We start from the raw sequence: 144179 nt of genomic DNA on the forward strand, positions 1-144179 counted from the left end.
GGAGATATTCTCATTTATGAGTTTTTATTATTAAATTCGGTGGTATCTTTTATATGAGAGGAAAATTGTGTTTCAAGGATATGGTTGCTTGATTAGAATAAGAGCATTCAATTTTGCAGATCCATAAGTTGTTTTGATTTCTTGAACATGCTTAACACTAGTGCCTTTATTCATTTCTGTTGTACTTCCTGTCAATTAGTCTTCAGGAAGCACTTTGTGTTTTTACAACACAGAGGGGCATCTGGTTTCTTATGGGTGTATAGTGTAAAAAACCAGAAATGCTTAATGCCCGCATGTAGCGTCTTTAATGTTGACACATGGATAGAAGATGCTAGAACGTATTGATGCTTTCAAATATCACATGTGCGTTTATGTGATTGGTATCACTGTAAATGATGCATTTAATGTTCACAATTGGATTGGGCAAGTAAAAAAGACAGAAAAGAAGAAAAAAAAAGTATCTTGTGACTAGAAATTGGACTCTAGGAAAATATAAAGAGGAAATTGTTATTACTGGTTAACTCTACTGCATTTGATTCGTATAATATGTTGTGTTCATGGCTAAATGGTGTTGTTACTTGTAAAAAGGCCAAAGATTTGAATTGGTTATTCACAGGTTTTGTTGTCTATATCTCGGAACTTTTGCAATATCTGCAGGAAACAAATGGTGTGAGTGATGAGAACTGCGAGAGCAGGCTATACATTGGTAACCTCGACCAAAGAGTAACAGAGTGAGTGCCATTTTGATCTATTTTTTCCACAATCAGTTTTTCAATCTGAAGTAAACTGTTGAATAAAAGGATTTTTTCTGTGGATGACATTGTGCACCTGGTGTTTGTTGCTTTGGTCAGGTGTCAGTTGATAAAGATGTTCTCTCCTTTTGGAAACATTGTCTCGGAAGACTTCTTGTGGCACACTCGTGGCCCCCGGCGTGGAGAGCCACGTGGCTATGCCTTCATCCAGTACAGTTGTAAAGAGGTGAGCCCTTTTCTTACTTCATTTGAATCCTTGTTCATGTGCTACTTATGGTACAAAGTCTCTTTTTTCTGGGTATGTTTGTGGTAATGGTTTTCAAAGGATTGGATATTCTTGAGAATTTCTTTGGAAAGTAGGGATTTGAGAGACCCAAGTATTCCTACCTTTGCTTTGACTCAAGACTTTTTATAAGCTTATTTGTAGTTTTTTTTTCCAACTTAACCTTTGCATTCAATTTCAAATTTTATTTCTCTAAAAAAATTGTTGTAAAAAGTCAAAAATACAAGGGACAAAAAACATAATGTAACTAAAATTCCCGAAAAAAGTCTTACATGCCACTAAAATATGATGTTTTTTTATTGCTTTATTGGTGCTTTCAAATAAATGGCGCAATTTAGGACCATGATGCTCACTCAGGCTCGCTGATTCTTGTATTGGAAAAGTGAGGGTGCAGGATGCTGTGAAGGCCAAGGAGACTATGAACGGGAGACCTGCTTTTGGGCGCCCATTGGTGGTTCGGTTGGCCAGTGAAAAGCTTGTACTGTTTGATTCCACAAAGGCTGTGTCGGGGGTACCCGGAGACTCGAAGCACCCAACTTCCAGTAGCTCTTCTGGCAAAGAGGTTAGCCGGAGCTCTGTAATTATGGCAATAAAGAACAAGCTTCGGTCTTTAGAGGATGAGAAGAAAAATAAAAAGCCGAGACAGACTTTATGACACAATCCCTGGGAAAAGGTGACCAAAATGAAGCCAAGGGATTATGTTGAATGTATGATATGTAGCCATTGTGCAAACACACACACACACTCTCTCTCTCATGATTTTTAGAAAGTTCCAGAAAATTTTAGTTTCTTTTTAGCTCAAAGAACACTGATTATCTCTTGCTGAACTGCAAAATCCTCTCTAATTTGGTAGAGTAATTCAATTACAGAATTTCCCTATCTAGTTGGAACTCAGAGTATTGCTAATTTTTTGTTCCATTTTTTTTAGTTATATTTATTGAAAAGAAACAATAGAGGCAGTAATGGAAGGGTAATTAGACAATTGTTTTTTAAGATGAATGTCCATGTAAATAATTTGAGGCTACTTTTGTATATGCCTTAATTTTGATTTAAATTTTTATTTCCACTTGTATAAATTTGTGTGGTTTCGGTGGGACCATATATGGCATGTTTCTTCTTCCAGAAAAGGGTTTGGTCCTCTCACATGGGCAAATCATTTATTTTCTACCCAAAGGCAAAAAAACCTATTTGGGGTGGGGGGATTAACTTGACTCCAAAAAGTCATCTTTATTCTTGGACTAATATTGATTGTGATTTGTTTGTAGCAAAAATAATAGTCTTATATTGTAAAACCTGAAAACAATAACATCTCGTCGACCACATGATTTTAAATCTAATAGTCAATGATGATTGTAAGTATTAAAAGTAAATGATCTCGTTGAATACATTTCTTACAAATAAAGTACGTGAACAATGATATTTTGTTAACCCTTGGGTTTCCAAAGTTTGGCTAGCATCTCTCCAACTGTTTCTTTCTTTTGACCTATAGAGTGCCTTGTGACACGCAAATCCAAGTACCTCTATTGATAAGGTGGTATTCCGTAAGCCACAGGCGTGGCTTCTTGATTAATGTTCCAGCTTTTTGTGTTGGAGCACAAATCTGTGTTCTTGATGCTGGATACATTTTTGACCCATGTGATTATATGTACCAGATATTGATAGTGAATCTTTTAATTATGTGACCCAATTGGCATTACCATAACTCTTTGATGCATCGGGACAACCATCATAGTATATCATAATTAGCAGTTCACTTTAAATACCTTAGAACCAAGGTTTAAAAAAGCGGATTGGTGACCCAATTCATCCTCACCCGTACTCGTGTCGGATATGTGGGTCGGATAAGAGAATCAGCTAAATCGATAATATGCTTCAAAAGTTTTTCAAAAAATCACTATAAATCTCTAAAAACAATGTTCTTATAGTTTTTAAAAAAAATTAGGAGTAGTGTATTAGGTATTTTCATTATTTTGTAAAAATAGATGAATACTGTGATGTTGGGTTCCTGGTTGGATTTCGGTATAATTATTAATTATAATACAGTATTATAATATTGTATAAAAATAATTTAAAAATATTAGAAAACACTTATATATTATAAGATTAAATATAATATTTTCCATATAAAGTAAATTAGTATCACATCGGTTGGATAGATGATTTCGGCCTAAAATAATTTTAAAAAAATTGCCAATTTCTTAAAGATCTAGTTTCTTAATTTTTTTAAAAAATATCGGTAATTTACATTATGGTTTTTCATTATTGAACGAATATAATTATATAAAAATATGAAAATATTAACAACTTTATATAATTTAAAATTGCATTTAATTTTTATTGTTGTAGAAAATAAGTTATTATGCTAATAAAAAATTTAAAATAAGTTAATTTTTAATATTTGTAAAATTATAAATATATTAATTTGAAATTACAATCTATATTGAATATGAAAATAACATATACAACTTATTAAATAACATAGCAATTTAATACATCAATAAATAATGAGATGTTTTAATGTATTTATTACAATAAAAATATCAATATAGAAATAAAAGTTTGAATGTATCATAGTAAATAATTTAACAATATTTATATAATTATATTCGTTCAATATAATTTTAATGTGATCATATTCATAGTAGAAAGCCAAACTACATGACATTCGAAATAATTTAGATTGATTTTAAATTTATAATCATATAATAAATAATATTATAAATATTTATAATTATACAACTATAATTATGGGTGCATGTTATTTTGAAAACGCTTGGAGAACTAAAGGATGGAGCAAGTCCCACATCGGGGAAGTTAGGAAGATCAAAGGCTTTATTGGGCTTACATATTGCTTAACAATTGCTACGTGTGCGCTGAGGAAAACTGTTGCAAAAGCATTATTCGGTAGTGGGGTTAGTTTACCAACCAACACTAACGCATAATATTTTCTAACTATCATGATATCGAGCATCACATTACTCTCACCTAAATTCATCATATTAGATGAGAGTTTTTTTAGTTCCTCTATAATTTCCAGGTCAAGACAAATCCACAAATCCAAGCATATCATCAATGTAGATCCATATAATGACAAATAATCAATGTAGATCCATATAATGACAAATAAGTGATTTATAACTTCATCATATGCTCATTTACCTCATTGCTACTTAAGTCACTTAATAATACTTTGTCAAATATCTCATTCACTTACTTGAATATATATTTTATGCATAAAGAGATTTAACTAACTTAGTAATTTTATTTTCTTTCATGGCCTGACATTTAGGTTGTTCTGTATAAATTTCTTCATCTAACTCATCATTGAATAATGCACATTTAATATCTATTTGGTAAGCAATTAGATGTTTAAACTGCGGTAATTACAGGTAGTAGTTACCTAGTAGATATCCTCACAACATGAGCCTTTGCCTACCTTTTGTCTAAATCCTTTTTCCATCAACCTAAACTTAGTAATGGACCATTTGCTTTTAATTTTCTTCTAAATATCAATTTATGTCCAATTGATTTAGAACATGAGAACAAATCAACCATTTTCAAAGGTTTATTAACAAGAATTATTCAATTTCATTATTTATTATGACTTCTCTCCAAAACATAACATCATGAAGCTAAATATTTATTTAATGTAGTGGAATCATCCTCCATAATAAACACTATTGGGATATTTTATAGTACCGTATTTTGGTTATTTTTAGGGGAAATTGCAAAAAACCTTCCAAAATAGACTTTATAAGCAATTTACCCACCACCTAACTTTTCCTAGTAACTTTCCCTCGAAAACCATGTTTCATAATAAATATCCCCTAATACAAAAAGTTCATTTTTTTTACTAAAATACTGTTACATAACAAATCATTTTCGCTGGAAAGGGCGGTCCGGCGTTTGGAAGAGGCGGTCTGGTGATTATTTTCATGGAATGGGCGATCCGATGTTTGATTGTGGCGGTTCGAGGATTATGTTACCGGAGTAATGAGCAGTCTCACGTTTTGAAGTGATGGTCTGGCATTTTGAACGGGCAGTCCGGCATTTTGAAATGGCGGTCCGGCATTTTAAAGGGGCAGTCAGGTGTTTTGAAGTGGCGGTCCAGCATTTTGAAGGGGCAGTCTGGCATTTTGAAGTGGCAGTCCGGCGTTTTGAAGTGGGTAGTCTGGTGTTGTACAAGTGAGGTCTAACATTTCCTTTTCCTTTTATTAGGATCCGAAAATGATTTGTTACGTACAAGAAAGGTATTTTCATTAAAAAACATGAACTTTTTATATTGGGTGGTATTTGCTAGGAAATATGGTTTTTGGGGGAGGTTGCTAGAAAAAGTTACGCTGGGGGTAAATTGCTTAGAAATCTTTGCCAAAAGTATATAATGGATTATTTTTTGCTCTCTTATTTATTGTTGGTTCTACAACCACATCATTTTCATTTACACGCTCATCATAAGTATCATGTTCACTATTTGTTCATAATTTACTTAAATTTTATAGTTTGTTTTCACTAATTGAAATGGAATTTTTATAAAAACACAACATCTAGATTTTCAACAATGGTATTATAACTTGGTTCTAAAAATCCATATGTTTTACTGTTTTGTGCAATAATCCTATAAATGTACATCTACATGTATAGTGTTCTATTTTATTTTTGATTTTCTATCCAGAATTTTTACGTACGCTAAGAATCCCTTTAACGATGTTTTTTTTATTAAACCAAAGTTTATATGGAGTATTTGCTACCTTCTTACAAGGCCTCCTCTTAAAGACAGACAAACCATACCTAATAATAATTGTGTTGCTAAATTATTTTAGAAAAAATTACAAAAAAACCCCAAGATTACACTATTTATGCAACTTACCCCCAACCTAACCTTCTCTCTCAATTTTTTCCCTACAACAAACTTTCTATGCACATAACCCCCCCAACCCAAAAAAAATAAAAAAAGACTAAATTACTCTTAAAACTATTGCACACATCTCTCTCTCTCCCGCAATAGAACCTGTGAGACACATCGCTCCAGCAGTAGGCAGTAGTGCTCCGGTAGTTGAAAAGGGCGCTCCGGTAGTAATAAAGCGGGATCCGGCAGTAACAAAGGGCTCTCCGGCAGTAGCGCTCCGACAGGTGCAAAGGGTGCTCCAGCAGTAAAACTTGTGAGACACTATGCTCCGACAGTAGCGCTCCGGCAGTTGCAAAGGGTGCTCTAGCAGTTGCAAAGGGTGCTCTGGCAATAGAACTTGTGAGACACAGCGCTCTGGTAGTAACAAAGGGTACTCCGGTAGTAGCGTTTCGGCAGTTGCAACGGGCGCTATGGTAGTTGCAACAGGCGCTCCGACAGTAGCGCTCCAGCAGTAACGCTCCGGCAGTAGAACTTGTGAGACGTCAAATCTTGCCAAATTGATTTTTTTGTACAAGAAGGGCATTTCCGTCCAAAAAAAGAACCTTTTTACGTGGGGGTTATTTGCATAGAAAGCTTATTGTGGGGGAAAAAGTGAGAGAAAAGGTTTGGATGGGGGTAAGTTACATAAATAGCGTATTTTGGGGGGTTTTTTGTAATTTTTTTATTATTTTATTGAGAAGTATTTTTTAGGGTTTTTTGTAATTTTTTTATTATTTTATTGAGAGGTATAAGGAGTAGTTATTTGGTGAACTGTACCATTTTTTTCACAAAACTAGAAAACTCACTAGATATTTATTCTCCACTAACTTCTTAAAATTTTTAATTTTTCTATCAAGTTGATGATCAATTTGTTTTAAACTTTTCAAAATTTGAAATTCATTATCCACTCACTTCTTAAAATTTTAATTTTTCTATCAAGTTGATTATCAACTTGTTTTAAACCATTCAAAAGCTTCATTGTTATACCTTAACAAATATACATTGTATAGTGAGATAGCTCATCAAGGGAAGTTATGAAATATTAGTTGCCGCCTCTTGTTCAATCTGGGTTGAAGTTATAAATTTGTGCCAAGGAATGGTTATATCTTTTCATCATGTTTACAGAGAAGCCATGATTTAGCGGATGGGATGGCCAAGCTTGGAATTTCTTTGGATTCTATTATTGTTTCCAATTATCTAATTGTTGTGTGAATCATATGTATTTCTTTGATTGATAAAATTTCATTAATATTGTCAAAAAAAAATTGTTTACCACCCCTTATAACAATATTATTTAAAGGAAAAAGTTTATATAAAGCTGAGGCTCTAAACAATCAAATTAGAGCGCACCTAAAAAATTTCCCTAGAAGAGGTTGTTTTGATGCCCAAATTTCCTCAAATTGATCATCTTGACGATGTATGGACATGAGCAAAAAACGGATTTCACGTTTTAGAAAAAATGCGTCTTGTAACGCATTTTTGGACTGTCAATTTTCAAGATTTTCAAGATTTTCAAGTTTTAATAAATTTCCTCGATTTACGCTATTTTTGAAGCTTTAAATTTTATAATTAAAAATGAAAATATATTTTAAGGCTATCATGAATATTTCTAGTATTAAACCACATTTCTCGAAACTATTTAAAGGTGTGTTTTACTTTGATTGTTTAAAGCCTTGACTCTATACAAACTGCACCCCTATTTAAATCACCAATATCACTATGCACAAATTTAAAATTCAAAATTCCATTTAATAGAGGGGAAAGGCATTCTGGTTATTTTGGATTCTAAACATGCTTCATTTCTCTTCTAAATTTTCACCACCTAATCTAATTATAGATTTAACCGAAATGTTATTTAAACGTCTTAATTTGGCACATTCACTGACCAAATCAGATTTGTACACGCCATTATAAGAGTATGAGCTATTCAACAACTACCCAGGCAACAACCCCCAACAAAAAAAAGGAAAAATATAAATAAGAAAAAATTAATTTATCTGAGATGTTAAATTAATGGTTTGTTTAGTAGTTATTTACGAATTGTTCGTGTAGTATAGAATCCTTGGGACACGAACGGGTATGGTTAGCACATGACATGGCTTTATGGTACAATAATGCAACATCACAACTCAAAGCCTCACAAAACAATGAAGCGTTGGCGTTAGAAATCATTTTAATGGCTTGAAAATCTACTTCCTTCTTTGACTGACAAACTTAAAAGCTCTAATAATCATGTAGATTTGTTGGACCTGTGAACACTTGAAGATAGATGACAAATAATGTTTGATAATATACACTATTTTTAGGGGTTAAAAAACATCTATTAGTTTTCTCTTTTAGATCCATAATTATCGAAGTTGATATAATCACTTTGATGGTTTGCCCATCCTCAATTTTCAAAGAGAATTCAATTGTGGTCTTAAATAACTTTTTCCAATACAACATGGATATCCTTATATATGATTTTTAAGTTATTTATGAGAAAGTGTATCATCTAATATTAGACTTTTTATGGACCATCAATCTTTATAACCAAAACACTAAGTTTACATAGGCCCATTTTAATTATGACACTGTTGATGTAGGGAGTGGCTCTGATACCAACTGATGTTGGGAAGAAGGGAAAATAAAATAAATAAATTAGAAAACTAAAAGCTGAAAGAAAAAAAATGAGATATCATTTGAGAAAAGTAAAAGGACTCTAACTATTAATAATTAAAAAAAAAAGAGGTAAAATTCTTGTCAATATTTGTTTAATATATAAAAATGAAGAGGAAACCGGTTCTCATTTGTTTTTACTCTACCCACTCAGTTGCTTCGAATATTTAGGAATAAGCTTTTTGCATGGTAGGGGTTGTGATGACCCAACAAAAGGTGCCACAAAGACAGTATTACGCAGTTGAACCTGCCTAAGATGGGTAGGACGATTTAGAAGATATTTTTGGACGGCCGTGTTACATGAAATTTGGAAGAAAAGAAACAACAATACCTTTTAAGGCCTTCTATGGAACAAAGATAAGCTCAAAAGTAAGGTTTTCTATACCCTTTGGAGTTGGTTTTCGGTATCCAAAGAGAGCCGGGGTATTTCAAAAGTGGATATGGTGGTAAATTTGGTAAATCTAGTCAATCAAAGTTTCTTAAGGACTTGACCTAACGGAAGATGGACTCCTCTTTTACCAAGAAGCTTTAAATTGAATTTGGATGGGAGTTGAATACGGATCTAAGACCTGCGGGAATTGTTTAGCCACAATGCTCAATAAAAATTTTCTTGAACTTCGTGCATTGTTCTTAGCGTCCAAATTTTTAAATCTAGTAGTTAAAAATGATTGTGATTTTATTATATTAAAAAATGAATTGTATATTATGAGACTATTTATCTTTTATACAATGAGGTGGCAATTACTCCTAGCCGTTATATGTCAATTGAATGGTTTGGGATGCATCACGAACTTCAAGACTTTTTTTTGGACTAGTTTATTTCATGCTCATAATCATTGGATTTGAAATCTAAAAGATAAAAATGATTGGACATCCTAGTGCTAAAAGTAAATGGTCTCTTCGTATACTATTCCGTACCAAAAATAGATAGGTCTCAAAGTCTACATTCCCCGCAAAAGATATATGATCATGTGATAGTTGAATCGATCAACTCTTAAAGATATTTTGATAAATTTTCCATTATTAGTAAATGGCATGTCACAAACTAAGCCTTATTGTAGTACTTTCCTCAATTTGAAAAGAAAAACCTTAATGTATTGTATGTAATCCACGAGAAAAGATGAACCATTCCTTCATGTATGTATATTCGAATAGAGGAACAATCAAAGCCATTGTTGTCATTCGGAATAGAAGGTAGAGATTACATATAACATACAATTAGAGTACTACATGTTATACGGCAGACGATGCATCATTCAAGAAAAAAAAGGAAAAGATTTATATCAGGTTGCAACCCTATTTGTACAAATAATATTGTATTAATCTACTCCAATCATTTTATTTGAGGAAAAAGTTCATACAATATTGCAAATTTATATTATAAGAAGTAAGGTGTAACTCAAAAAATCCAACAAAAGAGAGTGTTTTGAAGTTGGAAAACCTTCAAATCATTCATCTCGACCTCAAGATGTACAAATTTAAAGAAAAATAAGAATTTCCAGCCATTAAAATGGTGGATCTAAAGTTTCCCAGTTTTGTGTGCCTGTGTTCGGTTACTGCTACTGCGTGAGTGACCTTCAAAAAGAGCATTGACCAACGACCTAGAGCCCTCCGGTGTCCTGTTGTGACAACCAGAGGACACAAATGACCAAGGAGTTTATCTCTTTCCCCCTTGGAGTTGTCTAATGTTTTTCTGTGTCTCTTATTTTTCCTCTAGCCTTAGATCTATGGGCTCTTTGACTTCAATATTAGGCTTTTGCTTCAAATCTGAATGTTTATTCTCATATATGAGTTTTGTTCTTGTTCTTTTTTAGGTTCATTTCCTTTTTTTTCTTTCGCTCTCTTTTCTCCTTTTTAGCCTTTTCTGGTCCCTTATCTTTTTGAGATTTTCTATCATTTCTTCCTTTTTTTTCTTTCCTCTCCCTCTGTTGCTAGCTCGTTTTTCTTTGTGCCCCAAGCCTTCTTGTTTTTTTTGAGCTCTGTTCCTTTAATCTTTGGGCTTATGTTATTGCTCTTTCCTTCTCTTGCCCACCACCTTTTGGTTCTCTAGAGAGAGAGAGAGAGAGAGAGGCCTCCTAGAAACAGAGAGAGAGAGAGAGCGAGCTTTTTGTTGGGGAGGTGGGGGGACAGAATCCTCCCCGCCCCCCTTCCTATCCACCCCTTCCATCGCCTTGTCTTTATCTTTGCCCATCTTTGTTCACCCTCCACCATCATCTATGACTTTTTTTTATGCTCTCAGCCTTCTCCCTTTTGGTCGACTCTTAACTCTCCACGCTTAAGTTAAAGCTTAAGACAGGGTTACCCTCCTTGGGGGGTTAGCCATCATGTTCCTTGACTTCATTTTTTGAAGTCCATTGTATCTTGCCAAGGCTAATGCCTATTATGGGGGATGGTCTGTTTCTTGACCTTGATGAATCCTGTGTATGGTAATATGGTAAAATTTTTTGAATAGTTAATTGAGTTTGTCCCCTTTCTCTTAGTGTCTTGGTTTTTTCCTTTAAGCTTGTTCACAACTCTTCTCCAGTTTTCATTCACTTTAGTTTTTTGACTCTCTTTTCACTTTCATTCACTTTTAAACCCTGCATTTCGGCCGCTAGTTGTGCCCAACCCCCACAACGACGCTGCCAAGCTCGAATTGTCATTCTCTTGGGTGTCGTTGTTCATGTGCTGGTTGGTACTTTATTCCAACCCTGGCTTGTGAGGTTTCTGTTGAAAGGTAAGTTTGTTATTGAAGGTCTTGTTTGTGGTTTAGTTTGAGTGGGATGCTATGGAGTTTGTCGCATGTGGAAGTTGTTGTGTATAGTTTAGCAAGGATTATGAGGTTGCATGTGTTTTGGGGCCCGTAGGTGTTAAGGGTTGTTTGTGTTTTGTTAGTCTTAGATGGGTCATATTTGGAGTATAGAGCTTAGTCTCTTTATTGCTTATTCTCTTCTTTTTTTTTCTATCGTAATTTTGAGCTCCGCTCTATATTAATGAAAGTTGCTGTGAACATTAAAAAAGAAAAATGGTGGATCTAGAAACAAGATATCTAGAACATCTAATTTTAAAATTTTGAAGTGCATGTAGATCAGCTTGATTTGCACTATTTTTGAAATTTTAAATTTCATAATTTGAGTTTGATATGGATATTCCAACCATTATAAGGTTTCCAACATCAAAACTAATTATTCAAGCAAAATTTAGATGTGCACCTTACTTGTATAGTATAAAACAAAGGAAAAAAAAAAGAGAAAATCAATGAGGATATGGGCCCCTACCATTTGGTGAGAATGGAGTCAAATACTTCATTATAGAACTTGTTGGTACTAACGCCAAGGCCCCAACCAATTCTCAAACTACTTGTATAGTATAAGTATAAGGTGGACACCTTATGCAAACCTAACCCTTTATTTAGATAGTATGGACTTGACACTATCGTAAAAGATGTATAGCTTTTATAAATTATTTTAGAATGTGTCAAATCTACGTTGTTCAATTAAAAAATACATGGTGTAGACCATGGTAACCTTCTTTTTACAAAGAAGGTTGCAACCTTTTATAAACTAAAAAAAAGAAAAAGAAAAGGTAAATGTTGCAACTGGCTTGTTCGATCTGAATGATAACATACGATGAACCACAAAAGGAAAAACGAAGTACAAAAAAAGACTCATTTTCAAATATTTTTCTTTCAAGGGTGTGGTTTCTTTTTGTCAAACATGTCCGTCAAAATGCTCTTGTTAATGCAGGAAGCAAATGGACAATGTGTTCTCGAGGGAGCAGTAAAACTTTTCACCCCAAAAAAAAATATACTCAAAATTAATTTTCTAATAACACCAATCAAACAAATAAGAGATTTAAGATCAAAATATCCTTTCCCTCTCGGCTTTCCTACGTTTTTCAAATGTCGCAACACTTTCTCTCTCTACCGCCCACTCTCTTTCTCTCTCTACCGCCCTCTCTTTCTATGGCAGCACTTTCTCTCTCTACCCGCTTCTCTCTCACACTCTCTCTCAACCCACCCTTTCTCTATCTCGCTACCCAGCCCATCAGCCAACTCCATTGCCAAGCTCTTTCAGGACCTTAGAACCCACCTCTCTCTCTTTATCATCTATTGCCTCGGCCAGTTCCACTCAGAAACCCCCATCCCATCTCAAAACCCCCAATCAAGTTGATCAAAGATCGCGCCCCACCGTCGAAGAACCCACGAACCCACAAAACAAAAACCATAATTTAGCCATCAAAACTGCTCTCTGCAACTCTCTCTCCTTCACAAACAAAGAATCAATCATTTGGGCTTCAAGGGCTCTCCCTCTAGCCCTCTCTGTCCTCTTAGGCGTTTTGTACAGCAGAGACAATGGCTATTGGGCAGGCATTGTGGTAGCCGTTAGCATGGGTGGAACAAGGGAGCCGTTCGTTACATCTCCCTAATTCCATAGGTAATCTTCACAATCTTTCTAAGAGACAGCAAAATGTATGGCTATGCTGGTAGTTTATCAGCCCTTTTGGGTGCAGTTATAATTCTCAGACGAAGAAACCTCTGTGCATCCCCTGAATTCGCCATAGTTAGAATCACTGAGACCTTTATTAGGGTGTTTGTCGAACTCCTAATCGAGACCACTCGAGCCACCAGGTTGGCAATGGAGTTGGAGACCTATTTGGCAGATGGGCTTGGTAAAAGTAAGAGTTGGGCGGGTAGAGAGAGAAAGAGAGAGGATAGGTAGAGAGAGAGAGGTTGAGGAAGTAAGAGAAGGGCGGGTAGGGAGAAAAAGAGGTTTAAAAAAAAGTGTTAATACAAAAGTACAGGGGAAGAGAGAAAAAGGGCATTTTAGTTCTAAACTTTATGATTTTTTGAGGGGGGGTTAAATACAAAAAAAAACCAGTGTTGAAGGCGTTGGGGATAGGATGTCTAGAAAGTTGATTTTGGGATATCTATGATTTTCCCTACAAGTTACCCTCCTAGTACAAAAATTGGACTAATCTTGAAAGGACTCTTTTCCCAACAGGGGTTATCTCTGCAACATCATAACATAGATGGTGGTGCACAAGCCTCTTCTATCATTTCTCTGCAATGATGGGTTCTTCCATAGATTGAAAATTTTTCGCACAGCAACTCAAAACTTGATCATGGGTGGTCTCAGGAGCTACTACTCTCTCACTCCTGACTCAGAGGTCCCAGAAATGGGAGAATTCATGGGTTTTATGGAAACCTTGAAAAACTATGAGAGGTTGGGTGTACCCACAGGTGCTGGAACAGACTCAGAATATGGGTTTGATCTTGGTAGAATGAGGCGCTTGCTTCATCGCCTTGGGGATCCCCATCTTAAGTTCAAGGTAAGGGATTTTGCTTCATTTGTTTCTGAAGATTGTGGTCTGTTTTTTGTAGGACAAAAATGAAAAGGAAGTTCTCAATTTGATTGTGGATGGATATTTTGTGTTTTTCGATGAATTGTGTGTTAGCAAAAACTTGAAGCTAAACTCTCTTTTGGTGTTAATGTGGGCTGATAATTGTCTATCTCTGGAAAAATATTCTTCATTTACGTTGTTATTGGTCTTATTCTTTTGTCTAGAAATGTTGGTCTATGTTGTTAATTGCTCCCTTTCTGGGAAACTAGAGTTTAGTTGCTTCTTATGGTTTTATATCTACTAACTTAACCATTTCCTTGGTTGATTAACTGGAAATGTAATGAGACTTCAAAAAGCTAATATGATCAATTCATTCTTATTTCTTTGTTTTCCCTGTTGAGTTACATCCTTGAGAGGGATATTGACTGCTGGACATTCTACTTCAAACTTTTGATAAGTGTGACCACCAGACCTCACATGTGCCACATATTTTCTTTACCTGAATATATGTTATTTTAAAAATATTGTCTATTTATTATTTATTTTTATGAAGGATTTTGAGAGAGAGAAATGCCTTCCCAAACTGTTAGTGGATAACTCCTATAATCCCATATTTTAAGGGCCACTTTGTCATAGATATACCAGGGACATCTGAATGTTGGAGTAACTAAAAATCCTTTATGAAAGAGAGTCATTTGGGTTCTATGCTCTTCAATGTTCCTTCGCTGATTTGTGTGATCTTTTGGATAAAGATAATGATTTTGTTCATTTGTTATTGAATTTCTTTATTACATTCCCCATTCCACGATCTCCTATTCCATTCTTGTTTTTTTCTTTATATATTTCAAGTCCCATGTTCTTCCCTTTCTATCTTTTGTTTTAGTCTTGGTCTCCTGTTCTTTTTGGTTCTTCAAAGTAAAAATATGAACCATCTTCCACCTCCTTCATAGAACATAAGAGAAATAAATTTGTTATATGAAAAAAGTATATACAATAAAACCATTTACTTTTAGTACAAGAAGGTCACAAATCTCGTTGACCGTTGGATGTGAAATTGGATGGCTGAAGGTATGTCACTGAATGGACACAAAGTCCAAAATAAAATTCCTTGATCTTTGTGGCACACATCCAATGGCTAGAATTTATTGTGTTCTCCATGTATTAAAAGTAAATGTTTTTATAGTATACAATCCCTATATATATTAGATAGACTTTCTCTCTTAGAGATGAGAAGATTCTAGGCGTCAATAGAGTATATCATCAATAGAGATGATAATATTCTTTTTGGTTCTTTGATGTAAAAATATGAACCATCTTCCTCCTCCTTCCTAGAACCATAAGTGAAATAAATTTGTTATATGGAAGAAGTATATACAATAAGACCATTTACTTTTAGTACAAGAAGGTCACAAATCTCTTTGACCGTTGGATGTGAAATTGGATGGCTAAAGGTATGTCACTGAATTGACACAAGGTCCAAAATAAAATTCCTTGAACTTTGTGACACACATCCAATGGCTAGAATTTATTGTGACTTCCAAGTATTAGAAGTACACGTTTTTATAGTATACAATCCCTATATATATTAGATGGACTTTCTCTCTTAGAGATGATAAGATTCTAAGCATCAATAGAGTATATCCTTGCCTCCTTTTTTTTCTCTGGTTCCGTTTTTTGGCTTCCATTCTCTTTAACCATTCATCATCGGTTCTCTCATTCGTCTCTGTGTACTTATGGCTTCATAAGTTTACTTTTATTGCCATGACCATTCTTTATTTCTCGATAAGGTAGGTGAACGTCTATCCATCTATCACTCTCGCATATTCTTTCTCTAGAATTGCATGTAACTAAAGAGATCTATCAATCACCTCTCTCTACGCCCAATTTTGGTGTTTCCTCTCTCTTCATTTTCAAATAAAAATAAATAAATAAGCAACCTCAAGTTGCTACTAATTGGCCCATAAAGTTTTCTGCTGTTATTGGGTCGATTCGAGCCTCATTTGCCTGTTATTCGATCGTCAAGTTTGCTGTTGTTATTGGGTCGATTTGAGCTTTATTTTGCTACTATTCGACTACTGGGGTTTGCTGCTTTTTTTTGGGTCCATTCAAGGCACATTTTTCTGCTATTTAACCCACAGTTTTGCTGATGTTTTAGGACCTATTCAAGCCTCGCTTTGCTGCAGTTTGGTACCTAAAATTGCTGTTGTCCTTAGGCCGATTTTGGTTTCGATATGATGTTGAGAGATCCCAAAATTGGCTGCTGGTTTTGGGTAAACTTGACTCCAAAATTGATGGTTGCTTTGTAACCCATTGATTCCACTATCGTGTCAGTCTTTTCCAAGATTTAATCTAAGTAATTTATTTTTGTTGTTTACTTCTAGTTGCTTTGGTTGTCTATTTATTTTAGAATTCTAGCATATAAAAGGAGTGGCATTTGGGTTTAGTAATAGCGTAATTATCAAAACTTGAAAACTTATGGAACAAACTTTTCTATGTGGAAAAGAAATGATGGATACACATTATTCCAAGATAGGGTCGATTATGTCCTTGAGTCCAATCTGCCAACTTTAGAATTTAATGCTAATGGTCGAGCCAAAAGAAGACTAGATAAATGGTTATATGACTCCCCCATCTTGGGAGTCAGTGGTTATAGCTCTGAACCACTCATCACATGGCATCACCATGTTAAACCTTCCTATGCACCTTAGTGTTGAAGTTGAGAGAAGAGCTAGGAAGAAGTCCAATGACCTCCCCTTTGCTCAGAGTTCCTATTCCTAAAATCCTAGAGAACTCAACAATAATGGGCAGAGCAATATAAATAGGTATAAAGGTAAGGTGAATAATTTGAAAAATCAAAAGAAGCCATTACGTAATTCATCTGATGAGGCATGGCTCTACTGTGAGGAACCTGGGCACATTAAACCAAGCTGTCCAAACTGAAAAATAAATTTTGGAATCAAATAATAATAATAAATGCTTGTCAAAATAGCAATAATCAACTAAAAAGGACTTCATATGCGTTGTGTCAAAATTGTAAGGGAGGTGTTTGTCTTTTTATTTTTCTTTATTTTTCTCTCATGTATAAATTTTGGGCTGTCCCATTCTCACCCTTCTAACCTTAGTTGTTCCCACCATGAAATGTGTGGCTACGTAGAATTTCAAGCTATCAATTATAAAATTTCTTTATTAATAACTGGAATTTCTACTTCTAATTGCCACAATATAATGTACAAATAATAATAATAATAATAATAAAAACTACTACAATTTAGGATGTTTTACTTTTACTGCCAAAATAAAACTTTATTAAAAAAACTGAATTCAAACTTTCAAAGTTGAATTCTAACACAAACAAGGTTTCTGTATATAAATAGAAATTTAGACCTTCTAATTTGAAAAACAACTAAATTAGCCAAGGAAGAGTTACGAAACTTTGCCTAGGGTCACCCCGGACTCAATACAAGGGAGGTTTCTTTAGTTCTCTTTGGTCGTTCAGGATAGCACACTTCTTGAACCTTTGGTCTTGCTGAATTCTATATATTGGGAAACTCCTTAGGCAATACCCTTTAAAGAACTGGGGTGTGAAAGCATGAACTGGGTGTAGGGTTTTTCTGAATACTTTTAGTGTATGCCATTGTGGAGCACCACCCTGTTAAAACCCAGGCCGGGTGTACTCCCCTTGTTTAGCCCTAGGGTTGGCGTGCCACCCTAGGAATCCTTGGGTTGTGCATGTGACCCTCCAAGGAAGAGATAAGAGAGAGAAATTATCGAGAGATGAGGCATGGAGAGGAGAGAGACCAAGAGATGTTAGAAAATTGAATCAATGAAATAAGGGGTGAACACCGCCCGTCCACCCAAAAAAACAAATTATAGTTTTCGAGAGGTCTTTGGTTGCTTGTCTTAATTGGAGTTCAATTTAACCAATAAGTTTCTTGGTAATCTGTGAGGTGAGAGCGAAAAATAAATTTGAGCCATCCATTCAAAAAATCAACCATCATAATTTAGGGAGAAATTATAGGAACCTTATCCCATGAGTCTTTGACTCATATTAACTTGTAGTCAGACTTATTTTAATTTGAGTTCTAATTTAAGTAGGAGTCCTAGTCCAAGTAAGAATCCTATTCCCAAATACGACTCCTAATACAATTATAACTCTTTAAAACTAATAATCTAATAATATGACTTTTGATCTTAGCAAGAGTCCTAGTCTAAGTAGGAATCCTAATCCAAACAGGTGTCCTAATACGATCAGAACACCTTAAGACATATAATATTTTAATACAAATTCTGACCTAAGTAGGAATCTTGGTCCAAGTAAGAATCCTAATCCAAATAGGACTCCTAATACATTTAGGATCCTTAAAACAACTAATATTCTAAATTTAAATATGGGCTTCTCACTTTGTGTGTGAGATGTGTGGCCTTTGTGGGCCCCCTGTCCCACCTCTATGTGGCCTATCCACAATTGGGATGTGGATCCCACTTAAAACTAGGCGCCTACTGAATTGTAAAATATTAATTATACATTTTCTAGATTTTTACAACAAAAAATAATTTTTCAAAAAAAAAATTCAAATTACTAAAAAAATGCATAATTATAATTAAAGATGAAAAAAGTATTTCTAAGGTTCTTAATTTTTTTTTTTTTTTTTTAAAACTCAAAAATGCGTCTAGTAGTGGATTGATGCCGATGAGTCAAGAAAAGCAGTTGTCAGAGCACTCTGCCCAAGTTAGAAACCATGATCCACAACTATCTTCTCAAACCAACCCAATGGGATCTCATGACCTATAGTCATGCCCAGGGGCTCATGAATGGGTCGTCAAAGCTGGCCAATAAATAGTGGAACTACGATTCCAATATGCGGATTGTAGTCCACCCCCCTCCCCCCCAAACCCCCCACAAAAAACAAAAACGAAAGTTTGATGCACATATCGCTATAGTGCAAGGGGGACTCTCTCTATGCACATATACACGTGTCCTTCTACAGGGTTGCTTCCCAGATTACGGCTGTCATATGTACATGTCATGCGGAAGTCTGTTGAGGATTTATAGTCCTTGCTCCCATTAGCCTATAATCTCACACAGTGGATCACAAAGTTCTCCTGTTCTCCTGCCTACAAACCATCTTTGGGCATCTCTCGGACTTCCACAAGGTATGACCCTCCAGAAACCCTCAATGGTAGTGCCTAATGAAAAGGGTTTTTGAAATGACCCAAGCCGTAGACCACCTAACCAATTATACACTCAAGAAGTGTACAATTCACTATATTTGTTATATTTACATGCTCTCATGGGCTTTAAATGCCCCAAACCCAAGCACACCATAGCTAGGCACCTTTCTTCAGTTTTATAGCAATAATTTTTACTTTTCTATTATCGGAAACCTTCTTTTAAGCAAAAACCCTTTCTACAGTATTTTATTTAACTCGTTGAGTTGAGACATACTGTCAAAATCAGGTATATCCACCTTCAAATCGACATCCCTAGATTGATGCCTCCCATGTCTAGCCTTCTATCATTGTCCTTATCAATTGAATCCATAAGCGGATCATGATAGTGAAAAGGGTTGTACTCGAGATCTTCTTGGCTGAAAGATTACCGTCTTGCCCATGATTGATAGTTTGAGTTTTTTTTTTTTTAAGGAAAAGGTTAACTTGATTAATAGTTGCAAATTGTTGTGTAAGCTATTGAACTTCGCTTCTAAGGTCTTCATTCTCTTCCGCTCTGGGATCACGAAGTAGGTTTATGAAAACTAAGGTTAGCAACGAGCCGGCCGCCCCCGGCCCTAGTCCCTAGGCTGGGTCAAAGTGGCCTAGGCCCAGGCCCGACATTGGCCCTAGTGGCAAGCCGAGCCAAATAAAACCAAAGAAAAGTAAAGGAAAGAAATAAAGAAAAAAAATGACCCGGGCTGGCTTTGTCATGGCCCTGGCTGAAGCCCGGCCTAACCCTACTCTCGGGCTGTGATTGCCCGGGCCTTGGGCCACATCTTGTGGCCCAGGCCTTAGTTTTTTTGGGCCGAGCCAAGCAGCCCAGGCTGGCCCACCCAACCAATTGCCACCTCTAATGAAAACCCTTCTGCCACAACCCCTTCTTGCTATTATGGGTTCACCGAAGTTGCAAACCCTACGTAAAGAATCATCAAAACCCCCTAATGAAATCCCCTCTACCACAACCCCTTCTCACTATTGTGGGTTCATCGAAGTTACAAACCCTAGGTTGAGAATCATCAAAACCTAGCTGAAATTAGCAAAATCAAGGCTGAACCCTGACCAAAATCAACATACCCTGGACTTGGTTGTAGTTCCTTGGCTTGGTTGTTGAAGAAACATGAGCTTTAACACCAAATTGATATAGGAAATTTGAATGAAAACGTAAAATCAACAAGCTTCCAGTCCATCTCAAGCAGCAAAAAAAAAGAACCCAAGTTTTTTTCTTCAAAGCCTAACTAGGTCTTCAAAAGCCAAATCTTTCTCTCTTTGTTTCCAGGAAAGTCACATAAATGAACTGATGTAATGAGTTTTTTATTTTTATTTTACTATTTTTAGTTTTTAGGTTTCGGGTTTTTTTTTGTTTTTTGTGTTGTAGAGATTTGAGGGGTAGAATTGAAAAATATATTTTATTTTAATGATGAACTGGTTAGGACATGTTAAAAGAGGATAATGATGTGTTTAGTCTAGGTGGGGGCTTCTTAAATTCACAGGTCTTCACGTGATGGAAAAAGAGGAAGATAGAGAGAGAAAACATTTGGGGTGGGGGGGGAGGGTGGGGGAAAGAGATGTTTTTTGTGGTTTTTTTATTCTATTTTTTATTAGTTTTTCAATTTGTATTGAAAGGAAGAGGCTCTTTTTTGGAGAACTTGGTTAATTGATCAACTAAATTGTTTTGGGTCTTGTGAAGATATCTTTGGGGTGGAGTCCCTTGCAGATCCTGATAGAGGGTATAATCTCTCAATCTTTTATAGTTTTTATTCTATTGTTTTGGGGTGAGGAGTTTTTATGGTTTTTATTCTATTTTTTAATTAGTTTTTTAGTTTGTATTTAAAGGGAAGAGGTCTCTTTTTGAAGAACTTGGTGAATTAAAGTAAGAAAATTGTTTTTGGGTCTTTTGAAGAGATATTTGGTGTAGACTCCCTTGCAAACCTTGAGAGAGGGTATAATATCTCAATCTTTTATTTTTTCGTATACTTTTTGGCTTGTTATATTCTTTCTCCTTCTCCCGCATCATGAACCTCCTATGCCCCACACGAAGCACTATTTGCATTTTATTTAATGTGTAAAAGACATTAAGTGTGCGTGCAAATAATACTTTGACTCTTATGTCCTAATTTGAGTGACTTTTAAGATAAATGACCTTGACTATAAATAAAATGACTAGAAAGTCCCCATTGGTCTAGAAAAATAATAACAGTTAAAAAAGCTGAAAATAACCCTAAAATAGCTAGAAAATTATCCCAAGAAATACTTGCTCTTCTTGTTCTTCTATGTAGTTCTCTTAGGGTTCACATCTTCCAAATATACGCGATAATTATGAGGAATCTGCTGCTCCCACAGAAGATACTCATTACTCTGTCAACTTGAAGCAGTTTGGGCCTCATCAAGGAAGCAAGCTGATTGTTGTTTCCAGTCTATTCTTTGGACACAATGGAAGGGAAGGACCAGGCGGTTTTGGTAACAAGAGTTAATTGGGTTAGTTAACTATGTTAGTAGGTTGATAGAAATGCGTAAGATGTGGTTCCTAGAGACCCCTATCGGGGCATCAATTTGAATGTTTTTGATGGTAGATAACATTCTTTGCTGGAAGGTTATTTTCAAAGGCCAAATAGGATTGTTGTCTGTTTGATACATGAAAAAAATATTTTTATTTTTCATTTTTGTTTAATTTCAGAGACCAGCTTTGCTCTATGGGGCGGAATGTTGGGCAGACAAAAAACAATATACCCATAGAATGGGTGTAGTGGAGATGAGGATAGTGAGATGGATGAGTGGCAAGACAAGAAGAGATAGAATTCAAAATGAATCGACTCGGGAAAATTTAGGTGTGGCGCCAATGGGCGATAAGATGAGAGAGAGTAGACTTCGGTGGGCTGGTCATGTGTGTGAAAGGTGGACTAGGTGATTGGGCAAGTCATTACCGATTAATTTTTTTTGTTTTTACTCGTTTATACGTATTGCCACCTGGGTCACTTACAAGTGTCCAAATATACAATTTGACTTAATGAAATATTCAAAACCTTTCACTTGCATGCCATTAAAGGAAAACTACATTCATCATATAAAACTGAAAATTACATAAGAAAGAAATGGAAGCAACAGAAGCACGAAGTATAAAACTACGTGTACCTTGCCTCAGGTTACCCCCAAGGACTTCGTACACCCCAATCCAGGTCCCCTCCATCAATGGCGCATGAGATCTTGGTTCAAGAACACACCTCACAATTGGGGAAACCTAGGCAAAATCCTTAGAGAGCATCACATGGGATTTCCTTGACCAAGGCTCAACGCATAAGCATGAGGCAAGGACCTAGTGCTAGGGCTTTTGTGGCTTGGACGCGCCACCCCTTAGGGTTAACTCTTTCCTAAACCCTAATTTGGATGAGAAAATAAGAGAGAGAGAGAGAGAGATTTGGTAGAGAGATAGAGTGTGAGAGTTAGAACCCCATAGCTAGTATTTATAGGGTTTCTAAGGTTAGGGTTTTGCCATCATCATGAAGTTTAATCTTGACGTTTGATCTTGGAGACCTATGGGGTGAAGAGATCTCAATCATTGATTCCCTAAATCAGCCATCATGATTAAAGGAATCATTCATTCCCTAAATCAGCCATCCTTTCCCATCAAATTTTTTTGTGTAGAGAAAGCAATCAATTTCTTACACATTCCTAATTTGAAATCAATCACATTCAATTTCTTACACCATTCTTTTTTGAAATCAATCAAAATCTCTACACAAAAAGGTTTCTTAAAATATCAAGTCAACATATGGCATAATTGCCATTATTTTAGGAAAGTATGGAGGAGGTGGGTCGCCATGTGGGCCTTACACCCCCACAATGGTGGACCCAATGAAGTCAATGGGCTCCCAATACCCTAAACATAATTTTGAGATAATAAAATAATTTTTATAAAAACTCCAAAAATAATAAATCCAGGAAATTGAATTTTCTCTATTTAAAAATCATATTTCAATAAAATAAAATACCTAGAAAGGTCTAAAAATTCATTTTAATATCTGAAAAATATTTAAAACATATCTAAGAAAGTTTGATGGGAATTGGATCTATTGAGTTAGGATTATGACAAAAACATTGAGAACTCCACCCTCTCACTGCACCTTTTCAAACTGACCCAACCTATTCCATGACCCACAACCCATCGTAGGGGTTCATGATTGGACTATCAAAGACAGCCAATAAGTAGAGAAGATACTATCCTAGACCATGGATTATAGGTCCCTCCCTGAGGACAAGTTCATAGCCCATTTCAGCAGTATGTTTCATAGGTCCTTCCAGCACAATCCAGGCTTACAGGGAGTCATCTCTTTCGTACATGTACACGTTACACACCCTTATTCAAAGGGTCGCTTTCTGAACGGCTATCTAGTGTACATGCTGTGTGATGGTAATGATGAGGATTTAGACCCTTGTCCTCTCAGGCCATCCATCACAGATAGGGGTCAAATCCATGTTCTTTGGCCAACTATCTTGGGTATATCTCCAACTTCATCTAGGGATAACCCCACATCGAAACCTTTATCGGTTGTGCTTACACGATGCCTAGGACTAGACTTCACATTGAGTCATAGCCTGTTAAAACTCATGTGAGTCTCAGGCATTGTTAGTGCCCCACAGTCCAAGCTGGACCATACTCCCACTGGAGTCAATAATTCATTATATATTTTTCAGTACATGCTCTCATAAGGCCTTTAAATGGCTACAAAATCCTAACGTCTCCCACTTGGCCTTTGAAGGCCTTGCAGTCTCTCTTCATCACTTTCTCTCAACCCCATTCCATGTACTTGTTTAGCAAACACATTCGCCACTAACCCCTTAGTTAAAGGGCCGCAATCATTGCCTCTGTGGGGAAATACACAATCTCTATCTCTCCAAGTTCGACCTCGTTCCGAATGTAATAGTATGCCGACTTGATGTGCTTGGACTTCTTGTGGAAACGTCTCTTTAGATACACATATTGTCGATTGGTTGTCATAGAAGATTCTCATACACGGGCATATCACAGGCTCAACATAAGCTGATTGAGAAACTTCTTTATCCATGCAGCATCCTTGACTACTTGACAACACACCACGTATTCGGATTCCATAGTGGATAGTGCCACCACATATTGTTTCTTGGACATCCAAGAAATTGCCCCGCCTGCTAGCATGAAGACATACGCAGATGTCGACTTGGCGTCATCAAGGTCTCCTTGATAGTCCGCATCTGAGTACCCTTGTATAACTATGTCCGTCCCCCTCCATATGTGAGTGCATAGTCTACAGTCCCTCTCAAATATCTGAGTACTCTCTTAACTGCTTTCTAATGTTCCAATCCAGGATTACATTGGAAGCGGCTAATCACACTCATGGGAAATGACAGGTCGGGTCTGGTTCCTGACATTGCATACATGAGTGACCCTACTGCGATGCGATGTGACACTCTTTCCATGGCTTTCTTCTCATACTCTTTAGTCGGTCACATTTGCAGGCTTAATTTGGTCTTTTTATCTATAGAGGTAGATATGGGCTGACATTTGTCCATCTCAAACTTTTCCAACACCCCCTTTTGCAATAGGTGGCCTGGGAAAGTTGAATGGTCTGCTTTTGTCTATTTCTTGTTATCTTTATGCCCAATACATATGATGTTTCCCCTAAGTCTTTCATACCAAAGTGTTGCGAAAGGAAATCCTTAGTCTCCCTAACTAGAGCCATTGAGCTACTGACAATCAACATATCATCCTCATATAATGAGATAAAAGCCACACCACTTGCCTTAACATAGATGCAGTAATCCTCCTGGATGGAGACGAATCCTGCCCTAGGCAAGGCCTCTTGGAATTTTATGTACCACTATCGCGAAGCCTGATTAGGGCTACAAAGGGATTTTCTAAGTCTACATACTAAGTCCTCTTTTCTTTTCTCTTTGAAGTCCTCAAGTTGTTGCACATAAATTTCCTCCTCAAGCTCCCCATTCAAAAAGGTTGTTTTGACATCCATTTGGTGGAGCTCAACGTCAAAATGGGCTCCTATGGCAATCCGGATCCTAATTGGACGGAATTTAGCAATTGGATAAAAGGTTTCATTGTAGTCTATCCCTTCCTTTTGGGTGAACCCTTTGGCTACAAGTCTGGCTTTGTATTTCTCTAGTTTTCCTTCAGAGTTCAATTTTTTCTTGAACACCCACTTGCATCCTATAGACTTTCGGTCATGAGGTAGAGGCACTAATTCCCAAACCCAGTTTTGAATAATGGAGAGGTATTCTTCATTCATAGCTTTTACCATTGGGTGCTTTCAAGACTGGATAATACTTATTTATAGGTTGAAGGCTCATCGCCTGGTTCTTCCGCAATTCTTTCGTAGTGTTCCCCCAGACAGGTGAAAAATCAGGTGGTCTTCTAATTCGGTTGCTTCTCCTAAGGGCTTGTGGTTCGGGTTCTCGAGTTTCAACCTTGTCACTAGCTATCTCAAAGAGATCGACTTTCTTGCGACTACATCTTGCTTCGAGAAACTCATCCTTGAAGAAGTGAGCATCCGTACTCTCTAGGACTGCTCCATTCTCTAGGTTGAAGAAACGATAGCCTTTACCATGATTTGGGTATCCTATAAAGATGCACTTGATGGTTTAGGATCCAGCTTGGTTCGGTTTTGGTATGGGATTAGGACATGGGCCGAGCATCCCCATACTCTAAGATAGTCAAGGGACGGATAATGACTAGTGAAGATTTCGCATGGAGTTAGTGGGGCTGCCTTTGTGGGAAGCAAGGGCGGAAATCTTCGGTCAAGTCTAGGGTTTGCTGAATTTAGACCAGCCTTTTTCTGATTTCCACCAAGATTTTGTTGATTTTAGGCCAAGGTTTACTGAATTTAGCTTGGAATTTATTGATTTCATCCTAGGAATGTTGATTTTTTTTGCATAGGGGTTTATGATTTTGGTGGATTGGCATATTTTGGTTGACCAAACTGTTCAACAAGATGGTGAGAACAAAAATGTCTGATGAATGGAGTCAAAGTATTGTATTACCTAGTTATAGGAACAAAGGAGACATACAAAATTGTTTGAACTATCAAGGCATCAAACTTATAAGCTACACAATGAAGCTGTTGGAGAAAACGATTGAGCAGCAACTAAGACATGAAACTTGTGTATCAAAAAATCAATTTGGTTTTATGCATGGGAGGTTAACAATTGAGGCTATTTTTATATTTAGGCAATTGATTGAGCAGTTTAAGGAGAAGAGAAAAGACTTGCACCGGGCCTTTATTGATTTAGAAAAAGCATATGATAGGGTACCTAGAGAGTTAATTTGGTAGGGTGATGGAAAAGAAATAAGTCTCTAGAAGATATATCAACATGGTGGGAGATATATACAAAGGAGCGCTAATTAATGTGAGGATAACTAGTGGAAGGAAGTGAGTTTTTAGTGACAACAGACTTATATTAAGGGTCAGTGTTGAGCCCATAGCCCTTTGTTTTGGTTATGGATGAGTTAAGTAGGCATCTACAGGATAAATTATCGTAGTGTATATTGTTTATGGATGATGTAGTTTTGATTTATGGGATTAGAGATGGCATCAACATAAAGTTAGAACTTTGGAGGGGTGTTCTGGAATCTAAATGTTTTTAAATTAGCCGGATTAAGGTAAAGTATATGAAATGCAAGTTTAGCAAAATTGACGGCCAAGAAGTACCTAAAAGAGATTTTTTTTGGTATCAGGGTTCGATAATTCATGAAAATGGAGAAATTGAGGAAGATTTTAAAAAAAATGTGGATATGTACTTCCGAAGTTTTATGTAGTCGTCGCATATTAATGAAACTAAAGGGGAAGTTTTGTAGGACAACTGTGAGACGAGCCATGCTTTGTGAGATAGAATGTCGGGCAATCAAGAAACAATATATCCATACAATGAGTGTAGCTGAGATGAGGATGCTGAGATGGATGAGTAGCAAGATAAAAAAGGATAGAATTTAGTGTGAATTCATCCAAGGAAACTTAGGGGTGACTTTAATAGGCGATAAGATAAGAGAAAGTAGATTGAGGTGGTGTCAACCTAGAACAACATCAGTTAGGAGGGGCTATTTGGTTCAAGTGGAAGGCGCAAAAGGATATGGATGGAAGTAGTGAGAATAAATATGGTGCCTTATAGTTTAGCGGAGGGTGTGACCATTGATAGTGCAGAATGGAATAACAAGATTCGTGCAGCTGACCCCAATTTCGTTAGGATAAGGCTCAGATAATGATGATTATGATTTCGACGAACTTGTGGTAGCAAGAAGGAGATGTGGAAGTGGTGCTCTCCTACATCTACCTCGTGATGCTAGAAATGGAGAGATTAAGGATGTCAAGAGGTAGGTGCAGCAGCTTGCACGACAATTTGTTGGCATCAATCATACGCAAGACGGTGATCTCTCCCCCTTCGAAGATTTCGAGTACAACCCTTTTCACTGACGTGCACTGTGTCAGAAGTCGAGTGAAGAGGAAAATGATAGAAGACCCTAGATGTGGGGGATATCACTCTAGAGTTTTCAATTTGAATATGGATATTCTTGAGTTTGACTGTTAGCCTTAAACCAAGGAGTTTATAGACTGGTTAAATACTGTAAGAAAAGTTTTTTATTAGAAGGAGGTCCCTGAAAATAAAAAAGTAAAAAATTATTGCCATAAAGTTGAAGGTGCCTCGGCATGGTGGGAACAACTTAGGGGCTACAAGGGAGAGAATGTTACAGCCCAAAATTAATATCTGGTAGAGGATAAAAGAGAAATTAAAGAAGAAATACCTACCGTAAAATTATCTGCCCTCCCTTTATCATAGGATGAATAACCTTCATCAAGGAGAAATGAATTTAAGTGGGCTGAGAACATCTATAGAAGATGTTGTGGTGCTACTATGTTACTGGACTTTAGATGAAGTTTACAACCTTGCAATTAAGATTGAAGCTCAGCAAAGGCATCCATCATCAAGGTGGGCGCAGCGCAGTGTGGTACAAGTGGCCATGGAAGTGTTTTTAAAGGGAGAAATTGGTATGTGGTGGTTGGACAGACCTCATGACCTGCTGGTTCATCTAAACAGCAGGATATTAGATTTTTTTTTTCATTGGGGAAGGGGTTAGGGGGGGGGGGGGGGTTCTAGTTGCCCGAATCACTGAAATTTCAACATTACTAAGTGTGTCAAATGTTCGGGAATCAGATACGTCTTCTTAGCGCGTGAATAGAAAATTTGTGAACCTTGTTGAGGAGTTTCTTGAAGAAGACAGCTACCTATCTTTTGATGGAGACCATGTTTATGCTGAAGAACCTGAGAAAGAAGAGCTAGAAGGGAGATTTAGTGACCATAGTGAGGCTTTCATGATCTTGTGCAACATGATTACACCCCAAATAGCAGATGAGGCAGATTGGTTGCGCACCAATATTTTTCACATCCGATGCACAACCTATGCGAAGTTTGCAATCTTATCATTGATGGGGGCAGTTGGTGAAAATATTGTTTCTCAAGTGATCATAGACTAGATGAAGTTCTAGATAGAAAACCATAGACCACTCAACGCCATACAAGATATTTTGGTTCAAGAAAGTAAATGAGGTAATAGTTTCTAAAAGTTGTCTAGTTTCTTTTTCATTTGGAAAGCACTACAAAGATGAGATATGAGGGGATGTCATTCCTAGGGATGCGTGTCATTTATTATTGTGCAGGTTGTGGCAGTATGACATGCGCACTATTCATGATAAGTTTAAAAACACTTTCTTTGTCAAAGATGGGGGTTTTAGGTCCACATAAGAAGGAAAGTACCTCCAGATTAGATGAGAGTTGTACTAACCTTTTTTCTTTGGTGGAGTTAATGGAGAAGATCATTTCAACGTGATTTATAGCAAAAGGAAGAGAGCAAAGTCTCTAACTTGAAATCCTAGTTTGGATGTGAGGACGAACCTTAGGGTTCTTTTTTTGTTGCTTGTACTTAGCCTGATAGCTTGCTGATTTTGCGTAGGTTCTATCCAAAAACAGTAGATTGTGGACTAGGATTCTCCACCGATCTTCAATACATGCTCAGATCAGCAACAAGATCTTTTAGGAGAACCGATCTGTTATAAGGTACAAGATGAAGATGAAGATGTTTTGGAAGAGGATCTTGCCTGTGAAGAATATCAAGAGAAGGCAGTAGCAGAACTAATCAAAATCAAGGCCCACTGAAGATCTCAAGGATATCAAAGAGGTAGAATATTCAAGTGAGGTAAGCATTGGAATCAGAGTAGCACAACGGAGGCATGGTGGACTCGTAAATCGCAAATTATGGTCCTGGATTTAAAGAGTAATAAAATTAATGTCGAGAAGCCTCTTAACGGCCATAAAATTGGGTTTGAAGTTTCCTACACGCTTTTCAATGCGAGTTTAGGGATAGCTGAATTTGATAAATTTGGATAAATTCCGCACTATAGAAATGAGGATCCATTTTTTAGGATTTCGTCTTTACTACAAATAATGTTTGAGCCAATAAAGAAGAAGGTTGAAGAATATAGTTTTGATGTTGAATTCATCTTCACACACTTCAAAACTCCATAACGAGTTCTCTTCCGCTAGGGGAGTGAGGTGCAAGACGAAATAATTCTTATTTTTAATTGTTTTTTAATTTCAAAAGATGTTTATTTTAATTTTAGATTTTATTTTTAGGGTCTGAAGTTTTTTAGGGATTTTCTTTGTTTTATATATATATATATATATATATATATATATATATATATATATATATATATATATATATATATATATATATATATATATATATGTTTTTAGGATTTTGAGAGTTGTTTTGAAAAGTAGTTTGAGTGCTTATGGAGTATTTTATTTTATCTTAGGTTAAATGCCATTACAAGTTTTGTGTTCAAGTTGGCACTATGTTGTAAATTCATTATGAATTTTGTGTTCAAGTTAAATATAAATAAAGGTGAAGGGCCTAGGGTCATTCACGTGAGTTAGGGAAGAAAAAATGGAGCTTCAGTTTGGAGCCACAGTTAGGGATTTTGGGAAGGAAACCAGGTTTCTCTCAACTTGTACTTGTGCTTTGCTGGAAATTTTTAATTTTCTGTTTACTTCATCAAATACCTACATAATTTTTCTATTTTGTAGAAACAATGAAGCAGATGTTTATTCTTTACTGCCTTAAATACAATAATCCAGATGTTTAGTTCCTTTTTGTTTTTGAGAAATTTGTTTTGATGCTTGCTCATCTGCCATAGTAGATTTATTGGAAACCTACTCTCAAGTCTAAAGGCATAGCACATATCAAGATCATCACGTCCTAGTTTCAACTATGCCATAGTTCTTAGCCTCTTTCCCTTTTTTTTGTCTTGGTAAGAATGGACTCTTTTCAGTATGATGCCTTTGGGAACAAGGTTATCCAAAGTTTCATTGATTTTTATTCCATTGACTATATTGCTTTTCTGTTAGGAACCTATGGGTTTATTTGGTTTATCTTTGAGGGTATGAATTCCTAAAACAAACGTTATAATATAATCAGTGTTGCTTGTTTGACCTTGACAATATTCTTAGTTCAGTCTGGCTTCTTTGAAGTTGTTTGCTGTCACTTATTCACAATCTTGATTGATCCTTCTCTGGCTACTTTTCTAGGGCTCTTCCTAGAGAGTTCCTAGTTGGGAAGTTTCTCACGCTTTTGCCCCCTTCACTTATCCTTTCATGTAATTGCTATATCCATTTTATGTTTTTTGTTCACCATGGTAGCATCCGACTTTGATTTCTCTTTTTATAAAAATATTAACCTGTTTCGCTCATTTAAATGCTAGCACAATAATGTGATAAAGACTTCTATTTTCTAATAATTTATACTTAAAATATGCTTGTTTTTGTCTATGATCTTGTTCCTCATTCAGTTAGCAGTTTTAATAGGCTATCCATATTGCTGGTACCAAGGGAAAGGGATCGACTGCAGCATTCATATCCAATATTTTGAGGAAAGAGGGGTATTCAGTTGGTTGTTATACTAGGTATGATGATATAATTTAATACCATTTGTTTATCATGTTTCATGCTTCAAATAGCTATTTTGTGGTTTTCCCTTTTCTTGTAGTCTTGCGTCAGCAATGTATTGAGTAATCTTTTCCACTTGATAGATTTTTGGGAGTTTGTATGTTCTTAGAAGTCATAATATATTGGTAATTGTTATGCTAATTTAAAGACTCTTGCTACAACAGCTAGCATGGAAGACATGTATCTTCCAATTGATTATGTGAATAAAAATTGCTGTCATTAGTTTAGACCTTGAATAATGTTAGTTAAATGACTCAGAAATATTCTATAGTGAATTGTAGAAATTGTAACCTCAAGTTTGATACTTGGATTAGTTAACTAGTTATCTATAAGGGCCTATTTGATAACTGGATGCAAGTTCATGAACTGTAAATTTGAAGTTCCTAAAGAACTCTAAATTAGAAATTACTTAAGAAGTTCCTGGTTTCTGTGTTTGATAACCTCCTGGGAAGTTAAGAAGTTCCTGGTTTCTGTGTTTGATAACCTCTTGGGAAGTTAAGAAGTTCCTGGTTTCTGTATTAGATAACCACTTAGGAAGTTAAAGAACTGGGTATCTGTATCAGATTTGCTTCAAGTAATAAGCAAGATGTAAAAAGTTAAAATTGAGACCTAGATATTATTTATTTTTTATTAATTTGTAGAATATTATTTTTTGGGATACAATATCAATTGAATTTTTTTATTAATTTGTATAATATTAGTTTTTGAGATACAATATCCATTGAAAGTAAAGTGTGTTGGATTGAGAGAGAAAGAGAGAGTGTTATGAGAGTTCTATTGATGAGTGAGAGAAGCGTTCTAAAGAAAGAAATATTTGTACATCAATTGAAGCAGATGTTGCATGATAAACTTCATTGCACCTTAAACTTGAAGCAGTCTGTAGACAATGTCAAGCACAACCTCAATTCAATATTATGTACCAAATCACTAGTTTCATAATCGACTGTCTCAAAAAATAGAAATCAATATATTTTCTTAACTATTGTGGGTATACAATTTGTTAAGTCTTTTTACAAATATGAATTGGAATAGGTGTTTAAATTTCATAAGTAGGTTGTCGATGACTTTTTTCTTAAACCGATTACAAACTCTCTCACCACCGTCCATATCCCAACCTCAAAAATATATCTTATTCAACAATAAAACAGCGTTGTTATTTGTCCCACAATGTTCCCAACATTAAAAAAAAAGAAAGAAAAAGATTTAAACAACAATTAGAACTTTAATGAAAGGAAAGACTAGATGCTTCGGAAGACAGTCTTGAGATGCCGAGATCCCTTGAGTAAGACATTGACACTTATTTCTTCCCCCTTCCACATGGCTTCAATCCGAAGTATTCTTGCCAACTATCTTCTCCACTTCGTTGAAGTATATAGGCAAAGACTTGCCTCTGTACTTAGTCACATAAGTAAACTCCTGCAAGAAGAACACACATGTATTGAATTTGTGTGAACATTGCACCTAAACTTGCAAAACAAATTGCAGTTGAGTACCTTATCAATATACCCAAAAAGCTTATGAGGTGTATTACTCACCATCAATCCATGCATAATACAGGCAAACAGTTATTATTCACAGAAGACCAACAATATGGCCTTTTGAACCCTTCAAAATAGATAGTCACATGAACACATGCACACACACACACACCTCTACCCCAAAACAGTCCTGAGCTGTGTTTGGATGCATGTGCTGCAGTAACAGTCTATGGTAGCAAAATGCACGCTCAAACCAAATTGAGCCTTTCATTTTGCTTTGTTCCATTTGTTTTAGATACTGAAGCATGTGGTTGAAAGCAACACTTTGACTGCCTTCTTGAAATACAAGACATTCAAAATGCTGAACGTTTGTGCATTTCTATAAAAAAACAGAATCCAAAAGAAGAAAATTTCACCAACTAAATGAGATCACCCACACACTCGTCCCAGATGGAAGGCAAAAAAGGTGTGCGATGCAAAATACCTGAAGAATCTAAATCATGAAAGGAACATTTCCTCAAAATTTCTAGGTGTAAAGACAAATAAACTAGGGAACCATGACATACCCATTTATCAACCAATTCCTTGGCCAGCTTCCTATTTGATGTGGTCTTTTCATCAGATCATGACAAAAACATAATGACCTTGCATGGTACCGAAATCAAATTTTAGTCCCACTACTTCCATTCACAGACTACAAAGATCTGTAAAAAAAAGCTAGTTGGTAGCAAACCTTCCCCAAGCCATTTTTTTTAAGTTGTTCTGTCAAACTGCTCCACATCAATCGGCAACTGTATCATACATGCAACACAAGCATGTATCAATCAGATCAGATGCATATAGAACTAGCACTGAAGACCTATATTTCGAACAAATACAAGTAAGGCTCACAGAAAAGCAATCCAATGAATGAAGTTTAAGCATGATGAGGTGCATACATCAGTTAAGATATTCAGTAAAGCAGTTCGGACATTGATATTGGGCAAACATTCATCTAGCAGGGGCTCTAGCCAATTTTTTAGTACAGATAGCACACCGTGATCTAAAAACTCTTGTTGGGGCTACCGTCTATAGAAACAGGCCAAATTTTGAGAAAGAACTCAAACAAGATTTAGGATATCCATAATAAAAATAATGAATAATGTAAATGCCTTTTTTTTTTTTGGAAGGAAAAACTCTTAGTAATTTCAGTGTAGGGTATTAATCAGATTAAAGTTACAATGAAGCAATGAAAGATGTCTGGCAATTTGACAGTAGATGATACATTTGACATTTGTCCTTTCGGAATCCTTATTGGGATGGAAGAGGAGGTCTCTAAGCCAACATGCTTGGATATTCCCCAAACCATCCGAAATATCACATCTTGTTGACTCAGTATCAGCAAAGAATGCATCATGAGGAATCCAATTCCCCAATAAGAGTTCCCAACCTTGTGTGTTATGTCCATAGAAGATGAGGAGATTTGGATTATTGCAATGCCTTTTCACTCAGTGGATCCAATAGTTTTTCTTTGCCAAGTCTACTCCTATCATAAATTCAGCCATAAAACCACGATTCAAGTGCATAAACACCAAAGACACTCCATTCCATCCTTAATTTCCACAAATTTCAATGTGACCATATTTCACTCAAAACGATAAGTCAAATTCCAACCTTATTCCCAGATTTAAAAACTAATGGCTTGCAAACAAAATATAAACAAAAATTTCTTTGCAAACATATTTTATAAGATAACTAGGATTCAAACCCTAATTCCCACCTTGAAAGACTAATTTTGCCATCAAACCTTACTTAGAGAGATGAAATTCAGACCTTTTTTTTGGGTAAGTAATGAAATTCAGACCTTAATTCCCGCACTGTTCACTGATGCTAGCTGCATTTTTCTGTTTCACATTTTACTCATTAGATAACTCAAATTCAAAACCCCATTTCTTTGTTTATATAAAATATCCAACGATTCACAAAATCAATCAATCTAACTTTGTAGTATTGACAATAATTTATCGCCAAACTCGAACTCCAAAAAATGTAAAAAGTAACCCAACTCCAAATTCTTTACCTTTTGAACTCTTGCCAAGCCTTCTCTCTGAAGACTTTGCCCTAATTTTCTTCTCCTTGTGCGCCCTTTCTTCCTTTGGTTTCCTCTTCTTGCTCGATCCCTCCTTTCCCTTCAACTTTCCAGCTAAAAAACCTTCGTTTTCCTTAACTTCATCAGCCCAAAAAATCATTTTCAGACGAGCTTTCCTTGTTACTCTTCTTTATGAGCCTCTTTCTAGGTTTAGCTTTAGGCTCATCTTCTTCACCAGAATCCATGACTGGCGTGGGTGATCGCTCCGTTTGCCAATCGTCTTCTTCTGGTTTTGAACCCATGTCCGGATCCATCAATGGCTCTCCATCCTCATCACGGTAACTGAATTGAAAAAAACAAAAAAAAAGGAATAATTATTATGGAAATTCACGCTGAAAAAAATGGCAAAAAAGAATTGGGAAAATCAGTGAAATAAATTGAGCTCACGGATCATCTTCATATGCCATGACTAAGAACTTGAGCTGTGGAAGAAAGACGAATCACTGGCTTCGCAGGGAAGAGAAGGGATTTTCTAGGGCTTTCAGAACAAAAATCTTTATCCGGTGGAAAATCTATGAACGAAGAGAGGGGTGCTCAACGGCGAAGAGAGGGGTGCTCAGCGGCGAAGAAGAGAAAAGAGGCTAGGGTTATCGAAGGAGAGGAAGTTACGAACTTCCAATTTTGAGTTCTGCCCTTTGGGTTTTACAAAAGGACTTGAGAAGATGAACAGTAAATTGAAGTTATGATTTGAAGTTCTCATTTTTTATCAAACATGAAAGTTGAACAGTACTAAGAAGTTCTCAACTTCCAGGAAGACACTTCCTGTTATCAAGCACGCCCTAAACATCAGAAAATACTGCTTCTTTTAGATAGGAATAGCTTGTATCATCCGATAAAAAAATTTGTGAAAAAATTATTAGTTAATTTAAAACTGACACTAAATGATACGAAAATGAAGTTGCCTTTCATACTTTAAAACCTGCTCAGATGTTATAATCTCATGATGTCTATCACATTGCTGAGCTACCCGCAGTTTTATGGTACTAGGTGTGTTATTTTTGAACTTCAACAATGTGAATTGCAGGAACCTGCCAGCTTCATATGAGCTGCCATTATTGTTCATGGGGAAATCTATCCAAATACCTATGAGAGATGAATTATTTTACATTCTACCTATATCTTTTGATTTAATTTCGAAATGCTCATCCAAATACACATGGTCGTGACTTGGAATAGTTGCAATTGGGTAAAATATTAAATAGTTGATGTTGCATAAGTATTGTGATTAATTTCCCCCTTTTTTGTAGAAGTTCTAGAATCCTTGATTTGGTGATTATGATTCAAAATAGTCTCACTGAGATGATGTATGGAAATGCTGACTGAAAACCTTTCTTTTGCAATTTCATTTTCTGTTACATTTCTGCCACATTATCCTCTTGATTGCCTCTTTTGTTGCCAGGGTGTGTAGTGTTGAACCTTCAAAATCATTCGATTTACATTTTGATTTGGGCTAAGTTGCACTGGTATGGTTATGGACACTGCAACGACATCATTTTTTTATGTTTCACACATTCATTGAAATCACTAGATGCGGATACAGAATTCATTTCTAAGAATCTCTGCATCAATAGGTTTTTGAGAAGATTTTAGTTCTAAACCCATAATTGAAACTAGACAAGTTTAAAATTTGTCCAAACGAAACCGTAAAATTTGGCTTGTATGCTGATATATGAGAGATGACCGATACTCCTTGAGTTGGCAGTGGTGTAGTGCAAGATGAGATCAAGGAATATATCTCTGTGGCGTCTCTTTTTGCTTTGGTTCTCATTTTGAATGTTGAATACTGTAAATTTGCACTCTTCCATATTCTTTGTACAATGTATTTATGTAACATAGGGATTTAGAAAATGAAAAGAAGCTTCTTTTTTGTTGGGAGAAGGCTTTGATGATGATGAAAAAAGAAGCTTCCTTTTCTTTTGGAGGTCAATGCTTGGAAATATGGAGTTCGATTAAATGTCTAACAAAAATGTGTGAAGTTGAAAGAAATGTAAGAAAATATAAAAACAAAATAGAGGTATTTGATGCTTGTCCACCAAAACTTTACTGTGCTAAATGGAGGCTACTCCATGGAATGTATGTGGTCCAAGCTCAAGCTGGTGCATTTGGAGCATGCTTAATCTAGTCAAATTGATATGTGAGCAGGACTTGTAAAAACTCACTGGTTACGGAATTCAGGGCTCTACCACAATAAGGAGTTGTATTAAGTGTTCAGAAAAATTGGGTGGAGCTCAAAGAAATGTGAAAAGGTAGAAATATAAATTTCTCAAGATTACTGTTGTTGTTGTTTAATGCAGGCAAGTTGTCAGAGAAGGGAGAGAGAGAGATGAAAGGAATGAGAGAGAGAGAGGGAGGAGGAGTGATGCGAGACTCCAAATTGGGTCTCACACACCTCTCACACCACTTTTATATTAGAAATAAAATAAAAGGGCAAAACTGCCCATACAAACTAAAATAGGACATATAGGTCCTATTAACTTAAATAAAAAAGAAATAAAAATTAGAAAAAAGGACTTTCAACACTCCCCCTCAAGCTGGTGCATGGATGTCATCCATGCCCAGCTTGGAACAAATTGTTTGAAACAGATTACGACCTAGAGCTTTCATGAAGATGTCTGCCAACTGATCTATAGATTTCACATACAAAGTACACACCTACTTACTAATGACTTTCTCTCAAATAAAATAACGATTTACTTCGATATGTTTAGTTCGCTCATGAAACACTAGATTGCTGTATATATAAGTTGCAGCTTTATTATCACAATACATCTTCATAGGCTCAGCAATAGTAAAACCCATCTCTTGCATCAATGTCTTCAGTCACATTAATTCACATATAGTATATGTCATTGCTCTATATTCGGCCTTTGCACTTCATCTAGCCACAATGTTTTGCTTCTTCTCTATGTAACCAAATTTCTAGCAATAAATGCACAATAACTTGTGGTAGACAGTCTGTTTGATGGTGAAGCTGCCCAATCAGCATCTGAATAACCCTCAATGATCAAATGATTGTTTGATTGTAAATCAGACCTCTACTTGGAGCTCCCTTCAGGTACCTCAAAATTCTACGAACATCATCCTAGTGAGGAATCTTTTGAGAGTGCATTAACCGATTCACTATACTTACTGAGAAAGCATCATCAAGCCTACTAATAGTCAGATGAATCCCAACTAGTCTTCTATACTTTCGTAGATCCTTAAACAACTCCCTCTTATCAGCTAATAATTTTGTATTTGAATCCATAGGAGCATCAACTGATTTAGCCCATAGTAGTTGGAAACGCTTGGGAACCCAAATCGTTTTAGGAACCGGAATCACGGCCAGCTAGACGATTCCTGTCTTAGGAATTGTTGTCCGTACAATATAATCGCGAGGAACGAGATTCTTAGTTTTTGATAATCTTGTTTCGATCAAAATAGATCCAAGTTTCATCCACATATGAAATCGAGATTCTGTCCTCCTTGGAATTGAGATTCCCATCCCCCTGGAATTGACACTCCAAGAGTCAAGATTCATTAATATGCGGAATCGAGTTTCTGACATCTATGGAATCGAGTTTATGACATATGTGGAACAGAGATATGTTGTTGTTTCGCACCATGGTTCTAACATATTTGGAATCAAGTTTCTGAAGTATATGGATCAGAGATATATGCTAGTTTGAGATCAAGATTTAGAATAATATGGACTATGGAATGCATTTGACGATCCCTACTAGGAACCTAGATTTCATTTTTATGGAGAAGAAAGCCACAAGCACTTCTTGAGCCTCATCAACTTTAGAACCTATATTAGATGTCTCTTATTCAGAAGTTTCCCAAATTTTAAAGTGATTGTGTTGACTATTGAGCTTACATTCATTATATACAAAAGGCAAGTATTTCTAAATTTTTATTTTGACTTCATTATTATAAAGACAAAATAGAATTATGTCTACGCCATGGTTTTAATTGTATGTGTTGTATTTACCACTTATATGTTAAATTTAAAGTAAAGGCCATTTGGGGTGGCACAAGTAAAATAATGAAACCCTGCAACCACTAGAAGCATTTGAAAGAAGAGTTCTACTCCAGTTGACATGGAATCAAGATTTAATCCTCATTGAAATCCATATTCAATATGTTTGGGAACGTCTACCCACAATTAATGGGCTCAAGTTTCTAAAGATGTGTTGGATCAAGATTCTGAAATTAAGAAATCGAGTTTCCTTGGTTCGGATAAATGGTTTCTAAAGATGTGTTGAATCGAGATTCCAAAATTAAGGAACCGTCTTTCCTTGGTTCCGAAAAATGGTTTTCGAAGATGTGTCGAATCGAGATTTCGAAATTAAGTAATGAAATTTCCTTGGTTCTGAAAAACGGTTTCCGTGGATATTCCTTAACGGAAACGTGGAATCGGGTTTCGAAATCGGAAATGCGAGGTCGGTGGAGAGATTCCGGTAACTATGGTTTAGCCCCTAGCATTCTAGTCTTTGTCAGAGAATCAGTCACGTACTAACTAATGCCATGTTTTGATCTGGCTGCTTCAATTTCTAGAAAATAACTTAGCTGGTCCAAATATTATGAACATATTGTTTTAGGTGCTTCTTTAAATGAGTGATTTCTTCATGATCATTGCCTATATTGACAATATCATCAACATTACAACTAAGACAAGTATTCTGGAAAATATTATCAACATATACAACTAAGACAATTATCCTGGAGTCCTGCTTCTAAATAAACATGGATGATATGCAGGGTTGCAATGATGAGATCAGTATGCCCCAAAAATTTCACTAAATTTCTCAAACCATGCACGCGGGGGCTGTTTTAGACCGTAATTCTTCAGCTTACATACCTCTTTTGACTCTCCTTGAGCAACAAGCCTAGGTGGTTTTCTCCAAAGACACTTCCTCTTGTAAATCACCATGTAGAGGGCATTCTTCACATTAAGTTGCCACAATGGCCAGCCCTTGTTTGCTGCTACATATATAACTACACAGCTGGATTAAGTTTAGCAGTAGGTGCAAAAGTTTCAGAGTGATCAATGCCAAAAGGTTTGGGCGTATCTTTTAGCAACCAACTTGGCTTTTAATCTCTTGATGGTGCCATTAGCTGATATTTTATTACATAAACCCAGCGAAACCTAACAATTCATTCAAGTTGAGTGCATTCATTTCCACTTCCATTGCTTTTTTCCACCCAATATAAGAAAGTGCTTTCTGATAAGACTTAGGGATAGAAATAGATGATCTAAAGCAAAACTTTGATATGATGGGGACAAATTTGTAAAAGGTAACAGAATGAGCAATGAGATGTTTAATACAAGACCTTACACCTTTACAAATGACAATAGGTGCATTATCATTACTAGACGTAGAATGTGAGTCAGAAGCAGGAAGTAGATTTGTAGGCAAAGATGATGATTGAGTGGTTGGCTGTGTCGGTGGAGGGTGCCCATGTTGTACTTTCCTTCTCGTGTAAACCTTTATAGACTGATCTTGAGGGAGATTTATGATGTGTAGAAGCAATAGGTTTAGCTGATCCAGGCAACTGAGGATGAAAAGAAGTATCATTAGGAATAGGAAGAGGAACTATAAAAGACGAGGACTGTGAGACTTTTTCCGGAGCTGGATCAAAGAAATTCGCATCAATCATGCGACCCTCTTTTGAAAAATAAGGAGTATTTCAGAAAAGGTAACATTAACATGAATAAATTTTTTTCGTAAAGTAGGATGATAGCATCAATAACCTTTCTAAAAGAATGAATACCCATTGAGGATCTAACTTATCATCGCCAGCACCCAACCCATGAACAAAGCAAATACACACTCATTGAGGAACAGCAAATAATGAAATATCAGGTAAGCGAATAGAGTGTAGTGTTTTTCAACTCATAACTGAAGATTGCATTCGATTAATTAAATAGCATGAGGTCAGCAAGGCATCCCCAATAAATATTTGGAACATGGATATTAACCAACAAAGCACGGGTTACCTCAAGTGAATGTTGATTTTTTTTCTTTCAGCAACCCCATTATGTGGAGGAGTATATGTACAAGACGTTAGGTGTAAAATTCTATTATGGGCAAAATAATTTTGAAGTTTTCTGGAAAGATACTCTTGCATTATCATAACGTAATACACACATTCTTATCGAATTTAGTTTGATCTCCTTATGAAAATTAAAGTGGAGAAAATCTCATATCTTTCTTTTATATTTTCAGAAGAAAAAAAATTGAATCTTTGTTTTATGAAATATAGCCATGTCATTCGTGAATGATCATCCACAAAGTTTCAAAATATTTATGCCAAACAAACTTTGTACTCTAGAAGGACTCCAGATATCATAATGAACACTATAAATGGAGCAGGTCTCAGTGTATCAGTTCTAGGACGAAATGACACCATATGATGCTTGCCTTACTGAGAACCCTCACTTTATAAAGTAGACACAAACTCTAAAGAAGGACTAACAACTTCAAGTTATTGAGAGAAGGATGGCCCAACCGACAATGCCATAAGAAGGTAGAAGCAACAAAGTGAAGAGCAACACCAATTAGATTGTCATCCGAATAGTATAGGTCACCTGACTCATACCAGCTGTCAATAGTCGTCCTTGTCCTTAGGTCCTGAGAGACACAAGAAGAGGGGTAAAAGGTTATAGAGCAGTGAAGACATTTAGTTAATTTGCTCACAGACAACAAATTGAAAGGAACTTTTGGAACATTTAGCACATAGGACAATAAAAGGGAAGAAGTAGGCATAACCATACACATGTCCGGACACAGTAGGCAAGGATCCACCAGCCAAAGTAACAAAGGAATTAGAAATAAACTTAGCATGAGATACAAAAGTAGAGGACTCAATAGTCATGTGGTTAGAAGCTTCTGAGTCAATAAATCGAATAATATGTTTTTGAGATGCAAGAAGCACAAAAGTACCTGAGCAAGGGTGGCAGTGGAAGTAGAAGGATGGACACTAGATTGTTGTACTTGTTTAGCAAGTTTGTTATATTCTTCTTTTGTAAGCAAAATAGACTTGCTAGTAGAATTCGACTGTAGGTGATGATTACTAGGCCCATTCAGATAAAAATCATCGCCCTCAAATGTGTAAGTAACTTGGTTTGCGCGAGCAAGCTTACCCTTATCCCATCACTTATCAATTGTATGATTTGTATGTTGTCAACATGTACACTTTCAAGTTCCACGACCCCTGCCTACATTATGTCTACTACGGCACTTGTTGAGTGATGATCGTTCCCTACCTCTGCCTCTGTCACCTTTCGCCACAAATGTAGTTAATGCTGATCCATCACCAATACTCGAGTTAGAAGGTGTAGGGAAGGCAGATATGTTAACATGTGGAATGTGTGTATATACATTATTAACGGTGGGAAACACACTGCTTGCCAAAATCTATCCTCGAACAGGATGGTACTCAAGATTAAGATTCTTCATGTTACTCCCTCTATAATTCTACATCACTTTATATAGGTTGATGGAGATTCAACTCTTCCCACATGCCTCTAAGAGCTCTATAATATTCGTGCGCCCTTTTATTGCCTTGTTACAATTGAAACATTTTCTCAAATAGTTTATATACCCAAGAGATGTTCTTATCTAATGAATATGTTACTTTGGGAGTGTCCTAGATTTCTTTATTGGTGTTAAGAAAGATTAGATTTGCACTTATTTGAGGCTTCATGCTACTCCACCACCGAGTCATGATTATGTAGTTCTCACTCATCCACTCTTCATAACTACTGTCAGACTCACAAGGCTTGACCTTTGTCAAATATCTCAATTTTTCCCTAGCACCAACGGATACTTTTATAGATTGAGCTTATACAACATAATTGTACTCATTTCATTTTATTGAAGTAATTTGTATCCCTACATGTTTAGGAAGATTGAAGGTCAATGGTTTCATGAGTTTAGGAAATAAAAGATAAAGGGGCCAACTAGGGTCAGCCAAATATAATCACTCACACCTAGCCTAGTAGAATGCTAGGAATAGTTATTTTATTATTAAAAAAAATGAGAGAGAAATACTTATCATCAGCCACTTTCTCATATTTTGACCAAACTGTGGTAGCACCACATTATCCGAATCTAAGCTTCACCATGCTGCCACAATTTGAGTAGACTATGGTAGCACCTGTCCATTCTAATAACTTCGGGTTTTTGAGAGAATTTCAGCGAATCATCCATGGTTTCCCACAAACCTCGAAAGTAGGTAAGGATTCCTCTATTGATCTCAATCTCAAAAGAAGAATCACATGAACAACAACATCACCACATTAAATGGAGACACATATGGATTTATTCGGAAAAAAAAAGGAAACCACCCTAGGGTTCAGATTGAACAACCCTACAAAGTAACTGTTGGGGTTTGAGGCCTTTAAAGGCCGTGAGAGCTTGTGTATATTGTTTATAGTGGATTATACACTTCAGTGGGAGTGTGTATCGACTGCCTAGGGGTTAGGCATATGGCACTACCGAAAAGGGTAGAGGGTTATCCCTTGTTGAGGTCAGGGAGTTGCCCAGGGATGGATTGTAGACCAGGAAAGCTGTCTGGTCTCCTACATGCGGATGTAGGCGGGTGAGAGCAAGGGCTACATCTTTAAAAACTTCCGCACGACATGTATATATGACAATTGCGTTATCGAGAAGCAAACCCTGGAAAGGGATAGGTGTAATGTGCATAAAGAGAGTCCCCTTGCACTATAATAATGTGTGCCTGACTCGTTCTTAAGGGAGGGGAATTGTAATCCACATTCTGGGATAGTGTTTCCACTATTTATTGGCTAGTTTTGAGCCAATCATGAGCCCCTGCATTAGACTGTGGTCATGGGTTTGGTTGGATTGGTTTGAGAAGACAGTAGAGAATCACAATTAATGGGTTGGATAGAGTGCCCCTATAGTCACTTATTTTGACCCATTGGTACCAATCTACTTCTAGGTACTTAATTTTTTATTGCTAGAAATGTTCATGTGAATTGTAGAAATTTTCAGAATTTTTAGAAATTTTCAGCACTAAAAACCCTAAGAAGTGTATCTTCGAAATTGTGATTGTGAGGATCTAGGCCCACATGTGCGACACACCTCATAGGTGGGATGTGGAGCCCATGGGTGCCACATGTCACCCATAAGGGTGGCACGGCCTCTACTCTATGTTTTAGGAAAAATATCTTCAAAGCTCCTATTTTTAAGTTTCATTTCACAATAGACCAATGTTTTAAAAGATATTTTGGGACATAAAAATTGTAGATTTTATTTTTTCTAACCCCTTGAGCTAATTTAAACCTGTTTTTTTAGGCCAAACAAATCTAAAAAGACATGCTTTTTCTAAAAGCCATCTTCTCAAACTTCTATAGAGAGAGAACGGCTTCATTGATGTGAGAGGTTAGCAGAAAGAGAGAGAGGTGTTCGGAGAAACACATGAGGAGAGAGATAGAGAGAAGCGGGAAGAGAGAAAAAGAGAAGTTTGGGGTATATAAGTGAAAAGAGAGAAAGGATTGGGTTTAGAAAGAGCATGTCCTTTTCACATTTGTTTAGGTTAAAAAATAGGTTTAAAGAGGCTAGGGGGTTAGAAGATATCTTTTGAAACTTTGGGTTTATCAAAAAATGAAATCCAAAAATAGGGGATATGAAGATGTTTTCCCTATGTTTTATGTTAGATGATCTTTTTCTTTTCAAAAGAAGATTCTATGTACGTATTTTATGTGGGAATTAGTTTTTACCAAAATATTTTATTTTGACTTCTTACAATTTTAAAGAGATAAAAAAAGAAGTTGCATTGTTTTTTTGTTTTTAGATTAGTTTTATCCTAGTTAGACAAGAAGTGGATATGGGTCAAAGATTAAGGGGATAGTTTCCTTATATTCCTCCCTGAATCATGATGGCTGATTTATGAGATGGATGGCTCCGATTTAGTTCTTCTTTACGTCACAGATTTTCTAAATTTCAGGAGGGAAATCTCCTTCAGTCTCTACACAATTCTCAAGCCTCTCTCTTTCTCTCGATTTCTCTCTCCTCCATGCTCCACTCTGTCATCTCATGTCTATCTCTCTCTCTCTCTCCCCTTAAGTAGCACGGCACCCATAAGAAAAATGGGGGTGGCATGCTTAACCCTAGATAGGGTTTGAAGAGAGGAGCATGCCCAGCCCCAGGAAAAGGAGGTGCCTTTATGGAATTTGCCCTAATTGTTCTAAAAGGGGTTCTAGTAAGTCCTAATTGTGCTGTACGCTCTCTAAAACCCTATTTTGAGAAGTATTGCCTAAGGAAGCTTCCTGGCTCCGAAAAATCAGCAAAGACCAATAGGATCGAAGTGCACCATGGTCAAGAAATCGGGTGTGGGGTGTCTTAAGTTCGATGGCAGTGATCCCTACGCATATTCTCGTAAGTCTTCCTGGTTGTTAGCTTTTATTTTTCAATCTTATTTGCATATTTTTTTTATTTTCTATGAGCAATATTTGTATTATAATTGTTAGTAGAAGCTTGATCTTCGTTCCTGGATTGTATTTTTTAAAATTTGAAGTAAAAGTAAAGGTCCTAGGTTGAATTTAGTGTTTTGTTTCGTAATTACATAAGTGTTTTGCAGCACTTGTATGTGAAATTCATATTAACTAATATTCATATTCTATTGCCTTGAATTCCACATAGCCACTTCTCTCAGTAACCCCACTTTTTTTTTGTTAATGTATAGAAAATCAAGAGGGAGAAGATTAAAACAGGAGATTTTTTTTTTTTTGAGGTTTGAAAAGAATATCAAGAAGGAGAAGATTAAAAGGAAAGAAATATTTTAGGATAGAAAAGAAAAGCAAGAGGGAAGAAAATGATCATTGCTTTGATACCATGTCAGAGAAGGGAGAGAATGAGGAAAGGAAAGAGGGAGAGAGTGACATGAGAGTCCCAATGGGGTCTCACGCACCTCTCAAATCTGGCCATACAAACTGAAATAGGACGTATAGATCCTATTACTTGAAATGAAAGAGAAATAAGAATTTGAAAACGGACTTCTAACAATAGTAATGGAATGTATCACGGTCCAATGTTAGGCTCATTTAAATGGAGCATTCTGCTAGTCAAAACTGACTTCATTGCTTTTTGGCACATGGCATCTCCTTGCTGCCCGCATGGATTTTGTTTAGAGTGTAGAGTGGTTGGACATGTTTTTAATCCATACACCAAGTTGAGGTTGAAATTTCAAAGGTTCTGAACAAAATTGTAATTTATGTGCAGTGTGTCTTGGATGGAGGGAAAAATTATTCTTATTTTTTGTTTTTATTCAACTTTAAAGGATTTATATTATAGTTTTAACTTTAAGGTTTATTTCTAGGTTTTTAAGTTTTTTACAGATTCTAGGGTTTTATTTTTTATTTTATTTACTTCATAAGTACTATTCATGATTTCTATTCACTGCGGTAAAACTGTCAGTAGGAAGTTTATGTTAGGATATATATCATCATCATCATTTTAGCCTTTTCCCAACCAATTGGGGTTGGCTACATGAATCTTGGTTCTCCATTCTACTTTATTAAAGGCCATAATCTCAGTGAGGGCATAAGTCCTCATAGAATATATATGGGTCATTTAAATCATTGTATGGACATATAATGTCTTTAAGCATTGAATTATGATATATAAGAGGTTTTTGGGGCCTTGAGAGGGACCGTGCCATATGATTTTTAGAATTTGAAAGACAAAAGCTTAGGCTTTTAGAACCCTAACTTGGGGTATGGAGAAGAAAACCCTAGGTTTCTTTAAATTATGCTTGTGTTTGGCATTGCTCCTTGCTGTTTTTATTGTTCCTTTAAATTTTCCTACATCAAATCGGTATCAGAGCCTGCGATCTACACGGAAAGTACTGTAGCAATGTACGAAGTTATTGTAGCATCAATTTTTTGGTGCCCTAGGTCAACAACAAAGCAGGGAAGTTACAGTGGGCTTTTAAGGTTTGTTGATTTTGGCCAAAGTTTTGCCAAAACAACCTAGATCTTGTTGATTTCAACGGTTTTTTTTTTTGATTATTTGCCTAAGGTTTGTGATTGCGATGAACCCATGGCAGCGAGAAGGGGCCGTAAAAGGGGGATTTTCGTAGATCCACTCCGTGATCCTATAGATGACAGAATTAAAAACTTGAAAGGTAAGTATAGCAACTGGCGCAACAGTTCGCGAGCCTCAATAATAGGCAAGACAATGATCTTTCAGCCCAAGAGGATCTTGAGAAAAGCCTTTTCACTTTTGCGCTCCACATGGGGAGTCGAGTGATGAGGATAGTGATAGAATACCTAGATATGGGGAATGACAGTCTAGGGTTTTCGATTTGGAGGATGAGATTCTTGTAGGAGATCCAATCTACGATGATGATCAATATTTTATGGTTGAATTAGTGTTTGACAAGGAAAAAGATGAAAGACTCAAAGAAGAATTGATAGGGGAAGTTGTTGGTTTAGTCACTGATCTCAAAGATGAACCCGTGGTGTGTTCTAGAGCTGAGTCTAGGCAAATTCAGTAGGTTACATGGCTGAAGTGATGCAATTTCAACAGATTTATGTGATTAAAAATATTCTACCGACATACAATGACCCTTTCCTCGAGGGTTTCTCAGTTCTAATGTGCAATCATGGTGTTTTGATTTGTGCAGTAACCCACAAGTCCCACGATCATGTTTACAATATTCGAGTTGAAGAATGTTGTCGGATTAGCCCCAATTTCAAAATTCGAAGACGAGTTTTCTCCAACAAGGAGAGAATGATCGAGGGAAAAATAATTCTTATTTTTTATTTTTATTCAACTTTAAAGGATGTATATTGTAGTCTTAGTTTTAGGGTTGATTTCTAGGGTTTTTAAGTTTTTTAGGGATTCTAGGGTTTTTATTTTTTTATTTACTTTACAAGTACTAGTCACAAGTACTGTTTACAGGGGTAAAACTGTCATTATGAAATTTAAATTTATGTTAAGATATATAGATCATTTTAATCATTGTATGGACATGTAATGTCTTTGAATATTAAATTATAATATATAAGAGGTTTGTGGGGCCTTGCGGGGGACAATTCCACATGATTTTTAGAAATTGAAAGAGAGAAAAGCTTAGGCTTTTGGAACCTAACTTGGGTTATGGAGAAGAAACCCTAGGTTTGTTTGAATTATGCTTGTGTTTGGCTTTGCTCCTTGTTGTTTTTACTGGTCCCTCAAATTTTCCTGCATCAATCGTTTTCTTAGTTGTATCTATTGGACCTCTGTTAAAATTTACTGTACCACAAGGATACAACAGCATATATGGAGTTGGGACCCCAATGGGAATTTTTCTTTCTTCTCAACTTTCCTTCTTCTCTGTTTTTAGGGCTCTTAATGGATATTATTATTCAAAAGTTTATTTGATCTTTCAAAATTTTCTTCATCTATGCAGTTTGTTAATTTTTTAGAATCTATTTGTCCTCATGATTTTTGCTTGTTTCCCCATATTTCAAGTTCTGGCATTTATCAAGTAACCTTTTATGAGGCTGCCTTGTGTCGTTAGTATGTCGCTAATCATAATAAGTAATGGCATCTTACAAATGAAAGTTATTAGTAGATACTCTTGATTATGGAAAACATTTGAGCTCTTCCTAGCTTTCCATGTTCCATGGAACCTCTGATATCACTGACATTATACATTCTTTGCAGCCCACATCTTTGGACTCTTAGAGAACGGATTTCAGTTGGCAGGAAGGATGAGCCTGTATCAGCTGGGGATCTAAAAAATCTTCTTTCTGATGTCAGAAATATTCTTAATCTTTCATTAGAATTGGAACAGGGGTTTCTAACGCATTTTGAGGTACTAATAATGTGAGTTGCAAGCTTCACATGTACAAAGGAGTGAAACTTTTGTAGGCTGTGGTTAAACCTTTTAGATAACCATGAAGTGTTGGTTCATTTTTATTTTCTTTGGTGGAAGCAATGCCCTTGCCTAATGTTGCAGCCTTGGGGCACTTCTCTCTCTATGTCTCTCTCTCTCTTTCCCCCCCCCCCCCCTACATTGTGAATAACTTGTATTTTTTATTCTTAATTTGTCATGAAAGCATGCTTTTAGTTGTCTATGTTTAATACATTACTTTTTAATTGAATTTTCAGGTTCTCACTGCCCTTGCGTTTACTCTATTTGCTCAAGAGAATGTTGATATAGCTGTAGTTGAGGTAAACATATTTGCAACTTATACTTTTACGTGGAGGTGTAGTGTGATAATAAGCGGTCTTTCAATTGCTTAAATCGATGACTAGAATGAAAACTTTGGGTATTATGGTGAATATTTCCTTAAGGTTTTGGCTTCTTGCGTACCCTTAGACAGCGATTCATTCTCCTCATATATATCCAGAAAGCTCTTCTTCTTCTTTTTTTCCCCTTGTTGCATGACTTTTGTATGGCCCTTGATAGAGAATAATGGAGGAGTATGATTCATTTAGCCGACCCCAAATAATTAGGATAACACTTGTATTGTAATGATGATGATGACATGGAATATTATGACTTTGGATGTACCATGTTTTTTTGTAGAAGAATATTTTGGTCGTTTTCTTGGTTAGGGTGTTTATTAATCCGTGGATACTTATTATATATGAGATTATGAAAAATGCTTTCATTAAGGAAGTTTTTATAATTTTTTTATGCGTCTTGGTAATAGATTTAGGGCTTCATAAAGATATTATTATCTCATATCTCATTTCAATATTCAAAGACTTTTCCATCTCAATTTTGCAAATGACATATACTTGTAAGTTCGTTTTTTATTCAATGAAATTGTGTTAGCCATAAGAAAAAAAGATTACTTCTCTCCTTATTATGTATGTTGCTGGCTCTAGATTGGATTAGAAATGAAGTAAAGTACGAGGAAATGTGACCCTGATTAATGCCCCTCTGTCTCTAGGTATGCACATTCCCATATGGACAATTAAGTTAAATCTTCGTATATTGCAAATTATGTAAATGCAAGACTTTGTGTACAAAACTTAAGATCAGTGATTTAAAACATGGAACTGACCCAAATTAGTTGTCTGACGAAGCCGAGTCTCTAAAGAAATTATAGAGTAAGTTTCTTTGCCTAGTGAAACTCATTAGAATCTTGGAGTTTCGAAATTGGACCTGGTATCTTGCCGGGTTTGCGTGACCAATCAAGTCTAGGCCTGAGTCATCGATTTTTTTCATTGTAGTCTAGATTGTTAGGATACTCGGCTCTCACCCAATAGACCTAGGTTCAAATCCCGACAACGGAATTTTCTTTATTAGGAGGTGTGATTTGGGTACTCTAAAAGGACAAGGGGAAGACTCAAAAGGACATAGATGGAAGTGGTGAGGAAAGATGTGGGGACTTATTGTTTTATTAAGGGTATGACCCTTGATAGAGCAGAATGGCGGACCCGGATTCGTGTAGCCGACCCCAAATAGTTGAGATAAGGCTCTGATGATGATGATGATGATGATGATGATGAAGGATATATAACGTTTGTATTGATAGTATAAGAGAAATGTACAAAATTTCATATGACTAAATCATTGCTCAAACATGGACCAAAAGAAAAGAAAATAAAATAAAATAAAAGCTCTTCTTGCAAAAGAAATAAAAGATTATCCAGTCAGGAAGTAGACATATTAATGGTAAATTTGTTGCTAGCTTGGTTCTAGTGTGAACGTAAAAAGTCTATGGAATTGCCTTTAAGTGGTAGTCTCTCATACCCAAAGATCCCTCCACAATCTTATGTGGTCACCATTCTTTGCAATAAAATGAATGTTAGGTGAACTCATTACAAACTGAAACGATGCCCCTCCAAGCAACTCAGATGTGCACACTTGCATGACAAATCATAAGCCATCCCAACTCATCAAGGCCATTTGTTTCTACTACTTGCTACCAAAGGTGGCGATTTTGACTTGTTAATGTCAACCACCATTTTGATATTGAGGTGGAGTTGCATTCATAAAATCTTCAAATACTAAATCCCCCGTCCTTTGAGTTACAAACCATTTCCTAGCTGACTTAGTGAAATTTTTGTGAGTTCCAAACCTTGACAAAATAAAATACCTTATCAAATATTCTCTTTAGAACAGCCATAGGCATCTTAAAATGGGACTTATTAAATAATATAGTATTAGACAAAGTAGCTTTGATGAGTATAATCCACCCCCTAGTGACAAATATGGAGTACCTGACATTCCAAGCATTGATTTCTCTCGAAATTTCTCCATGACTCTATCCCATTGACTCTTCCTCAGCTGGCCTGGGCATAGAGGAAGACCAAGATATTTGGAGGGCAAGTTCTCAACCTTGCAACCGAGGTTCTTGGCCAACACTAGTCGTTGTTACGTGACAGGCAAATGCCAAGTCATATTAGTCTTGGCATGGTTGATCTTGAGACTTTTTGATAGTTAAAAGCATCTCAAGAACAACCAAAGGTTGTCCACTTACTGGAGGTCTGCATCACAAAATACATGTGTATAAATGGGTCATTTGTGGATCCTTGGAAGAGGAGAACCCTTTGAGGAGGTGGTTGTATAATCAATGTTTTAAAAAACGGTCTGCTAGGCGCCTACGCGGCCTGGACCAAAAGTCCGCCCTCCTAAACCTAGGCAGCCCTACACAGGCGGATGTACCTGGGCGGGTGCCCAGGTGGGCTAGGCGAGCGCCTAGGAGGGTGCCCAGGGCCGTAAGGCGTTTCTCATTTTTTTAAAACTACGGGGCGCCTAGGCGTTGGGCGCTAGGCACCAGGCAAGCCGTAGCGTTTTTTGAAACCTTGTGTATAATTTTGAGATAGACTTACTGAATATCTCTCCTACAATTGTGAACAAGGGAGATAGACTTGGCTACCTAGCGGAGCGATTGGCTTGTGTGCATCTTCATAGCAGAGCAAGAGCAAGCTACCACTGGCTTGTGTAGGCTAGACAAGCCACTATTAAGCTTTGCTCGTAGGCATAAAATCGAGAAATGAGAAATTGTCGGGAGGGGTGGCTCGACAGGATCAAGGGTCGAAACCAGAATGAAAAAAAGAAAAGATTCGATCTCCTTGGCAAAGACCCCTAGATGAGAAGTATCAATGATTTGAATCGCAATTTTTTTTTGTGTGTTTTGTGTGGGGAGGAGCAACGTGCAAACACTGCTCGAGATCCAATTTTGCCTCCTACTACCAAAGCCTTGAGATCAACAACTTGATGTTGGAGGTCCAGTTCACATGATCATAAGCTTTCTCCCAGTCTGACTACTACGTTTGGGATCTTAGATGCCAAGAATGGATAGCTTCATGAGTAATCATCACGTTATCCAAGATGTGCTCCTTTATAAAGGCACCCTATGAAGACAACACAACCCACCTTGGAGCCCTCCTGAGTTGAGTAGGTAGAATGTTAGCTAATATTTGTCGGAGCTATTTAGCAAACTAATTGGCTTGAAAAATGCTTTAGCTTTTTGGCCCTTGGACCTGGACCTTTGGTACAAAACTAATAAAAGTTGACTCAGATTCCAATTAATAATGTCCCTTTGATAGAATTTTGAACATCCCGCCTACAATTCAGGGATATAGTATCCCAGAAATGATGGAAGAGCATCATTGGAAATCCATCCGGACATGGTGCCTGATAATTAGCCAATTTGAATACCACCCTTCGGATCTCCAATTTTGAGAAGGGCCACTCTAACCATTCACCCATCTCATTAGGGACATGCTGAAAGACAAGATTAGTGATGTAAGGCATGTCAGATTACCTAGAAAATAAAATTTGGAAGTAATTAATGATGAACCCATTGACTGAGGATCATCAGAGATTATATCACCAACTTTGATCTTATTGCATTGGCCCTTCTCCCACAGTTTTCTATTTTATAAAAAAAAGCTGTTTTTTATCACCCTCCTTGAGCCATTTAATCGCAGATCCCTGTTGCCAATTTATCTTCTCTTGTTTTAGTTAGAACCCTATGGTAGTCGATTATGTCTTCTGATCTCCTTACCCTTTTAATTCCTTGGTCTTCAAAAGTAGGATTCTTTCTTATATTGGAAGGCTCATAACTGCTATGTCTTCTGATCTCCTCACCCTTTTAATTCCTTTGTCTTCAAAAGTAGGATTCTTTCTTATATTGGAAGTCTCAAAACTGCAGGCGGCTCCTGTTTTAAGACAACGCTTTAGCATCTGCCACTTCTTGCATAACCTAAAACCTGCCTCCCACCTTTCAACTACATAGGACGACCACCAAGGGGGTAAGAGGTCGCGAAGGGCTCTATCTTCGAGCCCTGTCATCTCAAACCTGAAGAGCTTGTGATCGACTGTGACTCTGGCAGAATTGGAGTTTGGTCAGATATTGGCTTTGGTGAAGCCCTTGAATGGACTCTAGGAAATCTATCTTCCCACTCTAGGTTGATGAAAAACCGGTCCAACTTAGAGAGGGAGGAATTCTCAGTGTTATTGGCCTTGATCGACTGTGACTCTGGCAGAATTGGAGTCTGGTCAGAGATTGGTTTTGGTGAAGCCCTTGAATGGACTCCACAGGAAGTCTATCTTTCCACTCTAGGTTGATGAAAAACCGGTCCATCTTAGAGAGGGGAGGAATTCTCAGTGTTATTTGGCCTTAGTATATGAGACCTCATTAAGGAAAGGTCCACTAAGTTGTCTGAAAGCAAAATCAGAGAGTGCTGACATACTAACAGTGATCCTAATTCTATTAAGGTTCAACAGGTCACATTTAAACAACCCACACCCCCCCCCCCCCCAAAGCACCATCAGGTGGGCGATAAATCTGCTAATTTGTCTAATTACACCATAGGGCATCTATTATATTGGGCTTAAGCTTCCAGTCGCAATCCACAGGACCATCCGAGAATGAGACTGGAACATAGAACCGGCCAATGTATGCTGATTTAGTGAGGCATTAGGGGTCCACCTAGATCCCTCTCGAGGCTCCCTCGGCATGTAGCACATCCCATTGGCAAAAGTTTCTGCCCCATAATTGGTGCACCAAGGCCAACGCCGAGGGACCTGACTAAAGTCTTAATAACTGTGATGATCTCAGGGGAGGACTTACAGCAAAGTACTAAGGAAGCTCTCTCTGTCGAGGAATATCCCAATCCCCGATATTCCAACACAAAACTTTCATTTTGAGGAGGGGGAGAGAGCTTGTAGAGATAGCAGAACATCTGCTTGTTTGTATTTCCAAGGTGGAAGAATCTTGGGGATATAATCTCTACAGGAGGGTTGTCATATTCCTTTACCATCTGCTCTGTGTGATAATCGTCTTCCTGTTTGGTGCCATAAACATCAACGCCTTCCGTGCGAAAGAAGATATCGCTCATTCTTTAGTCCATGGTTCATTGAACTCCAACATATTCCTTGCATGGTCACTCAGTGATGGAGAATGATTATTGGGCTTGCTTTTTCACCTCACTTCTCTATGTTTCGACTTCTTGTGTGGATCCCAAAACTGCAGAAAGGCACTTTTCTATCAGTTTCGCTTTATGACAAACCATAGTTTTCTAAAAGTGGCAGTTTATCCTACTTGTAATGGTGACTTCTTTCAAAGAATCCATACCTGACTTTCTTCCAAATGTATAAAGCCACTGCTGGCTGTTGCATCTCAGATGCTTACTCCTGTACATATTTTTGGCAATCAGTATTTTAGCTGTATCTTATAATTGAGATGGATTGTTAACCTCCCCTGGAAAATCTGGTTAGACTGGCTAAGAGATAAAAGTAATTTGTATTGAACTTTTTATCTCTATGTATTGAGCTTTAAAGGCACATTTCATCTGTAAAATTAGACATCAAATAATGTGTTGATGCTGTCTGAAGTTTACTATCCTGGTTATAAAGTTTCTTGTTGTTATGTAGTTTACCAGGGTATGCAGTGTCCAGTCTTGGATACCTGACATCTCTCTATATATAGTTCTACTTTAGTAGTATCTTTTTGGAAGCTTAAACATGGAACCAGTTCAATGTGGATCGGCATTGAACTTGAGAAATTCAACTTAACTTTGTAATAACAGGCTGGCCTTGGGGGAGCAAGAGATGCAACCAATGTCATATGCAGCTCAAAACTTGCAGTATCCATCATAACAAACATAGGCGAAGAGCATATGGCAGCTTTGGGTGGGTCTCTTGAAAGCATTGCGATTGCAAAGTCGGGAATCATCAAACAAGGGTGCCCAGTTACGTTCTTCTCATTTCTTGGGCATTTTTATTACACATGCGCATGTGTTTGCTTATTCTGATGTTATCAATTGTGGATGATCGGCATTGCTGATTTTCTGAGTTTCAACATTTGGTACTGTAGTTGTCATTGATGTCTGCTCATGCATGTTACATATGATAGGAAGGTTCTATGCACTCTTTTGGGTGAATTCGCATGAAATAGAGGCTATTTGCTTTTATCTTTATTTCATAATTAGATCAACATGATGATTTTTTTTTGTATTTGTGTCTATGTAATAGTTATATATATATATATATATATATATATATATATATATATATATATATATATATATATATATATATATATAAATCAAAGTAAAGCGCACCTTTTTTGGCTGAAAATAAGTTAATAGTGCTGAAAATATGTTGTTTCAGTATCAGAAATCTTTATGATGCTCTGAAAATTTATTTTCGTCTTTAATTATAAAATTTAAAGATTCGAAAGTAGTGTAGATCGAGCAGATCCTTGAATACTTGAAAATTGACGGTCCAGATAATACATTACAAGATGCACTATTTCTAAGACTTGAGATGTATTTTATCTCGTGTCCATACATCTTGAGGTGGAGATGATCGAATTGAGGGTTTTTCAGCTTCAAAACAACATCTTCTAGTGAATTTTTGAGGTATGCATTAAGTTGATTGTTTAGGGCCTCACCCTTATGTAAACTTTTTCCATATATATAATAACAAAATATTTTGAATAAAATTTATTAATCGTTTTTATTTAGTTCCCTTTATAAAAATAGACCTACAACCAAAAATCTAGATAAATATTTTATTTAAAATAAAAATAAAATATGAAATCAATTTTTGTTACGCTTCCACCCGTCCATATGATGTGTACGGGATGCTTTTCCATGTATATACAAGGTTTCAAAAAAAGCTAGGCGGCCCTTAGGCGGCTTGCCTGGCGTCCAATGCCTAGGCGGGCGCCCGCCTTGGTACATCTGTCCTGGGCACCCACCCAGGTACATTCGCCCATATAGGGCCGCCTGGGTTTAGGAGGGCAGATTTTTGGTCCAGGCCTCCTAGGTGCCAGGCGGACCGTTTTTTAAAATATTGTATATATATATATATATATATATATATATGGTTTTGTTAAGGTAATCTTCGTTGGGGTTTGTGGCCTTTGAAGGTTTAGAGAGCATGTTAAAAATGACATCTATAGTGATTTTGCACTTCAGCGGGAGTGTTTGTATTGACTAACTAAGGGTTGGGCAGTTAATGGCCTAAAACCCTTACCTATGAGCATGTAGCACAATCGAAAAGTATTTATAATGGGTCATCCTTTGTTGAGGTCGAAGAGATGATTTTTGTAAGCCATGAGAATTGTGTGATTTCGTGTGTGCGGTTGTAGGTCTATGAGAGTGAGGGCCAAAGTCTCAACAAACTAATGTACATGCTCAACAAACTTCTGCACGACATGTACATATGACAACTGTAGAAAGACACATGTACATGTGCACAGAGAGAGCCTTCTTTGCACTATAGTGTCAATTGCTAGATTTACTGTTAGAGGGGGGAACTGAAATCCATGTTTTGGGATCACGGTTTCATTGTTTATTGGTCAATTTTGATGAGCAAATCATGAGCCCCCTGCATGAGACTGTGGATCTTGGGTCTCTGTTGGGTTGGTTGAGAAGACAGTAGTAGATCATAGTTATTGAGTCAAGTCGAGTACCTTATTATCACTACTTTTGACCTATTAGTATCAATCCACTTATAAATATTTTATTTTGGTATTAGAAATATTTTTATGAATTTTAAAAATTTATTTTAGAAATTTCAAAAATTTATTTATGCTTTTTATTCATTAAAAGGGTATATTCGAAATTTTCAGAACAAGGAAGGGCACATGTGGGGACCTAGGATCCAGCCCTGACATGTGTTCCATCCATGAGTGGGACATGTGGCCTTGTGGGCCCCACATAAAGTTCATAAGGTGGCACACCCTACTCACTTTTAATTAAAAGTTAGTTAGGGAATCTCTTGAAATTAAATAGATTTGCTCCCTATTCAAGTGGGAGTTTGTTTTAACCAAAATAAAAAAAATATCTTTGACTTCCTACAAATTTTATAAAGATATGAGGAAGATCTAGATGGTCCTAAAAGTGTTATTATAAGGGGTTAAGGGTATCAAGTGTCCAAAAAAAGTTACTACATTGTGGGGTAAGGGTATCAAGTGTCCAAAAAATGTTAAGTACATTAAAGAAATACTTCTCTAATAAAGGTCTTGAAAGAAGGATTATGTGACTGGCCAAGTCAAGACCGATTAAATTTTTTCTATCTTTTTTCTTATGTATTACCACCCGGATCACTTACAAGTGTCCTAATACAATATATGAGCCAAATAAAAATACAAGAATGCTAAAGACTCTCACTTGCTTGCCATCAAAACAAAATTACATTCATAACTTGAATTTGAAAATTACATAAAAGATGCAATTATATCAAGAAAGCATGAAACAATAAAATACCGCATAGGTTATCCTCAAGGACTTTGTAAACCCCACACTAAGTCTCCTCCACCAATGACGCACGGGATCTAGGTTTAAGAATTTGTCTCACAACTTGGAAAGCCTAGGCAAAACCAACAGAGAGCATGACATAGGATAAACTAGACCAAGACTCAATATATGAGCATAAAGCTAGTACCTATGGCCTAGGCTTTGTGGTTTGGGCGTGCCACCCCTTAGGGTTTCTTTTATTTTCTAAACCCTAATTTTAGAGAGCGAAATCGAGATAGATCAAAGAGGGGCGTACTACCCCTTATGCTCAAAGAGATAGAGAGATTAAGATATGAATTGTGTGAAGAATGGGCTCCTCGCTAGTTTATATAACATAAAGGCTAGGGTTTATAGGGTTAGGGTTTTGTCATCATTATGAAACTTAATCATGATCTTTGAACATAGAGACGTGGGGTGAAGAGATCTCATGCATTTATTTATTAGATCGGCCATCATGATTAAAAGGAATGAAATTCAACCATTATCTCTCAATTTTCATAACTCTATTCCCATAAAATATTGTGTAAAGAAAATACTAAATCAAATTTAGTAAATCTTTTATACTTTCCCCTTTTGAAATAAATCAAAGTCTCTGTACGAACTCTTTCCTAAAATATTCCAATTTCAATTAATTGTATGCCTAATGGCACAAGCCATAAAATAGGAAAGAGAAGAATAAGGAGTTGGGACGCACCACCCTATGGGTGACCATGTTGGCCCCACGCCCCACTAATTGGTGGGCCCAATGAATCCCAATGGCCTCCGATATCTTAAATATAATTTACAGATATTAAAATAAATTTTATAATGTCATCAAATATTTTATTTTTCTCTTTAATCAAATTAAAACTAGAAAACTTATTTAAAAATTATATTTCATTAAAATGGAATACCCAGAAAAGCCTAAAAAATGATTTTAATTATCAAAAAGTTAACCAAGACATATTTAAATATATCTAAGAAGATTTGATGGGAATTGGATCCATGGAGTTAGGATTACAACAAATATATTGAGGACTCCATCATTTCTAGAGACTGCATTTCACTATACCTTCTCAAACTGGCCCAATAGTTCCCATGACCCACAACCCTTCGCAAGGTTTTATAATTGGAGTATCAAAATCCGCTAATAAATGAAGGAGATATGATCCTAATCCATGGATTACAGGTCCTTCCCTAAGGACAAGTCGAAGTCCCATTTCAGCATTATGCTTCATGGGTCCTTCCAACACAATCCAATGTTGCAAGGAGTCATCTCTTCCTCACATGTACACGTCATACACCCTTATCTAAATAGCTGCTACCCGGACGGCTATCTAGTGTGCATGTCATTTGATATAATGATGAGAATTTAGGCCATTGTCCTCTCCGGCCAACTATTACATACAGGGTTCACATCTAGTCCCCGGCGTATTTGTCTCGACTTCATCAAGGGACAACCCACATCAAAACCTTATTGGTTGTGCTCACGCAATGCCCAAGACTACGAGTTTTAGACATCGCTTGAGTCATAGCCCTGTCAAAACTCAAGTGAGTCTCGAACAGTTAACAATTTAAAAAAAAAAAAACTCAAGTGAGTCTTGGCATTAGCAATGCCTCGCAGTCCAAAGTGGACCACACTCCCTCTGGAGCCAATATTTCACTATATAATTTCAGTGCATGCTCTCATAGGGCCTTTAAATGGCCACACATGCAACAATAATTTATATAAAGGATATTTGTAACTCAATTTTGCTTTTTCTGTTTTACTAGATTTATTATTTACAGGAAAATGGTTTGATAGGGTTGCAGCCCTATCAAAATAAGTAAAGCCTCACCTCATAACTCATTTAAAATTGCAATTCAAGTATTGAAAAACCTTTATATCGATCATCTTTGCTTGAATATTACTGTCATGAAAAAAAATTAGGATTTCAAGCTCTAAAAACAATACGTATTAACAAGTTATCTAGACCGTCCATTTTGCCCTAAGAATAAGTAGATCTGTACCGTTTTTTTAGTTTCAAATTTTATTGTTGGTATTGAAAATTTATTTTAGAGCTATCATGGAGATTTCCATTGTTGAAAATGCTTTCTAGACGAAGATTTGAGGTGAGGCTTTATTTTGTTTTCGTAAAGCTTGGGCCTTATAGAAACTTCATCCTTATTTATATATTGACAAATTGTGAGAACTTTTTAGGTGGTGATAGGTGGCCCATTTCAACCACATGTTGAGCACATTATTCGCCAAAAAGCATTCTCGGAGAATTCCCCTGTTCTATCAGCAACAGATCCTAGGATCCATGCTATTTTGAAAGGTTTCCAAGGCCATACTGACAAACCTTATCAATCTTGTGATATACTGATCCATCTTGAAGACCTACAAATGGTATTGTCTAGAATCCTCCTAATTAGATGAATTAAATATTTGTCTTGTCTCATAAGTATGGTAAATGTTATCCGAGTATAGCAAAGTTTGCCATCTGTTTAAGAATGGGTGCGTTTCCAGTTTTGAAAAGAAGTAATTGTATTTGATGCTTCCATCCATATGATGTCTACCAACACATTAAAAAATGTTTATGTAGTTCATTGAGTTATTTAACATGAGATTGCACATGCTTGGACACCACCAGCTTCAGAATGCCGTGACGGCAACTTGTTCGGCGCTCTGCCTGAGAAACCGAGGTACTGACTCCTAGAATTATGAGAACATTTTGCCTGATTGTTTTGATATCTTAAAGCTAATACTTTTATTTTATTTTATGGGCCTGCCATTATCCCCTGCGTATTTGGCATTCCCACCCTAATAACCAGGTTGGAGATACCAATCCGGTGAATTTTTGAAACTAACATGCTTGGGTTTGGTGGGAATGTGAAAACTTGTATGAGAATAGCTACCTTCTCTTATAGTTATATCATATCGTTTTAATGGGTAATTCTAATAAAAAGTTCAGAATGGTTGACTGCTTCAATTCTATGGATTTATCATGATCATTATGTTTAAGAGTGCTTTATTTTATATGCTCTGGACAAGACAAGATCAACGAAGCACAGATGGTTCATTTGCATTATTAGTTGATACAAATAGGTTGAGATAGATATGTGCTTCATGCTTTTAGATTGAAATATTCCATGTTTTACAAACTGCGATTTTCATGTGATAGGCTACAAAATGGAAAGAAATTAAAATAAATGTCATTACCAAAAGGTAGATGTGGCACCAATAGGTGATAAGATGAGAGAGAGTGGACTTAGGTAAGCTGGCTATGTGTGGCGTGGACTTAGTACAACATATGTTAGGAGGTTAGTTCAAGGCGAAGGCTCAAAAAGGGCAAGATGTAGGCTCAAAAGGACATGGTTGGAAGTAGTGAGAAAAGATATGGAGACTTATGGCCTCACTGAGGGTATGACCCTTAGTAGAGCAGAATGGCAGACTATGATTCGTGTAGCCGACCCCAATTAGTTGGGAAAAGGCTTTGACGATGATGATGCTGATGCCATTACCAAAAGGGTGTGGTTTGTATAAGGTTGCAAACTTAAACAATCAAAGTAACGTGCACATCAAAACTCTACCATAAGATGCAATTATGGTGTCAAAAACTTTTAGGATGGTCCGAAAATCTATTTATATCTCTAATTATAAAATTAAAATTCCAAAAATGGTTTAAATAAAGCAGATCTATAGATGCATGAAAATCTTGGAAATGGACATCTAAATAATGTGTTGAGATGCACTATTTTTAGGACTCAAATCTCTTTTTAAAAAAGATTTATTTTCATACATTTCGATGGATTTTTGAGGTGACCTTAATTTATAGTTTAAGGTTGCAACCTTGTATAAAATTTTTCCTTACCAAAAAGAGTGTGTTTGTAGGTAGTTTCCTACATATGTATGTCCTTGCATATTCATAACTGAGTTTGTGCATGCGTTTCTGCACATATTTGTTTTGCATTTTTCGTGTTGCTTGTCTATTCGTGGCCTTGCATGACTAAAATGGTTTCCCACTTAGGAAAGTTCTGGTGACGAGTCCTAGGTGTGTGGTTTAGTTGTCTACGGTAGTATTGTATCAAGAAGACCTTGAAAATGGAAATTGGTACTTTCATTTTCCTCTACCTGCTTTTGGTCTGGGAAACTCTTATGCATTCTCTGCCGCCTTCTCACTTTTTACCTATAGCAAAATCTATAAGTTTGTCAAATCTGTTTAACTGAAATAGACACGTAAATAATGGCATAAGAAATTCGGCAAAGTTATATTGTAAAAGTGTTTTTAAGTGAATGAGGCAAATAAGTAGGTGTATTGTAAAATTACCGGTTCTTTATGCATCATAAATTGATTATATTATATGTAGATCGTTGCTCACTTTTTGTACGGACCTAGAAATTGTGGAGGAAGCTAAAAAGTTTCTCTCATCGAACTTTGATATGAAAGACCTGGTGAGGCTGATCTCATATTTGGTATCAAAATAGTGAGAAAGAAATTGTGTTAAGTGTTAATATAATCTTCTTATATTGAGAATTTATTATTAAATTTAAGGTTGAGCATGCTGATTGCAGGCCAGCCTCTGCATCTATAGAGCCAAATATCAGGTTAAGAAATATGCAGAGATATATTTCTGAAATAAAGTATCTTGAGCAATGTTCGCAAAATCGAACTAGAACGGTTAACCGGTCAAGGGGCTGGGAGCAGTTTGACATTAATTCAATTAATGATTTTACAAAGTCCAACTAACAATGGCTAGTAGTAATGAGAGTGGCGAGGGAGGTCATGGTACCCATTTCCTTGTTACAAAAATTGCATCGAACTCTTCCCCTATCATTCACTTTTGTGGCATACTGCCACGTCACATTCCCCCTTCTCATCTTGTTATTTTCTTGTAAATTTTCCTGAACATAAAATTTCATTAAAAAAAATTATTTGAGACTTTTTTGCCTCAATATTTTACCCAAGCAAGGTGCTTTTTGCATTTTCGATGACCCCAAAATGAAATAAAGCATTACAAATTGATTCATCCCTCTGGGCATAATGCAACTCAAGGTAATTAACCATACAAGTAAACACACAAGAAATAAAGAAAAAAATGAAGTGCAAACAAAATTTTGTTTTTCAAATTAAAATATTTGCAACAAATATCTACTTCTTTATGGGCCATAGAAGACACTAATAAAAGAAAAAGTAAACTGATGCAATAATATATGCTTTTATACCGTTTTAATGTTGTTTTAATGTTGATGTTGAAAGAAGTTGTTTTAATGTTGAAAAACCCTTTAATACGGGGTTGTGAGTCAAGGTAGTAAGAGAGAGCACCTCATTTACTCAGTAACTTGGTTATCAAATGCAGGGTGTGGGTCAAGGTGTTAAGTGTTGCTGCAAATGACTAAATTGCATATTTTAAAAAAATATGGCCAAATCGCTTTTCAAATGGCGAAATCTCAATTGGTCAAACCTCATTTACTCAATAACCTTTTGAGTTGGGTTTTAATATGAAAAAAAAAATTATATAAGATGGCAACTTTAAAATGTAGAATTAAGATGCATATTTAAAAAAAAACAGGTTACACTTTTTATCCATTTCAGCATGTGGAAACATGAGAGATGAGAAACACTTTTTGGTTTCTACCTCTTTTCTTCATAGAGGATAAATAGATTTCAGGAGTGTGAAGTTGCAACAAATGATGGATAACTTGTAACAAATAAAAAAATAAATTAGAATAAAATGTCACAACCAAACAAGAAGTTGAGAACACAGACAGCAGATACACCAACAGTCAGTTATCAAATTTTTCATCAAAACGAAAACATCCACAATAATCCCATAAACCTGCAATACATGAACAAAAAAATAGGATTGAGGAGCAAAAAAAATGATGCACAGTTATAGAAATAAGGAGCAATGAGACCTTGAATCGATGGGGATTAAGTAGCAAATCAAAATCATTATGCAAACAAAAAAAATTAATAAATAAGTAGTTAGAGAAAAATAATGAAGCACTACTGATCATACATGAAAAGGAAAGGCAAAGTTGGCCATATAAGATTATCCCCTAAATTATCATGACCATGAATCAATAAATAGCCTTCATAACTAGAAAATAATCACCTCGGCAACAAAGATATTCAAGATATTAACCTTTTTCCACAGAATTTGTGCCTTTCATAGACATACAACTTAAAAATGTAGAATTAAGATGAAAAAAGTTAAATAAGATTTCAATTTTAACATGAAAAACATATTTTTATAAAAAAATATATAACATTAAAAACAATCCAACTAGCTCACCAAAAATATATAACATTAAAATTAAAGAAATGTTTTTCTCATATTCATCACAAAAAAACATATGTTTGTAAAAAAATAAATACAACATTAAAAACAATCCAACAAGCTCACCAAAAATATATAAAATTAAAAAGAAAGAATATATTTTTTTTTCTCATATTCATCACAAAAAAAACATAGTTTTATAAAAAAATATATAACATTAAAAACAGTCCAAGACAAGAAGTTCATCAAAAATATATTACATTAAAAAGAAAGAAATATTTTTTTCTCACATTCATCACAGAAAACAATATGTTTGTAAAAAAAAAAAAATATAACATTAAAAACAATCCAACAAGCTCACCAAAAATATATAAAATTAAAAAGAAAGAAGTTTTTTTTCCTCATATTCATCACAAATAACATATTTTTATAAAAACAAAACGTAATTTTATTAAAAAAAAAAAAAAAAAAATTTAAGAACCCAAAAATCGAGCCAAAGAACACAGAAACTTTAGAGTTAAAATCAACCCCGAATCTTTCATTTTTTGAACAAATTGACATGGGGATATGATAAATACTTCAATTAAGATTCAAATGCTCCATATTTCATGAAAATTCATTCACTATTGAGATTCTTCTTCAAAAAATGGCGAATATTTCACTTCACGAAATTTTCAAAACAAAAGCGTAGCAAAAAAAATTCATATAAATAAATTTACTCAATGATAAAATCAAAATACCTAATTTATTCGGTTGATGAAGCCTTTATGATCAAACTTCATTGATAAATTCGAAACAAACGATCAATACATGGATCAAAAATCAATTTTTTTTCATCGAATACGGTTCTTCGCTGCTGCTCACTTTCAGCCGAAATCAACCTCAAATATTCATCTTTTTCGACAAATCGAAATAGGGAAAAGTTTAAGCCTTCAATATGCATCAAAGCCCTTCATTTTCATGCATATTCATGGGGTATTGAAGCTTAGATTGATAAACTGGCGGAAATTTCACAGTTTCATAAATTCGCCATTTTCAATCCACAAAAAATTATTCTTCTTCGATTTTGATTCAATAAACAATTATTTTAAAAAAATTTCAGGTGTATAAGTGCAATAATTGATCGACAAAAACAAAAAAAGTAAGAAATTGGAATAAAAAAAGGCTACAAAATTCGATTCACGGTTTATGTTACAAATAACGCCCGCTATGTCAAATAACAGTCGTTATTTCAGATTATACCGTTCTGTACGTTATTTCGGGTGTTATATCGTTAAATCGGACCGGTTTGAATAAACCGGCCGGTTTTGAATGAAATCGCCGGTTCGACCATAAACCAGCCGGTTTTGGTACTGAAATGTTTTGGAGAGGCCGAGATATTTATTAGTGCCACAAAATCGGCCTTAGCCGGAGTCGGTACCTTGCCGGTACCGATCTAACCGGCCGGTTCCGATTCGAACCGGCCGGTTTTGCGAACACTGATCTTGAGTCATTGTAGCCTAATGTATGCTATGAGTAGTAGTACTAGACCAGACATTATGTACTCAGTTGGGAAATTAATAGATATGCTAGTTGCCCTAGTCAAGGACATTAGGATGCAATATCTCATTGTTAGATATCTTAAGTGGATTGTAAATTATGTCACACTATTTTGGTTATCTTGTGGTGTTGGAAGGATATAATGATGTGGGTTATAGTGTTGAAATCTGGGATTCATTATGAACGTTCGGATGGATATTTACTTTGGTTGGAGATGCAATATCATGGGTGTCAAACTAGCAAAAGTATATCTCTTAAATCATCACCAGAGCTTATGCCATTAGACTCTGCTTGTGAAGAAACAGAATGCCTAAGAAGCTTGTTGTATGAACTGCCAAATTGGCCAAGGCCAATTCCAGCTATCATTTATTTACTATGATAGCCTGGTTATGTCATATAGAACTTCTAATGACCTATACAACGGAAAATTTACAAATAGCACGTAGAGAGTTCTATCAGAATGTTGGTAGAGCTGGAGTTACTAATCGAGAACATGTCAAATGAAAGGAAAATGTAGTTGATCCTTTGACTAGAGGTCTTACAAGGCAATACATTTGCAAAATGGCAAACAGAATGGGGTTAAAGTCGTTCAACATCTACTAGTAAAGAGGATCCCACCTGGTCTTTGAATCATAAGTTCTAGGTTCAACGGGAAAAAACAAGTTGTATAGAATGGTTAGTTGTGAAAAAATCTTGAATCAATGTTACTCAATGCAGGCACATGAGGTTTATGCGACTGCATTGATGCGAATGCACCACAAGGCGCACTATAGCACCCTGCATATGCAGGATTTGATGATGCCCACACATGCAGCACATCACCTGCTTTTGCGGGCGCATCGCATTTAGTACAAGGCATCCACATATTCGAGCCACTATTCGCAGGCGGAAATATGCACATAAGCAACGGCAATCATTTGAGATTGTTTTGGGCAATTTTTTCAGTGTTTTTGTGCAAGGATTCACCATGTAATCAAGGCTTTCAAGGGCCAAGGATATTAAAACCTAGAAATCCTTATTTCTTTCAATTTTGGGTTTGGTATCAAAAGTCCCGAACATAGGATCAATTTTTTTTGGAAAGTTCCATTTCCTAGTACTTTTTTTCTAGAACAATGTCTTCATATTCTTTGAATAACAAAGATCTGGCTTGGAAATATTTTAAACTTAGCAAACCTAAGGATTGAACTAGTATTTTTTGTACTGCACATTGAACAATTTATACTAGGGGTATTCTCTAGCAAAAGGAACATCTTGTCAATTACCGGGAAATTGCATGTGATGTAGGAAGGAAAGGTGGGAAATTAAATCTACCTTTTCCCTGAACCTCAAACAAGTAAAATCAGCAATAATTAAGAAAAGCATAGCTCTAAGTCAAGCCAAGAGAAGAACTTTCTTCATAAAATAAAATTCATTCTATTAACATACGCCTCTAAAACACCCTAAAATTAGCTTAATTTAACTCTAAAACACCCCTAATCAATACTAAAATATCATAATACCCTTTTGAACAGTAATCCATGAATCGTACCTGTGAGATCCATGAAAAGTACTTGCAAAGCTATGAATAGTACCCACGAATAGTAGCAGTGAATAATACCCATGAACAGTAACTAGCTAATAGGAAAAAAAGATAAAAAAGAAACTAATTATTGGATATTAACCCCACATTATGGTTAAATTTTAAACTAATTATTGGAGATTAACCCCACATTATGATTCTTAAAATTTAATCCTAATAAAAAATAAAAAAATAAATCACATCCATGAAATTAAAAACAAAAAAAATTGAATCACCTAGCTCTTGATCTCCATCATTCTCCCCTGGTTGGAGAAAACTCGCCCTTGAGTTTTGAAATGGATTTAATACAAATCCTCCTCTAACCACAAGGTCTCTCTCAACCTAACTGTTGGGCATTAACATTAGGGCTTGATCCTGGGACCTATGGGGTTATAGGCCTGATCAAAATATCCTCAAACAAGTTGCTAGGGATTTTGGTGCACCTAGATATAGTAGCTTGCCTTCGTGGGATGGAATCCTTTAATTGGAAATAGTAAAGGTGAGCCCCATAGTGGGAGTAAAGATGTCTTTATGGTCGCTGCCTCCAGTGGCCTCCACTTTTACGTCTTCACCACCACCACCACTGTCGCAGTCATTACCATCACTATCGGGTTGCGACAAGCATCACCATTGCCATTTTGCTCTATCAAGGGCCATACCCTCAATGAGGCCATAAGTCCCCATATTTTTTCTCACTAAGCTCAACCATGTCTTTTTGGGCCTACCCTTTGCCCTTTTTTAGCCTTCTACTTGAACCAACTCACATCTCCCAATAGGTGCTATACTGGGTCTGTATTGTACATAGCAAGCCCACCTAAGTCTACTTTATCTCATCTTATCGCTTATTGGAGCCACACCTAAGATCTCTCAAACGTATTCATTTTGAATTCTATCCCTTCTTGTCTTGCCACTTATCTATCTCAACATCCTCATCCTATGAGGATGTTGTTTCTTGACCACCCATTCCACCCCATAAAAGAAAGTTGGTCTCCCAGCTGTCTTATAATAACTTGCCCTTCACCCACATAAAACTCCAGGTGCACATCTCCACTTCGCCCTCCCAACTCTAATTCTATGTGCAACGTCTTCCTCAATATCTTTATTTTCGTGGATTATCGACCCAAGATATTGAAAGTGCACTCTTTTTAATATTTATGATAAGAACTGGGATCACCTAGTTCTTTATTAAAAATACGATCATTATCAAATATAGGAGCTCTATCAAAGATAGGACCATCCACTAATTCAAAGAATATTGAATCTGCCTAATGATTGGATCCTTATTGTTCTCCTTCAAAATTATGCTTCCATCGATGATGTCACATATCAAACCCTAACGTCATTAGTCTATTCCCACTCAAATATAGACTCTAATCTGTGGCAATCTCCATTAAAACCCTCACGATTTGGATCTATCTCTATAGTCTCCTCTTCATTTGGGGCATATTGTTGCTAGTCTCGCTTGCATAACAGTTATGTAACCCTATCCCTCAAGTTGTTGACTTCCTTATGCAATCAGATGAAATCGGTATCCCTATGGCTAAGACCTCTATGACCAGCCATGGCAATCTCTGACCATCTTTTAACCATGCTCTGATATTACTTGATACAAGAAAGAAAGGTGGGAAATTGAATTCTTCTTTTTTGAACCTCAAATAGGTAAAAATAGCAATACTAGAGAAAAAAATATAGTTGTAAATCAAGTTAAGAGAAGGAGAACTTGCTTCTATCATAAAAATAAAATTCATTCCAATAACATAAGCATGGCATAATGTCCCTAAAATTGACTTAAAACCCAAGTGAATAATTTAAGACTCTAAAATACCCCTAATCAATACTAAAATTCCATAACTACCCTTATAAGCAGTAATCCTTGAATAATACCCATCAATCCCACAAATAGTACCTATGAATAATATCCATTGATCAATACCCATGAATAGTATCCAATGAATTGTTCAAAAGTAAAATTAAAAAAGATAAACTAAGTATTGGATATTAACCCTATATTATAATTCTTAAAAATTTAACACTAATAGAAAAATTAAAATGTACTCCCACATCCATGAAATTAAAAATAAATAAAATTAATTTTTTGAATCAACTAACTCTTGATCTCCATCAGCATGCTATCAAGCAAAGTTCAATATGGCCAATAGAAGTAGGGGGAGTAACTGATGAGATTAGAAGAGAGATTAAGGCATATATATATATATATATATATATATATATATATATATATATATATATATAAATAGGCGAAAATGAACAGTGATTTCGCCTACCCTCATCTCCATCCAAACTTCATCGCACGATCACAGTTGTCTGGTAGTGTTTCAATTTTTATTTTATTTTATTTTTACTAATCGGAATGATCTGAAATTTGGAACGCATGTACATCTTAAAGAGGCATACAAGGGTATTTTGGTCAATTTATATTTTACGAATTATTTTTTTCATATTTTTATTAGGTGCGTCTCACTAAAATGTACACATGCTCCAAATTTCAAGTAATTTGGATTTGTAGAAAAAAAATGAAAATTGAAACACTGTTGGACAACTGTGACCGTGTGATGAAGTTTGGATGGTGATGAGGGTAGGCAAAATCACTGTTCATTTTTACCTATAGGTGTTGGAAAGAGTTTTCCATATATATATATATATATATATATATATATAGCAAAAAGAAAATACAAGAAAAGAGAGCTATAAAACGTAGAATTGTTGGATGAAATTCAAATATTTGATGATGAAAATGTATCTGAAGTTGGAAGTGGGTGTAGGATTATTGAGGAGAAGGTTATGCATATTAATGATAATGGTGGGCAAAAGGGCCTCTCTCTAAGAGACCAGTGGATGCATTTTGCACTCGTTACCCAGAGGTTATGGTAGATGATAAGATGACAAAGGGGAAACAAATAAAAATAAACAAACAAACCAAAGAAGAAGCGCATAAGGTATGTAAATACCCGAAGTGGTTTTACCAAACCAGTATTCTTTTCAATACCTCGCGCTTCGATATTTCAAGATTATGATTGAGGCACTTGGTGGCCTCAGGCTGAGACGCCCTTCATTTTATGGCTTAAGGAGCCCCTTTTGAAGGATGCAATGAAAGTTGTGAAGGAAATTTTGAGCTCACTAAAGGAAGGATGGGAGAAGTATAGGGTGACTATCATGTGTGATGGATGGGCTCGGGCATATATTAATTTCTTGGCCAATTGTCCCTTGGGGACTTCCTTTGTGAAATCTATTGGTACATCAAACAATGCACATGACACAACTTGTGTGCGTTGAGGAATGAGTGGGAAGAGCATGTGGTACAAATTGTCACTACCAATGATGCCGCATATTTTTCAATTGGGCATCTCTTGACTCTGTAGAGGAGGCATATGTTTTGGATTCTATATTTAATACTTAAGGACATAGTGGAGACATCAAACGTTAAATGGGCAAATACAAAAGCTAAGTTTGTCTAAGGGTAAGGAAGGAGACAAAACCTTAATGAAATATTCACCAGGATGCCAAAAGTTTTCATTCTAGTCTTTGCTTTGAGCAATTGAATGACCGCTCATCACGCAACACCTCATACAATACGTATATTGACACTTAAAAGTTAAGTTGCAAATATGTTCACCTCAACAACAACTATATCAACATTCTCTTGAGCAAATAGAGTAAATGCCATGGCAGTGCGAACCTTAAGCTAAATTTGTCAATGTTTTTATTTATTGCCATAACCTAGTTGTAAGCAAAATGAGGAAGATTATATAGAAGAGAGTGATAGTGAGTCCAGAAGTAACTAAATTTGTCACGACATATCTCACCCTTCAAAGCATGCAAGCAAAAAGATACCTTAAGGAGCATGTTTACTTCAGAAAAGTGGAATAAAAGTAAGTTCTCAGGGCATCAAGATGGGGGAAAACCATAGTGCCTAATATATCTTTTTGGGCCCAAGTTACTATTCTTTGGTTGTTTCTCACGCTTTGGTGAAAGTGCTTCTATTATATGATTGTGACGCAAAGCCCACTATAGGCTACATACATGAGGCAATTAGGGTGAATGAAGGGATCAAAATGGTTTTAAAGGATGTTGAAACCAAATACAAGCCTATACTTGAAATTGCAGATAAGAGATGAGATGCCCAGCGTCATCGGCCCCTCTACGCAGCTGGTTACTTTTTGAATCTATCTCTTCACTCTAAGCGCCCTTCCATTAAATCAGATTGTACAATAAATGACGGTTCTTAGATGTACTTGAGATGTAAATCCTTGATCTGACTATACAAGATGCGATCCAAAGTACTACGTAATCAAGTTCAAGTGTATGTTTAGAGAATTTTGGATGAGATTTCGCAATTCAGAGTCGGGATACTACACAACTAAGTAAACCAAAAGATTTAAATTTTAAACTTTGAAGTTTGAATTTCAATATAAAGTTAACTATACTGTTTCTTCTTTGCTTTGTGTTACTTATGCAGTTATATGACATATCCAAAATAATATGCAACTGAGTGGTGGGCATCATATGGGGTGCGATACTAAATCTTCAATATCTTGCTATTTCGGTATTGAGCCTCACATGCAGTTCCTCCAGTTGTGAGTGCAAATGGAGAGCATTTTGAGCATGTAAGTCTTATTATATAAAAATAGCTCATGTTCTTGTTTCCTTTCTTTCTATCACATCTCCATAGAGACAGGCAAGAGCAAAAAAAGTTGAATGATCTTGTCTATGTCCAATATAATGAGCGTCATAGGGGAGTATTTGAAGCACATGGATGTTGACCCAATTGTATTGGATGAACCTAAGGGCACAACCGAGTGGATAATAGATCCACAATCAGCGAGGGTGTTGGAGGAGAAGGGCCATCACTATATCGCAAAAAAAGAGTGGGGCTAGCAAGGGACTGTAGGGCCCAACCCTGAAATTCTAGGGCCTGGGCCACAAAATGTGGCCAAAGGGGCTATAGCCAGGGCGGGCCACTACTGCCTGAGGGCAGACCCGTCCGGCCCATGTTTCCCTTATTTTTTCCTTTTTGTTTTTAGCTCTATCTGGCCTGGCCTTACTGGATGGGGCCAGGACTGAGCTTGGGTCAGAGCCTCTTTGGCTTGTCTGGCTTTGGCCGGCCCACTAGGAGCCATCACCAGTCTAAGGCTAGGGCTGGCCTGGACCAAACATGGTCGATTGCCATCCCTAAGGAAAAGAATCGGGTCCACGCAAGTTCCAAAGAATGAGGAGTAGGAGGTTGACTCATAGGCGACTGAGGAGGAAGATGTGTGGATAGGGGGATCAAACTAATGATGATGGCTCTACAGCCTAGGCTTCCAATGTGGGAGATGCACGTGGTGGATCATCATATCATTTATTGGATTGAGACCGAAGGAGACATCAAGTGTATTATTAGCGTTTTTATTTTATGTCATGAACATTTGTCTTTGGAGTCTGAACTTTGAAGTTTGGATGTTATATGTACATGTGATTGTGAAGGACCATTGGATGTCATGTCATGGCTAGTTGGCATCTTGAGTTCTATTCAATTTAATATTATGAATCATGGGGGCGAGATTCCTATTTTTAGGATTCAAGATTCGACCAAAATAGAATCAAGATTCGTACCTAGATGGAATCGAGTTTCTAACCTAGTTGGAATCGACCGATATGGAATCGAGATTCAGACTTGTTTGGAATCAAGATGGAACTAAGAGGGAAACAATATATGTCTCAATGTCATTCACTGACGAGCGTGCCATATATGCATGTTTACATTATTTGTATTACATTATTTCCAAAATTTGGAGTTGCAATCTCTCTATTGGATCGATACGATGTATACTTAAAGCAAGAAGTAGAGAACATGGACCACCACTTTGGTTTCCTTTGGCTATTTCATGCCAAAAAAGATGATTACACCTTGTAGCTTGAGATTCTAGCTCGAGTAGTTTGTGCCAGAATTGCGTAACTGCCCACCACTCATGGTGGCAGTTATGCCCACCTTCCCCACTTCCTCAATCCATGCCCTCTGGCTCCTCAATTGTGCACCAGGCTGTATGTACCACATGGGGCTTAGGGAAAAGGGGCTTGACACCTAGCTTGTGGGCTCTCTTTAATTTTTCAATCAATAGACTATTTAATCTTCTTCCGTATGAAATTCAACCTACATCAAATACTCTGGTCCAGTTAGTGTTCTGGACTATAATATGGCAGAATCGTTGGCTCTTCTTACAGGACTGAGGAAGTTTAACCATCAATGGGGCATAAGTTTGTTAATCGAACGTGGTTCCAGCAGGGTCATAGCTTGGATTTTAAAACCAGTCCTGGCCCTTGGATGTTCTTTCAAATATTTGATAAATTTCCCTCATTTCCCTCCCCTGCCAACATCTACAAGTGTGTCCTTGACTCACACATGGAGAGCATCAAATTCCCTTGCAGACACTTTGGCTGAGGATGGTGTGCAAAGACCTAGTCTTTCTTTGCTGTGCCCATCTTATTTCTCCTAACCGTACCCTATAACCTATATCGGTTCAATTTCTGCAAATCCCCATCCCCTATCCTGTACAGGACCATGAGTTTCTTGACATAGGAATATTGTACCTCCTGTCTTCTTCACCAGATTTTTGTAGTATACATTTTTAATACAAATTAACATCCTCAGGAGAACAGCTGAGGAATACATCATGAGCTCATTTTTAATTCTCTGAGAAATGGTTTCCCCTAAATATGAAAATGATGTTTCCCGACGAACGCATGTTTACATTCCTAATGTGTATTATAGCGTAACTTCTATTTGCTCTTTTCGTGTTTCTGGCTTTAAGTGGTTTCTATATGTATCAAGTTTCCTACCTTTGATGTGTTTTGTAACTAGATCTTACTGTGCCCTTAAGTTTATTGCCATGGAAATCATCATTACAGCTAAAAGGTTTGTTGCTTAACTAATACTAGCATTGTAACCATACCACAAAGGGTTAGGTAAGAAAAATAAAAATATAAGAAATAATAATAATAATAATAATAATAATAATAATAATATTATGATTATTATTATTATTATTGTTATTATTGTTATTATTGTTATTATTGTTATTATTGTTATTATTGTTATTATTGTTATTATTGTTATTGTTATTATTATTATTATTGTTATTATTATTATTATTGTTAATATTGTTAATATTGTTAATATTGTTAATATTATTATTATTATTATTATTGTTAATAGAGTATTAAAAGTTTTAAATTTGACAAAAGGTATAAATGCATCTTTTATGAGAAAATAGTAAAGAATTTTATCTCTAAACTTCTATTGAATTTTGTATGAATATGGATTCTGTTGTAGCTCAAGTGGAGAATGGGATTAAAAATTAGCTAAAGTGGATACCTAATTTTTAAGGAAACCTACTAAATGGAAATTGAAAGAGAACATGAAGTGTAAATATAAAACCCAAAAAAATACACATGGTGTAAATAAAATAAGAGCAGAAAAGCAAAGAATGAGAAAAGAGGTACAAAAACATATAATATGAAATTTCATGCCATAAAGTGTAATGCATGCCTAGGTTTCATATGTGTTAAGGGGAGATCTTTAAATGGCTTAATGAACGAAAAGCTAAATTGACCATCATGGCGTCATTGTTCTGATGTGACTTTTGTTTTTATTTTTTATTTTGTTTTTTTTTTATTTTTCAACTTGTGAGATTATGGAGAAATTTTTAAATATTGAAAACCAAAAAAATATGAAAGTTTCATCAAATGACTGATGCCCCACCCTTATGTGGCATGTCATATAGCAATAAGTCAACAAATTGCTCAGACGTATGAAAACAATGATTATTTACATTGGGTAGAACTTGCAAAAGAATTTGTAATCCCAAAGTCTTGAAGAGAAGAGCTTAAATGTCCCAATAGTAACAATCTAAAGTTTAAAGTCACAGAACAGCAAAAGTTTTTTTTTTTTTTTTTAATATGTACAAAACAGAAAAAGTTCCGATTTTCGCTTATCCTGATCTGATTTTAGTGATGAATTATTTCCATTTACATTTTGGACATGTAACTTTGAAATTCATCCCAAAAATATATCTCATCATTCATCATCAATTTCAATGAATTTACCATGTATTAGTCACTGCTTTATGTCACCACGATAAATTCTTATGACATCCCCTTTTTTTATTGCCAGAATGGAGAATATCTGATGAATCCATACGTGCTGGATTAGAGCATACGTACTTGGTTGGAAGATGCCAATTTCTGACATGCACGGAAGTTGAGTTACTTGGACTCTCTGGAGTATCTGTATTGATTGATGGAGGTGGTTTCATAATGATCCCCTCTCTATTTTTTATTTTCATGTCATATCTGCATGCTTGACAACCTTGAGTGGAATTCCAGCCCATACTGAAGCATCTGCTGAATGTTTAACCAAGACGATTAGAATGGTGTATGCCAAGGCTTCAGTGGCTCTTGTAGTGGCCATGGCAAGTGACAAAGACCATGTATCATTTGCAATGAAAATGCTGTCAGGTTAGTTTGCCTATGTATTTCAAAAGCTAGACTCTGTTTCTCGTGTTACAAATCTTTTGATTCAACATGGACTACTGCTTTATGCTTGACTAGTTCCTGTTCCATGCAGTAAGTAATTGATACTGGGAATCATGTGAATTGTGATTTGCCATATTGAAAAACTGTGTTAACTGAATAGTTTGCAGATTGTGTGCCAATAAGCAGAATTTGTGTGGGTGGAAAAGGAATGAAAATAGAGGGAGAGTTGTTGTAGCAAATGTTCAAGAATTGGACCAATTGATAGGTGGTGATGATAACAGTAGCATTGTTGGAAGTGATATAAAGATTTTCTTTTGGGTAATTTATCAAAATACACATAAGAGTTCAACTATTTAACATTTTACTCGTATCTTTTGATTTAATTTCAAAATATCCATCAAAATAGACATCACCATAAGTTGGAATAGTTGAAAGAGGGTAAATTATTAGGTAGATTTTGATAAATCTCCCTTTTCTTTTAATTGATAACAGCTTGCGCTTATCCTGAGAGTAAATATTGTCTTATGTGTTATGTACATAGAGGGGTACAGGATACTTCGTACTTCTTAACCTATTGGTGTAGGGCTCCTCATCTCCAACCTCTGGGTTGGACGTTCAAGATCTATGCACCTAGGGTAAAACAAAAAATATTTTCTGGTACGTTATGTATTATATTGTTCCTAAAGCTTTATATATATTTCAATGTGCTATTTCAAAGCAAGTTTGATATCCCGTAGTATTTTTCTGACTTCTTTATGTTCAACAAATCTTTACTGTTACTTCAGCAGATAATTTAAAATGATAAAATTATTTTCGCACTTGTCAAAAAGAAGAGGATTTGGGTTTGCATCCTATCTGTACTTTTTTCTAGAACTATTTGATTCGTAAACTTTATTATCAATCCTATCTTTTCTTTTGATCTAGATTGTCATCTAAAACTTTTAGTCTTTTATTACCTCTTAAACTGTTTTGCCCCCTTTCTTATCAATCCTTTACTATGGCTCGAAGTTTAAATGCATTTAATATAAGGGCGCCAAGTATGGATTTGGCAGGCATGCAACCCGTGGTTGTGATCCTGACTGAGGCAAGCATTGCTGGAGGTAATACCCGTGTAACGCCATCATCCTTGTTAAAAGAAGCTTGGGTATCTGCTGCCCAAAAACTAGCAATCAACTACTATGATGTGGACATGGGAAACCATAATGATGTTCATTATCTTCATAGGAATTTAAGGGAAATTAATGAGCCAAATTTACTCATTGGATGTGGAGTGGGGTCTGTCAAGGCTTCACTAAAGATGACTTGCAGCATTGTCAAAGAAAGGGGAAAAGAGGAACCCTTCCTCATTGCTGTTACTGGTTCCCTCCATATTGTTTCTGTGGTATTATCCTCACTGACCTAGTGACTTATTATTAATGGATTATTTTTCCTTTTGGATTGTTAATTATTAATGTAAACTTATGTATCAACAAAATCAATGACATTCATTTAGTGCCATTGATCAATTGCAATGCTATGTCTAAACATTGTTTTATTTTTAAGTATCGATTAACTCAATGACATTCATTCAGTGCCATTGATCAATTGCAATGCTATGCCTAAACATTGTTTTATTTTTAACTGTTTTATAAATGCTATTGACACCAAATTTGGGGTGGCCAATCATCTCTTAAGCTCACACCAACAAAACTATAATATATAGGGCATTGATTTCATGCAACCGTTGTATAGTAATATGATACAACAACTTTAAAAAAAATCTTATGTCCATTTTTTTAATCCAAAATTTGAAATATACACTCTTTTCATTTTAATGAACGATTACAAAAAAAAAATTGAAAATACTACTTAGAAAGTATTTTTTTAACCCAATTAACATAGGTTGTTCATTTTGGTGAGATGCTTAGATCTAGGTCTTAGAAGAATTTTTTCATTTCCAATTTTTTTGGATGGTTTTATTATCATTAGATGAACAATGTTAAAAAAGGAAAAAAAATGTTTATGAAGGCTAAGATCATGAAACTCACAAAATGAATGGTCTAGATTCATTTTTGAAGAGGATTCATTTTGATCATATCTAATATTCAAATTGAACTTTTTTTTGGGGGGGATTGATTATTGAGATGAAGAGAGTGCTTGTGCAAAATTTTAGATCATACAAATACCACAAACATAGTTTTCTAGAAGTGTCGTTGCATTATACTATGATACAACTGTTGCATTGGATCATTGCTCTAATATATATGGGCAGTGATTTCATGCAACAGTTGTATAGTAATATGATGCAACAACTTTCAAAAATCATGTTAGTGCAATTTGTTTGATCCAAATTTTGAAATGTACAGTATTTTCATTCTAATGAACAATCACAAAAAAGAAAAAATTGAATACACGACTTAGAAAGTACTTTTTTAGCGCAATGAACATAGGCTGCCCATTTTGGTGAGATGCTTATAGCTTGGCCTTAGAAGGATTTTTTCTTTAGCAAGTTTTTTAGATAGCTTTGTTATAATTATATGAACAATGTTAAAAAAGATAAAAATGATTTTGAGTTTGTAAAGGCTAAGATCTTGAAATTCACCAAATGAATAGTCTAGATTCGTGTTGAAGGGGATTCATTTGAACATATCTAGAATTTAAATTGAAATTTGTTATTTTTGGGATTGATTATTGACATAAAGAGAGTGTACGTAAAATTTTGGGTCACCACAAACATGGTTTTCTAAAAGTGTCATTCTATATATATATATATATATATATATATATATATATATATATATATATATATATATATATATATATATATATATGGACTCGGTTTCTATGCGGTTAAGCCTACATATATAGAAATGCGGCCTCTTAATAAATCTATTTTTTGGATGGATTTTAGGACTTAATTTTTAAGGATATGTAATCTCTAACATGGAGATCATGAATATGAAAAAATAAATAAATTTTAAAAATTAGAAATAATATTTCTCGTAAGAAAACGTTTGGACCGTTAATTTTCTTTAAGATGTTTTACACTTTTTGGGCCGCATATGTAGAAATGCGGTCTAGCCCGCATGATATATATATATATATATATATGGAAAAAGCTGGGATAAGCTACTAGCTTAAATAAACATATGAGCCAAACGGCTTAGTTAGGATTAGCCCACTAGCTTAAATGAACATATGAGCCAAACGGTTTAGATTGAATCTAGACCGATCTGGCAATCACGGATGTTCAGTAGTGTTTGAATTTTAATTGTTTTTCAACAAATCTAAATCACTTGAAATTTTAGGAGTGTGTTCATTAAAAATAGTTGAATCTTCGAAACGTATAAAAAAATTATTTTACATGAAATAAATTAACCAAAATACCCCTAAAGATTTTCGGGGTATTTTGGTTTTCTTTTTGTTCCCGAATAATTTTTTTATATTTTTATTAGGTGTGCTTTGATGAAAAGAACACACGCCTAAAATTTCAAGTGACTTGGATTTGTAGAAAAAACATTAAAGTTCAAATACGAAATAAGGTCGTGACCGTCAGATCGGCCCATTTTTAATCTGGGTCATTGGGCTCATATGTTCATATGAGCTAATAGGCTAATCCCAGTTTTTTCTTATATATATATATATACCCCTGAAAATATTTTTTAAATATATTTTTTTAGGTGAACCCCATTGAGATGAAGACGCTCACCAAATTTCATGTTCATAAGATTTATAAAGAAAATATTAAAATTAAATTAATTGAAGACATCAAATTTAGATCACACAATTAGTGGCGTACCCATGGCACTATGGTTGAAGCTATCTTGGCCATCCATTCAGATCAAATGGCTAGGAGATCCAGGATATAGGTAAACTATTATGGGTAGGGATATATAGGAAGCATTCATACATGCAAAAAAAATTATTGTCTTTTAGCAATAGGTCTTATTGGGGGATCAATATATTTAAATTTCCCTTTAACTTGATGAAGGACTAACAATATCTTGTGGAGTGATGTAAGGTAGCGAGGCTACGGAGGCAGGGCATTAGAATGGATCAGTTGTGCATTGGGGACAGTTAGTGTGTACTCAGCTTTGAGGATTATGTAGGACTTGGCATGCTGGTGTCATTATTTGGGCAAGGTCCATTTCTGATGGCTTTTTACCAATTTTTTAACGGTTAAAAAGTATTTCCACTGTGGTGTTGTGCTTTTACTTGGCAGCATAAGATTATAATAATGCACATTAGCATTTTATGTTCTCAAACTCAAAAAGGATAGGACAATCTGATGTCTTCCCATTGTAAGGTGCACAATGGCATTGCTTGTTGCCTAGCCCCACATCTAGTTATTCTTATACAAAGAATACAATATATATGAGCACTTCCCATGCCTCTTTCAAGTAGGGTATGAGTGGGGTTTGCAGTTCATCTGCATGCGATTAGAGCAGTTGCCCACTTCATAATCCATCTTACATGCATTGGCAACCCCAAACCAATCAAACTACCTGCAAATCCATTCCCATCACCCAATATGGGTTTTGGAGCTTCTAAAACACTCTGAATGTGTTCAATGTGGCATTTCATTCAAATAGAAGTTTTAGAATAGATGTTGACGTGACAGTCAAGAAAAGATATTTCTAGAGCTCAAACTCCAAATCCTCCATCAAAACATTATATAAGATAATGGATTTACGGAGTTTTGGGGGTCCTCGATCGCGTGGTTGTAATGGTTAAAGCACCAATTCACGGAACTTTTTATATTTATATATAAACTGGTGCCACTAAACCAAATTGTGCATCTGGCAGAATTTGTTATGATATTTCTGAAAGGTAAAAGTTTATATAGAGCTTAGGCTCTAAACAATCAAATTAGATCCTACCTTAGAAATTTCACTAGAAGAGGTTGTTTTGATGCCCAAATATCCTCAAATTGATCATCTCGACATCAAGATGCATGGACATGAGAAAAAAATGGATTTCAAGTTTTAGAAATAAGGCATCTTCTAATGTATTTTTAGACCGACAATTTTCAAAATTTTCAATTTTTCATAGATCTACTCGATCTACACTATTTTATAAGCTTTAAATTTTATAATTAAATATAAAAAAATATTTTGAGGCTATCACAAAGATTTTCAGTATTGAAACCACATTTCTCGACACTATTTGAATGTATGTTGTACTTTGATTGTTAGAGCCTCGGCTCTATACAAACCACACCCTTTCTGAAAACATCTTTGATTACCCTTGTGGTTAATTAAAGAAGAGTCAAATTGATTTTGAGGTTTAAATGAAAAAATTTTGAGTTGTTTAAGCCTTATATTTGTTCATCAACAAATGGGCGGTCCAGTTCAAACTTGGTAGGATTAATTTTATTATTCATCTTTTGAGTTCAAATTAACATTTCTGAAAATATAACTCAGATATGAGACTAGATTTCTTCGAGCAATCGATGGCCCCTAACCAAAAAGAAGCAGCTCCCGTTCGGCAACCATTTTATTATATTTTTAATGTATGGATGATGCACTATGCCTCCAAATTGTCTCAAATCCCAAAAAAGGAAGCAAATCAGCAATCAACTAGCAAACTGAAAAACTAGAAAGTAAGAACACTTGCCACAAAAACAAACAGAAATCTAGCTCGAGTATGATTCTGACATTGGGAGAAGTTTTGGGAATAGAAGCGCACCGATTCATCAACATCATTTTTTACCTCCTCCTCCCTTTCTCTTGGAAGGCATTGATCCACATACAACACCTCCAATGTCATCAGGAAGAAATCTGCAACTTCTATAGCATTATCATACCCTGTAAATGAAGATCTCATCTCCATTGCTTAAGGCAATGTAAGCAGGTCTTCAAGTGCTGACACTTCAACCTCCTCAACAGACATCTCTGCTTTGGACTTTCATCCATCACAACCTCCAAGTTGCAGCAAGTGAATTCTTCAGCTTCTATTCGGACGACAAACTCAAAAAGAGAACAAGAACAAAACAATTTAGTAATAAACACAATTTAAAAATGAATTTTACAGGTTGCAAACTAAAGAAACTCCTAATCGGGAGTTAAGTTGTATTAACTAAAGAATGCTTCAATGCATACTTTGTCGCATTATTTTATAAAGGAAAAAGTTTATATAAGGATGCAACCTTACTTTTGTTGGTGGTATAAGACCAATGGGCTGCAATCTTTTAAACAATTTCCATTGTATAAAATCTCAAGGGTTTAAATGCATGAGCATCTCAATACAAAACCATAATACATATATTCCAGCCTACACACATGGTTTATACACATTTGAATAATAAAATTCAACCTTAATAGGTCCCTTACAAATCTCTTACTAAAAAATACAATTAGCTCAATACAATATTCAAATATTCACCATGTACATTTCTACAACATATTGCATGACTTGCACTCGCAATTCCTCATTCAATCAAAATTATATGATAATTTCATTTTCATTCTTCATCCTCATCATATATCATAATGTCACATATATATCATACACCAGAGCATGATAATTCGGTAAGATTTCAATTTGCATAAACAATAATGCATAGCATTAAACTTCACACCACCAGATTAAATAACAATCTCAATATACACACAACATACTCAATTTAACCGATCATGAATCCATTTATAACTGTAAATACATCAAATTAACATGCAAACATACATAGGGAAACCATAGCTCAAACCCCTTGTGTCCGGGCCACGAAAGGGCCTTTTGAAGATTTAATTTTGTCATATTGTCTAAGGCACAGATAATAATAATAAATCAAGGAGATTAATCTAATAGGAAGCAAATGATCACTTTTATTTCACTTAATGTGGATCAAATCATAAGAGAGACATGTATCAAAATAACCCTTCAAAGTTTGAAAAAGATACTACACAAAATAAGGAAGTTATGGTGAAACTACATCATGTGGTTCATAAGGGACCACACGAATCTTTTAACATTCAAAAAGGAACTCAATGGACTATTTCATATAATCAAATATGATGAAATAAATATTTCATCAGTTGTATATTCTCAAAAAAAAGTTCAGAAAAATAAGATCAAAAAAATCAAGTTGAAACTACTCAAGATCATGGAGTCAGCAAGCTAGTCTACATATACCATATGTATGGACTACACTATTGCTTTGGGACTTTTCAAATATCAAGTTTTCATGAAAAAAAATTAAGTTACTGTGAGATAAAAATTATAGCAAACTTTGATAATGGAAATGAGGTAGGAATCAAAAATATACGAAAAAAAACCAATACTTTAATGAAGCAATATTATAGCTTGATCACATAAATGAGTGACTACTCCATGGAAAGGTTTCAAATGAAAGCTCAAGGAAGAAGATAGTCTCATGGGTTGCCACATTTTTTTCAAGGGCTCTCTCTCTCTTGTTGAAGTGAATACTCAAGTTAGGGTTATAATTGATTTTATAAGTTACTTTTATACTTAGATCATAAAGATTGATTTGATATTGATCCTTGATGATTTAGGTCAATGGCACATGAGAGGCTTTTATCCAAGCCACTCATCCATATCTTATCACTAAGATCAATTGATGAACTTTCTTTAAAACCTAGGTTTATAGTCATTTTACCTTGAAGTCCTTAGCTCCATGTTTTATTTCCCATTAAGTTCAAATTCATGTTTACACTTATGCCTATGGTTTTTTAATAATTTGTGAGAGTCAATAAAATACAAGGACATGGACATAAAAGTAATATGGGATATCCACACAAGTGAATAAAATATCTTATGATACCACCAATAGGATTTTAATAACACTAAAGTTTCACATGGGTCAAGCTCATAAGGTAGTACCACATAAGATATACCCACATGCTACAAAATCATATATGGATAATAATATAAGTTAAATTAATTCCCAAAATGTCATGGATTCACACTCCCCAAAAATGGCACATATGAGAAGGAAAAAACATGTGACTTAAATCAAACTTTTATAACACTTTACATAACACGATAACATGTTATAATATAATACCAACAAAATAATTAATAACAAATAGGTCCCCACATGGATATGACATCAGCATGATGTCATCCATGAGTGGGGAGGTGAGGGTGCCACGTGGCATCCCCATGTCCACTTGGGATCCATGTGGCATTCTCATAGGATGTCTTCGTTTGATATTTATGTCAAACAAATTTTAAAATCACATTTTTTATTGTTTAAAAAAATCTGAAAAATTCTTCAAAAATCTCAAAAATTCTCTAAATGATTTCTCAATATTATTACACAATTTCTCATCAATATAAAATCTTTTCTAATTAATTTTAGATTAATTTAGACCAAAGGTCAATGAGATCTCTAGACTTATAACACTAATCGGAGTCTTCCATTGGGCTCACCCGAATGACGTTTCACTGGTGTCTTAAGCCGACCCAATGGACCTATGCTCTACAGTCTATAGCAACGACACATAATTGATCACATCAAAGTCGTTGAGCCAGAACTTCCCATCATTGGAGCTTCAATGGATTACTGGTGCACCCCTGTGGGACATGTTCATACTCAAATACAGAGGTCCTCCCAAAGCACATGTGCACTAACTATTCTAAGTCGGATAATATTGTAAAAGATTGATTTCCCCATACGACTGTGCATACACATGCTATGAAACGGTCTTGTGTCAGGATACGGGCTCATGTCTCATGAACTAACTATTCTATACAGGGCGAATATTCTTTTAAGTACTCGGGTTCTATTATTCTCGATTAGATTCTCTAAGCTCTGGCTTATTACATCAATTATGAGGTATTCTAATCAATATAGTCCTGACTGGGAGGTGATCCTTATACCTCTTCGAGAGTTCATACTCTCAAAACATATACTCTCAATACCTCAAATACTCAGCGTATATGAATCTGGGCCCCAGTGCGCCAAGCACCCAGGTTCAGTCTCTCTCTAACTCCCACTGAGCATAAAACTCTTGACTTTAAGGCCTTGAAAGGCCACATAGCCAACATTCTCCCACTTGGCATTTTGAGGCCTTATAAACGATTCTCTCTCTCTTCTTATACACAATGATATAATTTAAAATATTCATTCTCTACCATAAAAGCAATACTCATATCAAGCAATGGAGCAAGTATCAACAACCAAGTTACATTTCTCAATCTCATATCATGCACAAGCGTAAATCATTGTATGCTTCATAAGCATAGTTAATTAACATGATCCATTAACATAATCAATAGTCATGAACTACTAAAAGCAAGGGTGGTCAAACATATGCAATCGCCATAGCAAATTGTCATGAACTCTTTCTATGTCTGGTGTATGTCACATAAACTACAAATCACAATTTAAATGTCATGTTCGTCCACATTCAAATATCATGTAGTTTATGTGTTGACATTTCACATCATACTCATGCCAATGCTTGACAAACTAATCTACTAGGTGCTAATTGCGAAAGTAATAATCATCTTCAACAATCATATATCCTAATAATGCAATGGGTATCCCTAAAAGAAAAAAAATATGGGAACATATGGCATGGCAAAGAGTGCAATACTTTTATGGGCAGAATGGCTAACAAGATATATGTTATGTTTTATAACCTCCCATCATCAATCTTATGTATCTCCTAGGTATTCTCAGGTTTTCTAATCATTTTTATACATACTTTTATGTGCATGTTTATGACAATTGATGCTCATAAAGATTGACATATATGTTGACATCTATCTTTTTACTTGCTCTCTCAACATTTATTCATGTGCTCAAATGTTGACAACTCTATGTACATATCAATTCTCAAGTAACACAGATTTTTACTCGAACAAAAGTTCATTAAAATCATGTTTTAATCTCACGCATTGTTCTCAAAGTTTCTTTAGTTACGAATTGGTACCTTATCCATTCAAAACCAATGTGTGGGAGTAGTGTTTGGACTTTCAAGCATTTTATTATTCAATACATTCAATCTCTTATTGATATTACACTCAGATTAAATGGCTAGTAGGTGTCATCATGAACCGATTAATTAGATTCAATCCCAAGATCAAGAGAGGTTCAATTATACATGTCCGAGTGACCAAGCACATTATAAGTTCGAATCAATTAGGACAATATCTCATGTAATATGGGACTTGTCAAAGTTTATTGGATTTTTATCACATTTAATCTGACAAATTATCTCATGATAAACAACCAATTGCATTAAGTCATATGCATATAGTTGTTTACGATGAAAATCTAACAGATCTTCCGATGAAGATCTCTCAAATTTTTACTCCTTAAACTAATTAAAAATATATAAATAAATTAGTAGAGAAAGTGGGCAAATTGAATTCAGATCTAATGCCAGATTTGTTCAGAAACAAGCAGATTTACTCTCAGATTTGTGGTAGAGCCAGCATGATCCAGAGCATTAAAATATGATTTTTAAGACGAGTTAACAGATCAAAAATAAATAAAAGAAGCAAAATAGTAAAAAGAAGAAGAAAGAGAGAGGAAAAAATAATATCAAACAGGGCCGGATGGCCCAAGATTCCCGAGCCTTCGAGGGCTTGCCTATATCAGAACTATTCCTCTTCGCATCTTTAATTCGTATGTTGACCAGCAGATCTCTGGTGTAAAGGATTAGATTTAGGGTTATCGTACCCTAATTCTAGTTTTAATATAGGGTTTTGTACCCTAGGTCTAAGTTTTCTCAGTCTTGGGGGTTAGGACTTTAGGAAGCTAGGGTTTCTATCTTCTCTAGGGTTTTCATTTTAGAGATTTTTCTAAAGTTGTCGATCTTTCTCCGGGTTTGGAGGATACTTTTCTTAGTTTTCTAAAGGTTTTGTGATCTCTAGAAGTTGAATATGAATTCTGAGATTTTTGCTACTTTTTTAAGATTTTTGAGGATTTTTCCTAATTTTTTAATAATTTTCTAAGGATTTTTCCTATTTTTGGTATTTTTGGGTAATTTTCCTAATTTCTAAAGTTTTGTTGGTCTCTTTTTTTCTCTCCTTTTGGGTTAGGGAGAGGGCGTATTTATAAGATTCAATTGGGGTTTTTTTCTAAATTTTTTGGAGTTTTTTCAAAAAAAATTTATTTATCTTTGAAGTTTTAGTCTTATCTAATTAAAGAAAACACAATTACGGCATCATCAGATACGTTGACTGCATCATTAGCCCATGTATGGGTCTATCGAGCCCGTTACAGCCCGGCCTGCGGCCCGATAGTTGGGTCTCAAAGGGACTAAATTATCATTTAGTATATCTTGTTATCCGTAGGTCCGATTCAGGCGATTCTTGGACCGTTGGAAAGCACTTGGGCTTTACTTCAAACTGGGATAGGATTTGGGTAGTTTTGGGGTAATTAAATTGGGTCTACTAGGATAATGTGGTCCTGAGGGTTTAAAAAATTATAGAATTTGTTAGATTTAAAATGGGGTGTCTACAATAGTCCATGCATAAATAGTCACTATCAGTGTGACTAGCCCACAAAATGAGGTGTCCTTATCATCATATAATCATATCATAATCCACATATAAATATGCAGCTCTACATAAGGTCTAACATGCTATAAAAAAACATTTTCAAGTGGCTTATGCGTACTCCACTAAAAGGCCTACTAGCCTTTTAGAGACCGGTAGAAACTATCTAATGGATCATCTATATGAAAATGAATGCATATGATCACCACAGCATGAAATACATGTATAGACAAGTGAGGATCTATTAACATAATGTCACAAAATTAATTATTGAAAATTCAAAAGTCCATCAAAAAGATGTCTCACAACTCTAACAAGTGACATGTCTCTAAGTGACTTAAAACTTCTCACTGTGGCACTAAATAAAACAGTAATACTTATTATGCGGTGGAAGAAAATAGCCCAAAGGTTCACAAATGATCAATTTTCAAATAATAGGTCAAACACTCCTTTCGGCTCTTATTTACAAATCATTCTTATTCAATGCATCTTCCAATTGTCTCATTTATGAAATTGATTTGAGATATAAGTGTTTCCAAAATCAATACCAAGGTTCTCTCTTTGAGGATGGTTTTACTATTTAGAGTTACTAAATATGCTCTCATTGAAACAAACAAGGTTGTCTTTCAAAATAACTTGAATTTATGCCTTGGAAAGCAGCCCACTGAAACCAACAAGGTTGTCTTTCAAAATAACTTGAATTTATAACTTGAAAAGCAGTTTACTTTTAAGTAAAAATTCAAAAGGTTTAAAAAATAACTTTATTCAAAGATTGATGACTATGAGATACTCCAAAATATTATGACACACGGTTATGTGATCATACCATAAATGTTAAAAGAACCTCGTTAAGGGTGATCTTCCAAAATGGAATAAGCATAGAGTTTAGCATCGTCATAACTCTTTAATAGAAAAACAATACAAAGTAGCAATACACAAAATGGGATGGAATCCCCTTTATGATTTCTGACATCTTCTTGTACTAAAAAATTTTAAATATAGAAATTCTCATTTAGAAGAACAAGTGTTTCAGATAAAATATATTTCATCATATTTTCTTAATTATTACAATCCATACTCAAGATACATTTTGGTTCGATTGATCTCAATTTTCAAAATAGTGAAAAACATGCGACTATAAAGGAAAATGTTATCTCATATATGAAAATCATTTTTCATGACCATTGAGCCTAACGTGTCATGTAATAATCATCATATGTTATTCATAACATAATACCACATTCACTTATTCACATAAGAATTATGACAGGATCATGCATCACTAAGTACTCACAATATGATAATATAATATATCACATTATCTCATCATTTTAAAAAGCTCAAAATAATGAAGCACGTAGCTTGAGACACCATAAGGACTAGTCAATGTCATATTCATGATACATCTCATGAGTTCTTAAATTATACAGCAACTCACAAATAATAAACATTTCCCACATCTCATAATTATCAAGCAATCACAAGTACAATCCTTACACATGCTATATATCTTGAATTAGTCATATACATAAGATCGGTAATTTGAATCATAGATCTAGAATCAAATTAATTAAGCATATGTCATATGTCTTAAGCTTATATAAGACTGGACACAAGCATTCAAAATCTCAATATGTAAGTATCGGCCTAATTCAAGTTTAAAGCTTATGTGACGAGTCCAAACCTTTCAATTATTAAACTCATATAGTACACCAAGATATTCTACTAATAATTGCTCACATGATATCATAAAATCAAAATAGTTGTTCTCTAATAAATGAATCCTCAATATATTAAAATCATACTTATAAGTAGAAAGAAGTCGTACCTTATGGTTTTAAAGTGACCAAGTCATAATGTGCCAATACATTTGTCTTCGATCTGTGATTTGATTTCACCTTTTATTTCTCTCTTTTGTAACTATGATCATTGTTTCATCCATCCACATGTGTCTGTAGTCTAATCCTCAACTTCATCACACACTATCTGTGACTAGCCCAGATCTAGACCAAGACTCGGGTATCGGGTATTAAAACTTAACACTCACGATTCGGTGGGGTTTATATAACTCTCTCATTGATCCAAAACACCTTAAGAACTCACAAGGATTTTCAACAACTTATACTTCATAGTGTGATTACAAAAATATAAAGTACCCATGCCCTTCTCACACATTGGATATAGGAAAAATGTTTTTCTGCTTTTTCAAGATGAGCATGGTCAATTTTAATTGACATAACTTTAAATTTACATATCATTTAATCATGAGACTTGTTCTCATATAAAATAAACTCAAAATTAGACAATTTCAATTAAGAAAGTAGTAATGAATAATGGCCCGAAGTGGATCAAACAATATGATTCTCATTTGGTCAATTTCTACTTTGTGTAGTAGAAATTACAGTATGATACCCCTCAAGTAGAACGACCATAATTTTCCAAATATGGGAAATTTTCCTATGAATCCAAAAATACATTTAAATTAGACTCGATTCCTCAAAGGTACGAAGTGGTTTTAACTCATTTCCAGAAGTTTTGATCGATCAAAACCCCCACTGAAAAAGGTATAAAGTTTTTAGAAATGTCTTTCTCAAATCTGGCACACTTTAATAAACGGTCAATAACTTCTAAAATATACACAATATGGTCATGAGACTTTTTCCATATGAAAATACACTCAATAACACAAAATACTACCAAATATTATTCTCTTATATAAAGTATTGAATGCCCTACCATTCTCTCACAAATATATAATAGTTCTAAAAAATATTCATTCACAGTTCTCATGCCAATGACACTATCATTTCTCAAATTCAAAGCATATACATCATGGCAATCATGATCAAGTGTTTATACAATTTAAAAATTAAATTATACACAATATAGGAGGACTAAGGAATCATATTAGAACTTTGCTCTAATATCATTTGTTGGTGATATAAGACCAATGGGCTAGAAATAGAATCTTTTAAAAAAAACCCATTGTATAAAAACTCCAGGGTTTAAATGCATGAGTATCTCAATACAAAACTATAATACATATATTCTTGCCTACAAATATGGTTTATACATATTTGAATAATAAAATTCAACCCTAATAGGTCCTTTACAAATCCCTTACTCAAAAATACAATTAGCTCAATACAATAATCAAATATTTACAATGTATATCTCTACAATATATTGCATGACTTGCACTCGCAATTCCTCATTATACCAAAATTATATGATAATTTCATCTTCATTCTTTATCTTCATCATATATCATAATGTATCAAACACATCATACACTCGATCATAATAATTCGGTAATATTTCAATTTGCATAAACAATAATGTATATCATTAAAGTTCATACCGCAAGATTAAATAACAATCTCAATATACACACAACATACTTAATTTAACCAATCATGAATCCATTTAATAAATGTAAATACATCAAATTAACATGCAAATATACATAGAAAAATCATGGTTTGAACCCCTTGTGCCCGGGCAACAAAAGGGCCTTTTGAGGACTTAATTTTGTCCTATTGCTTAAGGCACGGGTGATAATAATAGTTCAATGAGATCAATCCAATGAGAACCAAATGATCATTTTTATTTCACTTAATGGGGATCAAATCAAGAACGAGATATGTATCAAAATAGCCCTTCAAAGTTTGAGAAATATACTACACAAAATAAGTAAGTTATGGTGAAACTACACCACGGGGTCCATAAGGGACCACACGAACTTTTTAACATTTAAAAATGAACTCAATGGACTATTTTATATACTCAAATATGAGGAAATAAACATCTCATCAGCTGTATATTCTCAAGAAAAATTCCAGAAAAATAAGATCAAGAAAATCAAGTTGAAACTACTCAAGATCATGGAGTAAGCAAGCTAGTCTGCATATACCATGTGCATGGACTACACTATTGCTTTTGGACTCTTCAAATATCAAGTTTTCATGACAAAAAATGAAAAAAGCTACTGTAAATTAAGAATTATAGCAAGCTTTGATAATAGAAATACGGTAAATTAAAAATATACGAAGAAAACCTTAATGAAGCAATAGTATGAGCTTGATCACATAAATGAGGGACTACTCCATGGAAAGGTTTCAAATGAAAGCTCAAAGAAGAAGATAGTCTCATGGGTGCAAGGGATCTCTCTCTCTCTCTCTCTCTCTCTCTCTCTCTCTCTCTTTGAAGAGAATACTCAAATTAGGGTTATAATTGATCTCATAAGTTACTTTTATACTTAAATCATAAAGATTGATTTGATCTTGATCATTGATGCTTTAGGTCAATGGCACATGAGAGGCTTTTATCCAAGCCACTCATTCTCTAAATGATTTTTCAATATTATTATACAATTTATCATCAATATAAAATCTTTTCTCATCAATTTGAGATTAATTTGGGCCAAAGGTAAATGAGATCTCTAGACTTATAACACTAGTCAGAGTTATCTATTGGGCTAACCGGAATGACGTTCCATTGGTATCTCAAGCCGAAACAATGGACTTATGCTTCACAGTCTATAGTAGGAATACATAATTGATTACATCAAAGTCGCTGAACCAGATTTCCAGTCACCGGGGGTCCAATTGATTAATGGTGCACCCATGTAGAACATGCTCCTACTCAAATACAGGGGCCTCTTAAAGTACATGTGTATTAGCTCTTCTAAATCGAATAATACTATAGAAGAATGACTTCCCCATACGACTGTGGGTACACATGCTATGGAACGGTCTCGTGTCAGGATACGGGCTCATATCCCATGAGCCGATCATTCCATGCAGTGTGAATACTCTTTAAATATTCAGGTTCTATTATTCTCGATTGGATTCTCCAAGCCCTGACTTATCACATCAACTATGAGGCATTCTAATCAATATAGTCCTGACTGAGAGGTGACCCTCATACCTCCTCGAGAGTTCACACTCTTAAAACGTATTACTCTCAATGCTTCAAATACTCGGGATATATGAATCTGGGCCCCAGTGCGCCAAACACCAAGATTCAGTCTCTCTCTAACTATCACTGAACGTAAAACTCTCGGCTTTAAGGCCTTGAAAAGCCACATAGCCAACAACCTCTACAGCTATGGATGCACCTCAAAAATCCATCCGAAAAGGTAGTTTTAATGTTAAAAAACCCTTTGATTGATCATCTCGACATCGAGATGTACGACCATGAAAATAAAAAGATTTTAAGTCTTAGAAATAATGCATTTTACAACATATTATCTACACCATCCATTTTCAAGATTTTCATATGTTTATAGATCTACTTGATTTTAACCATTTTTTAAATTTAAAATTTTATAATTAGATATAGAAATAGATTTTGAGATAATCCTAAAAACATTTTACATCAAAATTATATACCATGATAAAATTTGAAGGCTCACCTTACCTCTACAGCTACGGATGCATCCGTATGCCAACTGTACCCTTTTATAAGCCAACTGCACCCTTTTATAAAATACTGCTCCTCTATTGTTTACTACAAACAATGAGGTTAAAAGAGACGTTTGTTTCCAACAAAAATCGAGAAGATGTAATATTTGGTTTATTGATGCACGTAGGAAGTTTAATCGCCGTAAACGCAAGAAACCTTATAAATAAGAACTTGACAGCAACTAGGACTGTGAAAAAAATAATAAAAGGATTCTTATTTACAACATATATTACTGTAGAGAACCTCCAACATAGAGAACCTCTATGGCAAGCCAGCTAATACTCCAGCATCACATTGAATCAGAAAATCAAAAAATATTTCCAAATCCCATAGATAATTGAAAATTCCCCCATATCCTGCATATCACACACAAAATAGAGATATGAGAACAAGCATTAGCAAAATCAAATTCATCTAACAAAAAATTCTAGATATCTACGGTAGAAAGTAAACTCCTGGGCAAAATGAAAAGTTACTAAGCCCAGTTAAAACACAGGGAAGAACACTTACAAATGGGAGCCAACCAAATGACTCGACCAAACCATTTAGAGGAATCCTATCTAGACCAGGATAGTGTGAAAAAATGTCGAGATTGTTGAGGTTGGAATTAACATTCACTTCTATGTCTTCAAATGGGCCTTTGAGATAGAAAAAAGCTTCAGAGCACAAAACCGAACAAAACAGAGTTCACGGCAATTCGCTATCCTCAAGGTCTCCAAATCCTTACTTTTGGATGCCGTTAATTCAAGCATGTCATCGTTGAGAGTGACATTTTCTAAAGAGAGAGGAAAATCCTTGGAAATCAGGTGGGGTCTCAAACTTGTAACAATACAGCTTCAAGGAAACTAAGGAGGTGAATGAAAGCAGTGAAATAGGCAACTCATATGGCATAATCCTACTAAATGATATCTTGGGATCTTGGGAGCCTCTCCTTTCTAGGATATCGATCCATTGATCAAGGCACAAGGGGCTGCATCTCACTTATTCCTGCAACTGAAATCCTAAAATGGCATTGTCATAGTCAAGTATCAGACCCCGCTCAGACTTCCATGAACAAGTTTCCTCCCTCCTGTCCAAATGCAAAACTGGCACAGAAGCCCAAGTTTTAAACCCTTTATGAGAGAGAATGGAAGTTCTGCATGCTTCTTTCATGGGCAAAAGGGAGAGAATGGAGAAGAGGACATGGCCGGGTAACGAGCTTATTCTGTCTGGCTCGGATGCAGTATCCATATTTCCTCCTAGGAATGAGGACTAATGTTTAAGTCTTTAAGATGTTAAGACTTAAGAACACTAAACCTTACATAAAAGGTTGTGAAAGACTTACATAGCTGTAACATTCTTCTACTTCCTCCCAATTGTCTTGAGAGTAGTCATTTCTATGCATCGTCTAATTTTGAATTTCAAATTCATTTCTCCTCTGCAGCTCCATCTCCTATTTCTGGTAGTGCAATGGTAACAACTAACGCTTTTTTGGCACCTTTTCTTTCTATTTTTGGATTCCTCTTCACCCGGCACATGTTACCTCTGTAATAAACTCTCCCCCTTGCATGGTCTTTCATACAATGGTCTATACTGAAAACGATTTTCCACCACATTTGGTTCATGAACTACACTAGCAGTCATTTACTGTTCTTCTATATTGTTTCAGTATGCAAGCAGTTTTTTTCTTTTAAACGTAGTGAATAACTATAGTTTCATGGGCCCTCTCATTTTTTACCAGATGTTTATCACTTTATCTTTACTTTATATTAATCAATACTTTTTCACATCTAGTTTCATGGACCCTCTAATTTTGAATTTCAAACTCCTCCTCCGGCTCCATCTCCTATCAATGGCAGTGGAACTGCGACAGTTCTCACTATGTGTTTTTTCCTTTCTTTCGTTGGGTGCATTTTCTGCTCTTTACATAACCAACTGATAAGATAACTTCGCAATAAGCACCATCCGGATCATCATTTTAACATAATGGTTCATTAACAAAATTCTACTGCTTGTTTTATGGTATTGCATTTGAAAATAGGTCTTTCTTTTGGGAAATTAATACATTTAGATCTTCCTTTTTGCTAGATGAAAGAATGAATTGGTGTCAGCAGTTCAACCTTAATTTTTCCTCTGTAAGACGCGCATACTTGACTCTTGGTCATTAGTCACTATATGTACAAATTTGGAGCAACAGGCATCATTTTATCACATTTTACAAGTCCAATGTTTGAAAAAATTGAACAAGGCTAAAAAGGCATTAAGAGAAGCACCACAGGTTTTACATAGAAATTTAGTGGAATACCCACATGAGATGTACTATTTAATATTCTACTTATATTTTTGTTTTAATTTCAAAACACCCCTCAAAAGATACATGATCATGAGTTGAAATAGTTGCAAACGGATAAAATATTGAATAGTTCATCTCTTATGATTATTTTAATAAATTTCCCTACATTTTAAAAATGGGAAGCATGGATCTATTATCCATAATTTACAATCTCTTATATCTAATATGTTATACGAAATTGTAAAAATACAGTAAAGATACAACTTATTGCAATGTTTTCTACAAGTTATTTTTTGTTTGACTACTATTCCTAAGTCCAATGCCCATTCCTTTGGAGGGCTAATTGTTTGCATAAAATTTTCATTAATTTTATGTATCTCGGGACTAAATTGTTTGGAACTACCTGAAAAACAAAAAAGGAACCCGTATATGGTGGCCCCTTGGGGACAAAATTATATTCTCAGTCCCAAGGGAAAATCATTTAGTTATGGGGTTTTGTGGCGTGAAATTTTTTTAATTAGTCTTTTATTCACCTGGTGATCAATTTTTGAATAAAATATTAAAGATATTCTCGGCCCTTATAACCCTAGATCTATGTTTCTATATGTTGTGAAAGAGCAAACTGGTGGAGCAGAATTCGTGTATCCAACCCCAAATAGTTGAGATAGGACTCGGATGTAGATGATGATAATATAGAAAGCTCTTATATTCATTTATTTCTAATTTTGTGTCTCAGTGTGCACGAATAATGTTCATCTTAATTAGGCCATAACCAAGCACAATGTAGGACATATTTGCTCCTAGAGGATCATCTTCTAACTAAAGTAATTCTACAAAAGACAGTTGTTCATATAACAAAGTTAGCAATGCTCCAGACGATGAAATGAGCGTTTTGCTGAGGCCCCATCAGCTTGCAGCAACCTGCATGGAAATGCAGCAACAACCCTCCGAAATGCCGACGATCCCATCTCTCTCCACTTTGCTCCTCCACACTTTGCAGCTGACTTGCAATCTCCACTGCTCAATAGAGACTTTGAGCATGCATCACTATTCCCACCAGCCATAGTTTGCCTGCGAATTCTAGAGAGAGAAAGAGAGTAAGAGAGAGAGAGAGAGAGAGAGAGAGGAAGAGAGAAATGTGAGTGTAAGCAAGTTCTAAATCAATGTTATGATGGTCATGTGTTTTTATATTGTGGGATCTTAGTGGAAGAAGTTTCATGGAAAAATGGTAATGTCCCTAAGAGGACAGCATTAACATTGATTTCATGAATGATTAAATTTGTGAGAGAAGAAAGGGAGACAAGGAGACTGATAATTAAACAAGGAGAGAGAGCGGAACATGACAGCCTGTGTTTGTACAAACTACAAGGTCAAGGAAATAATTGAACTTTAATGACCATACTTTTCAAAATACTTTGATTAAAAAAAAGAAAGGATTTAATAGCAAAACGTTGCCTGGTGCATGGGGAGTCTGAGGAAATGGGGTTGGCAGCTCCTTCCATGCTGACCATGATGGGGCTTCATGGTTTATAATGTCTTCTCCTATATTTATTAGAATTTTGTAAAAGATGTTGATGACTGAATAACTAGGTAGGTAAAAGTACTCGACAAATTTTCATCTCTCAAAAAAGTAAGGCGCACCTCTAAATTTTGTTAAAAGATGTCATGCCGGAAACCTTTATGATAGCCTAAAAATCTATTTTCACTAAAAATCTATCTTTGCAACTGATTATAAAATTTAACGTTCCAAAAATGGGGTTGATTGAGCATATCTAATAAACACTTATATTTTGAAAATGAACGGCCTCGATAACATTTTACAAGATGTAAAAATTTTGACTTAAAGTTTTTTTTCTTCTATATCCATACATCTCGAGGTAAAGATTGAAGTTTTTTTTCTTCTATATCCATACATCTCGAGGTAAAGATTATTTACTGTAGGATTTTATGACAGCAGAACAACCCAAACCTTTTTGGGCGGACCTTTCAGCTCAAGGATTTTTGGACAGCATAACCTTTTTGGGTGTACCTTTAAGGTGCACCTTACTTCGTTGACAACTTATATAAGCTTCTTCCTATATTGCCCAGTGGACGCTAACAAAAATACACAAGGGTAGTGATGATAATAAGTGTCACAGAGACCACCAGAAATAATTGTTCGTAAGATAAAAAATTGTTTTGTGTGAAGGGGTGCCTCACCATGCTCAAATAAGTTATAACTATAACATTTCCCCCTCCCTTTAGGCTTCATATTGGTGCATTTTTACAAGTTCATATTTTTCTGCTTGAGAGCTCCCATGTCCTCATACTCCACTTTTCCTGATCCAGATTGGTACTTTGCTGTACTCATGCTCCTCCTTTCCTGATCTAGATTGGGTACTTTTCTGTACTTGATTCACCATGTGTCAAAAAGCATCAATAATGATAGAATTATTTTAATATATAGTTTCAACTTGTGGGACTTAACAATTAAAAGTAACAGCAGCTTGCCCCTTTTCACTTGTTTCTCCATGTGGCAATTTACCTAGGCTGACAATAATATCAACCAATAATGATACATTTTTAACATTTATTTTCAACTTGAGGGAGTTGACAATGAAGGCAAAAACAAGAAACAACCTGAGACAAGAGCAGAACAAAAGCAGATGGTCAGATTCTGTTGGATTGCATGTGATGAGACCTTGGGAAAATAAGGTACCTCCCCACGCCTACATAATTATCATGTGGTTCCCACACAAAATTGTGTGACACCCCATATGGGTTGACCTTCAAAACCAACTACCCTAAAGTGTCCTCTCACTAATCATGTTCCCATTTCTACCGATTTCTATGTACCTCCCCTACTCCAAAAAGGAACCGCTCACCTAAGGCCAACTGATACAGAAAAAACCCCTCCCCTAAGGGGCTATACCCAAAACTCCCATCCAGAATCTCAATAAAGAAAGAGAGAACCAGCTCAAAATCCTGACCTACCACTCATGATCATCACAACATTATTCTGGGGAGAAGAAATAATGCTACATTACCACACGTGCATCTGTACGCACATTGACACATCTTTCTCACTCCAAAAAAACAAATCTGAAAATAGTGATTTTAAATGGAGATATCAAGAATTATCCAGATTTTGTTTCCCTGTGGTCTCCCTCTCCTGGGTTGGATGGAATCTCTGCAAGGACAGGAACCATTTAGCTGGCATGTCCCCCCCTCTTTTGTCCCACCCCAATTCTCTCTCACCTCAAATCATCAAAAACATTTCTTGAATTAGTTCCCTGGTCTTAGAGACCATAAATACACCCATAGGTAAACCAGACAAGTCATGCTACAATCTTCTACAGTGTGAGAGAAACTTGTGAGCAGTGCTACTTCAATTTCAAAGAAATGAGCAACAAGGTGAGTGCAGCATCAAGTTTTGGCGCCATGAGGAGCTTCAATGGCTTTGGAGAGATGGGTCTTCCAAATAGAAAGCCTCTGCCCAAGAGAGGCCAGATAAAGTCACAAATAGCTGCAAATGCGTTCCACTCAATCATGTCGGCGCTTTCCAGAGCAAAGAATGCAGCATATACATCCCATTAGCAAGAAGCCTACCCCAAAAACCTCTCTCTCTCTCTCTCTCTCTCTCTCTCTCTCTCTCTCTCTCTCTCTCTCTCTCTCTATGTAACATATCATTGGACACATTTCAATTTCTCACAAAAGAATATGCAAGGAAAAATGATTTTACAGTTCCGATAGTGAATCCTTGTTCATGAGCTATGGTTTCTTGACTAATACACATTTTACAATACAAATCTCATGAAAACATGTCAAGTACGACGAAAATTGTGTTCTTCTGATTGTTGAAGTTGTTCTGGTGTCTGTTGTCTAGGTCTTCCATCATCGTCGTCTGGAATCTCAGGATTACCTGATAATTTCACTCCAGGAGCAGGGAGGAGGTTCCTAAACCAAGAGGCTTGGAACCTAGGGCTTCCCCTGTTAGAGGTGGATGCACTAGGAGAGGAGTCAGGGGATGGAGAGGATTGCGAGCCAGAGGTAATGGTAGCAAGGAAGCGGTAGGCAACTTTGCTGGCAGATACTATCTCTGTCTTTGCTTGCCTTAGCTGCAAAATAATAACCAGGGCCAAGTATTTGGTAATTAACCAAATACGCCATTACATCACAAAGAGGCACTTTATGAAGCAAACCAATAAAGAAAAGATATAAAAAGCAAAAGGAATATAACGTGACATGGGTTTGAGTTGATTAATCATCAAATGTAAAGACTGTAATGGTTTCTCTTTTACCTTGCTTATATTTAGGAGTTCAAGCAAGACTGCAGCTTATTTAGAAATTCAGGGGCTAATGCGAGGAAATAAGAGACACACAAAAGATTCTCTGTGGTAGAACAATACATGATTCCACGATCCCAAAATAAATGTGAAGTAATGTGGATATTCAACTAGATCTGTTAGCCTGCAATGGATTTGTCTCTGTTAAATGTTAACCCGAGAAAAGGTAAAAAGTGATTGGAAGGAGGTTAACATCATATGGAGTTTCTAATGTTTTTTAGCCTTATCAAGGTTAGGAAAACCTTGTAACATACGCCTAGAGCAAAGCCTAAGCATAATAGCCATGCATTTGTTGAGTGAACGCTTATACTTCCATATGTGAGAAGTCTTGCATTAACTCAGCATGAAAGCCTGGCCTAAACTGAACAAGTTCTTTAAGTTTGGACATCAGATGTTTGGCCTCCCAGATTTCCTTTGAGAATCCAACATAGTGAATGTCAATCTTCTTGTAGATCGGCCAAGCCCTAGCATTTGAAACTTAACCGTCCAACTATATTATTAGCATCCATAACAAGGTGTCGCCATCGCCCTCCCTGAAGAAAATTTTTTCTAGCTGTTTCATTAAGTATTTTCGCTAACACATCTTCATGAGCCACATAAAGGAGCCAATCTAGTTTGCTGATTTGTATTTTTAGAAATAACTAACAGAAATTAAATATCATAGAGCTTCACATTGACACCATGTCATGGAGATTCAACACAGAAATTACATGGAGACTTAGAATCTGTATCACCATTAAAATATCTCCGGAGGAGTGCCTAATGATGATATCTAGCAAATAAAGATGGAATTGTGTAAGCTTCTGGCTTAGATGATTGAGAAGTGGTCTCCGAGATGTTATCTACTACATACATTGGTAGCGCCAATTATTAAGCTAAAAATAGCAGTTGTAGTTTAAAAGCTTCAATATTTGTTAATGCCGTTGATAAAGCATTAAGAATAGCATATTTTGATGGAGCCTAGGCTCTAAACAATCAAATTAGAGCCTACCTTCAAATAGTGTTGAGAAATGTGGTTTCAGTATTGGAAATCTTTGTGACAGCCTTAAAATATAAGTTTATCTTTATTTATAAAGTTTAAAACTTCAAAAAAAGTATAGATTGACAGATCTATGACAACTTGAAAATCTTGAAAATTGACGATCTAAAAATGCGTTACAAAATACACTATTTCCAAAACTTGAAATCCATTTTTTTCTCATGTCCATGCATCTTGATGTCAAGATGATCAATTTGAGGATATTTGGGCATCAAAACAACCTCTTCTAGTGAAATTTTTGTGGTAGGCTCCAATTTGATTGTTTCGAGCCTCAGCTCTATATAAATTTTTCCCTTTGAAAAATGGGGTATGCAATATCACCCATGAGTGGGTGATATTGCATTTTTACAAAAGTCTTGCATGCCCAATACACAGCATGGGTCCCACAGAGACCCCAACTCAATACCCCCAACTAAGCATTAGCACGTGCAATACTGCAGAGAGAAATACATCACCCAACCTAGACTCTTGCACCTCCATAGAAACATGTCATGCTCTCAAATGCCCAAATACAGATCCACCATTGATAGAATATTCTTTGTCATGCACTTATATTGTACTTAATCGGAAAAGGCCATTTTGTAAATTTCCTTTCTAAGAAGGTTTACCTCTTACTTATTGGGATCTGCTAAAAGGGGTGGCAAACCTCCTCCGGGAACTCTATCCCCAGGGGAGCGGATCTACAAATTCAATAAGTGTTGGTTAACAGGTAAATACATCAATATTATGATAATCTTTTAAGGAAAGAAGAAATAAAATGCATGTCAATCAAAAACTCCACAAATCTATATCAATAATAAACAAAAATTACTCAAATCCACATTCTGTAAATTTCTATATCAATAATAAACAAAAATTACTCAAATCCACATTCTGTAAATTTCTATATCAATAATAAACAAAAATTACTCAAATCCACATTCTGTAAATTTCTCAGAGGCAAATAAAACTCTCAAATCCACGTTAATGAAAAAGAGAGTTTTGACATTCATCCAAAATCGTTTTGAATGTAGAGAACGGCGGATCCAACTTTGATCACAAATGGTGTAGAATTTTGACCCACCAAATTTGAGGGAATTTATTTGTAAGTATACAAATAGTTTTTAAAGTTAATTAAAATTTAAATATTATTAAAAAATAACAATTGATCTTCCATTTAAAAAACAAATCTCCTGTTTTATATATTTATTACATGGGAACTCCTAGCAAGCAATGATCCCCTGCTTCCACCTCCAAAAGCAATAATTAATCCAGTATTTCTCGTATGTATTTTGCTGTCTCTGTGTGTGTGAGTGCATGTGTGCAAGGGGGGCGCGGCGCTCATGGATTAGCAAGAGCACGCTTGCGCACGTGTGTGTGTGATTGAGAGGGAGAGAGCGAGCTCAGTACTGCATGTCATACAATATAAGTATTAAGTAATTTTAAGCTCCATTGCACTGTAGAAAGTCCCACATCACGGTATTGTACCAATATGTAAGCCAAGCTACAAGCAAATACTCCCAAACCATTTGCATCATAATGCATTTCACAAAGGATTAGATAAAACATTCCGAAACTCAGTAATTTCTTCTTCAATAGAACTAGAATACTAATAGCAATATCCAAAAGGTTGATAAGTTCATTTAAGAAGGTTAAACATTAAAAAAAAAAAAAAAAATACATACGCTACTTAACTTCGAAAGAAAACAGGTCACAAGTATTAAAATGTACATGAATCAAAAAATTTGATAATTTTTCTCCAAATGACTAACTGTATTGAGCATGAGGTGTTAATGCAACAAAAACACCAAACAATAACATCTTAAGACAAAATGTCCAGGCTACAATCCCAAATTCATCACCACTTCATGAGTGGGGTGTACGTTTCTTTTCATTTGTCAGCATGTCTGCTTCATCATTATCCATTTAGTTTCCTTTTTTTTTTTAGAAATTTATATTCTTTCTCCACAAATTCAGCATGTCAAATCACAGGAAAGCAAATTACATGAACACAAAGGTAACAGAACTCTTTAAGAACTGAGTTACGAAACAATTATAATGTCCTGAAATTTCACATTTACATAACATTTAGACATTCCAAGGCAAGCATTTCCATAATCAAAAACATTAGAAAGAGATTTTACCCGTAATGCCGTATTTCCAGCAACCTCCATAGCAGCATCACCAGCATTGGCAAAGCGATTAACCCAAGCTGTTAATGCCACACATATGTTTAAGAAGTATCCCAAAGGGAAACCCACATGAATAATTAATGTAATCCTACAATAGAATGCTACAATTAGCTAGTAGAATGAAGTGCAACAGATTCATTAAGATATAAATACTAAAAAGCCACAGGATTAAATTTGAAACTCCACAATGCATCCCATCATATTACAACACTCAACCCAGGGCATTAGTGACCACTACACTGAATTACAAAAGGGCTCCACTAGATACTGATTGCATGTTAAATTCAGTAGGAAACATTTTTGTGAGATCTTTGCATGTGACCTTTTCAATGTGTTACAGGGTACTGTGCCTCATTATTATTATTTTCGAGATATTCCCAATAACATTTGCAAATAAAAAATGTTCCAACAACAATTTGAACTTTAATAACTTCCAAGACTTCGCTTTGAAATTTTATTTTATCAGCAGTATTTTATGAGTCAGCAAGTATACCAACAAGAACATTGCACAACTTCCGTCTTTTAGGAATAACATGCTAACAAAGACACAGAGCCAACATGTCTAAACACTCCATTCCTAAAACATAGAGATTAGACATGGATAACCAGCATAAAAGATAACTAGCATTGAACTTCATTGATTTTCATTTTGGATCGGTGACAGCAAGTTTGTTTTGGAACAGTTCCCTAACCAATTATAAGCAGCTTGCAAATACAGAGGCATTAACATCGAACATCAAAGAAAATAGAAACTAACTTAAAACCTAAGCCTGGAAAGCAAAATGGAAAAGGTGGTCATTTTGTTAAAGACCTGTTTATGTAAGGCAGTCAAGTGTTTGAACCATTGATGTTTGTCCCAATAACAAACACAGGCTGACCAACACGTTTGTCTCTCTGTGTGATATGGTTTTGCTTGACCATCCAACCTTCCCCCTTCCCTGCATCTCATCTCTCAAATTAGGGGCAAAGAGTATAGGAAACAAAAAAGTGCAAGGAGAACAAGAGAAGCGAAGGAGGTGAAGGTTCTAAGTAAAGGGGATGGAGAGAGAGGGAGTGTGAAGCCATAGGGCAGAAGAGATGATGGAGAGGGCTAACATAAACGCTAAAACTCCTGACATAGCATTTGTAAAATCTGGTTCACATAGGCAGAAGGACGCATCGTAAAGAGGGTGCACCAAATAGACCAAGGCCTCACTTGTGCAGATTGGATGTGTGTGTGTGTGTGTGTGTGTGTGAGAGAGAGAGAGAGAGAGATGGCTAAACCACACCATCATCAAACACGAGCAATCCCAATAAGAAAATGTCCAATCCTTCAAGGATTAAGATACATAGCAACCAGAATGCGGTCACTAGCGGAAAATATATGGGAACTCCTTTCAAGTGTCATAGCCTTAGGATCACTATCTAAGGAGTTATGGGATTGCCATCATATACGTTTCAGCAGCTTGATGGCATCTAAATCCCGCCAGCGTTGGGATCAAGATCCCAAATTCATGGGAGCACATTCCACCCACAGTTCCATTCCAGAACCATGGTGTCACAAATCGGGTGCAGGACTGCCATACAACACACTTAATCCCAATAACCACTAGAAGTTTCAGAAGTCATTCCATGCTAGATGACAACCAAGTCAAAATAACATCACTCAATCTGAAGTAGAAAACAAAATCCTAAGATTTCTCACCGGTGGGTGGCTGTGAGAGTGCATGTGTTCAAACCAGTGGTTTAAAAAACGGATCGGTGCCCCAGATCAATCTCCCCAAAACCCATCCGGATCGCTGAATCAGCGATCCGGATTGGGAATCGACCGAATCGGTCCAATTAAGCCTTAAAAAAATCCAAAAAACTTATTAAATTTCATTATAAATCTTGTTTTTTAGGAATCCAATAAAAAATGGGGTAACTACATTATTAACTTTCATTTTTTTCATCAATTTATGAATATTGCGATGTTCTTTCCCTATATGAACTTATGTTAACCATTAAATTTGCATCACATAAAAGAAAAATCATAGAATCATCATAGATAAATATATAATCATACATGGACTACAATAAAGAATGGATTAAATCGATGAAAAAATGACCACTAAAATCTCAAATTGTTGTATTATCTTTTATTTTATTTTTCTTTTTATTTTGTTTGGAAGATAAATTGTTTTTTTGACAAGAAATGCTTGTTGTATTATCTTTTATTTTACTTTTTCCTTTTATTTTTTTGATGACATTATTTTTTTCCCTATATTTTTTTTGGAAGATAAAAATAAAACGCTTTTTTTCCTCTTTTTTTTTTAATGACATTATTTTCTTCCTCTTTATTTTTTTTTTATAACATTATTTTCTTTATATTATTTTTTATGACATTATTTAAAACAAAAGTAAAACACAAAAGTAAAACGTTAAACACAGCACAACCCAAAGGCTCGAACCTGAGACCTCCTAATGAGGATCCAACGTGATAACCAACTTACCACGCCGCCGCATATTGTATCTTTTTCAATAATAATTCAATATATTAAAGTAAGATCTCAACGTTGGGCATTGAAAATTGTCCCACATCGAAGAGAGGTGGGACGAACAATGCGTATATAAAGAATTGCAATAGCCTTGCTCGTGAAGAATAGCTTGAGGCGGGAACCACGTTCAAAGCACGAGCTCACAATGTGAGATTTCTACACACACACAGCATTGTGACGTCAGCCACAGCCTATCTATGACGTCATACGGCCGTACAGGGGGCGGTTCTCGCCGGTTTATGACATCACACGAGCGGTTCACTATTCAGAACCGGCAATTCTACTCTAGAACGGGGCGGTTCCTAGTTTTACACAGTAATCGGCATGGGGTTACCGATTCCAGTGCCAACTCGGCCGAGTCCGTTGCGACTCGCCAACTTTTAAAACACTGGTTCAAACACATGCATCAGTGGGTGGCTGTGCATATATGCACGGACATCAATGCTTTTGTCTTTGTGGTATATAAACAGGGATGTACATATATGGCGAGCAAGTCCATACAGAACATGCCCACAACGAGACAATTTTTTGGTTAAAAATTGTACATGAAGGGCCCAAGAGAGATTCACATTGTAACTCAAAGCTAAAAAATTTGGAGGGATGCTCTAGAATCTAAAGATTTTAAAATTAATCAAACTAAGATAGAATATATAGAATGCAAGTTTAGTAATAATAATAGGAGTAGAGACGAAGAAGTAGTTAAGATTGACGGCCAAAAAATACCAAAACGAGCGCACTTTCAATTTCTTGGGTCGAAGATCCAGGAAAATGGAGAGATTGAAGAAAATATCGCAGATAAAATTAGAGAAGGGTAGGGCGAAGTGGAGATGTGCAGCCAGAGTTTTAAGTAATCACTGCATATACCAATGAAGCTGAAGGGCAAGTTCTATAGTATAGCAGTGAGACCCGTTTTGCTTTATGGGATGAAATGTTGGGCGGTTAAGAAACAATATACACATAGGATGAGTATCACTGAGATGAGGATGTTGAGATGGATGAGAGTCAAGGCAAGAAGGGATAGAATTTGAAATGAATATAACCTGAAGAACATAGGTATAGCTCCAATTGGTGATAAGATGAGAGAAAGTAAACTTAGGTGGGCTGATCATGTGCAGCAAACCCAGTACAACACCTGTTTGGAGGTACAAGTTAGTTCAAGTGGAAGGCACAAAAAAGGCAACGGGTAGGCCCAAAAGGACATGGTTAGAAGTAGTGAGGACTTATGGCCTTACTGAGCATATGACCCTTAATAGAACAGAATGACAGACCGTGATTCATGTAGCAGACCCAAATAGATGGGAAAAGGCCATGATGATGATGATGACCCAAAGCTGAAAATTTTGCTAGAAGCAAACCCCTGCGCCGCACCCAAAAAAAAACAAAACAAAGCAAAAAGAAGCTTTGGGAGCAAACATAAATCCCCCAATCCTACGCTCTCCCTCCAAAAACCCCACAAACAAGAAAATAACCTTTTATTCTTAAGATGATAATCGAAGAAAAAAAGTCTACCCTCCCTCTTCTCTGTGTGTGTGTGTGTGTGTGTGTGTGTGTGTGTGTGTGTGTGTGCACGGCCTGGTAGCAGATGAAGAAATGGCAACAGTGACAGAGGTAGCTCAACATTGAAGTGGGTAAAAAGTTGAGGTGAGATCGAATACAAGATTGATGAAGATAACCAGAGGGACTAACAAAAAGACTTGCAGAGGCATGAAGAGGATTTGTTTTGGTGGACTCAACAAAAGGCCTCGCTCATGGAGAGATTCAGTATGCTCGCTGCTTCAGGGGTTTGGGTTTGCTGGATTGAGCTTGAGCCTGCTCATATGGCTAGTGCTAAAAAAACCAGAAGTGAATCAAGCTTGCTGGGCGGAAAGAAACAAAGCCCTAGCATTTAAGCACAAGAAAAAGTTTTGTAGACATCTGATGGGCCCTCTGGTTTCTTCTTCTCCACAGTTTCTATCTCATTCATTAGAATAACAGTTTGAATTCAATGGTTTTCTCTCTCTGATTACTAAGTAATGGTTAGTAATGGTTAGTACCAGGAAGTTTGGATTTTACCTTTTGGGTGGTTATTTGTTTCTTTTTTTTTTGAAAAAGATCAGAGCACCCAATTCTAACTTCAACTCTCAGGTTCAAGTACAACAGACTTGTGATGAAACCCTCTTGAGAAAAAGGAATCAGAAAGAGCACTTCGTGAACATTAATACAAGATTTAAGGATTTTTTTCTTCTTGCTAAATTTAATGAAGTACTTCATGAACAGATGGAGAAAGAGAGAGACAGAGCCAGAGATGGAGAGAGAGAGAGAGAGAGAGAGAGGGAGGGCCAGAGATAGAGAGAGAGGACGGAGATGAAGAGAGAGTTAAGGGTGGAGATGGCGGGAGAGAGAGGGAAGTGAGATAGAAGATGAGGGAAAGATGTGGATTTGTAATGGGAGGAAAGAGAAAGACGATAGACTTTTTCTTAAATTATCTTTTTAAGAAATATGAAGGGGTATTTTTTACCAAAAAAAATTTTCATGCATAAAAGCACATGCGCATGCGTGCACATGTTCAAAATACATTTATGCATTATGCACACAAATTTGTCTCTGCAAACACATGCACTCAGGGTGGCTGTGCATATATGCATAGACACGTATAATTTGTATGTGGGTGCATATAAACATGAAGATATGAACTTGATGGGCATGTCTATACTTAAGATGCACACAAAGAGAACATATGCAAAATATAGTTGCAGTCATAGTTGACCGGACCCAGATCAGAAACCAAAATAGCCACCCTCACAATAAACAACCAAGGAATAAAATATATCACATACTAAAAAAAATACTACAAAATCATAAATCAAACATACATATGTTACCAAACTTGCCATTTCTACTCTTCTTCCGCACTTTTAGAAACTTCCCTCCAACCAACCTAACTCCCTAACCTGTTCTTATATCATCTCCAAACCGTCTCAGAATCAAAACCAGCATACTTTTACCCCTTCCCATATTGGAAGAGAATTTGGTTCTCCTCCAAAATCCCGAGCAACACGATCATTCCACACTTTTTCTTGGGTAGATCAGTGGGGAATAACAGGCCCCTACCCGTTTTTAGAAACAATTAACGGTTTTCGAATGCATCAGTGGGAATGGAAACCTAGACCGGTAGCTGAGGGTCAAGTGGTGCTACAACCAAACTTCCCATTGTCTATTATCCATGTCTTCAATATTTAGAACTTAGATAGAAGAAGTGTCCAAGTTGGCTTCATTCATTTCAAAGTTTCAATCACCTTACAAATATAATTTTACCCCAAAAAAAAAAACTTAGATCTTAATGATCCCGGCAAAGTTCTTCCCATCCACATTGCTATTTGCACTCCTTGATCCTCCTTTCTCCTCAAAGTTTCCCTCATTTTACCCCCAGCTCACCTTCTTTCTGATCTCCAATATATGTGCTTCTGCTTCCATTTGCTCAATTCTCCTCTAGGACACAGATTTGCCTTCTCCAAATAAATAAATCCTTATAGGACTAATAGGTTTCCTTATTCTCCCTCACTCTGCATCTCCATTGCCCCCCGCTCCTAAACCTAAGCTCAACACCTCTCTTACTCCATTTGCAATATTTCTAACATTTGAACACCTTGTGTCAGCAAGAGACCCTTGGCTACTCTCAAAGGCTAATGGTCAGGTGAGTGTAGAGGACCAAACTCCTAATCAGCATGCTTTTGATCTTGAAAAGTTAAGAACAGCTCAAAATATTGACAAAGAATGACCGAAACAAAATAAAGTTCAGCACTACATGCAAGAATCAACTAATCCAAGGCTTGAACTGGTGCTCCAAGCTAAAGAAGTCCCTAGTATTTCCTAATTGCAATAAAAACCGGAAGCTAGAGTAATGCCCACAAATGTTTCCTTTTAATCCAATAAAGCTACATAAGGCTAGGCCCCGGCGTAAACCGAAAAAAACACCCCAGACAAATAGATTGTTAAAAGAGAGGCACAAGATCAATGCAACCTTGACTTGATTGACCTATAACCACCAAATCAACAAAGCTAAGAACACCTTGATATGATTTAAGGATCCATATGCTGATCCAACGGTCAAAGAATGCAAGGGACTTGAGAAAAGAACAAATCATCATCCACATAATCAAACATTTTTATAAATACTATTTACCAATCCAATAGAAGAAAAGATTAAAATGCCATTTATAGGGACAGGCCTAATAAATATAACAAAGTAAACACCATTAAGGAATAGAATTTCGACAATTCAAACCACTAATATCTCAAACGTGGTTGAAAATGGTTCAAACAATCGAACTTTATAAAAGTTCTTCCAACTCAACCTTTTTGTTAAGCATCCTTTCACCTTTTATATGATGATAAGCACATCGGCCAATCAAATTTGTGAAATCCAGTGTACAACACCTTGATTAGTCAACAACCAACATTTCTTTAACTGAATGACAATACACTACTGTATGTTTGCTCCTCTCCAAAGGGAAACAGGCACACAGAAATGTGCATCACAACCTAGCTACAACAATGCATTTTAAGGGGACAAGGTATCCTAATTCTGTTGTCTATAAGAGGAGCTGAGGCCATAACTGCATATAGTTGATGCCAATGCCATGTGTACTGCCTTTCCAAAAGAAAAAAAAAGAAAAGAAGGTTTACCATCGAAGTCAGTCTCCTAGTCACCCAAGTCACTAATATGGGGCTCCATGGATCTCCAAAGCCATGAAGTAATAAGAAAGTTTGACATCCTACTCTCCATAAGTGATACAAAATAATCAATAGCAATGTCATTTTCCCATCCGTAAAGCCATGACTGATAAAGTAAGACCATGATAAAAAGTTATTCTAATTGCACATATGGGACGTACTTGAATTTCCTTTTCTATTGGATCCAGCAATTAGGGAGTTAAACAGGTCAAATGCTCCAAACAAGTTCAAGATGTCGCCTCTGCCATGAATGACAATATCAACAATCCGACATCACCTTCAAATTCACGGCGTCCCTCTGTCTTAATCTGATATCACCTTAAGGCATAAACCATTATGCTGGTCCAAGATGACCACTGGAGAGAACAGGTGACAGCCTAGAATGACTTTCAAATATTACCAGTGTTGCGATTCTGACATATCCATGCACACAAATTTTCCAGGAAGTGAAACACATAAACAAGCCATAGGACTTGAACACATAGACAAGCACAACTTCACATTTAGTCTCAATTTTCATACAACCCCCAAAATACTTGTAAACTAGAATGACGCACACCCATACGCTGTTTTACAGTCAACGATAAACAAAAAAAATACCACGCAGAAATGTGTCTCAGGCAAAGTTTTCTTGCCTGACAACACAAATGAAAAGGTACATCCGAAAATCTTTTTTTTTTTGGGTAGACATCCGAAAATCTTTCCAACTGGAGAGAAAACTATTCAGATCTAGGTTTGATACAAAACCGAAAATCAGACCTTCAGAAGATATATCCCATCATGAGCATATACGAGGTGGCAATAGCATACATACCATGTTAATAAAGGTGAGTCAATTCATCTAGAAATCCTGGCCCCCACCTACTTTAGAAACTTCCAACACATTCAGAACATTAGAAACTAGATTCCTATGGAAATAACCAAGCATTAAAAATTTAAATGAAAAGCAAAGCATATAATAACTATGCATAAAGAATCATTTTCCTATCCATGAATAAAAGAAGAGCATAAAAAAAGTGACTATACATGCACAAACAATACGATACAAAATTATAGAACTCTCAGAAGTAGGAAACCATGATGTGATCCATCGACCAGCCACCCCATAGTCCTCAGAAGTTGTCCAAACTTCACAATTTTATAGTTGTAATTTAATTTCAAATCCTTTTGCTCTTCTTCAAGTCCCTCTTCTCTACATTTATCTCCCAAAAGCCAAGCCATCATCTGCACCAGCATTCTCTTTGTCTACCCACTTCTATCAAGCTCCAATCTCCCCTTCTGCCTTTCCGGTAAAATTTGCAGCATGGAAGAAGATTACTATGGGAAGTTGTCGTTTGGGCCAACAAGTGGAACCTTATTTCCCACAAAAGTTACTTTTTGTAACTTCTTTTGCTTGTAATTTTCTTTTTGAAGATTATCCCATAGAAGTTAAAAAATCTGTAACTTCAGAGTCATTTAAATGAATATAAATCATAGAAAATTTCAGAAAGACAAAAAGAGAACCACATGCCAAATTGACATTCTGTTTATTAAAATATTATCATTGGAGAAAAAATATGCACGAAACTATGTAACAAGAACATGAAACATATAAACAATTTCTCAGCTGTAGAAGTTATAGCATACATTATTTGATATCCAAAAATGCAAATTACCAGGAAGTTTAGGTACACCGAGCCTCTCACATAATTGATCACAGAAGTGATTGCAGTTTCTAGACAAAAGGTCGTAGGAATTTCCAGGCCATTCCCTACTAAGCTCCCTCAGTATCTGGTTGACCTTGGAGATTGAAAACCCTGTTTCACCAAGGGCAATGCTTTCACGATATGCGTACATAGGATTTTTACATGGGGGGCAACTAAATACTCCACTGCCATTTTCACAAAATCCAAAGGACCATTCCTCATCTCCATATACCTGCAACAAACAGGAATACAATCTATGGCATAAACTTAAAAGTAAGTATAGAGGAAACATTATTCAATATAGCAAACTTGTTGACAATTAATTGACACAGAAGTATTATGATATTCACAATCAATTCACATACAACAAAGGACATCATACAAGAATCAGGAAAACACAAGGTACAAGCTTCTTCATCAAGAGGAGGACAAACAGATAAAAAAACAACTTTCACAGAAGTTGTTGACAATAATTCGATATGGCAAATTTGTTGACAATTAATTGACACAGAAGTATCATGATATTCACAATCAATTGACATACAACGAAGGACATCATACAAGAATCAGGAAAACACAAGGTACAAGCTTCTTCATTAAGAGGAAGACAAACAGATAAAAAGAAACTTTCACATCTGAAACAAAGACCATGCTTATTCAGAACCAATCTAATTGAATTGTGCTCACTATCTAAGTATAATCCCTGCCTCATAAGTCATAAAAACTCACCTTCATAAGGAAGGTAAAACTACTAGTACCATCTCAAGCTGGTGACATCTAAGATGAATTTCACGGTTATTGTTCAACTTTCCTGATGTGATTTCATTACCCAAACCCAGTTGGGGATTGACAAAAAATTTAAAGAATGTCATAATTGAATTTTACGTTCTAAACTAGTTTAGGAAAGCCTTCTCTTTTGATAGGTAAGAGATACAAAATAAATCAATGTTCCGAGAAAAGGAGAATAACTATAAATGGGTAACAACCTACACAAATCAAAACCCTTAAGACCGATAGTAATTCCATCTTACAAATGGTTTGACATCCAACCACAGGTACGTTCTTACAAATGGTTTGACATCCAACCACAGGTACATTTCCTTTCCCACCAAATGCAATGGTACATGTAACAATAACCCCCAATCGCATAGACTCAAGATTACAGTTGAGCAAATCCATCAAATAATTCTAGATACTGGCATTCTCAATAAATTAGAATTCAAGCTTGAAGGCAATGTTTGCACCTCCATTTCATTAACTTTTACAGTCTTTGGATTTGTGCACCTACCACCAACATAGCTTGCAGACACAATATGGAGGGTCTTGTAAGACCCAGTAGGGTCAGCTCAACCCAGACAAAAATAGGGTCATAAACATCAGGTCGAATCAAAACCCTATCAGATATTTGGTTTCTTCTAGGCCATTCTAGGCCATCAAAGGCCTGTAGAGTTTTTTCTTCTGTTTATAACCTGGTTGAGTAAACCAGGTCAGCTCACTAATCAACCTGATACAGTGACTTGTGAACTCAGGTTGAGTTTTGGAAATGGTAAGCTATGCCTACCAAGATGCCTGAATTAGTCCCATGATAAATACCTCTAGTTAGTAACATGAACACAAGCATCCCATTCTTGAGGAATGGCCGGAGAATAGCTTGAATGAGAAGTTGCATTACTCCAAAGTTAACTTCACAAAGGATAAGGTCCCCATGATTAAGAAAGATTTAAGAATAGTTAGAATGTCAAACCAAACATTGTATATCCATTCATTACCATAGAGTTTATGTTAAACCTATTGTAATTATGTTAATTTCCATTGAGCGATTGGCTTACCTGTAACATATTCAAACAGAAATTATAATTCATGACAGAAAGTAAACTACAATATGAATTTTTTGAAGCTGATATGATAATATCAGAAGGTCTAATCACAGATAGAAAAGAAGCGGTTTTTTTTTTTTTGAAACTTTTAAACTGTTATATAAAAACAGAGAGAAAATAAATGTTGGAAGGTCTAATCAAATATTAACACCCACCCATCTTTTAGTGCTTGTGTTAACCCAGTTGTGATTGTTTTGTATGAGGACTACAATGGTGGTGTGCTTAAACAAAAGGGTATTCAAATTCAAAGAACAAGGTGAAAGACGACTCCGGCAGCATGATTAAGGTATAATGCACAGATATCCCAAGAGAAGCAAGCCCCTATCAAGCTGTCTCATTCTCATAATTTTAGGCAAACAACATTCCATTATAATTAGCTTTAAAGAAACCTGAAAAACAAAGTAACTGCAGTTAAAAGGGCTATTGCTTCCACCATAGTAAAAACTACAGGTCTCAGCAGGACCTGAAAAACAATTCTGCACATTGCCATACTTAACTGCAGAAATGGCTCAAACCCCCCCCCATTATGCTAGGGTTTCCAGGAGAACTGTAACTAAAATTCGATTCAAGGGGCTGCTAACTGAGACAGTTCGCAAGCACACCACTTCACTTAATCTTCCAGAAATAACTATGCGCAACTTGCCCCCAAGTCTAATCAATGGTGGCTAGTGTCCCCAATCTTCCAAGACCAAAACAGGGAGGTAGAAGCATGATGAAAAAAATTAGGACCATGATCCAGTAAATACTTTATTATTCGACCTGTTATAGAAATACCAAATAGTGGCAATGAAGCAAAGAATCCACAACTGCAAAGACTAAATTAAGTATAAATTAACTAACACCAAAGAAGTCCAGGAAGGAACTACACAAAACACAAGACAAGGCAAATGGAGAAGAATGCGGCGTGCAGATCTTTTATTACCCCAGCATATTTGGTATCTGTTAGGATTTAAAGCATCACTTCATAAAGGTAATTGCTAGTATAGGTGATTAATTCAATTTGCTTGCTGATTTGGAGAAAGATGAATTGCAATAAGAATCAAACTGAAACCTAAACATGTGCATTACATACAATTAACCAATGGTATTCGTCTCAATTAGTAATGTTTTGACAAGATTACATAACTGTAAATCAAGAATGAGTAAGAAGGATTGATAAGAACATAGATAAGAGCCCAAGATATGCATTAGCCCCAGTGAACTATTGGTTAAAAAAAAAATAATTGGTTGACACATGCAAAGGGTTATCTACTTATCTAGATAACTTCCTTGACTTTTCAACACACAGAACCTCCCCCCCCCCCCCCCCCCCCCCCCCCCCCCCCCCCCGGGGGTGGGGGCACTCCTTCTTTCTATCTGTCTTCCCTTCCCTCCGCCACCTTCTCCTTTCTCCCTGTACAAATCTGTGTTTTGTCTATGCAACTTGATGTACACCTCTCACTAAGTAATTGACTCTATTATCTATCAAATATAATAATAATAATTGTAGTGACTGTTATGGGCTGGTATGGGCCTTGTGCATATTGTAGAAACATGCATGTGGTGATAATGTGTATAATACTCTACGATATTTCAATATTTTCCTGCTGTAATAGCTATCATATTGGGGAAATCTTCCTGCTGTAACAGTTACCATATTCGGGTGATTCCTGTTGTAACAGTTACGCATAACAATTGTAACTCCTATGCATGTTGACCTATCTATATCATAACAATCCCATAGGGATCTATGGGTATATATATATAGAGCAAATTGCCTCACTATTTGTATACGAGTAAAAATACATCTGTAGTATCTTATATTGTGCTTGAATATTACTCTCTCCCTCTCTCTCTTTCTCGCTCAATCTTAACATGGTATTAGAGCAAGGCTTGAAACCCTAGGATATCTATCACTTTCAACACCCTAGAATCAAGATTTTTTCCTTCTTCTCGGGCTTGAAGTTGAAGTGTATCAGCAAACTCATTTCCAGCAAAATCATCTCATTTTCCTTTACCAACCTCAAGTATAAATTTCCTTAGGAAGATCATCTCACTTTCCTTTACCAACCTCAAGTACAACATTTCCACCAAAATCATCTCATTTCTAGCAACCTCATATTCCCAGCAAGATCATCTCACTTTTCTTTTACCAATAAGTAAGTTCTGTCCTAAACTCTTTCTATATCCAGCAAAAAAAACCCTATAGCTTTTTTTTTTTTTACTCCACACAAACTACATAATATACTCCATACCTTTCTTTGCCCAAACAAACCAAAAAAATGGGTCTTTGTAAACTTTGAAACTAAGGGATTAGTACCATGAAAAAATTTAGGGTCTCGCGTTCGAGAGAGAAGAAAAATGTCATAAATCAATGTATTCGATCCAAGAGATTAGGCCATCAAAGATCAACACCAGTTGATTGCTCTCAAGGACTCACTCAGCTCTAAGAAACTGGTAGGGCATCCAGATACATATGCAACTGCAAACTATGCCTCCAACTCCACCTCCTTTATATCCTAGATCATTGATTCCAGGGCTACTAATCAGATGATCAGTAAGAAAGTTCGTTTCTAGCCCTTTTCTTCTGCTTCTAGTGAAGTTAAACTTGCTTATGGATCCATGTCTAGTGCCTATGGGAGTGAAACATATAAACTTTCATAATCCTTGTCCCTACCCTCTCTAGTATGTTTGCCTTCATTTCCTTCTAATCTTCTCTCTGTTAGCAGTCTAACAAAAAAAACTAAACTGCAACATCACATACTATCCCTCACATTGTGTTTTCAAGATCTAGAAATAAGATAATTGGCGGTGGTCGTAAAGACAATAGGTTGTACCTGTTGCATCACATACTCTCCCTCACATTGTGTTTTCAAGATCTATAAACAAGACAAATGGCGGTGGTCGTAAAGACAATAGGCTGTACCTGTTCAACACGGGATGCACTTCTACAGTTCTATCGATCCCAACTCCAAGTCTAAAAGTTATGAGTGAAAGTGGATACAAAGGCTAGAGCAAATTTCCAAGCCAAAAAACAAGGCAAAATGGACACCTTCAACAAGCCACTTGTTAAAAACCAAGCTAAGTGAATAAGTTACAATCCTTTTACATAACAATTACAAACATTTCTAGCCTTGTATAACCACTGTAAATAAACTCAAATACCAATCCTGTATGGGGCAATTACATATAAAGCAAGACTAGCTCATGAATTACACTTTCATAGACTATATCCCAAAGCTTAAATACATCATGCAACTAATCTAAACTAAATTCTAAAAAATAAAATCAACTAAACAAGGAATTAGAATGCCAAATTAAAATAGGGAAGCCATGTTTCGAACCCCTTGTGCCGGGCCACGCAATCAGGTCCTATAAGGACTTAATTTTGTCGCTTTGGATTGTACAAAAGTAGTTCAATCTCACAAGAGTGTCCAATCCAAATGGGAAGAAATTACACACCTTAAAATCACTTCTTAAGATCTCAACACATGCATTATCATCCAAAACATAATGCAAAAAGTTTGAATCGAATAAGATAAAAAACAAGAGAGTTATTGCCAAACTACACACGGTGGTCCCTCGGACCACCAAAACAATCTCGTATGGAAAGATTATGAACTCCCATAGGTAAAAACGTGATGAAAATGTTCTGAAAATGGAGTGACACTTTGATATTAAATTATTTGATGGGTTTGAAGCAAAGTAATTAATGGATAGTATGCATGATCATGGATTCTCATGCATATAGGCTATATAACTCATGAAGGACCACATTATGAATAAGCATGATGAAAAAGATGATCAAATGGGGATTCTAAGATCAATGAAACTTTTCTAAGTTCAAAACTCCAGCAACTATAGATGCCAAGGATATGATCTTATGAAAAAAGAAAATTCAATGCAGTTTACCTTGATAAATGCACACTATGGACTTAAGCATAAGAAAGAAGGACCACCATCAAGATCACCATTAATGGAACTTTAAAAGCTCTCTCTTCAATTTTCTCTCACAAAACCTTAGAAGAGGGAGGGGAACAACAATTTTTCAAAATGGTTCAAGAGTTGAGATAGTTAGGGTTAAAGATCTCATGATGTGCGTTTATAACATGGGTGTAACTTTGGATTCAATCAACACCTTTGATGCACTAATCCAAAGGCACATGAGAGGCTAATGTACCTAGCCACCCATCCCCATCCAACCACTAGGATGAAAGAATGGGATTTCACACCATTATCACTCACCCTAACCCTAAGTTATGCCACTCTACCATTTTGTCTTTTGACCCATGTTTTTGTTCTAATTGTATCCAATATGGCCTTACAAAAATACCCTTAGTTTTTTTAATAATGTATTAGAGTAGATAACCACAAAGGCCAAAAGGCAAAGAAGTAATTGGCAAAGCTCACACATGTGGAGATATTCTTCTTTATCAAAGCTAATCACTTTGTAGATCTAAAATTTCAAACCAATCAATTTAAAGATAACATCCTCTTCACACGAGTGTGAAGATATTTTTCAACTCAAATTTGAAAATGCATTTTCTTTTTAATATCAAATAAATAAATTAATTAAACTTCACATATGCCATGCATGACCCATGTGTGAGTTTAATTAAGACATGTGATAAAAAAGGCCTTAATTTATAACATTATATAACAAAATATAACAATATATAACAAGACACCATAACACAACCCCTTATAAAACAAGCAACCAAATGCTAATCTAGTCCCCTGCCTAGGGATCAATGCCCAACTGGACGGTGATCCTAAAGTGAGGTGTGGGGTGCCATGTGGCAGCCCTATGGCCACTCGGACGCCACATGGCACTACGAGATCAGGACTAAAGTGGAATTTGAGCCAAACAATATGAAAGCCCCTATTTTTTTAGCAAATAAAATTATAAAAAATTCTCTAAAATTCACAATAAATATTTAAGGTTTTTTGAGGAATTATTAGGTTTTTCTCATCTTTATAAAATCGGAGAAAAGGTATAGTGAGATCTCAGGCTAATACCTATAGGTATCGGAGTACTCCATTGGGCTAGTCCCGAATGATGTTCCGCAGAGTCTCAAATCGACCCAATAGACTTATGTTCTACAGTCTAAAGCAGCGACACATAATTGGCCATATCAAACCCGTTGAGCCAAAACTTTCGATCATTCGGCTCTCAATGGATTACAGATGTACCCCTGTGGGACATGATCCAACTCAATTACAAGGGTCCTCTCAAAGCACATGTGCACTGGCTCTTCCAAACTCGGACAATGCATTTGGAAGAGTGGCTTCCCGTACGAAATGAAAATGCACATGCCATGCAATGGTCTCGTGACAGGATACGGACTTATGTCCCATAAGTCTTGACCATTTCATACAGGACGAATACTCAATAAGTACTCGGATTCTATTTTTCTCATTTGGATTCTCCAAACCCTGGCCGATTGTAGCTAAACATGAGACTAACCTATAAACTCTTGACTAGGAGATGACCCTCACATCTCCTTGAGAAATTGCTTTCTCAACACATAAACTCTAGATGCCTCATGCGTACTCGGGGTAAAAGAATCTGGGCTCCATTTCGCAAGACGCCAAGATTTCAATCTCTCAATCGCTCCCACTGAATGCGAGACTACTGGAATTTAGGCCTTGATATGCTATATTTCCAACGATGAGCAGGTATTCTTGTGGCACACCTGCATAGGCCACGTCTCTGAAATCCTTAAAATTATTGTTTCTAAATAAATTTGTTTCTTTGAGTGGTCCTCTGCTAAAAGGTGAGACCTATCATTGTATAAGCACTTTTGTTTCTAGTGAAAATAAAAGCACTAAGCCATTTCATCTTGTTCATTCTGATGTTTGGGGGCCGCCTCTGCTTACTTTTGTATTTGGATGACGATCTTATCTCATTCATTGAGGACTAACTCTCGGTATACTAGGATCTATCTTATAAAAAGTAAAGATAAAGCACCTTTAATACTTAAAATATTTCATAAAAATGGTTCAAACCAGTGGTTTAAAAAGTGGATCGGTGATCCGGATTGGGCATCTCAAAAACCCATCCGGATTGGCGAATCGGGGATTTGGATCGGGAATCGACTGAATCGGTTGGATTAAACCTTAAAAAAAATCCGAAAAAATTATTAAAATTCATCATAAATGTTGTTTTTTAGGAATTCAATAAGAAATGAGGGTACTCCATTAAGAATTTTCATTTCTTTGCATGAATATGCGAATATTGATATGTTCTTTCCCTGCATGAACTACTATTTACCATTTAATTTACATCACACAAAAGGATAAACATAGAATTATCATGGATTAAGTATATCATCATACATAGACTACAATAAAGCATACAATTCGTAACATACAATCTAAAAATAAAATGACAGACGACGTCGTTCTTCATCTTGGTCATGCTGATGCCATTGATTGAATTCACGTGACTATAATTTAGTTCCTACTGAGAAAAATAATTTATTTATGCAACATTATAGATAAAATAGCCTATATAAGCCACCACATATAGAACAAAAAATTTACATTGATATAGTATCAATAAGAAATATATTTACAATGGTATAGTAACTCACAATGCCAATACATATGGACTTGTCACAAATCTTCATTTCAACAAACATGAATTAGTTCCTACTGAGAACAAAAAAATATTTATGCAACATTATAGATAAAAAAAAAGTTTGTATAAGTCACACTTAGAATCAAGAAAAAAATTACAATAATATAGTCATCCATAATGCCACTACACGTATATTTGACACAAGAAACATTTACAACGATATAGTCATTCACAATGCCACAAATAAATTTTACAATGATATAGTGGGCACAATCCCAACTCAATTGAAATGATCACAAATAGTCGTCCATTTCAATTAAAAATATGCAAGATAATATAATAAAAAATGCAAGCTCCAAACATGGCTACAACTCAATTATCAAGAACATACATTTTTTTAATTAAAAATTTAATAATAAAATTGAAAAATGCAAGATAATATAATTATCATACATACCACGATTTGTTTACAATGATATTCACTTTAATTCCTCATGATAATACAGTTTAACAACATGTATTTTTTGCATTAAAAATTTTAAAAATTAAAAATACATTTTTAATGCAAAACTGCATTAAAAATAATACAGTTTACCAGCACGTATTTGTTAATGTATTTTTTTGCATTAACAACAAATTAAAAAATACAGTTTTGCATTAAAAATATAATAACATGTATTTTTTTGCATAAATAATCTATCAGCATGCAATTTTTTTAACTAAAAATCTTGTTTAATTCCTCATGATAATCAAAAACTGATCACAATTTTTTGGAAAATCACGATTTTTCAAAAAAATTGATCATGAATTAAACAAAAAAAAAAAACAGTTCTTCACAGACCCACCTAACATCAGTCATTCCAACTCAAAAATCCACCTCAAATCAAATAAATTACATCAAATTGAATACATGTTTTGATAAACAACACTATAAGGAATCAAAGCCCTATAATATTAACACATTATTATCAAAATATTACATAAAATCGATTGAATTGCGGAAAAAAAAAAACGCAGTTCTTCACAGACATCAGTCATTCAATCTCAAAAATCAAGCTCAAATTGAATACATGTGATGATAAACAACACTATAACAAATCAAAACCCTATAAATTTAACACATTATTTGCAAAATATTAAGTAAAATTGATAGATTGCGGAAAAAAAAGAGAAACCGCAGTTTATTTTTTCTTCACAAACATCAGTCTTTTTTTCTCAAAAATCAAGCTCAAATTGAATAAATAAAAACAAATTGAATACATGTGATGATAAACAACACTATAACAAATCAAAACCCTATAAATTTAACACATTATTTGTAAAATTTTGAGTGAAATTGATAGAATGGCGGGGAAAAAAAAAAAAACGCAGTCCATTTTTTCTTCACAGACATCAGTCTTTTTTTCTCAAACATCAAACTCAAATTGAATAAATAAAATCAAATTGAATACATGTGATGATAAACAACACAATAACGAATTAAAAGCTTATAAATTTAACATATTATTTGCAAAATATTGAGTGAATTTGATAGAATGGCGGAAAAAAAAAAAAAACGTAGCTCTTACCTGTTTTTCGTGCACCCGTGGCTTCAAATTCAAATTTGATATGTATTCGTCCAAAATACTCACAAATTATGAACAAAAACCTCTGAACAACACTCTTCCAATCAATAACCCTCAGATTTTACAAAAAATGATGCCCTCTTTTGCTTGAAATCAAAGAAATGCAGGAACCGTAAAACGTTTTTAGGGTTCTTCACATATCCAAATTTTTTTGATCAAAATCGGTGACTTTTACTACCTTTTATTGACTGAAATGGCTGAAAAATTTAAAATAAAGCTTGCATGATTCGATTATAAAGCTGTAAAAGATGAAAAATGATAAAAAAAATGACAAAAAACCATGAAAATCGTGAAGAACACTATGCAGCCCGTGTTCTTGGACGAGTCACTGTTGAGACTCAACGATTCACTATTGGGAATCGCCCGGTTCTCTCTAGACACGGGCAATTCCCGATATTGTAGTGGAACCAGCAAGGGGTCTGCCGATAACCGAGTCGAACCGGACAGCTGAGTTTTCAAACCCTGGTTCGAACCCAATTTGAGACCCAACTTAAAATTTTCTGTTATGATAATGCACCAGAGGATCTATAAAATGGCTTCACAATTTATTTTCTTGAACATGGTACAGAAACTCAAACAACATGTTCCTATACACCATAACATAACGGTATGGTAGAACAGAAAAATAGACACTTGTTAGAAGTGGTGAGAGGCACCTTAATAGGAGTGATGGTACCTAAGACATAATAGGATGCGCAATTCTTACCGCTGCTTATATGATCAATAGAATGCCCATACCTATTCTCTATGGTGTTTATCCTTTCAAAATTCTCCACCATATAGTTCCTTTGTTTTCTTTTCCACCAAAAAAGTTTGGTTGTGTATGCTTTGTGCAATACCTTAGACCAGCTAGGAACAAATTAGGACCTCAATCTACTAGATGTGCATTTCTAGAATACTCAAACTCTCAAAAGGGAACTAAAAGGAAATATGTCTCAAAGGATATTACCTTTCTTTGAGAATATAACTTTGTTTCTTCCTAAAGAGATTCGATGTCCATTATGTCACTAGACAATCCTATTCCTCTTTCAATGATCAAGACAGTTCCAATACTCGAAACTCTCAAAAAGGATACGTGTTCTTGTTCGGAAAGTAAAAGGAAATATGTCTCAAAAGATATTACCTTTTTGATAATATGTAATCTCTTTCTTCCTGAAGAGATTCGATATCCACTACGCCACCAAACAATCATATTCCTCTTTCAATGATCACAAATCGTTCCAATAATCCAACCAAGGAAAACGTGGAATCTACTAAGAAACAGTTGAATGTGTACACCTGAAAAAACAAGGGAAAGTCTGATGTAACCAATCAACCCATACTCGTTGATGCGTCAGGTACTTCTTCTCCTTCTACCCTTATACTCAATATACCTATTGTTGTAAGGAGGGGAAAAAAGAAAAGGGACTTCTCATCCGATCAGTAAGTTTGTGTCTTATGTTTCGCTTTCACCTTCCTTTCATGCATATATTTTCTCTACTTCCTTTGTTCCTATTCCCACCAAGGGTGTAGATGCATTGGCTCATTTGCAATGACAGCAACCATGATTGAGGAAATGATTGCCTTAGAGAAGCAGTAAATTGGGATGTAATTGATCGCCAGAAGGACGACATGTAAGATGGGTGTATACCCTGAAGCACAAACCAGATGGTTTGATTGATAGACATATTGTCTGGGGGCTAAGGGTTTCACACAGTTATATGGGCTTGACTATAAAAAGGCTTTTGCTCCTGCAACAAAATTGAAATCAGTACATGTACTTTTATCTATTGCAATAAATAGGAAATGGACAACCCACCAGAATCTGTTTTTCATGGAGATCTGTAAGAGGGTATATGGCATTACCACCTGGGTTTCATCCTCAAGGGTAGACTGAAACAATCACCTTGGGTTTAGTTCAAGAATTCAGTATGGCAATCAATTTGGATTTCAAAGAAGTGTCTGATCATTCTGAATTTGTTAAAGAGATTCTTGTTCTACCACAATACTAATAGTGTATGTGGATGACATAGTACTCATAGGAAATACTGAACATGAGAATCAAAAAGTGGAATATTTCTTGCGGGTGTTTTTGACATCAAGGATATTGGTCCATCGAAATACTTCCTTGGATGTGGCTAGGGCTAAGTAAGGAATTATTTTTTGTCTCAAAGGAAGTATACTCTTGATCTCCTCAACGACACAGGAATGCTTGGAGCCAAACCAGCAGAATTTCCCGTAGAGGTTAATCACAAACTGTATGATCAGCAGTCAGAGAGCCTAAAGAACCCTGATGTATATTAGAGATTAATGAATAGACTTACTTATTTGATTGTCACACAACCAAACATTGCATATGTTGTAAGCGTGGCAAGCCAGTTTGCGCACGCACAGTGCTCCCATCACTTGGCTACCGTTTATCGCATTTTACAATATTTAAAATCTACTCCAAGGAGACGGCTACTGTATATCAGTCACGGTCACCTTGATGTACAAGATTTCAGCAATGCAGATTAGGCCAGATGTTATCTTCATTAATGATCTACCAGTGACTGCTTTATGACAATGGATGGTAATTTAGTCACCTAGAAGGTTACGAAGTAGAGTGTTGTAGCTCGATCTTTAGTAGAACTTGAGTATCGAGGAATGGCAAGTGCCACATGTGAAATAATTTGGCTCCATTCTCTAATTCAAGAAATTGGTGTTAATGTATCAGCTCTTATTCCTCCACATTGCGATAATCATGCAGCAATTTATATTGGCTCAAATCCTGTATTTTATGAAAGAACCAAGCATATAAGGTCATCTATCACTTCATCAGAGAAACGGTCCCTTCAAAGACAATATGCCAAGAATCAGCCGCCATACATACTTATCGAGGCTTCTAATAGAGTTCGACGAAAGGATACTTTGGGCAAGCTGATATATATGCTCCAGCTGGAGGGGGAGTGTAGTGACTGCTATGGGCGACACGTCCATTAGAGAAACATGCATGGGCCTCATGTCCGTTATGGAAACATGGGTGATTTTCGTGCTATAACAATTACATATTGGGTCATTTCCAACTATAACAGTTATGCATAATGGTTGTAACTCCTATGCATGTTGCCCCACCTATATTGTGACTCCCCTAAGGATCTATGTGCCACAATTTGTATGGAGTAAAAATGACATCCATATTTACTTGCTATTGTATAGCTATAATGATAATACTATTAATAGTAATAATAATTGCAGTTTGTAGACAGCGAAGAAGCTTCTTCAGAGTTTCTTTTAGAAACGCTTAAATTTGTCACCCTAAAATTTCACAGGACACGGATGTCAAGGAGATTGAAACAAGACATCCATTGAGAAGGATTCACTTCTTTGTTGGGTGCATCAGGGACAATAGCATATTTACATAAGAAATTTCAAATGAACAATGAGGATTTGAAAACAATTTGCTGATACATAATCGCTTGCGCTCTTAACTGTTTTTTAGCGCCTCATAGCCAAATACTTCAAGGTAATGTATTTGATGGTGATCTATGACTTTAGGACCAAAGTCCAATAGTCATCACAATAGAGTTCTCAACCATAAGATGTCTAGACTTTAAATGCATGTACACTTAGTCTTAGCCTAAAGCTCTCTTATGTTTCTCCATGCATGTGGCCTTATGCTTTAACATTTGTGGATTACGCTCAATTTGAGTGAAAGTGACGTCTAGTTGTGTACCTAGAGCAAAGCATGAGTAGTGAGTTGGGCTCTATACGGGACACGTGTGCTCCATCACTCTCTCCTTGTCGTAAGAATAGGCCTTAGCTAGATGAGTGTATCCGTACCGTAAGCTGGTTATGTTTGGTCCCATGATGCGCGATGCTGAAGAGGGTCCACGAGTACCCTATATAAACCAGCTACATCTAGGGTGGATGTGTTTGTTGGATTTTGCAATGTAGGATGTTTAGGGGCTTGTGAGGACAAGTGCATGAAAATCTTCCAAATGGAATCCTAAATAGCATGTGTACTGCTAAATACCTCATAGTTGTGTGATCCTTGAGTTTTATTGGGTCTGTGTGACCGTTAGAATGCATGTCACCTGAGAGAGCTCCCCTAGACACCCATGTGCAGCTGTTTTTAAGTCAATACATCAGACTCTTAACTTCTCCTTAGGAGAATATCTAAAAACGCTAGATACTTGTGGAGTGTGGCACTTTTATGCCTTGACCATCTTTGACAAGCCAATCCGATCCCCTTGCATGGGAGTATTTGCGGGTCATGAGTATGTTGAGTTGGTTTGAAGTCCTGATGTGGCATAGAGTAGCCAATGGAGAGCAGGGTAGATCTAGTTTCAGTGTAAACTCTTCTAAGGTTCTTAAAAGGGAATCTTTTAAGTGTTGGTGATAAAATTAATGACTTTTAATTCTATACTTAGCCAATTTGGCTTTGTTCAGTGAATTTCATATTTCAAATAAGGATCTATTTGTAAGAAATATTATATTTCAGCACATAGACTATGCTCCCGCACAAGCATAGTGTAGATCTACTTTCTCGGTCAAAAAATTTGCATGGGAGATTTTTTTTCAATCTGAAATTTTGCGAACCACCTAAAAGTACTAGATGATTATTCTCAAAAGAAAAAATTTGAATTCTAATTTTTCTAACACTTGGATCTTACCATCTATAAATTGGACGGTCTCTATTCAATCATGAGACATTATTTTTTCCAAGTACATAGAGGGTAAAACTCGGAAATTTTAGTAAGGTTAATCATGGGCTGAAGAGGTTACGTCCCCAAAGTTTGTTGTCCTAAAATTAATCCTAGATGGGGTTTTACCCGAGGGAGTCAATGGACAGTATGCTCCAACGGGGATAAAAACTTTTTGCATTATATTTTATAGATCGGGTATTCCCGGAATTAATAATTTGTTAACAAAGGAGACTGCCTTGGAGAATATTTCCCACATGTTAGGCCTAGATTTCTCATGTGTTTTGTGTCTATGTCACCCACATGGTTTGGCTTGTTGACCAGCATGGACCCCCACTAGCTATCTATGGGTACCACGTGGCTGGTCAAAGGACCAAAAAGTGCAGGCCACTAGACATCCTAGTGGGAATCCAATTTGGTATCGTTATGTGACTTGAATCAATGAAATCCAAGTTAAGTCAAACCTAGGTTGTTAGGAGTTAGATTTAAGGTGGGAAATCTCTTTCTAGTTGGAGTTAGTTATTAAAAAACCAACTAAATCTAGAGTCCTATGGAAGATCCAATTGGACTCCACCTAGGGCTAGAACAGTGTTGGAACTAGGAATCCTCCTAGGCATAATCGTGCATTATCTACCATTAGTTCATGATGGGTTTAGCTCTCTAACAACATGAATTTACCATTAGAATTAGAAGACAAGTCCCCTTCTTATCCATTTTTTCACTAGAATGCAATATATAAGGGGGATCTCACCCCTTTATGGTATAAATGCATCTCTAACTTATAGAAAGAGCTCACCATGTGGAAACCTAGGCCTAGGTCATGTGGGAGGCAGGGAAAATAGAAAGAGAGCCATTAAAAAAATCAAGTTTTTAGGTTCTAAAAGAGAAAAATGTTTATAACCTTCGACCTCCTTGTTTGAGAGATTGAAGTAAGATAGAAGAAACCCTACAACTTGCAACTCCATGATTGTTTTCTTCACCCAAAATAAAGAGGTATGTCTTCCTCCTTGAGGGTTTTGGTTAGAGAAAGAGGGAGAGAAGGTGATGCATGCCTATGGGGGTTGTGCGATGCACTAAGAGTTCTTCAATATGCTTTGTGAGAGAGATCCAAAAGGGATGAAGCGCATGCAACCTAAAACACCTTGCCTGCAACCTTTTCACTCAAAATCAAGTGGAAGGAAGGGAACTCGTAGTCTAGAAGGAGTGCCATCAGTCTTGGGTGGTTACATACGCCTTATGAAGGCCTCGGGGGTAAACCTAGGCAAAATCTGGCTTGCCAAGTTTCCTGCAGGATTGTTTTTTGAGCACATGTTTGAGGACACGGCACAAAGTTTCCTAGCCCAAGGCATTTTTTTTTTTAGCCTAGTTTCATGTATCCAAATTTCAGGGCAGGCATGTGAATCGCAATACAGATCCTTTGCCACGAGTTGCATATGAAAAACTCATATCACAGTCTGTTCTCCATGGGCAGTACAAACATTCTAATCACAACAGACAGCAAAATAGTGAGCCACTAAATGTATTAAAAAAAAATCTAAAAAGGTCCAGTTAATGTACATGCAGATAGATCAACACATACAAAAATAAAATCCCACAAAAGCACTAACATTGCAAGTACAGGAAAATAACACAATACACCATTTAACAAACAATTCAAATAAAATATACCCATTTCTAGAGAGCCAGGAAGTGTCTTCACATCTGACAATCCCAACTAATCTAGATCATTTCAATGAAAACCCAACTCAACTAAACCAAAATAAAGGCAAATAAAGCAGAAAATATATATGTAACTCAAAAGAAACAATACATTCAACTTCAACAATGATCACAAGAAACCTCAAATATTTACAGAACAACGCATACCCAAAATGCGAACAATCATATAAACCCAGATTCCATAAATTTCAAAAGAAAAAAAAAATAAGAAGACAGTTACATTAGGAGGAATCGACCAGGATACAGATTTCATAAGGAAAACAAACTCAAACTGAATCCAACTCTCATGGATCAGAAAAGACATGAGAAAATAACCAAATTTTCATGCAAAAGTAACCCCGATTTATTAAAAGAAATCCTTTCCAAATTAAAATTCGACAAGGAGCAAAACCAAGAAAAAAAGTTTCAGAAACAACCTGAACAGCACTATGAAAGATGCCTCCTAAGCCAATACCATCCTTGAAGATCTTATTGATGTTGACAATGGTGTTGTTGGTCTTAGCAGAACCACTGTTTGTAACATCGTAGATGTGAAGAATAACCTCCGGCATTCTCTTCTCTTTCTAGTTTTTCTCTCGTTTACATTGATAGTCAATCTGGAATGAAAAGCCCTCCACGCTCTCCTTTTCAGACGACAACCCGAATCCTTATAAACGGTAACAAAAAAACTTTATAAGTAATAAAACAAATTTAAAATACTAACACGTACAATAGGCTCCGTATTTTGATGGAAAAATTTTATATCAGGTAGCAACCTTAAAATATGGAATTCTTATGCCCCTCAAAAATCAATTGGAAAATGTTGTTTTAATATTATAAACGGTAATGATCATGTAAGACCCTCTCCCACTTATATGTGTAGGATCTCAAATGATCACTATTAAAGTTGGTACAGATCTCTATAAAAACTATCACACGGTATAGAACTTGATTTTTCTATTTAAGGATGATCATTTGGGGTCCTACACACATGTATAGGGGAGGGTCCCATAGGATCATTTTTCCATTAAAAAACCATCTAATTGAGCATCTCGATATTGAGATGTATGATCATGAAAGAAAAAAAGATATTGAATCTGATAAATATTTCATCTTATTACACATTATTTAGACCGTCTATTTTCAAAATTTTCACACATTTATAGATCTACTTGATTTTAACTACTCTTTTAGTTTTAAAATTTATAATTAGATGTGAAAATTGATTTCGAGATAATCCTGAGGATATTTTACATCAAAATTATATGTTATGACCAAATTTGAATGTGCATCTTAATTGGATTGTTTAATGTTGCAACCTTATAGAAACCACACCCTTAATAGATATCAATAGAGAACTATGATTCATATAGCTGACTCTAATTAATTGAAAAAATGCTAAAATGATGATAATTTTTGTTTAAAATTTTAAAAATCACATAACAACTATAAGATTATTTTTAAAATAAAAATATTTAATTTTGAGGTTTCTAATACTTAGATCTAGCTGTTAAAAATTTGGACGGTATCTATTCAATATCGATTTCTTTATTTTTTTAGTACATAAAAAGTTTATTTCAAAGTTTACTTTTTTGAGATGAGTTTATTAGTTGTAAACATTACATTTACAAATTTAAAATCTAGAAGGTATTGCTAGCATGTGTTACACACGAGGAAGTAAATTGATAGTATAATCTTGCAGGAGTAGGAAATCGTTTGGCTTAGAATATGCCAATGGAAAGCGCCCCTCCCTCTTTTTCACGTGACGAAATCCCGTTTTGTGAAAGCTTTTGGACTGGGGGAATTAAAAAATAAAAAGATCGAGAAACTCTTGTTTCGGTTAAAATTTATGGGAAAATTATCAAAAATATACTTTAATTTTAGTTTAATCGAAAAAAAAAAAAGTTCAACTTTTATAAACTTCGTCTATACCATATTTTTTCAGTTTCGGCTTTTTTTTTTATCCAAATACCTTTCCCCGTAGTCATATTACCGTAATATACATCGCATTTTATATGGTATTTCAAATACTATAATAACTTGAAGTAATATTACGGTATTTTAAGTATCATACAGCCTAATCATATTATACATCATTTTTATTATCGTAAGAAGTTGAATTTTTATCATGGCACTCAAAATGCCATAATACTATCGAACCTTATAAACCCTAACCCGAAACCATTTTCTCATTTACGGTTCTATGGTTCAATCTGCATCGCAAGTAGAATAGGGTTTGAGAGTGATGGTTACATCATCTGATTGGAGAGCTATGAATTATAGTAAAAATAAAAATAATACAAAAATCACATAAATAATTCAAAGGTCCAAATTGTCTAATGATGCGACAGATACAATCACTTCATTGACATATCTTATCAATGTGCTTTCATTTGGGTAAGAATGAGGGGTCAATCATAGGATATTTATATGAAGCAAAGAAAGGGCAAGGGTAACACTAAAGAGAAATTGCAATAGCAATGAATTTATGTATCTTGAATTAGTGAAGATATTTGAAAAAAGACGAAAGGAAAATATAATTCACCCCATTCATGTTGGTGCCGCATTTCTTAATCCAACTTTAATATATGGTGAGTTTGTTAAACTTGATAATCCTGAAGTGAAGGCTGGCTTTATCTTGATTTCAAATTCAATGATCCAGCAGAACATAAACTATATTATTTTTAAAGTTGTTGAAGTACCACATGCGGGATTGAAATATATTTGATGGTATTGCATTGGGATTATTGTCAATAGCTCATCCTCGTAAGTATATTATTGATTATTAGTTTTTTGTATCTTCTTATATTATTTATTTTTCAGTATTTTAAGAAAATAAATTCTATCCCACTTTTAATTGTATCTTGAGTTTGTGCCTAAAAATTTCCCATTATGTAAGAGTTGGTGGGAAGTATGTGCAAAAAGCATTCCACTGGTTTGAAGGGTTGCCATTCGAATTTTGAGCCAACCATGTAACTCATCAACATGCGAAAGAAATTAGAGTGCAGTAACTTAAACAAAAAAAATGAATATATTGACACCAACTATGTTAACCAACTTGGTTTACATACGAGCGTACTCGAAGATGAAGACTGCATCGTGTGAAAATGAAATTTGATATTGTAATGCAATTAATCTTGAACAACTTGGTTCATTGCTAGAAGCAGTTTCCAAAGAGGCTGAAAATGATGACACATCTCAACTTGATGATGATGGTGTATGGCTACGTGACTTGGGGATTACATATTCCCAAACTCCTAACTTTTCTTTTGACTCTACCATGTCTTATGCTTAATTTTGAATATTTGTAGTTAATTATGTATTTAATATTGGATGATTGAATAATAGTAATGAGACATCTAAAGTAATTGACTTAATTATATTAGTCTAGTAAAGTTCTTATGGATGGATTAGTTATTGATGGCATTGATATAACTTTTATTTTTAAGAATTTCAAAATATCGAATGTTTTAACTTATCTGATTTTTTGACTACGATTTTTTGAACTTAGCCCGATATATTGGCGATATTTTTACATGAAGTATTTTTGCCTATATGTATTTTTTATTCGATTTTTTCAACCGATTTTTAAAATAAAAATAATTTATTTTCGATTTTATAGTAAACCGATTTATTAGTAGTCCCTATCGTCTGTACCAATGGTTTAAAAAACCGATCGGTGACCTGGATTGGGCACCTCAAAAACCGATCCGAATCGGCGAATCGGCGATCCGGATCGGGAATCGGCTGAATCGGTCGGATTAAAGCTTCAAAAAAATCCGAAAAAAGTATTAAAATTCATTATAAATATTTTTTTTTAGGAATCCAATAAAAAATGAGCGTACTACATTATTAACTTTAATTTTTTTTATCATTTTGTGAATATTGAGATGTTCTTTCCCTGTATAAATTTATTTTAACTATTAAATTTGTATCACATAAAAGAAAAATCATAGAATTATCATGGATAAAATATATAATTATATATGGACTATTATAAAGAGTAGACTAATCAATGAAAGAATGACCATTAAAATCTCGTTTTGGCGAAAAACCCTAACTCGCTAAAAAAACCCAAACTATTACAGCCTAACTAACTATAAACCAAAATTATTACAACCTCACTAATTATAATATTATATACTGAAATTATAATTATTAGTTTACATTTTATAATTATTTTATTAGACAAATAATAATAAATTAAAAATATTTTATAATATTATCTAATTTAAAATGTATTATTGAAAACTGTAAGAAAAATAGTACATTATATGATTTATAATGTAAAAATTCATAAATAAAATAAAACATTTGGTTATCAATGAAAAAATTAATAAAATATGTACAAATTTTGGAAATAACACTTCAATTTTTCAAAAATTTATTTTTTTAGATTTCTATAATAAATTTAGTAAATGAGATTGTTAGTAGAAAGATAGAGATTTCAAATAGAATAAACTTTTTATTTTTATTTTTTTTATACCTTTCATATTATTTACAAACATAATTATACCACTATATACAACAAAAATTAACGGTTATATAAAAAATTAACTTTTTTATTTTTCATTTATTTATGTCATTTATATTATTTACAAAAATATTTATATTTATACCAACCACTATATATACAACAAAAATATTTATATTTATACCAACCACTATATATACAACAAAAATGCAACACATGCCCAAGGGGATTCGAAAACAACAAAAATATTTATACCAACCACTATATACACAATAAAAATGCAACACATGCCCAAGGAAATTCAAATGCAACGCATGCCCAAGGGGGTGCCTAAGGGGATTCGACCTTGAGACCTCAAGTAAAAAATTCAAAATCATAACCATCAAACCATCTAACTACATGTGATTATAAATTGCTGATTAATAGACTATATTTACATTTCGTTTTCATGTAATGATGTTTGGGAATTATCCCACATCGAAATATAGGTATTCAAATTTGGTATATAAATATTTATGCAATATGAATTATAAAATGTGTTTAAAAATATTAAGGCAACCTCGAACGCACATGTGTGCGTGAGGCACATTCGCATGTGCGCTCGGACACACGTGTGCACGTGTGAGGGTGCGTGGGGCATGCTCGCACGTGTGCACATGTGAGTGTGCGTGGGGGCACGCTCGCACGTGTGCACTTCTGAGTGTGCGTGGGGCACGCTTGCATGTGTGCGTAGGGCACGCTCTCACGTGTGCACGTGTGAGAGTGTGTGGGGCACGCTCGCACGTGTGCTCGGACACTCGTGTGCACGTGTGAGTGTGCGTGCGACACGCTCGCACGTACGTGTCATGTGTTACGTGAGTGAACCGGGCTGAACTGGATGAGAACCGGCGGTTCCACCCTAGAACTGGGCGCAACCGGATGGGAACCGACGGTTCCACTCTAGAACCGGGCGGTTCCAGGGGCACGCTCGCACGTGTGCAGGTCTGAGTGTGCGCGGGGCACGCTTGCACGTGTGTGTGGGGCACGCTCGCACGTGTGCTCGGACACTCGTGTGCACGTGTGAGTGTGCGTGGGGCACGCTCGCACGTACGTGTCATGTGTTACGTGAGTGAACCGGGCTGAACTGGATGGGAACCGGCGGTTCCACCCTACAACTGGGTGCAACCGGATGGGAACCGACGGTTCCACTCTAGAACCGGGCGGTTCCCGGGGCACGCTCGCACGTGTGCACGTCTGCGTGTACGTGGGGCACGCTCGCATGTGTGCACGTGTGAGTGTGCGTGGGGCACGCTCGCACATGTGCTCGGACACTCGTGTGCACGTGTGAGGGTGCGTGGGGCACGCTTGCACGTGCGTGTCATGTGTTACGTGAGTGAACTGGGTGCAACCGGATGGGAACCGACGGTTCCACTCTAGAACCGGGCGGTTCCAGGGGCACGCTCGCACGTGTGCAGGTCTGAGTGTGCGCGGGGCACGCTTGCACGTGTGTGTGGGGCACGCTCGCACGTGTGCTCGGACACTCGTGTGCACGTGTGAGTGTGCGTGGGGCACGCTCGCACGTACGTGTCATGTGTTACGTGAGTGAACCGGGCTGAACTGGATGGGAACCGGCGGTTCCACCCTACAACTGGGTGCAACCGGATGGGAACCGACGGTTCCACTCTAGAACCGGGCGGTTCCCGGGGCACGCTCGCACGTGTGCACGTCTGCGTGTACGTGGGGCACGCTCGCATGTGTGCACGTGTGAGTGTGCGTGGGGCACGCTCGCACATGTGCTCGGACACTCGTGTGCACGTGTGAGGGTGCGTGGGGCACGCTTGCACGTGCGTGTCATGTGTTACGTGAGTGAACTGGGTGCAACCGGATGGGAACCGACGGTTCCACTCTAGAACCGGGCGGTTCCCGGGGCACGCTCGCACGTGTGCACGTCTGCGTGTACGTGGGGCACGCTCGCATGTGTGCACGTGTGAGTGTGCGTGGGGCACGCTCGCACATGTGCACGGACACTCGTGTGCACGTGTGAGGGTGCGTGGGGCACGCTTGCACGTGCGTGTCATGTGTTACGTGAGTGAACCGGGCAGAACCGGATGGGCACGCTCGCACGTGTGCACGTCTGAGTGTGCGTGGGGGCACGCTTGCACGTGTGTGTGGGGCACGCTTACACGTGTGCGTGGGGCACGCTCGCACGTGTGCTCGGACACTCGTGTGCAAGTGTGAGTGTGCGTGGGGCACGCACGCACGTACGTGTCATGTGTTACGTGAGTGAACCGGGCTGAACAGGATCGGAACCGGCGGTTCCACCCTAGAACTGGGTGCAACCGGATGGGAACCGACGGTTCCACTCTAGAACCGGGCGGTTCCCGGGGCACGCTCGCACGTGTGCACGTCTGAGTGTACGTGGGGCACGCTTGCACGTGTGCGTGGGCCACGCTCGCATGTGTGCACGTGTGAGTGTGCGTGGGGCACGCTCGCACGTGTGCTCGGACACTCGTGTGCACGTGTGAGGGTGCGTGGGGCACGCTCGCACGTGCGTGTCATGTGTTACGTGAGTGAACCGGGCTGAACCGGATGGGAACCGGCGGTTCCACCCTAGAACTGGGCGCAACCGGATGGGAACCGACGGTTCCACTCTAGAACCGAGCGGTTCCCGGTTTTCATTTCGAACCGGCATGGTCACACGTGTTTTCGAGTTGAACCGTGCTCTCGGACACATGTGTGCTCGTGTGAGTGTGCGTGGGGCATGCTCGTGTGAGTGTGCGTGTCATGTGTTACGTGAGTGAACCGGGCTGAACTGGATGGGAACCGGCCGTTCCACCCTAGAACTGGGCGAAACCGGAGGGGAACCGACGGTTCTACTCTAGAACCGGGCGGTTCCCGGGGCACGCTCGCACGTGTGCACGTCTGAGTGTGCGTGGGGCACGCTTGCACGTGTGTGTGGGGCACGCTTGCACGTGTGCATGGGGCACGCTCGCACGTGTGCTCGGACACTCGTGTGCACGTGTGAGTGTGCGTGGGGCACGCTCGCACGTACGTGTCATGTGTTACGTGAGTGAACCGGGCTGAACTGGATGGGAACCGGCGGTTCCACCCGAGAACTGCGCGCAACCGGATGGGAACCGACGGTTCCACTCTAGAATCTGACGGTCCACGGGGCACGCTTGCACGTGTGCACGTCTGAGTGTGCGTGGGGCACGCTCGCACGTGTGCACGTGGGGCACGCTCACACGTGTGCACGTGGGGCACGCTCGCACGTGTGCACGTGGGGCACGCTCGCACGTGTGCACGTGTGAGTGTGCGTGGGGCACGCTCGCACGTGTGCACGTGTGAGTGTGCATGGGGCACGCTCGCTCGTGTGCTCGGACACTCGTGTGCACGTGTGAGGGTGTGTGGGCCACGCTCGCACCTGCGTGTCATGTGTTACGTGAGTGAACCGGGCTGAACCAGATGGGAACCGGCGGTTCCACCCTAGAACTGGGCACAATCGGATGGGAACCGACGGTTCCACTCTAGAACCGGGCGGTTCCCGGTTTTCATTTGGAACCGGCATGGTCACGCGTGTTTTCGAGTCGAACCGTGCTCTCGGACACATGTGTGCGCGTGTGAGTGTGCGTGGGGCACGCTCGCACGTACGTGTCATGTGTTACGTGAGTGAACCGGGCTGAACTGGATGGGAACCGGCGGTTCCACCGTAGAACTGGGCGCAACCGGATGGGAACCGACGGTTCCACTCTAGAACCGGGCGGTTCCCGGGGCACGCTCGCACGTGTGCACGTCTGAGTGTGCGTGGGGCACGCTTGCACGTGTGCGTGGGGCACGCTCGCACGTGTGCTCGGACACTCGTGTGCACGTGTGAGTGCGCGTGGGGCACGCTCGCACGTACGTGTCATGTGTTACGTGAGTGAACCGGGCTGAACTGGATGGGAACCGGCGGTTCCACCCTAGAACTGGGTGCAACCGGATGGGAACCGACGGTTCCACTCTAGAACCGGGCGGTTCCTGGGGCACGCTCGCACGTGTGCACGTGTGAGTGTGCGTGGGGCACGCTTGCACGTGTGTGTGGGGCACGCTTGCACGTGTGCACGTGTGAGTGTGCGTGGGGCACGCTCGCACGTGTACTCGGACACTCGTGTGCACGTGTGAGGGTGCGTGGGGCACGCTCGCACGTGCGTGTCATGTGTTACGTGAGTGAACCGGGCTGAACCGGATGGGAACCGGCGGTTCCACCCTAGAACTGGGCGCAACCGGATGGGAACCGACGGTTCCACTCTAGAACCGGGCGGTTCCCAGTTTTCGTTTGGAACCGGCATGGTCACCCGTGTTTTCGAGTCGAACCGTGCTCTCGGACACATGTGTGCGCGTGTGAGTGTGCGTGGGGCATGCTCGCACGTGTGCTCGGACAAACGTGCGCACGTGTGAGTGTGTGTGGGGTACGCTCGCAAGTGCGCTCGGACACACGTGCGCACGTGTGAGTGTGCGTGGGGCACGCTCGCACGTGTGCTTCGACACACGTGTGCATGGGGGTGTGCGTGGGGCACGCTCGTACGTGTGCTCGGACACTCGTGTGCACGTGTGAGTGTGTGTGGGGCATGCTCGCACATACGTGTCATGTGTTACGTGAGTGAACCGGGCTGAACCGGATGGGAACCGGCGGTTCCACCCTAGAACTGGGCGCAACCGGATGGGAACCGACGGTTCCACTCTAGAATCGGGCGGTTCCCGGGGCACGCTCGCACGTGTGCACGTCTGAGTGTGCGTGGGGCACGCTTGCACGTGTGTGTGGGGCACGCTTGCACGTGTGTGTGGGGCACGCTTGCACGTGATCTCGGACACTCGTGTGCACGTGTGAGTGTGCGTGGGGCACGCTCGCACGTACGTGTCATGTGTTACGTGAGTGAACCGGATGGGAACCGGCGGTTCCACCCTAGAAATGGGCGCAACCAGATGGGAACCGACAGTTCCACTCTAGAACCTGGCGGTTCCCGAGGCATCCTCGCACGTGTGCACGTTTGAGTGTGCGTGGCCCTTGCACGTGTGTGTGGGGCACACTTGCACGTGTGCGTGGGGCACGCTCGCACGTGTGAGTGTGTGTGGGGCACGCTCGCACGTGTGCTCGGACACTCGTGTGCACGTGGGAGTGTGCGTGGGGCACGTGCGTGTCATGTGTTACGTGAGTGAACCGGATGGAAACCGGCGGTTCCACCCTAGAACTGGGCGCAACCGGATGGGAACCGACGGTTCCACTCTAGAACCAGGCGGTTCCCGATTTTCGTTTGGAACCGGCACGGTCACGCGTGTTTTCGAGTCGAACTGTGCTCTCGGACACATGTGTGCGCGTGTGAGTGTGTGTGGGGCATGCTCGCACGTGTGCTCGGACACACGTGCGCACGTGTGAGTGTGCGTGGGGCATGCTCGCAAGTGCGCTCGGACACACGTGTGCGCGTGTGAGTGTGCGTGGGGCACGCTCGCACGTGCGCTCCGACACACTTGTGCGCGTGTGAGTGTGCGTGAGGCACATTCGCATGTGCGCTCGGACACACGTGTGCACGTGTGAGTGTGCGTGGGGCACGCTCGCACATGCGCTCGGACACACGTGGGCACGTGTGAGTGTGCGTGGGGCACACTCGCACGTGCATGTCACGTGTTACGTGTGTGAACCGAGCTGAACCGGATGGGAACCGACGGTTCCACTTTAGAATCGGGCTGAACCAGATGGGAACCGGCGGTTCCACTCTAGAACCGGGCTGAACCAGATGGGAACCGGCGGTTCCACTCTAGAACCGAGTGGTTCTCGGTTTTCGGTTGGAACTAGCACGGGCATGCGTGTTTTTGAGTCGAACCGTGCGCTTGGATACACGTGTGCGCGTGTGAGTGTGCGTTAGGCACATTCGCATGTGCGCTCTGACACACGTGTGCACGTGTGAGTGTGTGTGGGGCACGCTCGCACGTGTGCTCGGACATACGTGTGCGCGTGTGAGTGTGCGTGGGGTACGCTCACACGTGCGCTCGGACACAGGTGTGCGCGTGTGAGTGTGTGTGGGGCATGCTCACACGTGCGTGTCATGTATTACGTGTGTGAACCGGGCTGAACCGGATGGGAACCGACGGTTCTACTCTAGAACCGGGCGAAACCGACGGTTCCACTCTAGAACCGGGCTAAACCGGATGGGAACCGGCGGCTCCACTCTAGAACCTGGCGGTTCCCGGTTTTCGGTTGGAACCGACACGGTCATGCGTGTTTTCGAGTCGAACCGTGCACTCGGACACATGTGTGCGCGTGTGAGTGTGCGTGAGGCACATTCGCATGTGCGCTCGGACACACGTGTGCACGTGGGAGTGTGCGTGGGGCACGCTTGCACGTGTGCTTGGACACATGTGTGCGCGTGTGAGTGGTGGGGCACGCTCGCACGTGCGCTCGGACACACGTGTGCCTGTGTGAGTGTGCGTGGGGCACGTTCACTCGTGCGTGTCATGTATTACGTGTGTGAACCGGGCTGAACCGGATGGGAACCGGCGGTTCCACTCTAGAACCGGGCGGAACCGGCGGTTCCACTCTAGAACCGGGCTTATTCGGATGGGAACCGGCGGTTCCACTCTAGAACCGGGCGGAACCGGCGGTTCCACTCTAGAACCGGGCTGAACCGGATGGGAACCGACGGTTAGATCGAAACCGGTCATTGGCCGGTTTCAATTTTGGGCAGTTAGGGTGATCAATTGGTATTTTAAAAATATATATATATATATATATATATATATATATATATATATATATATATAAATTCTAAACAATAAGAAATTTGATTTGTAATCCATTTTTGAATATTCTCTACATTATGGTAAATATTAAAAATTGTTTTTATGATTAATACTCACTTTTATATTTTTCTATTTTTTTTAAAAAAATTTAAAATAGTTATTGAAAAATATAAAATGGTTTAAAATCTCTTTTTCATTAAATTTTTATTTATATATTTTTCATATTTTAATAAATTTTTTTCTATCTTTTTTATTTTTTTCAACATATGTTTGAGTGTCTTGAATATGCAGGTTTAACGGTTAACCGTTAAACATCTTAGATGCCGGCGTATAATTAACGGTTCCGGTTAGCTTTGGGGAGCACTGATTCAGACTCATTTGAGTACCTCAACCCCAGGGCCCGATTAGCTTGGTCGAGGCGAACAGTTAAACATTTCCCTGGATATAATTTCCGGCGCAGCGACGGCGACCCGCACGCCGTTCTCCGGCCATCACGTAAGGCACCCTTTACCGGAAACATTGTTTTGAAAGGGGGGCACAAATCCATATCATTTGATTGAATCGATCACCATTGATAGAGTGAGAGGTGGATGATTTTCCAGGCCTTTTGCAGCATCACTTTGGCTTCAAGCCTCAAGTTAAATCGGCTCCCATGTCTGCTCGAAAATGCTCGAGCTCTGGTTTCAACATGGGCGGCTCTGTGAAATCACCGCCAGTTAGTCAAGGAACTGGTGAGGAATTTTTTGATTCCTCGAGTAACCGGAGTTGCCATGATCCGTCGGGCTCAGGGGTCTCTGATAATGTTTTTGGGCGCTCACCAATTTTCTCGAGCACCATGGAAAGTGGGTCTTCTTCTGGTTATGATCACTTCTGTCATTAGTTGGAGAGTCATTCTCAGTCATCCTTTCTGCCTGCTTATGATGAACCTGGTATTTCTAATGGGTTTCCTGGGTTGAAGATCCCTTGCATGGGTTCGAGCCCTATTGCAGTGTCTGATGATCTGCTTGGTGAAGTTGGTGAGAAGGAGGCTGATGCAAAAGGAATGGGAGAGGCTATGGCTTCTGATGATTTGATCCCTGGATTTGGAGTCAGCGATCCCCCGGAAAACAACAGGATGACTGCAGAGACAACTTGTCCGCAAGAGCTAAATATTTCTTCAAATAAATCAGTCCCAAATTTGTTAGATGATGATCCTTTTGTTGTTCTCAAATCAAATCCATCTCTTCCATATTCATCGTCTTCACGGTTATTCACAGATAACATTGGCATGCCGCCAAACTCACCAAGTAATGGGGTTGCATTTATGATGAATTTCCATTTCCAGGTGGTAAAAATAGAAAAGATAAGAGCCCATTGCAAACAGGACAACAGTCCAAAAGCCCCATTACTAAAGAAAAGCAGATCAACAAACTCATTGACATCGACAGGCCTACTGATTCTCATTGTTTTACTGGAAAAAGATGCTTCCACTCATCTACAGGTTCTTATGAAGCTGCTCCCCTGGTAGACACATCTTCTAAGACTGATGATGAGTATACCGAAGAGAGTGTTGATGATATATGGCTGACACTCGAATGAAATTCTTCTTTCCACATAACCTACTAGTGCTGCTCTCAAGGCCTTCTCCGCAGATTAAGCAAACACAAAGAAAGGTTAATGAGTGTTCTGCTTCCTCACAATCTTCTCCACAAGGTCAGTTTCCTAAAACAGTGACTGACTCCGAGAAGACTCCAGGAATACGGTTAATGATCGATGAATTGGAAGATTTTGCCATGGGAAAGCCTCAGACTTCAGCAGATGAACAAACTGATGCCATCTCAAGTGAAGAAGATGCAGAAACCAGTTCAGCTGCAGCAGCTCAAGAGCGAGAAGAGAGGGAGAGGCATGAAAGATTTGAGCGTGAAAGGGAGGAACCCGAGAGAGAGGAGAAAGAGAGAGAAACAACGAGAATAGAGACGGAGAAAGCTCGGTTGGTCGAAAGGGAGGCAGTTGAAAGGGTGGCTGCAGATAATAACCTGGAGGCCTTTTTTGGCACGGGTGTTACAAATACCTCTTATTCGGACTCTTAATTCTTTAGATTTCCATTTTTGGAGATGCTTCTCGGCAATGTTGGGAGTTTCAAGAAATTGACGGGGAAAGCTATGCTGGAAAGGCATCAACGCACAATGGAGCGTGTAGCAAAAGCTCTGGCTGAAAACAATGAACAGGACGTTCAGCTCCAGAGAGATCAAGCCGAGAGACATAGGATTGCAGAAACATTGGATTCGGCGATTAGACAGTGGACTTATGGAAAAGAAGGCAACCTGCGTGCTTTGCTTTCATCCTTGCAATATGTACTCTGGCCTGAATGTGGTTGGCAGCCTGTGCCATTGACAGATCTAATTACCGCTGTTTCTGTAAAGAAGGTTTATGTAAAAGCAACCCTATTTGTCCATCCTGATAAGGTGCAGTAGAAGGGCGCAAATATTCGACAGAAGTATATTGCCGAAAAGGTGTTTGACATCCTTAAGGATGCTTGAAACAAGTTCAATTCAGAGGAGCGATGATTTCCAATCTTTTTATTTTGAAATGCTGGGAGATGATGCTGGCTTGCTCTTGGAAGGTGTATAGTCCTGGTTTGGCAGTTCTCTTAGTGATTCACATTTGTGATGGGCTAGGCATGCACTGCACCCTCTCCTCTAATGTCTGGGAAGAGTAAGAAAGACTCAACTTTGTGCTTGCTGTAAATTGCTTATGTTCTCAGGATTATTTCTGTTGAGTATCATGGCTTGAGGCTTATGATGATATCAAAAGAAGAAAGAGAGGGCTTGAATCCTTGTACACACAATTATAAATCACGTGAAATGCTTATGGTGAATTCTGTTATTCCTTTTTGTTCCAAGATGATTGACATTGGCAGTTCTCACGCCCAAACTACAAAATCTCACTCTGCTCAATTACATGTAGCAGGTGGAGTTGTAAATGTCGTTTAAAACATTGTCAAGCAGTTCGCTTGGAACTTGAGGTGGAATGTTTGCGTACAACCCCCTCTTAATTTTTAATGGCTGAGATATTAAAAATTCATGGAAACTAAATGTTGGAAATTCACCCCACTTTTCCATGATTTCATTAGCGCTTTCTTCAGAGTTTTTTTTTTTTTGAAGTGTAAACGGCTGGAATGGAGCATAGGATGTTATGTTGAGGCACCAGTCCCCCAACCACCAATGCCCCAACCCCATTCATACTCAGAGCCATATTCATAGTGGCACTAAGTTGCTGGTGAAGATCTTCTTGATTACGACTTTAGAGTCCAAATCCGGAGGTTTATCTCTTTTCTCTCTCTATGTGCTATATTCTCGCATCGAGGCATTGAAGTTTTGGATTAAGGGGTTCCTTTCACATTAATGATTTGGTTTTTTTTTTTCCCTTATGAAATGTCCATCATGGTTGATTACTCCTAAATTAACCTTTAGTTTTTTTTTTGTTTTTTTGATAAAGATAAGGGTCTCGAAGAACCTATTCATCAGTCTTCCTTTACAATCGGTGAGAATGATTTAATTGAACCTAGTATACCAGATAGACCTAAAAGAATTAGAGCCCCACCTACCACTATAGAATAATATTATGCGTTTATGAATGAAGACAATTATTTTCCTTTGAGTGATGATACAATGGATGAACCTCAAAGCTACAGTGAAGCTACTAGCTTACATGACTTAGTTGAGTGAACTCAAGCTATAGCTGATAATCTTTATTCTGTTAAAAAGAATCAAGTTTGAGAGTTGGTTGGCCTCTCTAAAAACAGAAAAGTCATTGGTTTCAAATGAATCTTAAAGGAAAAACTTAATGCAAATGGATCCATATATATAATAAGGGATGTTGTATATAATCCCAAAAAATAAGGGATTTTGTTTGTAATATATTTTTTAGTGTTTTTTATCATCATAGCAAAAACTAGAAATTGTTTTGGCCATTAATATTTATTTTTGGAATTTTTCATCTTTTTTAAAAAATTTCAAAAATACCCCAAGGCACAAGTCGATTCTTTAAAATTCATTTTTTCATTAATTTTCATTTTCATTTGGATGTGCTTTGTTTAATCATTCTTTAAATATATTTTTCATATTTTATTAGAAGTTTTGTTGTTTTTTTTAAATATTTTTTTGACTGCTTAGGACTTTTCTGATTAGAACGATTGAATCGACCAGTTTACCAGTTAGGTTGGTTGAACCACTTCTTGGCCATATTTGGTTAACCGTTTCGGTTCGATTTTCCTATACTAGTCACCACATTTCCACGGATGGCACTAGTTAGCACTCCCACTTTTCCACAACCAATAATGATTTCTTAATGGGAGGGCTTTCTATGTGACCCCACCCACATATATGGTATATGTGCCCCCTGGTCTTAGCAGTCAAATTTGACCAGATGAATGAGATGGCTTGAATCACAATGTCACAAGCTAGCAGTTAACCGTTAGATATTGATCAGACAGCTCATAGTTTTTTAATTTTTAATTTTTATTTTTATTCTATAAATAATTTTGAAACAAAGTTTTGGGCATGCATAAATCTGATAGGGATGCACATGATAAAAATAATAAAAATTTCAAGTGATAAAAAATTATCATAATACCCTTGAAAAATTTTAGGGGTATTTTGATCATTTATTTTAACAGAAATTTTTGTTTTTTACTTCTATATTCGACCTAATTTAATGAGGGGAGGCCCAAAATTTCATCCAAAGATTTTTTATAGAAAAAAATAAAAAATAAAACAGTATTTGACATAACATTTTGGTAGCCGTTCTATTCAGATCGAATAGCTAAGAAGTGGGGCCACATATAACTTATATATTGTGGGGTCACATAGAAACATTTCCTTTTATTGGAATAATTTGTGGATTTGATGGTAATGGTTCTCGTCTTTTTTTGAAGGAAAATTGTTTTATGCGGGCTGAACCGCATTGCTACATATGCAGTCCAGAAAGTGTAAAGCATCCATCTTAAAGATGGATGCCAGTAGGTTTTCCATCTAAAAACAATGAAAATTAACGGACAAAATGTTTTCTTGCTAGAATTATTATTTTTAATTTTGAAAATTTATTTATTTTTTCATATTCATGATCTCCATTATAGAGATTATATGTCCTTAAAAATTAAGTCGTAAAATTCATCTCACATTTTTTTTTATTAAGACACCCGCATTCTAAATAAATTTATTAAGAAGCCCGCGTTTTTATACATGAGGGCTTGACCGCATAGAATCTACTTTAAAATTAAGGCAACAACAATGCGCAACCATATTGATTCGGTGTTGTTAGGACCAGACGGATGACTGTCTAATTGGACCGATATAGTAAATTAAAAAATTAACAAAAATATCTAGCAAATAAGGAAAAACGGGGGTAAACAAACAAAATCATGGGAAATGAGTAAAATGTGAGTCAATGATTCACGATATCTTCTATTAGATTTAAATGTTTAAATCTCTTCCGTGGTGAGTTTGTACTATTTTGAAAAATCAACATAATAAATAATAAATTACATAAAAGCATAAAAAAAAATCTC

General features: G+C 36.7%; 4 protein-coding genes and 1 pseudogene across 27 annotated transcripts in view; 3 read left to right on the forward strand and 2 right to left on the reverse strand.

Moving 5' to 3' along the window:
• The window catches only part of LOC18424394 (RNA-binding protein-like RNA recognition motif protein), a 14147-nt gene extending 12013 nt beyond the window's left edge, over positions 1-2134 (forward strand). The window contains exons 2-4 of one of the 3 annotated variants that reach the window (XM_006828981.4): positions 658-731; positions 852-978; positions 1430-2134. In XM_006828981.4, coding sequence (XP_006829044.1) covers positions 658-731; positions 852-978; positions 1430-1690 — 462 coding nt within the window. In that variant the 3' untranslated portion in view covers positions 1691-2134. Of the gene's footprint in view, positions 1-657; positions 732-851; positions 979-1373 lie in introns of all 3 variants that reach the window. The other 2 variants (XM_088845941.1, XM_088845942.1) reach the window with 2 other exon arrangements.
• Positions 2135-12905: 10771 nt separating this feature from the next.
• On the forward strand, positions 12906-76874 carry GLA1 (Folylpolyglutamate synthetase family protein). 17 transcript variants are annotated; one of them, XR_016040128.1, is made up of 12 exons: positions 12906-12993; positions 13561-13888; positions 31010-31107; positions 48418-48568; positions 48865-48927; positions 54751-54912; positions 59648-59836; positions 60033-60132; positions 74979-75110; positions 75191-75322; positions 75882-75997; positions 76349-76874. XR_016040128.1 is itself a non-coding variant. In XM_088845949.1 (11 exons), exons 6-11 carry the CDS (start codon positions 54841-54843, stop codon positions 76740-76742), a joined length of 975 nt encoding a protein of 324 aa, XP_088702075.1. In that variant the 5' UTR covers positions 12906-12993; positions 13561-13888; positions 31001-31107; positions 48418-48579; positions 48865-48927; positions 54751-54840; the 3' UTR covers positions 76743-76874. The 17 variants fall into 17 exon arrangements, 9 of the variants coding, with proteins under 9 accessions (XP_088702075.1, XP_088702073.1, XP_088702074.1 ...); XR_016040129.1 differs by having other exon boundaries at positions 76393-76874; XR_016040131.1 differs by lacking the exon at positions 75882-75997 and having other exon boundaries at positions 74979-75064.
• LOC148780402 (uncharacterized) lies at positions 33009-35254 on the reverse strand (annotated as a pseudogene). Its single transcript, XR_016040095.1, has 5 exons — positions 35144-35254; positions 34845-35038; positions 33567-33679; positions 33362-33419; positions 33009-33272 (listed from the first exon to the last, which is right to left on the reverse strand). The product of XR_016040095.1 is annotated as an uncharacterized LOC148780402 (transcript).
• Positions 76875-98212: 21338 nt separating the features above from the next.
• LOC18424397 (uncharacterized) lies at positions 98213-128046 on the reverse strand. 5 transcript variants are annotated; one of them, XR_016040138.1, is made up of 6 exons: positions 127842-128046; positions 110949-111210; positions 110108-110166; positions 102017-102084; positions 100502-100573; positions 98213-98626 (listed from the first exon to the last, which is right to left on the reverse strand). XR_016040138.1 is itself a non-coding variant. In XM_020661470.2 (5 exons), exons 1-4 carry the CDS (start codon positions 127974-127976, stop codon positions 100505-100507), a joined length of 534 nt encoding a protein of 177 aa, XP_020517129.1. In that variant the 5' UTR covers positions 127977-128046; the 3' UTR covers positions 98213-98626; positions 100502-100504. The 5 variants fall into 5 exon arrangements, 2 of the variants coding, with proteins under 2 accessions (XP_020517129.1, XP_006829047.1); XR_016040139.1 differs by lacking the exon at positions 100502-100573 and having other exon boundaries at positions 110108-110157; XR_016040137.1 differs by lacking the exon at positions 100502-100573.
• A 6543-nt stretch (positions 128047-134589) lies between these two features.
• LOC18424400 (uncharacterized) lies at positions 134590-141700 on the forward strand. The gene is given in 3 exon segments (XM_088845993.1): positions 134590-134601; positions 139218-140134; positions 140190-141700. Coding segments are annotated over 3 exon segments (1917 nt in total). The 3' UTR covers positions 141178-141700.
• Positions 141701-144179: the final 2479 nt, after the last annotated feature.

Source organism: Amborella trichopoda, chromosome 9, assembly GCF_054954075.1.
Source record: "Amborella trichopoda isolate Santa Cruz 75 chromosome 9, AtrichopodaSantaCruz75HAP2 v2.0, whole genome shotgun sequence".
NCBI lineage: Eukaryota > Viridiplantae > Streptophyta > Magnoliopsida > Amborellales > Amborellaceae > Amborella > Amborella trichopoda.

Excerpts from the sequence above, each read along its gene's own strand:
- LOC18424397 (XM_006828984.4), bottom strand. The coding sequence starts at position 127,976 with ATGCCGGAGGTTATTCTTCACATCTACGATGTTACAAACAGTGGTTCT. Across the intron at positions 102,085-110,948 it reads CGGTGTACCTAAACTTCCTG|CTTGGGTTAATCGCTTTGCC; the intron begins GTAATTTGCATT and ends TGGCATTAACAG. Across the intron at positions 98,627-102,016 it reads CTGGAAATACGGCATTACGG|CTAAGGCAAGCAAAGACAGA; the intron begins GTAAAATCTCTT and ends ATTATTTTGCAG.
- GLA1 (XM_006828983.4), top strand. The coding sequence starts at position 13,589 with ATGGTGGTGCACAAGCCTCTTCTATCATTTCTCTGCAATGATGGGTTC. Across the intron at positions 54,913-59,647 it reads TCATCAAACAAGGGTGCCCA|GTGGTGATAGGTGGCCCATT; the intron begins GTTACGTTCTTC and ends AGAACTTTTTAG. Across the intron at positions 75,323-76,392 it reads TGCAATGAAAATGCTGTCAG|GCATGCAACCCGTGGTTGTG; the intron begins GTTAGTTTGCCT and ends TGGATTTGGCAG.